Source organism: Mus caroli, unplaced genomic scaffold, assembly GCF_978045245.1.
Source record: "Mus caroli unplaced genomic scaffold, Mus_caroli_1 scaffold_15, whole genome shotgun sequence".
NCBI classification, from domain to species: domain Eukaryota; kingdom Metazoa; phylum Chordata; class Mammalia; order Rodentia; family Muridae; genus Mus; species Mus caroli.
In genome coordinates this window covers 99,550,755-99,694,066 of record NW_028227270.1, presented here as the reverse complement: position 1 = coordinate 99,694,066, position 143,312 = coordinate 99,550,755, and the positions used below count along the sequence as shown (strand labels likewise).

At 42.8% G+C, this 143,312-nt stretch overlaps 6 protein-coding genes and 2 pseudogenes across 13 annotated transcripts; 3 read left to right on the top strand and 5 right to left on the bottom strand.

The window, feature by feature from the left end:
* Positions 1 to 1,633: 1,633 nt before the first annotated feature.
* LOC110308402 (olfactory receptor 2B11-like) lies at positions 1,634 to 2,584 on the top strand. Its single transcript, XM_021180883.2, has one exon. It carries the CDS (start codon positions 1,634 to 1,636, stop codon positions 2,582 to 2,584), a length of 951 nt encoding a protein of 316 aa, XP_021036542.1.
* A 10,222-nt stretch (positions 2,585 to 12,806) lies between these two features.
* Positions 12,807 to 19,744, top strand: Zscan12 (zinc finger and SCAN domain containing 12). The gene is made up of 4 exons (XM_021181057.3): positions 12,807 to 13,124; positions 13,529 to 14,000; positions 16,550 to 16,691; positions 18,482 to 19,744. The coding sequence occupies exons 2-4, from the start codon at positions 13,599 to 13,601 to the stop codon at positions 19,435 to 19,437; spliced, it is 1,500 nt and encodes a 499-aa protein (XP_021036716.1). The 5' UTR covers positions 12,807 to 13,124; positions 13,529 to 13,598; the 3' UTR covers positions 19,438 to 19,744.
* Positions 19,745 to 33,688: 13,944 nt separating this feature from the next.
* On the bottom strand, positions 33,689 to 35,091 carry LOC110308638 (rab GDP dissociation inhibitor beta pseudogene; annotated as a pseudogene).
* A 4,986-nt stretch (positions 35,092 to 40,077) lies between these two features.
* LOC110308633 (zinc finger protein with KRAB and SCAN domains 3) lies at positions 40,078 to 55,691 on the bottom strand. Of its 5 annotated transcripts, none has more exons than XM_021181054.2 (6): positions 55,624 to 55,691; positions 49,025 to 49,502; positions 47,683 to 47,830; positions 47,442 to 47,506; positions 46,887 to 47,010; positions 40,078 to 41,761 (listed from the first exon to the last, which is right to left on the bottom strand). In XM_021181054.2, exons 2-6 carry the CDS (start codon positions 49,439 to 49,441, stop codon positions 40,854 to 40,856), a joined length of 1,662 nt encoding a protein of 553 aa, XP_021036713.1. In that variant the 5' UTR covers positions 49,442 to 49,502; positions 55,624 to 55,691; the 3' UTR covers positions 40,078 to 40,853. The 5 variants fall into 5 exon arrangements, with proteins under 5 accessions (XP_021036713.1, XP_085687393.1, XP_021036714.1 ...); XM_085831267.1 differs by having other exon boundaries at positions 40,078 to 41,647; XM_021181055.2 differs by having other exon boundaries at positions 49,025 to 49,499; positions 55,624 to 55,690.
* Positions 55,692 to 70,356: 14,665 nt separating this feature from the next.
* On the top strand, positions 70,357 to 71,085 carry LOC147001065 (uncharacterized; annotated as a pseudogene).
* A 4,670-nt stretch (positions 71,086 to 75,755) lies between these two features.
* Positions 75,756 to 101,033, bottom strand: Pgbd1 (piggyBac transposable element derived 1). The gene is given in 7 exon segments (XM_021181061.3): positions 75,756 to 76,089; positions 76,091 to 76,400; positions 76,402 to 76,797; positions 80,686 to 80,796; positions 85,510 to 85,522; positions 85,525 to 85,660; positions 100,721 to 101,033. Coding segments are annotated over 7 exon segments (1,239 nt in total). The 5' UTR covers positions 100,856 to 101,033; the 3' UTR covers positions 75,756 to 75,951.
* A 7,648-nt stretch (positions 101,034 to 108,681) lies between these two features.
* On the bottom strand, positions 108,682 to 120,377 carry Zscan26 (zinc finger and SCAN domain containing 26). Of its 4 annotated transcripts, none has more exons than XM_021181059.2 (6): positions 120,220 to 120,327; positions 116,017 to 116,092; positions 115,851 to 115,910; positions 114,711 to 115,028; positions 114,331 to 114,439; positions 108,682 to 112,351 (listed from the first exon to the last, which is right to left on the bottom strand). In XM_021181059.2, exons 2-6 carry the CDS (start codon positions 116,029 to 116,031, stop codon positions 111,453 to 111,455), a joined length of 1,401 nt encoding a protein of 466 aa, XP_021036718.1. In that variant the 5' UTR covers positions 116,032 to 116,092; positions 120,220 to 120,327; the 3' UTR covers positions 108,682 to 111,452. The 4 variants fall into 4 exon arrangements, with proteins under 4 accessions (XP_021036718.1, XP_085687395.1, XP_029324298.1 ...); XM_085831270.1 differs by lacking the exon at positions 108,682 to 112,351 and adding an exon at positions 112,801 to 113,805 and having other exon boundaries at positions 120,220 to 120,377; XM_085831269.1 differs by lacking the exon at positions 114,711 to 115,028 and having other exon boundaries at positions 120,220 to 120,377.
* A 2,972-nt stretch (positions 120,378 to 123,349) lies between these two features.
* Nkapl (NFKB activating protein like) lies at positions 123,350 to 125,072 on the bottom strand. Its single transcript, XM_021181062.3, has one exon. It carries the CDS (start codon positions 125,004 to 125,006, stop codon positions 123,816 to 123,818), a length of 1,191 nt encoding a protein of 396 aa, XP_021036721.1. The 5' UTR covers positions 125,007 to 125,072; the 3' UTR covers positions 123,350 to 123,815.
* Between the last annotated feature and the right edge of the window lie 18,240 nt (positions 125,073 to 143,312).

The following is a 143,312-nucleotide window of genomic DNA, read 5'->3' as shown; positions in this document are numbered from 1 at the left end:
TTTAAAAATCTAATACCATGAGCTTGCAGTGGAAAAATAAAAACAGTTTTCTCACTCATCACTCATACTGCCTGGTCTTTTAGGGAACAATCACGACTGGATAAGGTTCTTCTTTAGGGAATTGCTGAGCTATAGGTTGTGGTAGCCCTGTCCTCATTACCTGTCCATTATGATTAATCGACATGAAAATGTTCTGCAACCCTCCCATGGTCTTCTATCACACATTACAGGGATTCTAGCAACATCATTCAGGTCTGTCGCTTCAAAACCAGGTTTTGTTTATGTAACAAAGAAAACAATTAAAACAACTTCCATAGACTCGTCCAGTAAACTGAAACACATTTCTCTTGTCACGATAACTTCACATGTAATTTCTTTGGCTAAAGTTTCTTAGGATTAATCCCAACATGTGGTATCTAAATCTCTATCCTAAACTAGGAAATGTCTATGTTAATTTTCAAATATATTATCCTTTTTCCTCTGGCTTATCTTTTAATTGACTCTAAGCTTTTTATGCATATTGAGCATGTTATAAGAAGAATGCTTTTTTATTTATCATGAAAACCTTCTCAATGGGCAAGTAGAATGTTTTTCTTTAAAATTTATTTTGGAGACATTTTAGGTTAATAGAAAAGTTGAGCAAAGGTACAGAGATTTCCCATAATCCCCTCACCTCCCTGCATGTGTAGTTTTTCCTTTTTCCCAACCCAAAGGACTGTGGTTGTGATCAGTGAGCCAACACTGATGGATTGATTACTCCAAATCCAGAATTTACATTAGAATTAACCTTTGACATTGCACATCCTGTTCATTTGGACAAGTTCACCTTGGCATATGCCCATCATTACAGAGAGCTGGAAGCACAGAAGCGATGGCGTAGTTTCACTGTTCTAAAATTTTGGTGTTACAGTAATTCTCCCCTGCAGGTAACTGTTGTGTTTTCATTACTTCAAACACGTGTGTGTGCTTCATTTATAAGTATTGACACTTTCTAGTCTTTGCTATTTTCCATTTTATTAAAGGCACATAGTCAAGATTTTTAAAATGTAATACCATGAGCTTGCAGTGGAAAAATAAAAACCAACCTTCTTACTTATCACTCACATTTCCTGTTAATTCTCATGCTCTCGGTCACTGGCTCAGTCACTGGTTTTAACTAGTTAAAACCACTAGTTTTAACATTTTTACTATGTCATCCTTTTGGGATGACATTCTGTTGGAATACTGAAGTATATACTTTGCTCAGATTTTTTTTTCCTACTGACAAGCTGTTCTCCTAACTCTAAGAAGTGAGGAGAAAGGAGCTACCACTTTGCCTGAATCCTGATTTCTTCATGTGTTTCAGATGCCTCAATGAAAAATTTCTCCTAAAAAGGGAGTAAGGAGAGGAAAGCAAGTATTATATAGAACAACTTTGTCCCCAGGAAGAGTTTTCCAGACTTTTGAAATGTTACCTATGAATTATTGTTTTATATCACCATTGATGTGATTTCTATGGATGGCATATACCAGCTCTTTCCCTAGGAAAATATAAGTGTATTTTTTTCTAGTACCTTCATAATTTCTGCCTAGTTGTAATTTTTTTTAAATCATCCTTTTCCTCCTTCATTTTATCAGGCCTCTCTCCTTTGAAATGTCAGTGAAGCACATCAATGCAGATTTTCCAGAAGATTTCATTCTTATGGGCTTTACCAAGTACCCATGGCTGGATCTCCCTCTCTTCTTTGTCCTCCTGACCTCCTACATGTTCACATTGCTGGGAAACATTGCTATTATTTTGGTTTCTCAGCTCGATTCCCAGCTCCAAAGTCCCATGTATTTCTTCCTTACCAGCCTTTCATTTTTGGATCTCTGTTTTACCACTACGACTGTCCCTCAAATGTTGTTTAACTTACAGGGACCCAACAAGAACATCACTTACATAGGCTGCATGGCCCAGGCCTATGTGTTTCATTGGTTAGGCTGTACTGAATGTGTTCTTCTTGGTATCATGGCCTTAGATCGCTATGTGGCTGTGTGCAAGCCTCTGAGGTACTCTGTCATTATGGACCACAGGCTCTGTCTGCAGCTGTCTGGCGCTGCTTGGCTCACTGGCCTGGCTAACTCACTACTACAGTCTACACTTACCATACAGTTGCCCCTGTGTGGGAATCGGATGCTTGACCACTTCTTCTGTGAGCTGCCTGGGCTTATTAAGATGTCTTGTGGGGACACCACAGTCAATGAGGTTACTTTAGCAGTGGTGGCCACATTCTTCATAATGGGTCCCCTCTCCATGATACTTGTATCTTATAGTTACATTGCTCAAACTGTATTTCGAATGCCTTCTGCGGCAGGGAGGCTCAAGGCTTTCAACACTTGCTCATCGCACCTGCTGGTGGTGTCTTTATTTTATGGACCAGGGATCTATATCTACATGCAACCCTCAGAGGATGGCTCCCAAGACCTTATCAAGGTCTTGACTCTGTTTTACTGTGTCATCACTCCCATGGCTAATCCATTCATCTATACTCTGAGGAATAAAGATGTCATAGGAGCTTTGAAGAGACTTCTGAGGAAGGCCATTTCAACTAAGGGGATATGAAAAGTGTTTCTTTATTCTGAATTGGAAAGGCCCAACAATAATGTGAAACATCAATCTGTTTTGTCTGAAGGAGGGAATTGTTGACCTAAAATTTGTGATCTCATACTGCAGCTTCTAGAGTGCTTGGACTACAGGTGTATACCACCACACCCAACCTAAATGTTTACATCCAAGCCACCCTCACACCTCCAGTGCCAGGAATGGGTTACATCTCGATAAGTTGTTGACCAAAGGGGTCCCTAGACTCACTCAAACAGCACAAGTAATTGTCAAGGCTATCGGTTATCCTTGGTAAGGCCCTGTTAGTGATGATGTCACTTAAGTATATATATATATATATATATATATATATATATATATATATATATAAAGTCAGCAGATGCAGTCAGGCAAATGAGCAGATCTAACGAGGGAGCAGGGAACCTACTGAAAGTCCCAGCCAGAGCCCTTAGTAGATTCCACCTCTGGGAACCCTCCCAGCCCCTTGATGACAGCTGTTTGCCCATCCAATGTACTTAGAAAGTGCCTTGATTTATGGCTTTCTTTGTTCAGTTACCATAAAAAACAAAGAAAACAAAACAAAATACCTTCATGAAATTCCTGCCACACTGGAGTGTGGAGTTTGGGGTCATCTTTTTTCCCTGTATGTGATCACTCTTATTTTGGGGCCTGAATAAACTCTTATTTTCCTTTAAGGTGAGAGCTGTTTCTGCTTGACAGTCTATTGTACAAAGCCCACATTTGGTCTTCTATATACTACTGTCCTCTAAAAGGAGCCAGTACTTAATGCAACAAAGAGAGAGTCCAGGTTTAAAACATGACAGTATTGTTACAGCCTGATATAATCCTCACAAAATGCAGAAAAGGAAAGATTCTGCGACCCGGCTGATGGTGAGGTTCAAACCCTTATTACAGCTGGGCAGCACTTGCTCTGGAGAGGACATGCACTAAAGCACTCTGCACTCGTTTATTCAGTTCTTCTTGCTGGGCAGGGAGAAACAAGCTAGCAGGTTACAAGGGGCAATGAAAAACAGTTAGCTTGGGTAAAGCCACACATTTTTAAAAGTTTAAAATGACAAGCAATGTTTCAGTGTGACCCAGTTTGAACACTTACTTTTTGTTTTTGGTTTTTTTTTTTTATTAGATATTTTCTTTATTTACATTTCAAATGCTTTCCCGAAAGTTCCCTATACCCTCCTCCCGCCATGCTCCCCTACCCACCCACTCCTACTTCTTGGCCCTGGCGTTCCCCTGTACTGGGGCATATAAAGTTTGCAAGACCAAGGGGCCTCTCTTCCCAATAATGGCCAACTATGCCATCTTCTTCTACATATGCAGCTAGAGACACGAGCTCTAGGGGTACTGGTTAGTTCATATTGTTGTTCCACCTATAGGGTTGCAGACCCCTTCAGCTCCTTGGGTACTTTCTCTAGCTTCTCCATTGGGGGCCCTATGTTCCATCTTATAGATGTCTGTGAGCATCCATTTCTGTATTTGCCAGGCACTGGCATAGCCTCATATGAGACAGCTATATCAGGGTACTGTCAGCAAAATTTTGCTGGCATATGCAATAGTGTCTGGGTTTGGTGGCTGATTATGGGATGGATCCCAGGGTGGATCCCCGGGTGGGGTAGTCTCTGGATGGTCCATCCTTTCGTCTTAGCTCCAAACTTTGTCTCTGTAACTTCTTCCATGGGTATTTTGTTCCCTATTCTAAGGAGGAATGAAGTATCCACACGTTGGTCTTCCTTCTTCTTGATTTTCTTGTGTTTTGCAAATTGTATCTTGGGTATTCTAAGTTTCTGGGCTAATATCCACTTATCAGTGAGTGCATATCAAGTGACTTCTTTTGTGATTTGGTTACCTCACTCAGGATGATATCCTCCAGATATATCCATTTGTCCAAGAATTTCATAAATTCATTGTTTTTAATAGCTGAGTAGTACTCCATTGTGTAAATATACTGCATTTTCTGTATCCATTCCTCTGTTGAGGAACATCTTTCCAGCTTCTGGCTATTATAAGTAAGGCTGCTATGGGGGCACGGGAAGGGGGGTTGAGAAGGAGTAGAGGTAGAGAAAGAGAGGGCAAAGAGAAGGAGAGAGAGAGAGAGCTCGCACAAGCTCAGGCTGGCTAGGAATATGTGGGGAGAAAGGGGAGGGGAAGGGGAGAGAGGCAGAGGGGGTCAGAGAGAAAAAAAGTGCAGAAAGAGGGTGAAGCCAAACAGTCCCTTTTATAGAAAGCCAGGCCTACCTGGCTGTTGCTAGGTAACTGTTGGGCAGATTGTAGAAGGAATGCCAACACCATGGAATTATAATAAATATTTAGAAAGTGCTTTAAATAGTGCTTGGCGGGTACACAGTAAGTGCTATTTAAAATATTCGTTTAAAAAACACTTCCAAGCCACCTTTGCTCATAGTTCAGTGTGAGGAAGGCTCGGCAGGCTGGGTGAAGCAGCCCACCCTGGCTGCTTGAACCCATCCTTGGGGGGACACAGACACAGATACACACACACACAGACACATACCAACACACACACACACACACACACACACACACATGGACACAATGTGACAGCGAACTGTACACATGTTGGAAGTGCGCACAGTGGCCTCCATCCAAAAGGCAGCACTTCCAGCTGCACTCCTTTCTATGAACCCAAGGTCAGTGGATGTCTCTTGTCACCTTGCTTGATCCTTCCTTTTCCAGTCTAGTGAGGTGCAAGGGTGCTACCTTCTCTTCCTAGGCCAATATGGTGACAGATGATGTGGGACTTTCCATGTATTGGTTTATTCTACATAGTAGACCTGAACTGACCCCAGTGTATACGATAAGGAACTCAAGGAACCTTCCTTCTATGTTTATTAGTTGCTATATCTTGAAAAGAAAATGTTTTCTCCTCAATCCCTTAATCTCATTACAACCATCTCAAGATTCTTCTAAGATTCAACTCTACAATGAAGTTCAGTATTTAGTACTTAGGGCGTTTCTAACTTGATCAGTTTCAAAATTGTTCTACAAGCTTTGATAAGCCCCAGCATTTTGTCCATTTTACTTTCTCACATAAGATATTCCAAGTACACATCATATTGATGAGACCCAGGAGAAAGACGTCTCCTCCAAAAGGAACAATTAGCCCAGGGGCTAAATCATTCTGCACCAAGGTTCAGTGTATTGTAAGGAAGAAGGAATACAGGAAGGAGATAATATCTGTTCAAAGAAGGTGTTCATGGACATAGTATTACGGGAAGATCCAGCAATACCTCTCCTGGGCATATACCCAGAAGATGTTCCAACTGGTAATAAGGTTTTATGCTATACCCTTCAAATGGCTGGTAAGGGGAGGGAGATGCCTGAGCATGGACCTGCTGAGTTACTCCCTCCCAATGCACCATACTGCGCTCTATAAAACATATCCTTGGTTTTATAAAACATGTCATTTGGTGCTGAGACTTAGATTTACAAATTCGAAGGTTGACATTTCCTGCTGCCACATGGACTTTCCAGCCATTGGATCGCTAGACCTTTCCATCCAAACACCGTAGAATTGGTAAGCTTCCCTCCTGTCTTAGTTAGGGTTTTACTGCTGTGAACAAACACTATGACCAAGGCATCTCTTACAAGGACAACATTTAATTAGGCCTGGCTTACAGGTTCAGAGGTTAAGTCCATTATCATCAAGGCAGAAACATGGCAACATCTTCAGACATGATGCAGGAGGACCTGAGAGTTCTTCATCTTCATCTGAAGGTTGCTAGCAGAATGCTGGTTTCCAGGCAGCTAGGATGAGGGTCTTATAGCCCACACCCACAGTGACACACCTTCTCCAACAGGGCCGCACCTTCTAATAGTGCCACTCTCTGGGACAAGTATATACAAACCATCACACTGTTTTAGTCATGATAAATGGCCCGTAGTTGCAAGGAAGGGCTGGCTATCCTCTAGTGTTCTCAGGGACGGAACTACCCACCATGGTCATTATGATTTGTCTTTCTCTCTGACTCCTCATTTTAGGACCCCTACCCTTGGGTAAGCGCTCTCTCTCTCTCTCTCTCTCTCTCTCTCTCTCTCTTCCCTAAGGAGCTGTAGGCCTCGTTGAGAGAGTACCGCCTATGAGTGGTGACAAGGCAATGCATGTTCTGGAGGATTTGGAAAGAAAAAATGGATGAACCAGGACAACGAGAGGGAAGTGGAAGAAGGAGTTTGCTTCTGTTATGGTTTGGATATGCAGTGTCCCCTCTGAAAAGCTCAGACAGGCACTAAATCCCAAGCTGGTGGCTATTTAGAGAGGTTCTGGAAACTATAGGTGGCGGGGACCTCAGAGGTACTACAACAGTAGAGGTTGGGTTTTTCTTATTTATATCTATACTTATTTATTTTTGCCAAAAACAAGCCTCCTTGTTTTGGGGGGAAGTCCTTCAGATAGCACCATGAATGGCCAATGACAATATTTATAGCCCAGACTCATGGATCTGAGTAGGCGTGCTTGCACTCAGGAAGTTTTCAGGGAGTGGCAGGCAGTTAAACAAGCAGATCTGATACAGAGTGTCTTCTCCCAGAAATACCGCCTGCCCTTCCCTTTTAGAAAACTAACGCTGCTTTCCCTCACTTGTTATTTCAGTGTTGAGAACAGGACTTGGAGTGAAGATCAAACCTCAAAGAAGGAGATTTCTAAAGAAATGAAATCTCTTGTAGAAACATCTGGAATTCGGAATGGTGATGCTACTCAGGCCCCTGGACATGGAGACAATTGTGACCGTCAGGGCAGACTGGAGAAGCATTAGTTAAGTTCAGCAGTGAAAAGAGCCTAAATCTGTGATGAATGTGGAAACTTCACTTAGAATTGCATTTTCGAGCGGGGAGGGGCTCGGTGTCAGCGCATCGCCAGCTGGGGTGTCGGTGGCCTGGAGGGAGCGGTGGTGGTGGTAGTGGTGGTGGTGGTGGTGGTGGTGGTGGTGGAGGAGGAGGAGGAGGAGAAGGAGGAGGAGGAGGAGGTCTCTGTGCTATCCAGCCACGTAGTCCTGGCCCTCCTGGTTGGATACGAGATCGGCTATCAGTTCATCTGGATCAGAAGTCTGAAGGTTTGAACAGGCCAATGAGTATTGTCATCATCAAGGCATTTTTTGGAGGCTCCCATCGACAGCTCTGGTAGAGCTGCTCCAAGAAGATTTAGATGACTGTGTGTTGTACACTCTTCCTGCAAAGAAATGGCACAGGAGAGCACTCACAGCAGCCTTATACTTCTCACAGAATATTTCCAGCAGTGAGCACTATAGGACCCTCTTTGCAAGCTCAGTACTCAACCTGACTGAACTGGCTGCCCTTTGGCCTGATCTGGGAAAACTGAAAAAGATCTTGTACTTCCATGAAAACCAGTTGGTATATCCTGTCAAGAAATATCAGGAGAGAGATTTTCAATATGGATACAACCAAATTCTCTCATGTTTGGTGGCTGACACAGAGCCATCTGCCACAAACCTGTGGCGGCTTCAGATCTCCAATCCCTGCCACTAACCCAACTCAAATTAAATACAGATTCCTAGAGACGTTATGATGGTTACACATGTCCTCGGCATCACATGTAGAAGACTGTTCAAAAAAAAAAAAGAATCTGTGGCCTGTTGTATAACTGCACTCATGTATCCCATATGTGGTGCCACATTGAATTTCCGGTTGAATCCGTTTTTATCCTTTGTACTGGATGACATGGTGCCTGAATTCTTTCTTTCTACCGACACGATGGCAGCCAAACTGCAGCTTCAAACACTCACACTTGGCTGAGTTTCTACCTGGGTTGCTAGGTTATCATCGGAGCCATCTTGTGTCCTTAAAGGGCCATTGGGTCTAGAAAGAGGATCAGAATGCTACTGAACTAACTGGGCAGCCATCTCAAAGCTGCTGTAGGCAAAGGGCTGCTTTAGCACTTTTCTTTTAGCAAATTAATGACTCTCTGGCAAAGGAGTTTTTAAGTGAAGGTATTAATAAGGGATCTGGCAGGTATTCCCATGATTCACAGGGTTTCATTTGCATTTAATTAATCTTAAAGAAACTTGCAAGATAAACAGCTGTAATTCGGACAAACCTGGCAGACTCAGTGAGTGAAGTCCCTCTCATCCATAAAATGAACACGAGATACTTGTTTTAAAATTTGTTCCCTGTGGGTAAAAATAGAAAAATCAGAATGCTTATAACAAAACATAATTTGGTACAAAATTTTTCAAAAATACTTGCATCCAACTATAGATATATTCTTCTTGAGATAAGTCACTTATGATTCTTGATCTGTTTGTTGGTGTAAAGATGTTTTAAATGGCTGGATTGTAAAATACATTTTTAATAAACTGCCCGCTGCAATTTTAATTAACATTAAAAAAGAATTGCATTCTCGTTGAGCACCAGAGAACACACACGGGGAGGCAGCATGTGGAAGGACCTTCAGCTGGTGGTCAACCTGCTCCAGTGCCAAAGACTCTACACTGTGGAGAAATATTACCAATCCACAGAATGTAGTAGAATCTGCCCCAAAGGTTAAGGCAGAAAGTGGGAATAGATACAATGAAGACAGAGATAATAAACCGTTTGAATCTGTTTCAATGACCTACCAAACATGGAGAATTTTATGTTATCATGGGGATCTCACTCTGGACGCTTTTGGGCTCTCCATCCTTGGATTTCCATTGAAATAGTTCAAAAGAGACAAACACAATAGTGTAGCAGGTAGACAAGTGTACTGTAGAATAGAGTGGTGTGGAAATTTCTGGTATCTTTGGAGACTCAGTTATATCTTGTAATGTTTTTCTGGAAATTGTTTTATGAGATGATGTTTTTGTTGAAGCAGACAGGTGGGAGGGTGTTTTGCTGAGAACAGGCATGTGGTGTTTTTCTGGACGATGCCTGGAAAGGGGGCTTGTGATATTCTGCTACAGCGGTCTTTTGAGAGAACACATGATATTTGGAAAGGATACAAATATAACCCAACAGACAGTGAATGAGGTGGCATTGGCTCACCTTGCCACTCTGCTCGTCTTCATTGGGTTTTGTGGATGCTGATCTTCTCTGGCAACTCTGTTGCCTTGCCTTCTTTGCTGTCTTCACTGAGAATAGAACAATAGAACTTCTTGTGAAATTCCAGCAGCAAGAATCTCTTCTTTGAAGACTCCAATGATTGGCAGAGTCTCCTGTTTTTTTAATGGATTGAACTGACATAGTTGATTGATGAATGGTGTTTGTGCACGGATCAAGTTACCACTGCTGACACATGAACTGCTGGTATCCTGACATTGAAGATTGGAATTGCCCCAAAGAACTATTTTTAAACAGGTCCATGTTGGGTATTGGGCTATACACAGACAGTCTGGTCTCCAGTCGAGCTGAGATGTTGAACCCCAGGACCCGGTGTTGATAATTCACCAACATGGGATGGAAGGAGTTCTCTCATGTCTCCTGGAACCCTGGCTCCTGTAGAAGTTACGACCCCCTCAGCCCCCACAAGAGAAGCATGGTTAGTAGTCATGTAGGCAATGTCCCAAGCTTCTGACCTTCAGGCTAAACAACTCCCCAGTTACCTAGCAACAGCACACCATAAGAGGGGCTGTTTGGCTCCTCCTCACTCTCTTGCTCTCTTACTCTTACTCCCCTTACTCTCCTCTTTCCTCTCTCTTCCTCTCTCTCCCTCTTCCTCTCTAGCCTTTCCTCTCTCTCTCTCTCCCTCTCTCTCCTTTTCCCCTTTTTCTCTCCTCTTGACCATGGCCGGTCTCTCTCTCTCTTTTACCTTCACTCCTTTCTCCCTGCCTCTCTACAATAAAGCTCTAAAACCATAGACTGTCTCTGTTCATCAAGGCCTGCTGTGCATACTCTCACCTGCGTGGAAACCTAAGTCCTCTCTCACATAACCCCCGGGCTACAGGGTGTTGCCCTGGGGACCCGGGGCTCTGGTCGGAGGCTGCCCCTTGTCCACCCCCCATCGAGTGGGGTCAGTGGCTTAGATGCCTACCTGGGGCCGAGTGGAAAGCATCTGGCAGCCCTCCCTTGTCTGCCCAGAGCATAGGAAGCCGGGCGCAGGCTATCCTCTCTCCCCCTCTTTCCCCTATGCCTCCTTTTAGTTCCCACAGGTCCACATTCTATTTTGCCTATTAACCTTTCCTCTCCACTGCCTCTGGAGCCAGAAGGGAGGTTAAAGGGTTTAGGAATACTTATTAAAATAGGTTTTGAAAAATCTAAGCCTATCATAGAGGATAACACAGTCATAAGAGGTGAGAGTGGGCATGCTAAAGAGACCACTGTGTTAACCTATACAGTAGGAAAGCTATTTATAAAGTCTCTAGAACTGACACCCCTTTCTCCGAGGCATGTTTTCCCATTCAGGTAAATGACAGACTCATCTGGACCAAGTCTTATGAAGGGACAAAGTTGTATCTTTCTTCTTTACCAGAAAGTCTCTGGCTAGTTATCTGATAAAGTTTACATAGTCATTTATTAACAATGTTATATTCATAGCTGCAGAAATGTGACTTAAATATTATTCTTTTGACCAGTAACCAGAGTCTTGCTGTTTCAGTTCTTGATTATGAGGGGAAGGGGGGGGCATCTATTCCTAATACCATCTAGGCCTGCTAATATCTACCTTGTGTGAATTGATGTTCCTAAGGGAAGAAAGCAGCCACATTTGTGTTAGATCTACAAGACTTGATTGAATGATTAGAACTTAGGCAGTTGTGTAGAGTTTTAAAGTTGTAGGTCCAGAGACAAATTGTCTTTTGTTACATTTAGCTCTTTACAACCATTCATTGCCCACCCATGTGTCTTAATGTCCTTCTGCTATTTAGGTAAATCCCTTTGAAATGTACTAACAGATCACTTGGTTCCACCAATCAAAAGGCTAAGACTTTTTCAGATAGCTATAACCCACCTGTAGTGGCTGGCTTTGTGTGCCAACTTGACACAGGATGAAGTTATCACAGAGAAAGGAGTATCAGTTGAGAAATGCCTCCATGAGATCCAGCTGTAAGGCATTTTCTCAATTAGTGATAAAGGGGGAAGGGCCCCTTGTGGGTGATGCCATCCCTGGGCTGGTAGTTTTGGGTTCTATAAGAGAGCAGGCTGAGCAAGCCAGGGGAAGCAAGCCAGTAATGAACATCCCTCCAAGGCTTCTGCATCAGCTCCTGCTTCCTGATCTGCTTGAGTTCTAGTCCAGACTTCCTTTAGTGATGAACAGCAGTATGGAAGTGTAAGCTGAATAAACCCTTTCCTACCCAACTGGCTTCTTGGTCATGGTGTTTGTGTAGGAATAGAAACCCTGACTAAGACACCACCTACCTTACACTTCCACTAATTGTTTTTTTAAAGTTGTCTTGATTTACTACTTTCTTTTGTTCTGGTTATCTAAATCAATGTCCTAAGCCACACTCTACATATATTTTGCTCGATAATAAATTACTACTATCTTTGAGAGCTTGTGCTTGGTTTTTGGTTATCCTCGACATGTACATTAGCTAAGAACAGGGTGAGATTTGTTGTTGTTGTTGTTGTTGTTTTGTTTTCACTTCCAGAACACTGAATGTTCTGGTACATGATAAGAGCATTAACCACTATTCTTTTTCAGGGCTTTTTCTTTGGACTCTCCTTTTAAATTAAAAGAAACAAACAAACAAACTTTTTTTTTTAATTCTAGAAAAATGGTTGTGTTTATTGGGATACCATAGTTGCAAACATATTTAATTAGTACTGACTGCTTTGTTGAGTTTTTCTACCCAAGAAAGCTTATTGCCTCCTATTTATGTTCATATTTGGCTTTTAAAGAGTGTTTTAAAGTTATCCCCAAGTAAATGTGGCACATCTCTTGAGCTTTGAGTATTTTTGCTGTTACTTTTGTAGCTGTGGTCTTTTCATTCACACTCGTACTTATGAAGGCTGATTTTAGTGTTCATAATATCATGTTAACTTACTAAATTATCCTTTTAATACATTTTCTCCATTGACCAGAAGAATGTCTCTTTGAGACATCACTAATCTCAGAGATACTGAAACACAAACGCGAAACCAGACAAGGACGGGCAGGCTCACTATGCTTAGACAGAAAATCCCAACTTCTTTTGCCGGCGTAAGGACAAACCACTGAGTGGAACTCCGTGGCTCCCTAGAGTGGCTCTGGGAGCAACTGGGCTCCGCCGCTTCCGGCCTTTGTAGGAGTCCACGATGACTTCCGGTTCCTGGGAGGGCTGAATTCCCTTCCCTGCGCAGGAGCGACGCGGTGAGCGAGCTCTTGCTCCAGGCTGGGGGAGGGTGCTCCCTGTTACCTAGACTCCCGGCCTTAGAAAGATGTTTGGAACGTGGGGGAAAGGCCACCCGGGCTGCGCTGCGGCTGCCTATGGGTCCGCCTGGGGCGCGGAGCTGGCCCGGACCTAGGCACGCTGCAGAACTTGTTAGAGTCACAGAACTGGAGGGGCAGGAGAAAAGCAGAGCAACGTCCCCAACTTCTAACCTTTATGAGTGACTAAAGCCAGTTCGGGAGACTGTACTGTGTATATATGATTTGTGCCAGGTACGCAGAGAAAATTCAAAAGCAGCAAGGCAGGCGTACCGTACTCTTGTACTCTCCGTTATTTTTGGTGGTACTGTTAGTTGAACTTCCCACACACCAGGCAGCGTTTGCCCTGTCCCAATGCTATCTGCTCATTCCAAAATTTTTTGTTTATTTCAGTTAGTTGTGGTTTACTTTAGGAGTAAGTGGAGGTAAGTTTCTTCCCAAGCTTTACTCCCTGAAGTCCTGAAACGATTTGACATCTTTTTCACTTTTGTCTATTTTTGTGAAAGTCCATGTACAATCCAGTCAACACAGTAGATTAACCAGAGGGCAGCTTTTCAACTCTCGCACTTAACTCTTAGAATAGGCGGTATTTGCTTATTGTAGTTCCTGTTAGTAACGATGATTTACTTATTCCTTAGGTCCACTGGGTAAGAAAATTTACCAAGGAGTTATTACTTGAAAGACTGATATATCTTTTATATAGCTACGATGGCATCTACTAGTGATACCAAGATCTGTAAGAACCAGGATGGACTTTTGGAAATAAAAATGGAGGAAGAGTGTAAGTATACCACCAGACAAGATAGGAACCCACAAAAGAACACTTATAACAGAGACGTCTTCCGAAAATACTTCAGACAGTTTTGCTACCAGGAAACATCTGGACCCCGGGAGGCTCTGAGCCGGCTCCGCGAGCTCTGCAGACAGTGGCTGCGGCCGGATTTGAACAGCAAGGAGCAGATCCTGGAGCTGCTGGTGCTGGAGCAGTTCCTGATCATCCTGCCAGGGGAGCTGCAGGCCTGGGTGCAGGAGCAGAATCCGGAGAGTGTGGAGGAGGTGGTGACTGTGCTGGAGGATTTAGAGAGAGAGCTTGATGAACTAGGATACCGGGTAAGAAAAAAAAAGGGGGGGGGGTCCTCTTTCCTAAGCGCGACTGAATTTGTAGGCCAAAGTGAAGTATACCACTATTTTACAAAGCATATTGACATTTAGTTGGATCCAAAGGGGACTTTAGTGTCATGGGAATTTAGAGTTGAACTTGTATGTTGTACATCCTAGCCTTGGGCTTGTAATCTTCTTGTCTCATATCCTTGGTGCTGAGATTACAGGTATGCACGTCCACTCCTGTCTGGTCTTAGTTTAATTATTCCTTTCCATCATGGGGTTGTTTTATTTCCGTGCTAAGCTACAAAGTTCGATCTGATGCTTAGTTCAGACACACAAGGCATATACTACGAGTGAAGATACTAGAAGAAGAAGAAGGTATTAGATGGTGGTAATAGGGTGTGAAACAGCCTCTTGTAAAGACTATTATGTAATATAAACAAATAATTGAGAAATGGGTGTTGAGCTGGGTAGGAGCACATGCCTGTCAACTAGCACTCAGGTAACGGAAGCACATAGATTGGAGTTTGAGAACAATATGAGCTATATTGCAAGACCCTGTTCAAAAAGTAACAAGAATTGGGGATATGTTTCAGTGCTAGAGGACTTGCTTAGTATGTGCAAGGTCCTGTGTTTAACCCACGGTGCAGTGATAGCTATGTACACGGTTATGGGGCTGTTAATACTCCCAAGTAGAAACATTGGTGGAGGATACCCGCTGTTAATCCCTTTTTCTCCAGATCTGTTGGTGGACAGCAAGACTTCAGTGGTGTGAATTTGATGAATTCTTTACCAGTGCTAGGGTGGGACTTGCCACCCTGGTGTCTTAAGAAACCTTTCACCTGTGCTATAAGCAAGCTCAAGGAACTCTTGGTTGGCCAAGCTAGACTTAGCTGGGATCTTTATTTGGTTGGTCAGTGCCCTATCTGGAGTGAAAATAAGCTTGCTCACATTTCCCCAGGAAAAGTCATCCAACATATATCCACTGCCCTGATTTCTGAAGTAAACAGTTAAAAGGTGGAGGTGGAGGTCACTATCCTGAATGAGTGAGATATGGGAGCAGAATGGAGAGTTAGATGGGAGGGTCCATGTGGGGAATACATGCTTGAGGGATAGAAAGCCCATTTGTGTTGGAAACGAGAACTTTTGAGTAAGAAAGTGGAGATACAGTTTATGACATTGACCATAAACCCCTCAGTTTGAATTTTCTTCTAGTACAAAAAGCTCTAAATCTTTTCTCTATAGTCTAAGCTATAAAAAATTATATAAAAGAGGCAGAAGAAAGAATCATTTATAACCCTTTTTATCGTTGTCTTAACTGTGACAAGGCTGGTTTTCAACCAATGGTAATTCAGAGCCAAAGAGGCCGCTTGTCAGTTTATTAGAGAGATTTGGTTGTTATAAGTGATGAGCACAGGGATGATTCTACACGTCACATCAAACAAGCTAGCTTCAGACACCAATAAATGCATTTGCCGTGAGCATGTGAGAAGAGCTAAACTTGGGACATCACAGTACAAAGAGGATGAACCTGTGAAATAAAAGAAGTGCAATCTGGCATCCAGGTATAAAGTAAAAGGGAGAGAGAAAAGGAGCTAAAAAGTTTAAAACGGTCAATGAATTCACAGTTACATGTAAAAGAACTGATAATATCATTCTTGACAGAGTTAACGGCTGTAGGTGGCCATTCTGCAGGGGCTTTGTTTGAATGCACCAGTGAACATCATATACAAGCTATTCTGTAGATTCTAGTCTACTGAGAAGAGAGAGAGGAAAAAAGATGTCAGATGTTGATATCAAAAGCACAGAGAAAGGGGTAGTAAAGTAGTGAGGGTCACACCATTCAACAGACAGGTCACATCACAGGCCTTAAGTGTTGCCAGTATGTACAGGGTAGAGGTGAATTTGTAGAGAAGATGAAAGAATTAAAGATCTTATATACAGACTTAGAGACCATTATAGAGATATTACTTTTTGGCAAATGGAAAGTCAGTGTCTAGCTTTGAGCAGAAGAGAAATATAAAGTAAATTTTAAAATAATCACTCTGGTTGTTATATTGGGTAAATTCTACATGGTGGTGAGACCTGTAGGTCAAAAGTTGAGTTAATGGAAATCAATTTAGGAAGCTATACCTATTAACTAGGGATGCAGTCAGTTGTAAATCTCCCAGTGGGGATGCTGGAAACCCTATATCCTAGAAGAGCAGCAAATGTTCTTACCTACTGAGCTGTTCTTCAGCTCCTTCCTCCAGAATTCCTTTTTCCTCCTCTCTGCTTTCTTTCCATCTCTCCTTTCACCTCTTTCCCATCTCCATTTTTTGAGCACTAGGCAAAGATGTAAAAATAACAGGAAAGCAACAAAATTTAGCAGTATCAGGGTAAAGAAGGTTCCCTGGATTGGGTGACATTTTCAAATGACCTTGAAAAATGAGTGTGATTGAGACACGCTGATTGCTGTGAAAAAAGTCATCCGGGCTTGAGCAGGCAGGAGACTCTGTGAACCCTGTACTCTTTCTTGTTTGCTGCTCTTAGAGTGCTTCTCCCATTTCCCCCAGGCCTCAGTCCAAACTGAAGAACAAGCAACGTTTCAGGAGGCGAAGCCTTTGGCAGCAGAGCAGAAACCCAGTGTGTCCCTTCAGTTTGTCAAAGCCAAGCCTGGGTGTGAATTTGCAGACCGTGAAGCCCAGGAGGAGCAAGGTAAGGAAGGGGAAACACGGTGATAGGACCCCAGGGCTTGTTGGGTGCTTCCTGCTGCTTCTTGTTAAAAGTGGGAGGGCTGTCCAGAAATCTGATGCTCACGTGTTGACATGCATGTGGTTTGTCACCCTTTAGTCATCCACCCCCACCCCACCCCCTTCTTTCTTTAAACCCAGAACCTCATGCATGCTAGAAAAGCACTGTATCTCTCTAAGGTGCATCCACAGCCCCTTGTTCTTACAAAACGAGCAGTTTTCTAAATTCTGGCTTTATGTTGTGTAGGTTTACTTAATTTCATTCTTCTGATAGTTATAACCCCTTATTCTGACCTCTCTGCTACTTGTAGACTTTGATCTAATAAACAGTATTTTTGTCTTCCACTTGGACAGAAATAGTTCTTTTAGTAAATAAGTTTTTACATGATGTCTGCAGCTTCCTAGTTAGTCTGAGAAAAAAGAAATATTTACCTGACTGAAGGACAGTACAATGAACATGGCTGTAATGGTAAAGGTGGTGACCAGGTGGGGACTCACTGTCTTCCTCATTTCTTCTAACTCTGGTTTTTAATTTTTTAATAGGTAAACTGGTCTATGGTTTAAAAGAAGGATTTATAAAAGTTATCCAGTGAAGAACTTCTGTGCCATTTAATTCATCTATTCTCCCCACCCCCAACTCTGAAGTATATTGTCACTTTTTAAATTTTTTCATGTGTTCTTCTAGAGATTTTTTTTTTTAAGTAAACCTTTTCTTTTCCTTCACACTAAGATGGTAGACTTTTGTCCCTTCTATTTCTTAACAGCTGCTTAGCATTAAAAAGTATAGACAAGAGGCTGGCGAGATGGCTCTGTGGTTAAGAGCACTGACTGCTCTTCCAGAGGTCCTGAATTCAGTTTGCAGCAATCACATGGTGGCTCACAACCATCTGTAATGGGATCTGATGCCCTCTTCTGGTGTGTCTGAAGAGAGTGGCTGTGTGCTCATGTAAATCAATCAATCAATCAGTCAATCTTTAGAAAAAAGAATAGACAAAAGGACAAGGAAGGTTAGCCAGCTGCTCCTGATGACACTTCTCTTTGGCATTTTCTTATAACACATAGTGCTGCAATAACTAAGCACAGCATAAATTCCTATCTGCACCTGCCGAGAGTTATGTGCTGGAGAATGTTAGTAGTTATTGTGAAATTCCTTTCCAGTAACAATTTGGATAAATTCACACCAGCAATTTGAGATGTCCATTTTGTGAGTACAGTGTAGTACCAAACTAATTAGGTAAATACAGTGAGTGAAAAATTATACCTTATGCTGGCAAGATGGCTCAGCATGTTAAAGTCTGTGCTATACAAAGCCGTCAACCTGAATTTATCTCCAGAATCCACAGTAGGAGAAAATAAACTTCTAAAAGTTGTCCTCAGATTTCCAACCATGTGCCATGACATGTGCATACTCAAACAGAATAATAAAGGAATTAAAAAACTATATGTGCTATTTAGCTCATTTTTGCCTGGCGATGGAGTAGTATCTCTCTTGTGATAAGCATTGCATGTTTCCTTTCTTGAAAATCATATAGTTCCCCTCTGCCCAGTTTTCTCTTGCTTTACTATCTCTTTATTCATTTTGGGGGTGCATTATGTATTTGTTTCATCTTGTATCCTAATGTAGTTTTGTAGTTTGTAGTAGAAACTCTGAGATCTTATGTAATTTTCATCTGAATACTTTTATGTTACTGATCATAAGCTTCCATTTACTCCCTGGGGAGTAGGTAACATGCAGGCTGCTTTTTGTCGTTTCAGGTGTTGAGACTGGCAATGAGCCCAGGAACGTAACTCCAAAGCAAGGCGTCTGGGAAGGAATGGAAGCAGAGCAGAATGCAACTAGCAGATTAGCAAAGGATGCACTTGAGTGTGAAGAAGCTCGCGGCCCTGGAGAAGAGTCTTCCAGTGTTCCCCGTGAAGACAGCCAGCCTCTGCATAATGAAAATGGTGTGAATTCTTCTGAGAACTCAGACCACACTAAACACCAGAGCATCTGTCCAGGGAGAAAAGTGCACGGATGTGATGAGTGTGGAAAGAGCTTTACTCAGCACTCGCGCCTCATAGAGCACAAGAGAGTCCACACTGGAGACAGGCCCTACAGATGTGAATTATGTGGGAAAACTTTCCGATGGAGGACTGTTCTTATTCGACACAAGGTGGTCCACACTGGAGAGAAACCGTATAAATGTAACGAATGTGGCAGGGCTTTTGGCCAGTGGTCAGCGCTTAACCAACACCAGAGACTTCACTCGGGAGAAAAGCACTACCACTGTAACGAATGTGGCAAAGCCTTTTGCCAGAAAGCAGGCCTCTTTCACCATCTCAAGAGCCACAGAAGAAACAGACCTTATCAGTGTCTTCAGTGTAATAAAAGTTTTAATCGCCGTTCCACACTTTCTCAGCATCAAGGAGTTCACACTGGAGCAAAACCCTACGAATGCAATGACTGTGGGAAAGCTTTTGTTTATAACTCATCTCTTGCTACCCATCAGGAAACCCATCACAAGGAGAAACCCTTCACTCAAAGTGGTCCTACTCAGCAGCAGAGGAACCACACCAGGGAGAAGCCCTACAAGTGCAGTGTTTGTGGAAAAGCATTTATTCAAAAAATAAGTCTTCTAGAACACGAACAAATTCATACCGGAGAGAGACCGTATAAATGTGCTGAGGGCGGGAAGGCCTTTATTCAGATGTCAGAACTCACAGAACATTAGGGAACCCACACTGGGAAGGCCCTACAAGTGTGATGAATGTGGCAAGACCTTCAGACAGGAGTCAGAGCTTACTGAGCACTAGCGAATTCATTATAGAAGTGGTCCCTAAAAGTGTAATGGGTGTGGGGAATTGTTCACATAGAACTCAGCTCTTACTCATCATCAGACTGGTCATGAAAGCGCAAGTAGTCTGTGATGACTACAGGGAAGCTACCTCACTGGCTGATGAAGAGCATTGTATTTGTAATGCTTTGTGGTGACATTTCAGCCTTTGCTGCTACCAGACCATAAATATTTGATGAGCTCCCTCTGTATCCTGTCCTTTGTGTGTGGCTGTGGAGAAAGTCTAACTCCAGATTTCTTAGAACATTTACAACTTAGCCAGAGATGTGGAAGTCTACCATAGTTAAAGAGAAGGGCAGTGGAATTGATGCTCAGCGTGTTTTAGAATTAAAGTAGTAGAAAATATTTTTGAAGGACCGACTCCTTGTACACCTGCTCAGGAAAGATTTCTGAAATTATTTTTATTGAAAATAAGGGTTTGGTGGGTAGACCTGGAAGAGAAAAGGGAGAACACTTTTGGTGAAACAGGTGAGCAGAAGCAAGAGTGCAGGTAGTTGGAAGCCAGCCTACTAGAGAGTTGTTTTAAGTGTTTAGCTGATGGGCATTAGATGGAAATAGCTTGAGGACAGAGTAGGAGGATGGTCTAGGAATGCTAGCCAATGCTTGTGGTGCACTGACAGAGCACTCTCCTCATTTGTCTCTAAAATACCTCTAAGTACACATGTATTGTAGAAACGATATGGTCTTTCATACTTGTTTATCACAGCATATCTCAAGATGCTGAAGCAGGAGGATTAGGAGTTCAAGGCCTGCCTGAGCTACATGAAACCTAAAGAAAAAGAAAGCAGGAGGCTGGAGAGATGGCTCAGCAGTTAAGAGCACTTGTTGCTCTTGTAGATAACCCGGGTTTGGTTTCTGTCACCCACATGGTGATGGCTCAAAGCCATCTATAACTCTGGTCTAGGGCATCTGATTCCTCCTCCTGATCTGTAGGCATGAGGGACAAGTGTGTACGTACATGCAGGCAAACCACTCCTACACATAAATAGTGCAGATGACAGCTGTTATACCACAGGGAGGAAGACCAGAAACCAAGTTCTTGTATCTGGCTTCCAATCCAGTCTGTGACATCCACTATATCCCAACATGGGCAAACGTCAACATCACCTGTGGTGTTGTGTATTTAAAATGTCTGTGTGCACTAAATGAGGTCCTGGGTTCAATCTCAAACCTTTGAAGGTTTACCTGGTCATGGAAGTATTGTAGTCCCAGCCTTTCAGAAGACCAAGACTGGATGTCTTGCCAGCCTTGATTACACAGTAAAAACCTGTCTCTAAGTAAGTGTTCCTGTCCCACTCAACATGCTCAATATGTCCGAGGTGTCATTGTGACTCTTGATGAACAGGAACCAGATTCCTACAACATTTGTCCCCAGCTCCACAAGCTGAACACCATTAGGGCCAAACACTAGAATTTTGGTGTGGTCTTTCCATTCTTTCGAGTCTTACGTATTTTATGGCTGGGGAACGGGCGGGAGAGATGGCTCAGTGGTAGTTAAGAGCACTGGCTGCTCATTCTGAGGATGTGGGTTCATTTCCTAGCACCCACACGGCAGCTCAGACTGTCCATAACTCTAGTTCCAGGGCTCTGATACCCTACACAGACATGTATCCAGGTAGAACGTCAATGAACATAAAAATAAATTGTAAAAACAAACAACACCACCCCCCCCCACACACACACACACATATCTTAAGGTCTTTGTGTCCTAGTTCTGTTGAGATTCGGTGTAGCCTTTTAGTTCACATACTTTACTGAGTGCCTAAAAGATGTTGCTGCTCTCCAGTAGGAGGCTGCCACTCACCACCCTTGTGGTGTTGAGTCAGAACAACTGTTTTGGTTGAGAGCCTATGGTGATTTAATTAGTGAGTGGTTGGGCCACATGAAACGTGGCTCCTGGATCTTTTTTTTTTTTTTTTTTAATGATTTATTTACTTACCATATGTAATTACACTGTTGCTGTCTTCAGACTCTCCAGAAGAGGGAGTCAGATCTCATTACAAATGGTTGTGAACCACCATGTGGTTGCTGAGATTTGAACTCAGGACCTTTGGAAGAGCAGTTGGTGCTCTTATCTACTGAACCATCTCACCACCACCACTTCCTCCTGGATCATTTTTTAATGACTATTAAGATAGCTCATTATTTTCCTCTTTCTTACCTTGCCACACAAACTTGCTGTTTAAAACTTAATCTCAGCACAACTGCAGTCCACTCTTAACCCTCTGTCCAGCTAGTCGGTGGATTTCAGGTCATACATAGGGCAAAGGAGAAAAGAGAATTATTATCCCACTCTTTATTAGGTCTCCCCCCTGGTTAAAATAACACTTCCATCTCCCCAGTGCGTCTAACACAGTAGCATCACTAGGTTGTGAATTGAGTTCCTGTTTGAGGGAATACATTCTCCCATAGAAATGATAATGGGTTTAGTTTTATGATTTATGCTTCTTGTGTGCCACATTGGCTTTTGGTGTTGAAGCTAGTGTGACATTTTTAAAGATTTTTTGTCCTGTGTGTTTTTGGGTGATGCATGGCATATGTGTGGGAATAAGGACAACTTGGCAGCGTTTGAACTTCTGCCTTGGGATCAAGCTCAGGCTATCAGGCTTGGCAGCCAGGATCTTTACCAGCTAAGACATCTCACCAGCCTTTTCTCGATTTGAAAAACATTCTGTTCTCAGGCATCTCGAAGCAGATGAGCTGTTGAGAAATAACTCAGCTGGACCTGGTGGAGCTACTGAGGAGACTCATTCAGAAAGAAAGTTTAAGGCCAACCTGGGTGACTTAGAACTTGTCTCATGAAGAAAAAAAAAGTTTAAAAGAAAGAAAAGGATTGAAAATAGCTCAGTGTTGAAGTATTTTCTAAGTGTGTATCAGGCTTCACATTAAATCTCCAGTACTAAAAGCTAAAACTGTTTACTGCTTCAGGTCTTCCCTAACATGAACATCAGGGCTGCACAAGAAGAACAACTGGGCTTAGCAAAACCTGCATTTTTAACTGGCACTCGGGATCTCAGAGGAAGCCAGAGACCTGTAAGTGTGGAGCCTATTCTCTACTTGAGCTCACCCTGCCTCCTGCTAATCCCATGGAAACTCAAAGAGAATATCTTCCTTAGCAGGTTAATACTGGCAGTACTCTTCTACTCAGAATTCACAGATGTGCTACAGAAACAAACATCATAGTAGCAAAGCTGCCTTGCTTGCTGAAATGTGTCTCTTAGAAATGCTTTTTCAACTCCCGAGTCTTCACCATTTCTTGCTTTGCTTACCATATGCTGTCGCCATACAAATGTTCTTCCAGTTTCTTTTCTGCACATTATTCAACATAACTCCTAAATATTTTGTGTACAGACCTTGAGCAAAGACCAGAACAATGGAATACGTTACACCATGAGATATAGTTGGTAACTTAACTGTGAGAGCTTTGTTCTGGCTTCTTGCGCTTAAGAATACACAGTATCCCCAAAGGAGGGGCATGAAATTTCCACATATGTATCAAAAGAGATCAAGCATTGTTCAGAACGAAGACACAGTGGAATGTGGCTAGGTAAAGCCATATTGGCAACCCAGAGTCAGGGCCAAGTGGAGGATATGACAGATTAGAGGTGTGTGATTCAGGTGCTGCCACACAGCACAGAAAATGCCTTGAAGTGACCAGGACATGTTTTTGTAGCTATTGTTTGGTTGGAACCCCTGTCACCCCCTGCACAGGCTAATAAACCCCATCTGCTCTTTCTCCCCCAATCCCACCTGCAAGGAGAAAACTCGAACCAACCATGTCATGTCTCTGCAGCAACCCACCCAAGAGTGCCCACCCGGGGCTCAGGGTTTTTGTTGTTGTTTGTTTTTGTTTTAATCATATTCTGGCACACGCCCAGCTAACGTCATCACCCGGCGCCCGAGACCTATAAAACCCCCTTGCTTTATGCGATGAGTGACTTCATTGATCAGTGAATGCGACTGAGAGCTGCCTCTCAATAAACCTGCCTTTATACTTTGATTAGGCTTGAACTGGCATATTGCGTCGGAGGAGAAACCTATTAATTATGTAGCCCAGGGTGTTCTCTGATTTTTGACAGCCCTCCTACCTCAGCCTTCTAATTGCTAGGATTACAGATAAGAGGCATGGTGCCTGATTCCCTTTGCATCTTTGTGCAGATTTTTAAATGCACAGCAGGAAGCAGAGAGGAACGGAAGAGGAACAGCGTGAGGCCAAGGTGTAAGTAGTGCAGGCGGTAATTCATCAGTCTGGTAGAAGTAACTGCTCCAAGTTTTTGATTTTTCTTTTTTTATAATAATTCATATTAAGACATTTTATGGTAGAGTACATGGACTGCTTGGCAGAGCTGAGCCTCTAAAGCAGTGGAAAGAAGTAAGCTTAAACGTGGGCTGAGATTGAATTCTACCTACTCAAAGCCACACAGTACACGGTAGGGTCATGTTTGAACACAAGCAGCTGTGTTCCAGAGCATATATTTTTAAGCTCCTACACACGATGCTTATTTCAGTTGGACAAACCATGAGTTGCAGTAGTATTCAGGACCCTGAATAATTGTCTCTCGTCATTTTTAATTCCTTTTAGTCTTAATGGGAAAGCGCAGACACAGGTCCATCTAAACCCCTCAATATTATGGTATCATCTACCATAGTAAATCTTGTGTGATTTGGGCAGTGTCCCATGAACAGCCCGATTGGTGATCTGGACAATGAAGATTTACAGAAAACATTCTTCCTCAAAGGTGAGATCTCATTTAAGGACCAGCCTTTAGCCTAGAACCGCGATTCAGACTCTGCCTTTCTATCATTAAAAAAAAAAAAAAAAAAGCATTGTGTTTTCAATACATGTCCTCTTTAGAGAGATGTCCGCAGATGATGTTAATTAACTAAGCGTGTCTGTTGTGAGGATTCTTTCTGAAATTATTTTATAGCGTAGCACTTACCGGAAAGGGGACACATGGTGCATCACTGTGACTCCAGCACCCAGGAGGCTGAGGCATGAGGCTCATTGGAACTCAGTATTGTAAGACTAGCCTGATCAATATGACTTCCATCTCAAAACAGGGAGATAAAAGTATGTGTTCATAAAACGGCCTCTAGTCTTGGGAGGCAGAAGTTGCTTGCTCGTCTTGGATTTGTTCCCAGCACTGAAAAGAACATTTTCATCTGCTCTGGTTTTACCTCTCAGGCCAGAGGCTGCTCCATTAACTCTACTGGGAAGTTCCTATGCTACAGCTCCTCCAAAAGCCCGGTGTACTGTTTTATCTCTTCCAGATGTTTCTCAGGATGATTGCTAGGGTCTCCTTGCGTGCGTGTGTGTGTGTGTGTGTGTGTATAATTATTAATATACAATATCATATATAATACATTAATAAATAAGCAATATATTAAATATATTTAGTTAAGATTAATATCTAATTATATCTAATAGATATAATGCTATATCTAATATATATGTTATACAAAGAGTACATATTTGTGAATGTTCTGTGTTATCTATAACTTTCATTAGCTTACCTTGTAAGAGCATCATTTGGAACCTCCACTTTTCCTTTGATTGCAGGGGAATTTTTTATACACACTATGATTTTTTTTGTGTATCTGAAAAAAAAAAAAAGCTGCCAGGGGAAGGATGGTGCTTGAAGTCTCAGGATACTAGAACAGTTGAGAAAAATGTCTGGCTTCCTTCTTTGGTAAAAGGAAAGTTGGGTTTATTTGGGAGACGTGATGTGATTCACCTAGCATTGGGTTGTAGACACAGGACAAAGAATCTACTGAACAGTTATGTGAGCAGATGAACCCGTTGGCACCTTTGTCCATTCATTGGTTAGCACAATGTGATAGGACCGACCTCCATGACTAAATTCATGGAACATGCTTGCATGGATGTTATGCAGGTGCCTAGCGCTGAGCTCCACTCCCGCTCCTTGTGTTCTTTAAACAAAAGTTGCTGCCATCAGCTTATTTCTACCATTCTTTTCACTGTCACTTATGTGAGATTGTCTAAGGTAGGACATTTATAGGAGAGGTTATAGTCTGTCTCTGAGGCTTTACTAACCATTAGACAGTAATAGACTCTAGCAGCCAGGTCCCATGTCATTGCCCTTATTTCAGGACGATGATGATGGAACAAGAAATGTTGCACACATAGTACCTCAGAATCGAACTTTCCATATCCAAATGACGACCCGCCACAGAACAGCTCTCAGTGCTTAAGAGCACTTCTTGCTCTTGCAGAAAACTGGTACCCATATGGAGGCTCACAACAGCCTGTTTGTAACTTGGTTTGGGGGAGATTGTATGCCCTCTGCTAGAATTCTAGTGTGTCTTTGCAGTGTGTACATTCTCTGTATGGATAAAGTAAAATAAATCTTTTTTAAGTTTCTAGTTTCTCATCATTATGGTAATTGGCTAATCTACAAAGCATGTGTATCTTTAAACATACTAGTTTGCATTTTTTCCACATTAAAAACTCTTTTATGTGGTAGCTTAGACCTATAATCTCATATGCAGGAGAGTTGTGTGAATTTAAGGGTAGCCTAGGCTACATAGGAAGCATCTTTGAAATACTGGGTCTACAATATTATGATTATTTAATAACTATCCTGCTACTTTATTGATTAGGAAAATATATAAAAATCCAGTCATTCTTATCAGCAATTATATGACCCCAGCAAGGACTTACTGACCACCTTATTGAATTCATATCATTTCAGCAGCCAGAGTAAATTATCTATTCACGTATTAAGTAAATATCTCAGGAATCAGATATGTCATACGTATTCCACAGTAGAAATGGTGCACAGCCAGCCAGCTCTTGACAACATGAAACAGACACATTTCTGTACTAGTACAGCCAGATGCCCTAATGGTTTGATGTAAAACAAGGAAATTCTGAAAGTTGGAGGGAAGAAGGCAGATGGGAGACTCCAAAAAACATGAGTGGGTTGAGAGTTTTGTTTTGCCACATTCATCCTGTAGTATTGGTGCAGATCATAGAAGTGCTACATAAGCTGGGAGTTCCAGATCTTACAGCGGAATTAACCCAGTTACTATATTTAAAAATGTTTTATGCATATAAACGTTTGCCTACATGTGTATCTCTGCAGCCACATGTGTGCTGATGCTGTAGAAATCATAAACAAGCATCTGATCCCCTGGAACTTGAATTATAAGTTGTTTACAAACTGCCCTGTGAGTGCTGGAAACTAATTCCTAGTCCTCTGCAAGCCATCTCTTCTGGTTTGGCTACTGTATTTTTAATATGAATGATTTTTAAAGTGGGGGTGGGGACGTGTTTACGTGCGTGAGTAAATGTACATGTATATTTGGGTACCCATAGAGACCAGAAGAGGGTAGTAGATTCCTTGAAGTTGATAGCTGGAATTACAGGTGGTTGTGTGTGGGAACTAATGGGGCCAGGGGAAAGAGGGGGAGGGAGGATAGCCCATGCCCGGCCAGAGTACCTCCTATGCTCTGGGCAGATGGACACGGGAGGGCTGCCAGACGCTTTCCACTTGGCCCCGGCTGGGCATCTAAGCCACTGACCCCACTCGATGGGGGTTGAACAAGGAGCAGCCCCCAACCGGGGGCCCTGGGGCGACAACCAGTAGTCCTGGGGTTATGGTTTTACAGCTTTATTGTAGAAAGGCAGGGAGAAAGAGAAAAGGTGGAAAGAGAGAGAGAGACCGGCCATGGCCAAGAGGAGAGAAGACGGAGAGAGGGAGAGAGGGAGAGAGGGAGAGAGGGAGAGAGGGAGAGGGAGAGGGAGAGGGAGAGGGAGAGGGAGAGGGAGAGGGAGAGGGAGAGGGAGAGGGAGAGGGAGAGGGAGAGGGAGAGGGAGAGGGAGAGGGAGAGGGAGAGGAAAGGCTAGAGAGGGAGAGTGAGAGGAGAGGAGTGGAAAGAGGAGAGTAAGGGGAGTAAGAACAAAAAAGTGAAGAGGGGCCAAACAGTTCCTCTTATGGTATGCTGTTATCTTTGAGGAGCAGTTTAGCCTGAAGGTCAGAAGCTTGGGACATTGTCTACATGGCTGCTAACCATGCTTCTCTTGTGGGGGCTGAGGGGCGGTAATTTTGACAGGAGCCAGAGTTCCAGGAGCATGAAGGAATGCCTACTGTCCCATGTAGGTGAATTATCACCACTGGGTCCCGAGTTCAGCTCTCAACTGGAAACCAGGCAGACTGGAAACCAGACTGTCTGTGCATAGCCCAATGTCCCAGAGTTGTGTACCTCTTAATGTGGGTGCTGGGAATTGAACTTAGGTCCTCTGTAAGAGCAGCAAAAACTCAAGTGCCAAGGTTTCTCCAGTCTCCTATTTTTACAATTCTAAAAAGTCTCAATTTGAGTCGCCACCCCCCCCCCCCGCCCGCCAAGACTTTTGTTTCAAATATTTTAAATACTCCCAGAAAAATTTTTAGGATACATTTTTGAGAGCCTGTTTTTGTTTGTCTTTTATAACAAGATGTATTTATTTAACTTTATGCATACATGTGTGAATCTGCATGTGTGTATGTGTACCCCTTGTGTGTCTGGTTCCCACGGAGATCAGAAGAGGACAACAGTTCCTCTGGAACCGGAGTTACGAAACCTGTGCAAGAACAGCAAGTGCTTTTAACCAGGGAGCTTTCTCTCCAGTCTCTTTGTTTGTTTTGTTGTTGTTGTTTTTGGGAAAGGATTGTAAGAACCATGTGCTGGCTGCCAACATGGTGCAGAATTGAGGATGCCCTTGAAACCTGAACCCTCCTGAATCTGCTTCCTGAGTGCTAGGATTACAGGCAGGAGCTACCACATCCAGTTTCGGGTTGTTTTTGTTTTGTTTTGTTTTGTTTTGTTTTGTTTTGTTTTGTTTTGTTTTGCTTTGCTTTCTCCTTGATTTAAAAAAGTATTTAGGACTAGGGTAGCTAGGGTGTAGCTCAGTGGTAGAATACTTGCCTAAAATACACAAGACCCTAGATTCAATCCCCAGTGCTCTAAAAAGTATCCTGACTGTGACAATATTTGGATATTTCACTACTCCATTTCAGCAGACTTCCTCTATATACCAATCTCAGTAATTAACAGACCAGCTGGACAGAAAATGAGCCATGATACTGTGATGGTTTATATATGCTCGGCCCAGGGAGTGGCACTATTGGAGTAGGTGTGTCACTGTGGGTGTGGGCTATAAGACCCTCATCTTATCTGCTTGGAAGCCAGTATTCTGCTAGCAGCCTTCAGATGAAGATCTAAAACTCTCAGCTCAGTCTGCACCGTGCCTGCCTGGACACTGCCATGCTCCCGCCTTGATGAAACTGGACTGACCCTCTGAACCTGTAAGTCAGCCCCAACTAAATGTTGTTTTTATAAGAGTTGCCTTGGTCATGGTGTATGTTCAAAGAAGTAAGATCATAACAGAAGTAAAGAATGCTATTAACCTTCCAGGAAATATATAGGAAAGAGTAACAAAGAGGTGCTGTATGTTGAACCATATAATAAACCAAAAAACCAAGCAAAACAGGAATTGAAATCACAGTTGATTACAGTGAAACAAGACTACAGAAATAAAATGGGAAACTCATGCATATTTATAAGCTAAGAAGACTACGTCTAAATAATGCCTGAGTCAATGAAAAAGCCTCTCACAGGAAAACTATTCCTAAACAAACGTAAAACTCAATGGATTGCAATATGTAAGGCAAGGTTAAAGACTGCTTGGGGTGGGGGTAGTCAGCAGGATTGCTCAGTGGATAAAAAACATTTGCCATCAGGCCTGACACCTAATTTTGAATACTTGAACCCATACAGTAGAAGAAAATACTTGAATTCCTCAAGTTGCCCTCTGGCTTCTGCTCATATGTGCTGTGGCACACATGCATATATACCCCCACACAAAATGCTATCTAAATTAATTTTTCACTATTTTTAAGTTGTGTGTGTGTGTTTAAGTTATATGTGTGTCAGTGTAGTTTTCTGGAGAGGCCAGAGGAAGGTGTCAGGTTCTCTGGATTTAGAATTACACATAGTAATGAGCTACCTTATGTGGGTGCTACGAATTGAACTCAGGTCCCTTGAAGTCTTAACTACTAATGCATCTCTTCATCTCTGAAACTTTTGCTGGGAGAGACAATAGAACACTGAATATTTGTATTAGAAAATTCTAATCTCTATAAGTTCCTGTATCAATAAACAAAATGACCAATGGCACAATAAACATTAGGTAGCACAAAGAATGAAATGATAAGTATTTGTGAACCATGTCTGAATGCTTGTATCTAAAGTGTAAAAGAATTTACCAGATAACTGTTAACAAGTTATTTAGATATAAACAAAAGCTGTAAACACATCCTTCACGGCAGAGTGTATGCCCGACAAGTTGTCATTTTTGGAATCATTCATTCATACATTTCACCTCCTATGCACTGTCACAAGGTTGCCTGAAATCTTCCTCTTTGCAAGTTTTTTCCTAACGACTTATCAACTGAGTTCACATGAGAGGGGGAGAGGGGAGAGAAGAGAGATTTGTGCAATCACTGCATTAAACAGCAACTGTCAGATGATGTTGTTGTGCCCTGAGCAGGAATGTAGACAGAGCAGATCAGGAGTCCTGTGAGGTGGTGGTCCTACACAGCTCTTACCCTTAAAGTGGCTGAAACTAGGTCAGAAGACAGAGATCCAAGGCAACAGGATCACACCCATACCAACAAGCACAGATTTGTACTAATATTCCCTTTAAATAGGAAGCCAGATGTGATGTATGCCTGTCATTGCACTTGGGAGGCTGAGACTGGTGGATTACAAATTCAAGACCAGCTTAGGCTTTATAGCAGATCCTGTCTCAAAACAAAACAAAACAACCACATAGTTTCAACAAACATATTGAAAATTAAGATGTTAGAGAACTGAATTAATTATACTGTTGGTGAGTTAACCTCCAAGCAGAAAAACATACTATTGGATCAAGGAGACTTTTTTTCATATCCTGTAAACTACCAATGAAATATGGTACAACCAAAGGAAAGGACTTCTTCCTTTTTCCCACCAGTTAGCCAAGATTATGTTCTACCAAATCCCAGGGAACTGTCATAGACCTCTCCTATCTGTCTGCATCTTTTTTTCCAAAAGAGCATTGTGATACTACTGCCCCATGTTTGGCATCACATTTATAAGAGAAATGCTGATATTAAGTCATAAGGAAATAGACCTTCTCTGGGTTGAAAGTTACCCTAGAGTAAAACCTTAAATCTTGAGTCCCTTTCTTACAGTACATTAAATTCTCTAAGGGTAAGAGGGAGGGAGGGAGAAAGAAAGGGAGGAAAAGAGGGTGAGAATTATAAAAAGACTGGCTTACACAGTAAGAGGCTGGATAATTAAATAATGATTTATACACTGGGGAGGTAAAAAAAAAAAAAAAAAAAAAAAAAAAAACCAGCTCCCAGTCTAAGAAGTTGGGTGCCTTAGTAGTTCCAATCCAGTCAGGAATTCACTTAAGAGTTAGTGGTGGGCTGGTGAGATAGCTCATCTGTTAAGAGCGCTGAGTGCTCTTCCGGAGGTCATGAGTTCAAATCCCAGCAACCACATGGTGGCTCACAACCCTCTGTAACAAGATCTGACTCCCTCTTCTGGTGTGTCTGAAGATAGCTACAGTGTACTCATATAATAATAAATAAATCTTTAAAAAAGAAAAAAAAAGAGTTAGTGGCATTGAGGCTGCATTGAAAGGTTGTAGATGTTGGACCTTGATTTCAGTATTAAAGTCACTGTAACCATTTGAATGAGAAATGTTGCCCAGAGGTTCAGGTATTCGGACACTTTGGTCCTCAGTTGGTGGAGTTACTTTTCTATTACTGTTATAAATCACCATAGCCAAGGCAAGCATAACCTAGGAAGAGTTTCTTTTAGACTTACAGCTCAGAAGGCTAAGAGTCCATTACCATCATGGTAGAGAGCTGTGGCAGCAAGCACCAGGCATAGTGATGGAGCTGAACCACAAGCAGGAATCAAGTGAACAGAATAGTCCATGGCTTTAAACTCTCATCTGCCAATATACAGCAACATGCTATTTCCAGCATAGCCATACATCCTGACACTCCCCAGATAGCTCCTAAATGAGGAGCAATTATTAGATGCATTGCTATGGGGAACATCACATTCAAACCTCCACCATGTACTGTTTAGGAAGGGTGTGGAACCTCTAGAAGGTGGAGCCTTGCTGGAGGAAGTACAACACTGGAGGCAGACTTCGAGAGTGTATAGCCCTGCCTCAGTTACAGTTAACTCTCTGTTTCGTGAATGTGTTTGAAGATGTGATCTCTCAGCTTCTTGCTCCAGCTGCCTCCTACCATGCCTTTCCCACCATTACAGGCTCTCCCTCTGGAATTATAAGCCATATAAACTCTCTTACATTTATACAAAGGAATATTACTCATTCACTAAAAGTGAAATGAAATTCTCAGGTAAATGGGTGGAGCTAGAAAAAAAATCAAACTGAGTGAGATAAATCAGACCCAGAAAGAGAAGTGGCGTCTATCTACTTATACATGGATATTGGCTGTTAAATCATAGATAAGCAATTTACAACCTATGTAACTACAGAGGTTAGGTAGAGAGTGAGAGACTATAGGGGAATCTCACTAGGAAGGGGAAATAAAATTGATAGTTATGGATGGATGAGGTAGAGGGACTGGAATGGGAGAATCAAACGGGGGGGGGGGGAGGGGAAAAAGGATAAGGGAGAGAATATGGGGAGGGACAGCAAAGGATCGTTTGAGGGGTCCTATAGAAGCCCAATACAGTAGAACCTTTTTATAATACATACATACATACACACACACATATAATATGATCTAAATAAATGGCCAAATAATGGGGAAGACAGAGCCCCAATTGGTCATCTTCTGTCACCAAATGAAGCTTTCAATGCTAAAAATAGATTACATCTAATTGAGTTATTAGTCAAAGGGGCCCCATGGGAACCCCCAAGTAACCCAAGCTATTTCCAAGGTTATTGATCATACAAACTTATGGTTAAGGCCTTATTGCTGAAGAGGATTCTTACACAATTCATTGTACATGGAGAAGTGGCCTACCTAGAGCCATCCCTCGTATGGACTAGTTCATAGTACTAGAATGCCGGGAGCCATGGTCTCAGTCACGGCCTTGTGGAAAACTTCTAGCTCACATAAACAGCCCTGAGAGAACATTTGTGGTCAAAATAGGAAGAATATTTGTGGGTGAAGAGGGCACTGTGACCGTTGGTTCCAGGAGCTGAAGATTGCCACCTGACCTTCAGAAAGCCCCTTCCCTCGAAGCTTCCTTTTTCTTATGCTTATATTGCCACCCCTGAATAAAGTTTTTCAGAGCTTGATCAGGCAACTGTCTTGCTCTCATTCTTTGTGTCTCTTGTCCCTCTCATTCTCTCTCCCCTGCTCTAGGTCCCTGCTGATTATCCCTGCAGGTTGGGGCACTAGAAAGTACTTTACACCCTACCAAACGACAAAGGTAAATATCAGCCCAGCTATGAACCCTTCCATCTATAAGAGTGTTTTACAAAATATGCAGTGCAATGATGGTTGTGATGGTTTGAATAGGTATGGCATCAACAGATTCGTATGTTTGAATGATTAGAGCATAGAGAGTAGCACTATTAGAAGGTGTGGCCTTGTTGGAGGACATGTGTCACTGGGGAGTTGGATTTTGAGGTCTTATATATCCTTAAGCTACACCCAGTGTGTATACAGACTCCTCCTTGCTGCCTGTGCATCAAGAGGTAGAACCCTCAGCTCCTTCTCCAGTACCATTTCTGCCTGGGCACTGCCATGCTTCCCACCATGGTGATAATGAACTAAACCTCTGAAACAGTAAGCCAGCCCCAATATTTTTCTTTAAAAGAGTTGCCTTGGCCATCATATCTCTTCACAACAATGAAACCCAAACAAAGATAGTGGAACAAAGCTTGTGGGAGTAACCAACCAATATCTGACTTGATTTATGACCCCTTTCATGAGATAGGACCCATACCTAATGCTGCTTGGGTCACCAAGAACCTGATACTAAATAGCTCAGAGACCTAGAGTAAAACCAACAGCAGCAGAACTGTTCTACTAAAAGAACATAGCAATAGAATGATTCCTATTGACATTCTGCCATACTCATACATCTGTGCCTTGCTCAGCCATCATCAGAGAAGCTTTCTTCCCCAGCAGATGGGAACAAATACAGAGACCCACAGCCAGGCAATATGCAGGGTGACCTTGGCTTGGAATACTCAGCCCTAAATGGGATGTCTTCATCAAATCTCTCCCCTCAGGGTTCATCATCACAGGTTGTCTCAAAGTGTGTGGTAGCATCATAGGTGGGAGAAATGAAGATCTGACTATCTGTTTCCAAATCTTTAGGTACAAAGAGGTCACTGATGCTGACAAATTCCTGTTCAGTTTGTTCCAAGAGCTCCAAAGCCAGTCTGATTTCTTTCTCTGGTTCCTTGGTCTCCACGGTTGTACTTACAATGGCAATATACTTGCCCTGTGCTGCCATATTATGTGCAAAGAAGATCATGCAAACATAGATATCTGACTTGCGGTTGACTTGGTCCTGTGGAATGGTGATCTGGCAGGAGTTAGCATCGTTGGTGTTCTTGATAGGGTGGCTAAGGATACAGATCACTCTGGTTACCTGGCCCACTTGTTCAACCCGATCTTTTACATAGCTGGGATCACAGATGAGCTGTTTACAGCGAGCAATCTCTCCTTCAGATATTATGCCAACCACTTTTCCATTTTGCACAATGATTTCTTCAATTGGTTTATTCAACATGTAGGTACCTCCATATATAGCACTTAACCTTGCAAATCCTTGCAGCAATTCTCTAAGACCATAAAGCTGATAGAGGTATGGGCTTTTACCATATCTTCCCAAAGACTCGCTGTAAAGTTTAATTCTATTAATGGTTTCACAACACAGCTGATCTAAGTAGTCATCAGTTCTGTACAGTGCAAGAGAATGGCCAGTAAAGTCTATAACATCTTGGCCCAAATCAAACTTCTTATACACATCTCTCATGGAGGTCTTCTTAGGATCAACACCCTCGAAAGTTCTAGGATCTTTTTCATCAAAGTTGGCAACATAAACCAGGAACTTCCTGAAGCAGCATTTCTCAAACAGTCCCATTAAGCTAGATGCAGGGCTTCTGCTTCAGTGGAAGGAACCATGTAGATTTTTCCTCGCTTGTAGACAAAGCTTCCCTCAATCACTTTGAAGTCCATGTAACCAGTGACCTCTGTGAAAAGCAGCATCTTCACCAACTGACCATTGGCCATAAGGAACTTGGGAATTAAGTCAACATTCCAGTCTCTTCCTCTCCCCATTGATGCTGGCGTTTGTCCTGGTAATTTAAATCTTTGTATAAATCTTCCAGCGTGTTATAGATGCACTTTCTCCTCCATAGTATGGATTCTGATCCATATGAAGAACCTTCTTTCCATTTACTGACATTATCCCCGACAGGATACATTCCGTCAGGCCGGTGCCCAGCACAATTATGTCGTATTCCTCATTCATGGCGGGGATGGGGGGTGGAGGGGGGTGAGGGGGGAAGGAGCGCACTCGGGGCTCGAGGCCGATTATGTCGTATTCCTCATTCATGGCGGGAGGGGGGGGGGGGTTGGGGGTGGGGGGGTGGGGGGGAGTGGGGGGGTGGGGGGGTGGGAGGAGGGGATGGGGGGAAGGAGCGCACTCGGGGCTCGGAGGCCGCTGTAGAGAAGGGAGTGAGAAGTCCGGCTGCTCTGGGCCCCCCGGGGTGGGGGAAAAGGGAAAAAGCGAAGAGAGGAAAAACGGAGCTGAGGCGGCAAGGTTGGCCACCACCTCAAGGGGAAGAGAAGAGCCGGGCGTGTCTTTTATTTATTTGCACTTATTTGTGCCTTTTCTTTGATTCTTTGGTTATTTAGTCATATTTAGATTTTAAATTTTTAGTCATATTTAGATTGTTTTAAATTTATCTTATTTTACTATTCTTTAGACACCTGTTTTTTAAACAAGAGACAGAAAGTATGGATCCAGATGGGAGCGAAGGTAGGGAATTGGAAGGAATGGGGGAGGGGAACCATAATCAGAATATAGTGTATGAAAATAACTTTAAAAAGAATTAAAAAAAAAACCTCTTTCTTCCTTATGGTGCCTTTGGTCATAGTATTTTATCACAGCAACAAAAAAAATAATAAAGTTACTCACATCTGGGAAAATCCTCACAGACACACAGATAAGAGATATCTTTCGCATCCCCCTGATTTTAATTTCTATTTTATGTGTGTATGTATTCTTTCCTCAGGAGTAGATGGGAGTGGCAGCAATGACAATTTAGTCTTAGTCTTAGAGGCATCTCTTTGTATACTCAACATCTAAGATCAACTATCACATGCAGGGTGTTATCAAAACAGATTACACAAGGGCATGCCATTCTGCAGCTAAGAAGTTCTTGTCACCCTGAAGATAAACAGTCTTCATAAACTTGTGGCTCTGCCTTAAGTGAAGTAGAGAGAATTAATCCTTGATAGAGGAGAGCACATATCTAATAAAAGCCTTGTAATAGGCAGGGAGCCGAGTGGAAAGTAGTCTTGGTGCTTAGAAAATGAAGTTATGTTGAGGGTAGGAGATAGAGTTTAGGTCGTCTTGCATCAAAGCCTAGTCTGTGTGGCACCTGCTGGAATGCTGGTTGCCAGGTAGCTATGATACATGTCAGTTCTACTTTAAATGGACAAGACAATGAAGATACACATGGATTGATTACAAGGAAGAGAGTTTAGTTCTCATGCTCTTGTCCATCTTTGATTCCTTTTAACCTGTCCCAAGGCAGGTCTCAGAATGTTGTTTTTTTTTTTTTAAATTTATGTATGTATGTATGTAAGTGCATTAGTGTTCTCTTCAGACACACTGCAGAGGGCATTGGATCCCACTACAGATAGTTGAGAGCCATCATGTGGTTGCTGGGAATTGAACTCAAGACCTCTAGAGGAGCAGCCAGTGCTCCTAACCACTGAGCCATCTCTCCAGCTCCCTCAGAATGGCTTTAAAGATATAATTTGCTAGGAAACAGGTAACTTTCATTTCTGAAAACAAGAAAAGAAACCGTTTGGTCTTAAGCATTAAATACCTGGAAATTTTCTATCAAAGAGGGACTAGAAGCAGTCAATTTTGTGAATTCTGTTTAGAATCTGGTATACTTCGGCCTCTGGTAACTTATCATATCTCAGCCTCACAGTGATTTCTACCCTGATCTAGAAGCAGGGCGGTGACAAACAACCTGGCTCGGCCAGTCAGGAAAGGTGGGAGCAAGCCACAGGTGGCAATACACACCCGTGAGCCCAGCACCTGGAAGGTGGAGTCCGGAGGATCTGGAGTTTAAGATCATCCTTGGCTACAAAAAGAAGTTGAGGTCAGTCTGGGATACAAAATACACACCAAAAAGGTGTGGCAGCACAATGCAAACTGCAGCACCATGAGGGTTAATTCCATGTGTCCTTGGTCATATTTTGGTCAGACATCACTCTGAGAGCGTAGTAAGGGTAGTTTTGAAGAGTACCATTTGAATCTGTAATTCAGTGAGTACACTGCCCCAGATCTAGTCCTTCATCCAATCAGTTAAAGGCCTGAAAGAACAAAAGAGCTAACTGTCCCTAGAAAAGTGACACCATTCCTGCCAGTGTCTTGAATAGGACATTGGCTTTCCCAGTCCTTGGATGCAAACTGAACATTGTCCTTCTTGAGTCTGGAGCCTTTTAGCTTTTGACCTGAAACTCACACCCTTGGTCTCCAGATTTTAGAAAGCAGCCTCTATAGGCACACCACCCAATTCTTTAAAGATAGGTCCCCTCCAACACACCCATACATTGTTCTGATTTTCTGCAGGGTCCTAATACATGTTCAGAAGTTTAGAAATCATGCCATGCATTTTTACATTTAAGAACTCACAAAATAACAATGTGGCTTATTACTGAATTATAAACCATTTACATGAGGATTTGTTAAACATGGGTCTGTAGTATGGAGAGCTCTTGGTACTGCTTCAAGGATATCAGCAAGAATATTTACATTGGGCTAGGACAAGAGAATAGGCTCAGACAAGAATTTGACACTGGGCTAGGACAAGACTCAAGATGAATAAACCTGGGGAATATGTTCTTTATGTCTTGTCTCATTAAGCCCCTAAATACAGTGATCATGGGACCTTTGTTTATACTTTAGAACTGATCCTATTCTTTGCATGTACCCAGAATGATATAAAAGCAGAATGGGAGAAATTAAACCTGTTTCAGCATTGGCTGGGGTCATGTTATAATGTTGTCTAATTGTTTTTTCTTTTTAAAATCCTCATTTCCTCCCTCAAGATCCTGTTGACTGACTAAGCTGGCTTGGTCACTGTAGGTCTCTGAAAACCTTGATGTACCAAACCTAGGGAACCCATAAACACAGAGCCCTAGATAAGTCTATGAGGGAGTTAGATAATAACTTGATTCCTAGCTTTTTTTTTTTTAAATGTATTTGGCGATGAGAGATCCTAAGGTGTTTTCCAGTCCCACACCCTCCTTACAGCTTCCCCCTCCCACCTGGAATCAAGCTAGGCAAGTTCCATTCTCAACCCACAGGAACATTCTTGAGTAAAACATTCTCAGAATGTACTGACAGATAGTTACCTGAACCTCTGGAGAGTCCCAGGTAGAGTTCAAATGTGTGTCCTGCTTGCTAGCCAATAGATTTAAAGGTCAATATGCTTAGTCAATACGTTTGAACTGTAACTTTGCTGGTGTAATCTGTGCCCCTAAAAAAGTATAAAGACTCCTTTTAATAGCCATTCAGGGTCACCTTCTTAGAAACTTGCCTTTGAAGGTTGACCCCAACACACCAGAAAATAAACCTCTTACTTTTGCATCAATCTGTGTCTTGCTGTCTCACTCAGGGGCATCTCGAAGTACCACTGACAGAGGGTCGGGGTCTTACAGCAAGAGAAATATCATATAAGCTAAATCATAGTGGAATCAAGCTACAAAATTTGTTCTGTCCGAATTCCACAATCTCAACACTGCTATTATAACCATGGAAGACTGCTGACACCAGAAATCAGTCGAGAAATTTGAATGGATACAGTAATGGAAGTATTTCTATCCTAACAAGTGATAGGCTAATGGAAGTTTGCAAGAAAGCAGGCAGGCATCCCTGATATCTCTGTAGAAGCAACTCCATTTGAAATATATATAATAAATACTTTCACATTACTGACTTCAATTGACAAAACTGAAATGTCCAGTTAAGAAAAAGAAAAAAGATGGGCTGGAGAGATGGCTCAGTGATTAAGAGCACTGACTGCTCTTCCATAGGTCCTGAATTCAATTCTCAGCAACCACATGGTGGCTCACAACCATCTGTAATAGGACCTGGTGTCCTCTTCTGGTGGGTCTGAGGACAACAGTGTACTCACATACATAAAATAAAGCAATCTTAAAAAAAAGTCCTACATTAAAAAAAAAAAAAAATGCTCTGCAGAGTGTCTAAGGGGAGTCACTGGACGTGAACATAGTTACCATGTGTAATGGCATTGGTTTTAGGTGATACAGTCAACATTCTGGAATCGAAAGCAAGCAATTTTTATTTTAAATATTGTTTTGTGAATTCATTGGCATGCCAAAGTGTGGACTTAGTGGGGAATAAGCTTTGTGCAGCTTATTATCAGTATGTGTTATAGGTGAACCTTTGAGAAAAGTAGAACATTAAATGCCATGTTCTTAAAACTTTTTTAAAAGATGCTTAGATGTATTTGAGTGTTTGTTTTGCTCCTATGTATGTCTGTGCACCAAGTGTGTGTGGTGCCCTCTAAGGTCGGAAGGTGTTGGATCCCCTGGAGCTGGGTTACAGATGGTTTCAGGGCACTGTGTGGGTAGTGAGAATTGAACATGTTTTATCTCCAAGAACAAGCACTTTTAACTTGTGAGCCATCTCCCCAGCACTCCACTGAAATGTTTTTTCTTTTTTGTTTTCAGACAGGGTTTCTCTGTATCTATGAATCTCCTGGAACTTGCTCTGTAGACCAGGTGAACCTCAAACTCAGAAATCTGCCTGCCTCTGCTTCTCAAGTGCTGCAACAAAGTGAGACTACTAACATACTCTTCGATAAAAGACTGAGAGTCAAGCCAGAGTGTTTACATAGTTAATTCCCCAGCAGTATGGTAGGAGATAGGCAAACATCTGCTGATAGATCGTTCTTCCTTAGTAATCTCGTCATACAAGGACACAGCAAGCAAGCAATGTCACCGCTTATGGAGTGTAACTTATGAAACCCCCCTCCCTATACTAAGCAGTGTGGAACACAGCACATCAAGAGACCAACTGCTGCTTACTCAGTAGGGAAGCTCCTGCCAACTCTTGTCCCACACATACCAGATCCTTTAGTAACTCTGCTGTATCATATGGACTGTCTTAGCACAGTGCTTATGAGATATGAGGATGCAGGAACTCTTGGTTAGACCCAAGATAACCACCCAAGTAAGAACCAACAGGTTGAGCCTTAGACATTGATCACTTTATTCTGAAACTGATTTTTACACTACATGAGTAGGAAAGTTTTTTTTTTTTCTTTTTGTTCTCTCAAGAGTAACAAAATTAACAGGAAAAAAATATTAGTGGAATTCCATGGGTGGCACATTCACAATGATTTAATGCTAAGAAAGCTGTTTAAGGCACTCTCACAGAATTCCTAAATTAGGTAAAGGATTAAAGGATTTTAGCATAGTAACCTCACCTTCACCTCTGCCCTGCCAAGTTGGGGTACTTGGCAAAAAACAAAAACAAAGCAGTTCTACATTGATTCAATCTAAAACATCATTTTTAAAGATATACAAATGGTCTTGGTGAGAATTTCCAGATAATGGGTTTTCAGAGCTATGTAGGAAATCTCACCTGTATATTTAATAAATGTTTATTAGCACCTGTATACAAGGCACAAAGCAGGACATAAGAGTTCCAAGTCTGACCACATGTGAAGGGCCCAATGGCCTAATGAAGGATCAGAGCAACACCCCCAAAGCATAACCATTCCCTCAAGAGATATGAAGTGCAGGACAAGGGAAGGCAATTTGACAGTCAGGAAGCCCATTTAGTTCCAATGGGTGAGAACTTGTAGACAACTCTTCTATGAAATTAGTTTTTTTTTTCCTAGTCACCTTCTAGAATGTAGAAGATAAGTCTTAGCCAGATTCCTAATATCTGAGAATGTACATTATCAAATAGAGCCCCAGCCTATGACTTCTGCAGTCATTAAGAACTACAGAGTGGCTTCAGTTCAATGACAGTTGAACACCAACTTCGGAATGTACAGCAGGGGTCACTGTGACAGAAGTTTTCTTCCCCGTGTGTCTTCTCTGATGTTGAATAAGGTATGAAGGTCGGGTGAAGCCTTTTCCACAGGTTTGGCACTCAAAGGGCTTCTCACCAGTGTGTACTTTTTGGTGTTCAATAAGGCTTGTAATCCTACTGAAACTTCTCTCACAATCATTACATTGATAAGATACAGGAGTTTCAATATTTTCCCAATGGCTTTCCACCCTACTCTGACTTTCCCAGTAAGGTTCTGGAACAAAAAAATCTTTATCCCCAGTATGGGTCCTCTGATGTCTCAGAAGATGTGAGCTACGCCTAAAGGCTTTGGGACACATGTTGCACTGGTATGGCTTCTCCCCAGTGTGAATTCTGTGATGTTCAAGAAGGCTGCAGCTCTGAGTGAAGGTTTTCCCACAGTCATCACACTCGTAGGGCTTTTCCCCAGTGTGGGTTCTCTGGTGTTTGATGAGATCTGAGCTGTGACTGAAGGCCTTACCACATTCTTCACACTCATATGGCTTCTCACCAGTGTGAACTCTCTGATGAATAATGAGAGCTGAGCTTCCAATGAAGGCTTTGCCACACTCCTCACATTCATAGGGTTTCAATCCAGTGTGGATTCTTTTGTGTTTACTTAGGCCTGAACTCTGAGCAAAGCTCTTCCCACATTCACGGCAATAGAACCGCCTGGTTCCTGTGGCACTCTTCTGTGTTGTCTGTAACTTGCTTTCCTGCTCACTGGCTTCTGCACCTGTAGGAATCGGGACAGTGTCTTCACCCAGGAAGCACACTGTCTGCTCAGGCTTTTGTTCCCTGTATTCTTCAGCTCGAGGCAAGTCCCTAACCTTAGTCTGCATGTCCTGATCTGAAACACAAATGCCAATAATTGTTAATTATGCTTTGCACAGGAACACTGTAATGAATAGCATAGAGACAATAATCATAAAGGTCTATGTGTTCAGCAAGGTTATTAAGCATTTAAGTGCAGAAATCAGGATGGAACAAAAAGGAGGATAACAGAAGAGCTACTGAGGCATGAAGGCAGGAATGGGGTTGTTGGAAGAAGGGCATAACCAGGAATAGTGGGAGTGGAGAGAAAGTGGTTGGTGAGAACTAAGGATTCCTGCAGATACACAGTGGAGGTTGTAGAGGAACCCCGAAGGTGTACTAATAGGAAGGCAGCAAAGACATGTACCTAAGATTAAATACTTCACTTTCTCTTCTGGAAAGAAATAGAGCTAAGCCCTTCAGAGGCCAGAATGTCATTAGTGAGTCATAGATCTTGAATACTGAATTACAAGATTTGAAGCTATACTGCTGGACTTTGGCTTTGCTTAAATGTGATTGGTTTTATGCCCCAGTGCTTTCCTTTTGGAGTAAATCTTTTGACTTGTTCTTTTTCTTTTTTAAGATTTATTTATTTATTTATTATGTATACAGTATTCTGCCTGCACATATGCCTGCTGGGCAGAAGAGAACACCAGACCTCATTACAGATGATTATAAGCCACCATGTGGTTGCTGGGAATTGAAGTCAGGACCTTTATAAGAGGGGCCAGTGTGCTTGACTTCTGAGCCATCTCTCTAGCCCTTGACTTGGTCTTAATTTCACAGGAACCAAAAGTTAAAGAGATTCTAAATTTTAAAATGTTGAGTTTTTTTTTTTTTAAAGACTTTGAGATTTATCAAATTATGCTGTTTTAGGTTGGAATATTAACAAGGCCTTGGGTATAAACAAGAAAGGAAAGGTTATGCTTTAATAATGGATGTATTTGACAAGAGTCAACTAACTTATGCTAGTGACTTTTTGTCAATTTGACACAAACTATAAGGGTATCTCAAATGAGGAATCCTTTCCATTTGGTAGGTCTGTGGCAAGTCTGTGGGGGCATTTTCTTGTTTAATCACTGATGTGGAAGTACCCAGCATATTATCAGTGGTGCCATCCCTGGTGAGGTAGTCCTGATTGTAGAAGAAAGTCAGGTAGTGTCTTAGGGTTTTACTGCTGTGAACAGACACCATGACCAAGGCAGCTCCTATAAGGACAACATTTAATTGGGGCTAGCTTACTGGTTCAGAGGTTCAGTCCATTATGAAGTTGGGAACATGGCAGCATCCAGGCAGGCATGGTGTAGGAGGAGCTGGAGTTCTACATGTTCATCTGAAGGCTGCTAGCAGAATACTGGCTTCCAGGGAGCTAGGATAAGGGTCTGAAAGCACCCCCACCCCCCACCCCAGTGACACACCTACTTCAACCTTCTAATAGTGCCACTCCCTGGGCCGAGCATATACAAACCATCCCAGGAAGTAGGCCAGTTAGCATTTCTCAGTGGTCTCTGCTTCAGTCTGTGCCCTCAGGTTCCTGTATGAGTTCATGCAAGGACTTCCTTCAATCAAAGACTATGGGATAAAAATAAACCCTTTACTCCCTCAAGGAGTCATAGCATTTATTATAGCAACAGAAAAGAAACTAGAACAGATGTAAGAAAGACTGAACACAGGAAGCAACAGAAAACAGGGCAATTCTGAAAGGAATTCTGCAGTGTTCACATCTGTTTGTGATAAAGATTGTATTGGTTGGTTTTGTGGCAACTTGACACAAGCTAAAGTCATGAGAGGAACAGCCTCAGTTAAGGAAATGCCTCTAGGAGGTCCACCTATATGACATTTTCTCAATTAGTGATCAACTGGGGAGGGCCCAGCCCACTGTGCCTGGTTCTATCCACGGACTGTCAGTCCTGGGTTCTATAAGAACATAGGTTGAGCAAGCTGAGCAAGCCAGGGGAAGCAAGCCTGAGTAAGCTACTTTTGTCCATGGCTTCTGTATCAGCTCCTGCCTCCAGGATCTTATGCTGTTTGAGTTCCTGTCCTGACTTCCTTCAGTGATGAACAGCAATGTGGAACTGTAAGATGAGTATGTAAGATGAGTACACCCTTTCCTCCCCAACTTGCTTTTTGGTCATGGCGTTTTATTGCAGCAATAGAAAGAAAATAAGGCAAATTGGTAGTAGGATTTGGGGTATTGCTATGACAGACCTGACCATGTTTTTGGGAGGATTGTGGAAGAATTTTGAGTTAGAAAAGCCACTGAGTGTTGAGAGCTTAGTGTGATGGGCCATTTTGTTATTTTGAATTAAGATTCTGCCATTCTGGTCATCTGGGGTTTAAGAGTCAGCCACAATTAAGACCAGCACGGCTGAAGTGAAACCTTTGCTTTCCTGGGACAATTGATGCTGGCTAGCTGGAACTAAGGAATTAGCAGTGGTTAAGAAGAGACCAGCATCACTGAGGTGGCATCTTCTGGGAAGTGTTGTCTAAGAATCAGCACTTAGAAGGTATGTTCCAGAGGTGGTTAAGGTTGTACTTATTGCTAGCAGCGGGACTTGGTAATGTGTAAGGGTCACCCAGCTGGTACTGGTTTTGAAGGCATGAAGGGGTCACGAGAACAGCTGAGGCTTGGCACTGTGAGAGGCCAGGAAAGGCCATTGGTGAAGGTGCAGCCTTGGTAGCAATTGAAGGTCCAGGGGATCATGCAAAGAATTTGAAGCTTGGCACCATGAAGAGAGTCTATGAGAGGCTATTTGAGAAGGTGCAGCCTAGTTGCAACAGAAGAACATTTTGGAGATGTCAGTATCATGGAATGATCACCAAGAAAGCAGCAGCAGTAGAATGGAGCCAGCTAGAGCCTAGAAGATAAGTTTTGAGCGATGCAAAGGGTAGAGCCACAGAACTGATTCAAGCCCTTTGGGGGATCCCAGAAGACTGAGTGAATCCCAGATAATTGGATGTTGAGTTATTTATACTGCTGGTTTGGTTTTACCTGGTGCAAATGGTTTCTGTCCCCTGTCTTCCCTCTTGGAGGAATTTCATTTAATTTTGATTTTTATTGGTGCTCACATCTAAGACTTTGGACTTTTAATTTTATTTTTTAAAGATTTATTTTTGTATATGAGTGGTCTACCTGCATGTACAGCTTCATTCCAGAAAAGGGCATCAGATCCCATTATAGATGGTTGTGAGCCACCATGTGGTTGCTGGGAATTGAACTCAGGACCTCTGGAAAAGCTGTCAGTGGTCTTAACTGCTGAGCCATCTCTCTCTCTAGTCCCCTGGACTTTTAATTTAATGTGTTTGAATTTGTAAAGACTGCAATTTTTAAAGTTATTCATGAATGTGGAGGTTTAAATATGGTTTGTCCAGGAATGGCACTATTTGGAGGTGTGGCGTTGTTGGAGTAGATGTGGTCTTTTGGGAGGAAGTATGTCACTGTGGGTGTGAGCTTTGAGACCTCCTGCTAACCTTGTGGGAGCCAGTCTTCTCCTAGCAGTCTTCAGATGACAAGGTAAAACTCTCAGCTTTTCCTGCACCATGACTGCCTGGATGTTGCCATGCTCCCACCTTGATGTTAATGGACTGAACCTCTGAAGCTGTAAGCCAGCCCCAATTAATGTTGTCCTTATTAGAGTTGTTTTGGTCATGGTGTCTGTTCAAAGTAGTAAAACCCTAACCAAGACAAAGATTTTAATGTTATATCTTGGGAATGAATAAGAAAGGAAGGGTTGTAGCTTAATAGTGATGTGTTTGTGTGTCATCAGAGAGGAAGAAGCCTAAGTTGAGGAAATGCCTCCATGAGATCCAGCTATAAGGCATTTTCCCAATTTGTGATTGTTGGGGGACTGCCCAGCCCATTGTGGGTGGTGCCACCCCTGAGCTGGCAGTCCGGAGTTCTATAAGAAAGCAGGCTGAGTAAGCCATGGAAAGCAAGTCAGTAAGCAGGATCCCCTGACCCCCACCCTCCATGGCTTCTGCACAAGTTCCTGCCTCCAGGGTCTTGCTCTATTTGAGTTCCTGTCCTGACTTCCTTCAGTGATGAACAGCAATGTAGATATGTAAGCTGATTAGACCCTTTCCTCCTAATGTGCTTTTTGGTCATGGTGTTTTGTTGCAGGAATAGAAACTCAACTGGGACAAAGACAAAAGTAGTTCTGGTAAACTGTGACCTGGCAGTGGCAGGCACACCAGAAGAGATCATCAATTCTCTGCGAAAAACTGAAGGCCCTACCATGCTACCAAGCATGTGACATTTGACAAATCTTGTAACCTACTGTGTCCTTGCTTTAGGTGTTAGGGCCTATGGCTGGTGTTTAATGTTGCTTCTAACCATTGATTCCATAACCCATGTCTTGTGGAGAGGCTCCTCAGTCTTTTTGCTAGTCATGGATAGGAACAGGAAGGGAAAGGAAAAGATTTTTTTTTGCAGTTCTTTGAAGCCATGATTTCATGCATGCTCAGCAAGAGTGCTGTCCCTGTAAGATGTGCACCCTTCAGCACTAAGTATTCCCTGAGCATGTCCTCTCAGCCAGAACAGTACAGGGGATTCTATGCTTTATCCCATTCGCTGTCACTGCAACATTGTGTATGCTACTGGTTCTTGTCAACTTGACACAAACCTAGACTTACCTGGGAAGAAGGAATCTTAATTGAGAAGATTCCTCTATTAGACTGGCCTGTAGGCAAGTTTGTGGGGACATTTCCTCGATTAACTGTCAATGTGGGAAGACCTAGCTCATTGTGGCAGTGCCAGTCCTGAGCAAGTGTCCCTGAAGTACACAAGAAAACAGACTGATTAGGCCATGAGGAGCAAGCCAGTAAGCAGTACTCTTCTGCAGCTGTTGTTTCTACCTCCAGGCTCCTGCTTTGAGTTCCTGTCTTGACTTCCTTTGATGGTGGACTATGATGTGGAACTGTAAGTTGAAATAAATCCTTTCTTCTCCAAGTTGCTTTTGGTTATAGTGTTTTGTCATAGCAATAGAAACCCTAACTAAGACAAAGGATAAAGAACCACAGTTATAAGCAGGAAGGAGCTAGTCAATAACAGTGTTTCAAACATAATGAACTCAACAGCTTTTAACAGCCTCATGGGGAAGTAGGTTCTACTATATAAAAGATAGCAAGAAGCCTGATTAGAAATTGGTACTCATCAGTCTTACCCAGGGAAACCAGGCTGCCAGAGTTCTCCTGCATTCCATCTTTGTAGAGGTTCATCTGAGATGAATCCTGCTCTGTCCATCTGGGGGAAAGGACTGGGGCTACATCTTCCATTTTCAGCAACCCCTAAAAGAGTAAAATTCCACCAAAGAGATGGAATAGGTAAATATCTGGGTTGCAAGCTCACAACCTTTCTATCCCATCCCCAAATGGTGAGACCTCAAGAATGTTGTGTGAGGGGCTCAGTGGTTAAGGGCACTATCTATTCTTTCAGAGGACCTGGGTTCAATTTCCAGTATCCACATGGCAGTTCACAACTGTCTGTAACTGTAGTTCCAAGGTATCTGACACCCTCATACCAATGCACATAAAATAAGATTAAATAAATTTTTAAAAATGCTATTCAAAGTTAAACAGTAAACAAACCTTGAAATGGACAAGGAAATTCACATCCCAACTAGGAACTGGGTGGAGAATTGAGGCTAGGGATGGAGATGAGTGTGGAGAAGCACACTACTAGTAAAGAATGTTGAGGAGGGAAAACAGCTCTAATTCACCTGTAATTCCGATGTGAGCCTAGTAGCTGTCACTCCATCTTCTCCACAGTGCCCCACGTGGGTGACTATGACAAAAAGAAGCTCTGGGTGAGACTCACTCTAGCATCAGCCTTCTTGCATTGTAAAACCCAGGTTTAAAATCTTGACTAATAAATTTATGCAAATACAAGTTTATAAAATGTTTTAAGAAGGGAGGGGGGAACCCAAAACCAAAATACCCATAAAGCCTAGTAATACTAACCTCTAACTTCTGAGGGCAGGGATCCCAAGGACTCCTGCTTAAGCAGAGGCTCCATGGGCTCCATCTGGCTACTTTCTGAGCCCTGAGCTGATGTCAGCAGTACTGCCTTGGAGCAAAGGAGTTCCTGCCCATCGTCATCATCTGGAACCTGGAAGTCATTCATTCATTTTTATTTTCTATCTATTTATTAGACATTTCCAAAGACATTTCCTATCAGCTTGGCATTGTATCCAAATTCTACAAATATGTACTCATTTAATAGAAACAATTCCTTCATAAGGGCACAACTTATCCAAAATCATGCTACTAAATGGCAAAGCTAAGATGGGAAGTTAGGCAAGTATTTCCACAGTCCGATCAATGCTTATTATACACATACAGATTTATGAACCACTTTAGGAAAATGGTGATACAAACCCGTCACCTGCAAATTTCTTATCAGAAAACTGAGGATGGTAATTCTAGTTTAGTCTACAGAGTGAGTGAAAGCAGTAAGCTACATGAAACCACCCATTAAGGCCTGTCCTGTCCTGCCAGATGCAGGTTTGCTTCTAGATCACTAAGTCAGTTTCCAAGCCGTTCTCTTCTGCTGCTCAGCCTTTCCACATCTTTAATACAGGATAAAGTTCAGAGAATTGTGGCGACTTCTCACTGTTACAAAAGTCAGGAAATAACTCCCAAGTGCAGAACCTTGGCCTTGGTCTTTGGTTAGAAGGCCATGAGTTCTCCAGTACAAAAACACTAGGAATGAAAGAGGAAATTGTCTGCTAAAACACGCCAGAGGTGGAAGTTAAACCTGGCCTGTTTTCTACCAGAGGTTTAAACAAGGAACCCATAAATCTGGATAGGAAAAAAACAAAACCGCAAGCCCCAAAATAACCTTTTTAGATTCTAGGATCTAAGAAAACCATAGAATTCCCCTCCACTGTCAACCAGAACTACCAAGGGACATGGCATAAGCACCATATTACTGCCAGCAAGCCACTGCAGATGTTGTTTCATGTGACAAGCCAATAAAACACCTACAAAGTCATTTGTGCCTATTCCACTGCTCAAACCTGTCCTTGTGTCTTACTCAACACACGAGTAAGAAGTACCTATGTAACCTTTCACTGCTCTGCTCGACACATTCTACCCCAGCCTCACTAGGACTGAGTTCTTCCACAATCCTTTTATTTTCCTTTATGCGATTAATTATCCTGAGGGGCCCAGGTCAGTTCGCTGGTTGCCTCAGGTTTCCAGCATAGACAGACTTTGCGGGCTCTAAGCAATGCCTTCCTTGGCTCTTGTTTGGTTTCTGACAGGCACAGGGCATGGGTCTAACTAAACCTGTTCCTTCTACCTGTGGAGGTGTGTCATCCAGCTGCCTGTCCAAGTACTCCAGCAGCGCCACCACCTCCTCCCCGCTGTCGGGGTGCTGCTCGCGCACCCAGGCCTGCAGCTCCCCTGGCAGGATGGTCAGGAACTGCTCCAGCACCAGCAGCTCCAGGATCTGCTCCTTGCTGTGCATGTCTGGCCGCAGCCACTGTCTGCAGAGCTCGCGGAGCCGGCTCAGCGCCTGCCGGGGCCCGGCTGCCTCTGGGTAGCGGAAAGCACGGAAGCGCTGGCGGGAGCGGTCAGGCCCAGGACTGCCCAGCCAACTGGTCTCCTCTGCCAAGGGGGAGGCCTCTTCTTGTTCCACCTTTATGACCAGTAGCTCCATCTGGTCTTCTGCAGAGTGTGAGTCCAGGGTTGTGCTTTCCCTTGATTCTCTAGCCATCCCGAACCAAGCAGTTGTCCCGTTTCACTGTAGCTGTGAGTTGTAGTTCTGTAAAAGACTACTGAGAGGTGGAGAGAACCATAAGCCACTATAGTTGCAAATGTTCCCCTCCTCCTAGGCTCAGGACTCCAGGGAAATGCCAAGGAGCAGCTAAGGAGATCCCCACGTTCAAATGTCTCTGTGCCATCTTGTGGGATTTAGAATCATAAATGTCTGTGAGGGTGTTCTGGAGAGATTGAATGTAAGTCAGAAGATCCACCATGACTGTGGGTGGTGTGATTCCATGGGCTCGGGGCACAGTCAAGGTGATAGCAAATGGGGAACCAGCGTACCTCTCCGAATCCTCACTAGTCAGAATGTGAGTAGCTGTTCCCTTGATGGATTGTACCCTCAAACTGTCAACCAAACTAAACTTTGTTTGCTTCTGTTGGTATTTTGTCATCGCAACAAGAAAGTAACTAACGTAACAAGTCCGGAGCAGCAGCCACTGCTGTGATAAACTTGACCATGTGTTCCTTACAACTGTGGACTGGTTTGTGGAGAGAACAGTTCGCAGCTGTAGGGTAAGCCCCTATGTATATAAGTAAAGCTTACCAGGTGGGAGTTTGGAATTCCAGAATGCCAGAAATATGTGAGCAGAGGAGGCCTAGCTAGTAAAATTTGTTTATGTTTACATTCTGGCAAAGTAGCTGCATTCTGTCCTTGCTAAGAGAACTTGAGAGTGAATTAAAAAACAATGGAGTAATTTAGCAGAAGAAATTTCAAACAGGATAGCATTCAGGCTGTGCCACACATGACTAGTGTTCACGGCTCTTATTCAAATCCATAGGGAGAGACCAAAAGTATATGAAAAATGTGGTTTGCTTAGGAAAAGATTGTGTACTAGTGTAAGGTTAACAATGAGGTGAATGCAGACTTAAGCTTGTGTAATTGTCAAGCTAGCATCAAAAAGAGAAATCTTGTGTTTTACATCTAGAAAATAGGAAAAGCTCCATGAGGGCAAGATCCCACCTATCCAGCCTGCTATCCTTCAGGACCAAAGACCCCCATACTCCAACTCTAGTTTTCTTTCTGCCAAGGTCTCAACATAGATATAGATCATACGCCTTTGTACCCAAAAAAGCTTCTTTCAGTTCCTGTGTTCCACGGCTGCTCAGGTAACCAGGCTGAAGTTACTGTTTGTGTCTAGAAATTCTCTTGTCCCTGGGTTATGGGACCTTTTTTCTTCTGTTGCCTCTTTATTGTCTCTTTAATGCCCTCCTTCAGTCTGATTAGGTATGTAGACCCCAAAGCTAAGATTCCTGATCTCAATTCTGGTTTGGCTCAAGCCAAATGGGTAACTTTGGTAAATCACTCATCTCTGTGCCTTGATTTCCTCATATGTTAACAGGTTAGGGACAACAGATAGAAATGTGAGCACTGTGAATAGTGGCTAGCATGTGGTGAGTAGATATCACTGCCAACTAATAAAGTATAGTGCATTACAAAACAGTTTACTGGCCTTTCTCCTTCTAAGTAAGAATGGGCTATGGCGTCTGTTCTTGACCCCCCTGCCCCACATTCTTGAGTCCCTTGCAAGATTTTATTGAGCTCCTATTTCTTAGATAAAGACTCTTGGTCCCTATCTTGAGTTGCTGCCCTGATAGTTCTAAGTGGAAATTTTACAAACAAACCTAAGTCAACATGCTTCAAGCAAAGCTAAGTCTCTTGCTTTCTCCCACTTTCCCATTGCAGCATTCTCTACATGTTGCAGCTCTACCCATAGGCATCCTCATACTCCTGTAACTGCCTCTTCTCAGCTTCAACATAAATCATCTACTCCAATCTGTTCTACCCTAGAATGTCTCTCAGATCTGCTGTGTCTCTAGCCGCACAGCTATTTAGCATTATCATTCCCAGCCTAATGAACACGAACACATGCTTTCCTACCCTATTCTCCCAAGCTTCGAACAGACAGTGATCTAAAATTCCTAACCAGGGCATATATGTTTTCATTCAAGCTAGTATCAGTTTCTACAACCCCCTGCTAGAACTTTGGGAATGCCAAATAAAACCTGTCAGCCAGGCTTGATGGAGGATACTTGTAATCCCAGCACTCATCAGACAGAGACAGGAGGAGAGCTGCATGTTTAATGCCAGCCTGGTCTACATAGTGAAATCTAGGGCAATTCAGGGTATATACTAAAACTATCTTTCTAAATAAATAGATTGTCTAGCCCACTGGATTGTGAGTTTCTTGAAAACAAATATCCTCACCTTGTTTTTCTATTTCTCAGATATTAATATATAGCAGAAACAGAATTACTGTGTAAGAGAAAAGACTAAATAAACACAAATGCCTTTTTTTTTTTCTTTTTCTAAAACTCATTCCAAGGCTATTTTTCTCAAGTTCAGACATTTTAAATGAGGTTACCTCTATGGTATAAAAAAGATGGGACTACCTGATAGCTATTAGAATAGTTAGCAGCACTCCTGGTCTCTGCCCACTAGATGACAATAGCACCTCCAGAGTTGCTAAATGTCACCTTGGGAACTATAATCCACTATTGGGAGAGTCCAAATATAGGGGCTAGGAATACAGCTTAGTCAATAAAGTACCTGTGACACACGGTTGAGAACCTGAGTTCAGATCCTCAGCAACCATGCAAACCACCACAGGGTGGCAAGCATCTGCCATTCCAGCACTGGGGATGTAGAGATGAGAGGAGCCCTAGAGTTGTTGGCCAACTCTTACCCAACTGGTGAGCTCTAGGTAGAGTGAGAGACCCTATCTCAAAAACATAGATAATTAAATAAAAATAAAGGTGGAAAGCAATAGAAGACATTTAATACAGATCTCTGGCTTCCATGTTCACACATGTGTGCATGTACCAGTATAGACACATGCACAAACATTGGAACACAAACATACAACTCACAAAAATGTAAACTTCAAAACTGGAAAACAGGCTGATATATCTTGGTGATAAAAGCTTATAGAAAACTTAAACCAGAGAAGGGAGTTACCTGGTAAGAAGGTAAGGACAAAGGCTGCCTCCAGAGTACACAGGCAGGCAAGCTTATTTCCATGGTTGGACAACGGACAGCAGATGGATGGGCAGATGTACTGGAGTTCTCTGACCCATACAGAACGAGTAAAGGAAGCACCCTCCCTTTCTTTCACTGTGTAACCATAAAAGCTGTAAGTGTTAAATGGGCATTCAGTAGCTGCCCAATGTGCTTCACAAGGCAGCCAAAGTTGGCATAGTCCATGACAGAGAAGGCTGGCTGAGAATCCCACCCGAGGTAGAACATAGCCGCTGTAATAAGACAACATTTACATACAAATGCTCTTTCCCTATCTCTATCAGAAGTATGACCTTGGAAATGTCACATCTTAAGTAGTCAATGCCTCAGTTTTTCACAGCTTCCCAGAAGCTGTGAGACGTAGGCAACCTAAAAGGGACAGAAGACCCAATTCCTTTGAATCAGGATTCAAACTAGATTTTAAACTAGGACTGACTGCAAAGTTCTGTAGGCACACTGAGACGGCAGTTCATCCCTCTTTACTCAGTGAAATGAGATCAGAACAGGTAAGCTAGAATTACTAAGGGAAAAGACAGTTCCAAGTCTGTGCCCACCTGAATTTCTATTTCTCACTCCAATTTCCTACGATTTATGAGATAACTCGGGTGACAGGAGTTCGGTAACCTCAACTCATTCGTTTTTTTCTTTTTACTCTCGGCAATCTTCTTGCCTCAGCTCCCAAGAGCGGACAGTCCTGCTGTGAACCATCACACAGGGGGTGGGACGGACACTCTTACAAAGAATCAGAAAATACTTCCTAATTAGCTGCCACAAGAGAGCTGAAATAATATAATTTTATTCAAATAAGTAAACCTAAATTTAATCAAGCCTCTATGTCCATGAACTCATGTACAGGAAAAAAACACAAGAACAAATTAAAAGTATTAAAGTTATACTATGTAAGAGAACCACTGGGAAGCTTTGAAAGCCTCCTAATAGTTGGACAGTCAAGGTGAATTGAAGTAGCCTCTGGGGGTGGGTCACAGGCCTCAGTACCTGAGAACTTAGTGCGTGATCCAAAGTACAGCCAAGTTTGAGAACTAAGAAGCTAAAGAGAAGATCCCCGCCCCCCCCCCAAGTATCAGTAGAATAAAGCAACTGATGTGAGAATATTGAAAACCCAAGTTCTCCCACAAATAAATGTTACTTTTAAAGAGGAAGCAAAAGGAAGGTGGACTATCATAGACTACAAGGGACAGCAATTCTATACATACTATGTAGTTTAAATATAGTATGCTTTAACTGTAAAAAGACACTTATGGGTCAATCAGGAAAGCATGAATGCAATATTAAGGAATTACTATCAATTCTGTTCATGATAGTATGTCTAAATTAAAGTTCCTACTTTATAGCACATTGCTGTACCTGCAGATGAAGGGATCTGTTGTCTTGGCCTCTAGTTAGCTGTAAAAAGAATGAAAGGAAGAAAGGGGTAGGAAAGCAGGAAAAGGAAGGAAAAGGGAGGCAGGTAAGGACAGATGAAGGAAAGGGGAAGACCAGGGGAAAGGCAGGAAAAGCATGGCTGAAGAGGATTACAAGATTTATGGCTGAATGGTGGGCCTACTATTGCAGGTGAGTTGGAGTTCTCTCTGACTCACATTCAAATCTTTACTAATGTAATTTTAAATAGTAAACAAAATCTTATCTTCTTTCTTTCCTGAGTACAGTCCAAAGCATTTTGTTGGGATCAAGGAAGGTAAGAGTAGAGCTGAGGCTGGAAAAATGAACACTGATACAATCTTAATAATCATTTCACACAGTCCCGTTTTGTCAGCTTTCCTATCTGGAGTCTCACCAACTGGGCAGAGTACAAAGGTACCGGACCAGAAGACTGTTTACCAACACAAGCGTTTGCCAAATAAGTAAACCAAAGACAAGGGTTTTGTTTTTGTTTTTGTTTTTTGTTAAGTTACAAATAGAGAAAAGAATGCTACAGGGATCCCTGTATACCCTCAGGAGGTTAAAGATCCAAATTCCTTAAGAAAAAGAAGGAAGATGAAAGGACTTTCAAAGACCACAAGAGGCATCAACTCAATGACCATGGCAAACTGTATATGGTCAATATTAGCTTTAAAAACCTGCAAAAAGAACAAAGGGTGTTAGTGGGAACTTAGGATCAGATCGTCTTATCTCTAATCTATCGCCAATCTACCTATCATCACTTCCATCTATCAGCCATCCCTGTGGTTCTCACACTGGAGAGGAATCTCCCTGAGGGTCAGAAAGCTGGCAGGTCCGCAGCAATGACTGCTTACACCAGGGTCCTAATCCTTCTTCACGGTTAGACGCTCCTCCTGTTTCTCAAGCTCCTCCTCCCACCAAAAAAAAAAAGGCATCCCCAGGATTTTAAACCTCTGTGAGCCTGACCACTACAAGACACTACACAAACCACTTTTACTCTTTGCTGTGGGATAGGCTCTTTTCCAGAATGTTCTATTTTCCCTCCTAAAATACATAAGTCATTCATTATAAAGAGAACTGGTAAATAGCACTAACATTCAAAAGACAACAGCCAGTACCAAGGCTAATCGATGAAGAGAAAGTGCTGTCCTAGTTAGGAAAAGCAACAGGAATAATAACAGCTATCTTTACACTGTGCAGATTACCCCGTGCCTGGTACTATTTTAAGCACCTTTGCACAAATGAAGCCATTTACTCCTCACAACAATTCAGTAAGTTAGGCGACATCATTATCCCCTAAAATAGCAAAACACAGAAAGGTTAAGGGACTTGGGGGAGAAATCACAAAGGAGCTGAGGCCAGATTCGACCAGGCAACCCGATTCCAAAGTTCTGGCTCTCTTCCAGGACCCCAGAATAAAGACCTTGGAACTGACCTTGTCTCCAGGAAAAGCAAAACTGTGACGTCTCCCATTTTCAAAGCTTAAGTACAAGACCCGAGAATCCCATCGCCAAACGCCCTGAGACTGACCAGACACCCGGAACCGGCCTGAGGCGAGGCGCCCGAGGCCCTGTCGGGCGCTCGGCCTAAGTGGCCACCGAGTTTATCTTCCCGGCGCCACTAGGCCGCGGAGGAAGATGTTTTGTCCCACCCCCACCGCCCACAAGCAGCCGGCCCCCGCGGGAGGACGGTAACAGGAGGGGACCCAAACCCACCCGCGAACGCAGCACCTCGTAGCACCCCGCAGTCACAAAAGTGTCGAAAGTCCGACCCCGGGGGGCGGGGCACAGAGCACTTCCGGCTTCTCTAGGCACCAGCGACACTCTATGATTCCTCCGCCCCACCCCCCCACCCCCTTTCTCCCTCCTCTTGGTGGTTGCTTCGTAAAAAGACTTTTAAAAAGAAATTCTCTTAGCTGAAGTAGCAATGCAACATTTTCTCTCCTCCCTTTACTTCCTCCAGTCTTTTCCGTCCTCTTTGTGGTTGCTTCGTAAAAAGAAAAAAATTTTAACTTAAGTAGAATTACATCACTTTCCTTCCTCCCCTTCCTCCCCCAGTCTTTTTCCTACCCTCTCACTCTCAAGCTGATAGCCTCTTTTCTTTGTTATTGCTACATTCATGTGTGTGTGTGTGTGTGTGTTTGTGTATATGTATATGTATATATGTTGTATATATGTATGTGCATGAACAAGTATATATCTATCTCTACAGATATAGAGATATCTGTATCTGTATCTATATATGTACATATTCTACTGGCTAAGGTTTTTTTTTTTATGTTATTTGTGTGTATATGATTTCAAGGTTTTCAAGGTCTTGAAACCTTGGACAGATAATAAGAGGACTCATCTCAGGGAGAGACTAATTCTCCATTTCCCAGCAGTCAATAGTTGCCAGTAATTCTTTGGTTTGGGGTGGCACTCTGTGAAATTTTACCCGCTTCCATTGATATTGATATTGTCTATTGATACTGCAATTGTTTCAGTCTTGTGTATGCAGCCATTTCTTGGAGGCTGTTTCACAGCTGACATCCTAGAATTCTTACTTTTTTTTGCCTCCTCTTCCTCCATGTCCTCTGAGTCATAGATGCAGGAGACATGATGTGGGGTATATCTGTTGGGGTTGGGACCACCATGATCTGTCAATCGTTGTTCTGTATCCAACTGGGTGTTTAGTGATGGTCTCTATTTGTTGTAAAGAAAAGCATCTTGGATCACAGGTGGTAGCTACATTATCCAGGAAAGATGACTCTAGCACCAAGAGACTTTCAAAATTTGGTTTTTCCAAGGACAACTAAGGGAAGATAGCAAAAGAATGAGCTCCTCTATAGCCTTCCTGAAATCTCTGTGATGTCAAGAAAAAGGAAAATTATATGTTCTGTATCGTCAAAAAAATGCCCTAGGGAAATGCATAAGAAAATGTTTGTTTAGAAATTGGATGAAAAGGGAAAATAAGAGTGAGGGGAAATTAAACTATTAATTATAAATATATAGCAGGGGTTTTTTTGGGGGGGGTTGTTTGTTTGTTTGTTTTTTCGAGACAGGGTTTCTCTGTGTAGCCCTGGCTGTCCTGGAACTCACTTTGTAGACCAGGCTGGTCTCTAACTCATCCGCCTGCCTCTGCCTCCCAAGTGCTGGGATTATAGGCGTGCGCCACCACACCTGGCAATATATAACAGCTTTAAGGACCATTCTGAATGCCCTTTATAGAATAAGCCAAGATAATTTAATCTTCAACTTATAATTAGCAAATTTAGCAAAGCTACTAAAATTTCAAAATTGATATTGATAGTTACATTTTTATAACAAACACAAATAAGAAAACATCACCTTAAAAGATAATCATTACAGTAGCAAGACAATATAAAAGAGACCTCAGCAGAAACAGAAGGCTTTATTTATTAAGGGTAGACAGTTGAAAGCCGGAGACGTTGGCTCATTCCTATGATCCCAGCATGTGGGAAGCTGAGAAGGAAAATCACCTCAAGTTCCAGCTCCAAGCTTGGAGTTCTGGATTACACGGTGAGCTCCATCCTCACAAAACAAAACAGGCCCACTCATGGTCATGCAAGCAAACACAACTAAACCCAGTGGTTCACACACACACAGAGACATCGTGTTGTGGTGATCCCAGCCACAGAATTATTCTCATTGCTACTTCATAGCTGTAACTTAGATGTTATGAATCATAATATAAATATCTGATATGTAGTATATCTGATATGTGAACTTGGTGAAAGAGGTCCCAAAGAAGTCACGACCCACAGGCTGAAAGCCACTACTCTAGACAGCATTGCTTCTATTTTTGTGTCATAAGTACACGTGGTCTTATTTATCTATATGAAATCTAGGAACTACAAATGAAAGCATGCAATATTTGTCTTTCTGAATGTGAATTCATTTGCTTAATATGATTATCACCAATTATATTCATTTCCTATAACTTGATATAACTTTTTCTTTACAGCTGAAAAATTCTATCTATCTATCTATCACATTTTAAACCTATTTTCTCTGTTGAATGGATGGCTAGTTTAGTCCAAGAACTTAGCTATTGTGAATAGTGATGTAATAAACATTGATATGTAATTACCACTGTGTTATGTTTACCTGGAGTCATTTGGATAATATTCAGCAGTGGTATAACTGGATCATATGGTCCAGCTAATGAAGATTTTCTCTCATTCTAGGCTGTCTTTCTCCTCAATTATTTCCTTTGCTATACAGACACATTTTAATTTCTTCCTTTCCTCCTTTAAAAAAAAAAAGATTTATTACACACACACACACACACACACACACACACACACCATGGCAGTCCTCAGACACACCAGAAGAGGGCATCAGATCCCATTACAGATGGTTGTGGGCCACCATGTGAATGCAGAGACTTGAACTCAGGACCTCTGGAAAAGCAGTCAGTGTTCTTAATTTCTTTAGACAGCATTTGTTAGCAGTTGGCATGTATTTCCTGGAAGACTGGCGTCATCCTCACAGTCATCTTGCTTCTGAAGCTTTTCTCCTACTTTTCCTTCTAAGAGTTTCAGCGTTAAAGATCTTCCAATAAGGTCTGATTCATTCAGGGTTGGCTTTTGTACAGGATCAGAATAAGGATCTGTTTTCATTCTCTTCCATATGCAGTACTGAGATCACACACACATCACACTGAAAACAGCTCATTAGGAAAAAATGATGAGCACCTGAATGGCAAAAGCTCACTGTAAATTAGACTTCTTTTTTACTTTCACTATATTTTTTACGCGTACGAGTATTTTGCCTGCATCAACATCTGTCCACCATATGAACGTGTGGCACTGGAGAAAGCCAGAAAGGAATACTGGATCTCCTGGAACTGGAGTTACAGGTGGCTGTGAGCTGCTATGTAGGTGCTGAGAATCAAACCCAGGGCTTAGGCAAGAGTGGCAAACCCTCTGAGCTCTTGAGTCATCTCTCCATTCCCTATTACTAGAAAAAATTAACCAATAAACACAGAGGCTTAAGATGTGGTTCCGCTGGTAGAGTTCATCCTTAATGTGTGCAGAGCACTGATTTCAGTCCTCAATTCCACAGCGTATGATGATATTGCTTGTAATCCCAGTACTTGGGAGATAATGCAGAAATTTAAGGTCATCTTTAGCTACATATTGAGTTTGAGGTCAGCCTAGGATATCAAGAAGAAATTCATAAAAATAAGTAGTTCAAGGTCATAAGGTCCAAGAAATAATGTATATACATCTACAATATTTTATTGTAGATGTATATCAGGAATTTACATAATTAAAAACTGTTACTTTTTAAATTTTTGCTTGTGATGCCTGAAAGGCTTTAAAATTTGTAACACATGTCATGATTTTTCCAGACTAAATATGCATTTGGTACCTATGTTTATAATTTTGATTTGTTTTTCTTAGATATGGTTTCAAAAATAGTATTTTATTTTATATTATAAAATTTATGAGAATGAGAGACTTGTGTTCATAACTATTATATACAGTCCAAGAGCAAACCTTTAGCACAAGACTGTATTAAACAGACTTTGAATAATTAATAAAATTTAAAAATCAACTAATAGCATAAACTTGTAATTTCCAAATTTGGGAAGCAGAGGCAGGGGCATCAGGAGTTCAAGGCCATCTTGGGCTGAATAGTGAGTTTGAGGTCAGTCTGAACTATATGACAGTCTGTTTCAAAGGCACAAAGACATCAGCGTAAGCTTCTGCCGTGTGTTGTCCGCTCTCTTCTCTAGTTCTGTGGTTACTACCTTGATCCCCGCTTACACTGTTTTCATTAAGGACTTCATTGCAGTTTTTTACTGATCCCCCTGCTCCTATTCTTACTTCCTTAGAGTCTGTTTTCCAAAAAGCTGCTACAATAACATTTCTGGGTGGGAATTTAATCATGTTACCTAGATTCCTCTCTGGGGGACACAGGAAAAGTAAGTGTTGGTGCTCTTTGCTGCACACTCTACTTTCTAGTCAGTCAGAATTGCTCAGTTTTTTAGATGCATCAAGTATCTCAACACAATCTGGCAGACAACTTTCCCAAATAATATTTGCTTAAGCATTTGAAGTATTGTTAAAGCACTTTTAATACTGTTAAAGCACCATTAAAATTAATGGTAGGGCTTTATTGTTACCACTTCTTTTAATATTTCCAATCATATTGAGAGCTGGGACTATTTAACTCACTTATTAATAGCTGTTTTACTTGGTCCTAGCTGCCCTGAGCAAGGCCTGTTAGCCACAGCCCATTGGTCTGAGCTAATGTCAGGTCTATCTGCCTTAAGCACTTCAAGAATGTCTTCAGGAAGCTACATGTCAACTGCAGCTGCTCGCTCAGAAGGCACACTCCCAATCACAACGTTTCTGTTTGTGCAAGGACGTTCTAAGTACCACATGCTTTAGTGAACTCTGGGATCCATTTCCACACAGGCCAGAGGGAAAATGCTTTGTCTGGTGACCCAACAAAAGAACTGCACTGTAAAGCCGGGCGTGGTGGCGCACGCCTTTAATCCCAGCACTCGGGAGGCAGAGGCAGGCGGATTTCTGAGTTCGAGGCCAGCCTGGTCTACAAAGAGAGTTCCAGGACAGCCAGGGCTACACAGAGAAACCCTGCCTTGGAAATTAAAAAAAAAAGAACTGTACTGTAATCGGAGAAAATAGTTTTTGAATCAAAAACAGCCCTGATGGGTACAAACACCTTTGCGTCATTCTAGCTCTTAAGCAGGCTGTTCAGCTTACTGTTTCCGGTCAATCAGGCAACATCCTAACATCCTCTCAAGCATCCTAGCAATCTCAAGCGTGGGATTATCTGTTTGTAGGGTCCTCTTCCTCTGCTGTCCATGTTGTAGGATCATAACGGAGGACTTCCGGGTGCCATTTCAGGATCTGGGATAGGAAGTTAGCAAAAGCTGCTCGTAAGTATTTCTCTTACTCTCACCTTTGTGGCTTTAACCTTGACGGGGGATGAGTATCATCAAGTTTTAGTCAGAAACCAGTTAAATAGTTAACATACCTGTATGCAGAGCTGAGCAGGAACCTGCTTTAGAGACATACAAAAGGAAGGCAGAAATAGCAGGTTTTCCCGTTGATTTAGTTTCTGTGTGGGTCCAGGTGGAGCCTACTTCTCAGCAAGGCAGTTGCTAAGTCACCTGCCAGGCACACACAGGATTTACTATTCTAGCTAAATCACAAGTTTGTTTTAATTCATTTCACACTGCAATTGCTTGCTCACATACTTGTCTTCTTCCAGAGCTTCCTCCTAATGCTGGGACCCTTTAATAAAGTTCCTCATGCTGTGGTGACCCCTCTCCCCCAACCATAAAGTTATTTTGTCGATATTTCATCATTTTAAGTTTGCTACTGTGATGAATCGTAATGTAAATAACCGATATGCAGGCTATGTGATAGGGGACCCCAGTGAAAAGGTCGTTGGCTCTCCAAAAGTGTTGCAGCCCACGGGTTGAGAATCCATGTTCTATAGTATGATTCCAGAAGAGAAATACAGGAGGCTCTAGGAGGGAAGGCAAAAACAATGCCCAAAAAAGGAACAAATTTACGTTTTCGCCGCCTCTCTTCTCTCTTTACACTGTCAATTTAGAGTCAAGGTTGGGAACAGATCTGACATGAGGAGGAATACAGGCTGAGAACTAGCAGTCACTTCCAGTCCCACCGTTTTTGTTTTCATGCATCTACCAGCGCCCCCTATAAACTCAGCCTCCAACGGTGGAGCAGCGATTTGGGCCTAAGCTTGACAGCCTTGAGTCGTCGAAGCTCAGTTATTTCGTAATTCCCTGAGAAAAGCTGCTTTTAGAAAGAGGAAAGGAAGGCTTAATTTGGCGCCTGGCCTCAGGACCGATGACGCACTTCCTGTATTTGAAGCTGACAGCTGCTCGGGAGCTGGGAAGTTGAGTCCGGCGAGCTTTGAGGACTCACCGCTTTCCAGGAGACTTAAAGTCCTTATTTGGAAAGAGGTGGGGGAACAATTGCAGCGGCGCGATCCAACCCTGATTCTGCGCTCCGAGACTGGGTGAAATCCGGAGGATGCTGGATCTTCCTGGCTCAAACCCAGTCCTGAGATACCTGAGACAGTTATAGTCCTTGATGATTAATTGATTGTGCTGAGAGTGGAACCCAGGGCATCTTCTTAGAGTAGGCAAGCATTCTACCGCCAAACCGGATCTCCAGCCCTTATTTCTATTTTATGATGTTGGGTATTGAAACCAGAGACATGCTAAGCACTTTTCTAACAGTGAGACCGTTCTACCAGTGAGCTAGATCTTTAGCCATACTATCACTCTTTTCTCATAAACAGAAACACGAGGCAGCATTTGTTTCATATAATTTTCTTTATTGTAAAATAAACTACAAGTATCATGACATGTCATCCCCCAGTATATTTTTGAAAGAATTATTAATTTTTCTTTATGTGCTTGAGTTTTTTCATCTGTGCACTGTGTGCTGCCTGGTGCCCACGGAGGCCAGAAAGTGTACGGTACACTGAAACTAGTGTTACAGACATTTTGTAAGCAGCCACATGGGTGCTGAGCATGGAGTCTTCTGCAAGTACCACTGAGCAAGCTCTCCAGACTTTAATGCATGTCTACGGACATTTCCCTACATTCATCATATTATTAGCAGACACAATTAGGAGCAGGAGCATTCCCTAATACTATCTGATACCTAGTTTACATTCCAATTCCCTCTGTCAGATTTCTTTTTACAATTAATTTATTCCAATTCGGATGCAATTGTAGGCCACTTGCATGTAGTTTTAAAATCTCTTTCACTTATAACTCCACACCTATCCCCATTCTTCCCACTCCATCAGCTTGTGGAAGAGCCATTGGCTTGTCTGTATATTATCATCTTAATAGATTTGCTTTGAGTCTTCCTTCAGGGTATTTAAGTTATTCCTCTATTTCCTTGTAATTGTGACCAAGTATACTTTGGGGATTGTGTTGCAATATAGGTGATTGACATTATTGTTTTTCCATTATTGCTAAGTACAACAAAGCTAATGAGAAAATGTTCTTACACTTTTATGGTTGTAGTTCACTCTGGGAAGACTATGGGAACACATTAAACTGCAGTTGTTTTGCTGCCTGACACACAGTGGGCACTTAGTAAATACTTATGAAATGGTTTCTTTGTGGATTACAGGTAATCCATAGAAACTGGATGTTAAATGTAGGAAGGACCTTTCTAGTTTTTACATGAATAGACCTTGAAAACACCTTCTAAGCTACAACATTTCCTTCAGTGCATTAGAATTGTATCCAGGAGTCGTAAGCTAGTCCCAGTTCCAGAAACATCTATTGAATGAGGGCACTGCATTTGTTTCTTCCTTCAGTTGTATCAGTTTTTCAAAACTGTATCTTTTAGTCGCTTTACTTAAGTGGAAGTCTTTCTGGATGAATTGCTATAGCTTAGGTTCTTACTTTCTCTCAACTCTTTCCGGCTTGCTTCCACTCTCACTTTTGTTCTCATTGTTTCCACGCAGTAGCAGAACTTCTCAATACACAAATCCAGTCTTGCACTTTTTTTTTAAAAGCCTTTAGAATTTCCCTGATCATTTATAAAATCCAAGCTCCCGTGTTTTTAATGTCTTCCCAGCCTACTGCTTTGTCACTTTCCTCTCCTCCCATGGCCAGAGACGTTCTAGCGTCCTTTCATTCCTTTGGCCTATGGCTTTGAGCAGGCTCCAGTGTTCTTCCTGTCCTCAGCCCAATGTGCAGGTCACTTCTTTTGCACTTAAGAATTGAACTTAATTGATCCCCAAGCCTTCCTCCCCCACTGCAATTTTCAATGAAACAGAGTCTAAACTTTTTAGCTTTTTATTTCATTCTAATGAATCTTTATGCATTTGTGTGCACATACTCTGGTGCTCCTGTGGAGACCAGACTTTCAGGAATTGGCTATTTCTCAGTACTAATTCAGTTGTGAGGCATTGGTGGCATTTGCTGGCCTTCTTAGGAATCTTTTCAACGTCCTGTATCACACATTTTCTTATTCGTCCATACTTACGTTTCATAGCTAAGCCACCAGAACCCCTGGCTATCATTAGCAACATGATGTGTAACCTTGAGTGACTTCTCTTCATGTCATTTGTGTGGTCTGTGATATTGTATCCTCATTTGTCTTTTCTCACCAGGCAATCCCATTATTTTAAACTAATCCTACTGCACTGCATTCAGTACTTGCTTCTAATCCATAGTTTTCAATGTTTCAGGCCCAGTGAGGTTTTTTTAAGCTCCCTTTTTGTCCTTTTTATAGCCTTCATTACCTTCAGCTACTATATATTGCCAGATATTTGAATCATTACACTTTGTGTTCTCACTCTCTCCTTGGAATACATATTTTATTCCAAATTTTAACAATAATCAGGTATACAAGTATACAAACTACACAATCAAAAGTATACTCATTTTCCCCATTTGTTCACCTCCTCACTCCTGTATTTCAGTTCTCTGTTGCTCTGACAGAATAGTGTAACATCACTGGGCCTTGGGCCACAGCTGGCCAGTGGTGGGCAGGGCATATATGTATGTTTGCTGTCAGTTGTAGAATGACCACATAATCCTAGAGGTCTTAAGTTAGGCATACCCATATGTCTGTCGACATCTCCATTTTTAGCTGGTCTAGGATGGTCTCATTATTAGTGGGGTAACTTAACTCTTCTTGCGTCTCAGATCAAGAAGGGTATATTCCTGAGTATAACCTTATGTTATAGGGGAAAAAGTAAGCCAAAGACAGTTACACAAGTGCCTTTCAAGTCTCTGGCTTACCAATAACACATAAGCCAAGTTAAGTCATATGGTTGAGCTCAGAGTCACAACTCAAGGATGGAAGGTATTACAAATACAAGACTATAGGGAAGGATCTAGACTTAAGACTATTAATCTGCCTTTTACCATATGCTTTCCCCAAACATATGCAAGTAATACCTATTTATACTTAAAAATTATTTTTATTTTCAGACAGGCTCTCACTATATAGCTCTGGCTAGCCTGCGACTCAATATGTAGATTAGGTTGGCCTCCAAATCTCAGAGATCTAGCTTCCTCTGCTTCCCAAATGAAGCCAGGATTAAAGGCTTGTGCCATTGCACCTGGCCACTTTTAATTAATATAAATTTTATACATTGTTTCCATTCTCTGTATTTTATCACTACTTTTATTTGCCATTGACATAGTATTATATTGTCAGGTTCATGCTCCATAGGAAGATTGAATCAAAGAGTCTTTAATCATATTTTTTCTTTCAATTCACTGCTGTGAACCCTCAAAATTAATCCCGGAATGGTTTCACCACAGGGACAGGATGTCCTTAAGAGTGTGAAGATCCAGGAAGGTCCTCTCCAGGACCAACAAAGCTATTTTCCAGTGAACAGCTTTTCTGGCCAAGAGGCTTCACGACATTTTAGGGATTCTTGTTACCAAGAGACACCTGAACCTCGGAAAGCTCTGAGCCAGTTGTGGGAACTCTGCAGACCCACAGCAAGGAGCAGATCCTGGAGCTGCTAGTGCTGGAGCAGTTCCTGACCATCCTACCTGAGGAGCTGCAGGCCTGGCTGTAGCAGCAGCACCTAGACAGCAGGAAGGAGGCAGTGGTTAGTCTTGAAGACCTTTGCAAGCCCTTCAGAAAGGAGGTGAGATGAGGATTGGGGTTCTAGACACTTAATACTGAACGAAGGGCAGGGTTTGCTTGGCTTTGGTTACAAGCCCGAGCTCCCTGTTTCTGTGTAAACAATCACCCCCTGAATGTTAATAGCTTATAAAAACAAGTGTTTGGGACTGGAGAGATGGCTCAGAGGTTAAGAGCACTGACTGCTCTTCCAGAAGTCCTGAGTTCAATTCCCAACAACCACATGGTGGATCACAACTATCTGCAATGGAATCCAATGCCCTCTTCTGGTGTGTTTGAAGATAGCAAGTGTACTTCATATACATAACATAAATAATAAATAAATCTTAAAAAAAAAAACCACAAGTGTTTGAGTTTGTGTGAATTGATAATCTGGCTGCTGCTTACAAGAATGTCATGAGATTTTGAATGAAGATGTCAGTCAAGACTAGTTTAGCCATCTGATAGTGTAAAGAAGGGTGACAGATTCTTCTGGAACAACCCCGCTGTGTGTTGTTGGTAACTTCAGGTTCTCTCTGTCCATCAGCAGGAAGTTTTAGTTCTTTGCCACACTAACTCATCCCCAGATCTTCCACACAGAGAATGATCCACGATAACGTTTCCATTTGAATGAATGAGTTTATTAAATACTTAGCAAGCAGAACCAAGGGAGCAAAACAATAAGCAGCAGATAATCAGAGAATGCCAAGACACACCACCCAGCAGAAATGGCTGGGCAATCATTGGTTAGCGTCTCTATCCTTTGTTTTTAAAAAAATATTTATTATTGTCCATGTGTATTATGTGTGTGTTTATGAATTAAGATGTGCGTTTCGGGAAATATTAAAAAAGGAACCAGCGTGTTCCTGTGCTTGTGCCAGCAACTCTCTGCCCCGGGGTGGCCTGGCTAGCCATGCACTCTCAGGCAATGTCCAACCTGTTTTACATGGAGACTCTCTGGCTCGGAGCTCCTGAAACGTCTCCACGCAACTCGCTAAGTTCCCCCTGGTGGATTGTTACCACGCCAACCCTCACTGCCTATGTGGTACACTTCAGGCAAACCTATGCTTTGCTGCCATACCTTTCTCTCTTGAACCTGGATGAGCCACCGCCTGAAGGAAAATGTAACACAAACTTAGTTCAGAAAAGACGGTAACTCAATCGTTGGGCGTAGCAACTAAAATCATGATCTTATAAGCCTTATTAATTCTAAATCCTCTGGTGGCGAATCCTGATGGATCTGCCATTGAGACCAGGAGACACTGGTAGCTACATCCTGTCCTCACGATAAATAACCCTGTCCAAAAGGACCTAACTCTCTCCTGCTTCCCCTCTTCCTCCAGCCAACCCAGAAGCCCCACCTACTTGTCCACTGATTGGCTCCTTTATTCATTAGGGGATTGGTTCATAAGAAGTCACCTGAGTACGTGTCTGCAACCACTCCCAGGAGAGCTGTTTGTCAAAATACAAACAGCACCAGGCCCATCCACAACACGCGTGCTATGGTATGTGTGTGTAAGTAAAGGGCAATGTTTTGGGAGCCATTTCACACCTTCCATCTTGTTGAGCCATGGTCATTCTTGTTGCTTCTATTTTTTGTGTACTCCATGCTAGTCGGCCTGTAAACTTCTGGACAATTCCATGCCCAGTTCCTATCTACATCAGTGGGATCAAACCCAGATTATCAAGCTTGCATGGCAATTGCCTTCACCCTCTGAGCCCTCTTGAAACTCAGTTTATTCCCATTAAGAATCTTCCACAGTCCTCAGGATGTCATAGGTGTCATTCAGAGCTCTCATTGTGCTGTCACTCGGGGTGTGGCTTGGAGTTGCCCAGATCCCCCAGTTGTATTTTTTTTAATCCCTTGGCTGGTTGGATTACTTGCCTCATTCACTACCAGAGTCGTGGTAACTTGCTTATTGACAAGAGGAGCAGCTTTACTAATCCTGATCCAGATCCTTGCCTTTAAATTATCAGCCACTCCCATCCCACCCCGCCCCAGTAAACACTTCACCGGTTCCTTAACTTGTTTGCACAGTTTTTAAGGCGTACCATAGGTGACTAGGTGAGGGCCATGAGTTACCAGTCAGGTCTTTGCTCCTTGCACCCCTCCCCCACCTCACAGCCACTTTCAAAATGAACTTTTCTTGCAGATACCATCCCCTACCTTTTCCTGTGTCTGTAACACATGTTTCTCAGCAACGTGACTACAAGTACATCATCTCTGATATTTTTTGTAAGGGCCAAGGTTATGTTTTGTAGATCAAGGTATGGTGTGGTGGGAGGGGGTGCCTCAGCCGGACCATGTTGAGTCATCCTTCTCCCCAGAGGTACCAGACATAAGACGGGTGTAGTGTAGGATAGAGATTATTCAGGGGCCTGGGAAGGGGGGTGGAGAAGGGAGTAGAGATGGAGAAAGAGAGGGGGACAGAGAAGGAGAGAGAGCGAGAGCAAGTGAGCGAGAGAGCAAGAAAGAGGAGGAGAGAGGAGGCATGGCAACACTTGGGGGGGTGTTCAGGGACAGGGAAGGAGAGAGAGGGAGAAAGGGCTTAGAGAGGGAAAAGAGGCAGAGATAGCAGAGCTAAGTCTCTTTTATAGCATGCCAGGCCTACCTGACTGTTGCTAGGTAACTATCGGGGACAGCCTAGTGGGAATGCTAACATGCTGACAATCTCCTTTTCTAATTGAACTTTTTACTGTTTTATTCAATTTTGTCCCTCAATAGTTTCCCATCTGGCTGGAAAGGTCATATCATTTCTCCCTGTAACCATTTGCAAAGCCCCAGCTACAGGGTGTAGCTTAAAATCTTTAAGCTTGTTGGACCACTGACTGCTCACGAAAAACAGCTCGGCTTGTTCCCGAGCCACCATGCAAAATCCCAGCTCCTGATTTCCTCAGCTACACTGGGCTGTTTCCTGCTTAGAAACAGTAATGGCATTTTGTAGATTCTGACAGCTTCTCCAATTATTTTCAGCATGGCGAATGATCCAGCATGGCTATGCTTTTGGTTTCAAAATGAGAGCGAGATTATTAAACATAAGCAAGCAGAAGAGAAGAAAACCACAAGCAGATGACTAGAACATCAGAGCAGAACGCAGCAGATAAGAAAAGACTGAGATGTGTAGTCACACGTGGCTGGTTGGAGCCTCTGGTCAACAAATAAGGTCACAGGCAGAATTTCTTCCTGTAGTGAGACTTCCCACCACTGGCATCTAAAAAAAAAAATCACATATATTTGTTTCTTAAATTTTTATTTTAGATTTATTTTATGTGCACACGTGTTTTGCCTGCACTTCTGTGTACCATGTGTATGCCAATTGTCCACAGAGGTCAGAAAGGGGTTCCATCCCCTGGAACTGTAGTTATGTGGTTATGAGCTACCCACATGTGTGCTAGAAACCAAACCAGGCTCCCAAGGACATGGTAGCTTAACTCTTAAGCAATCTGTTGTCTTTTCCTCTTGCCTCAGGGACAGGGATGGGGCAGCCTATCCTTCCCCAGACAAGAGGTCTTGAAGGATACTTCTAGACAAACATACTTGGGCCTGAAGTGGAGGAGCTAAGCCCTCCTCCAAACCAGCTTTTTTTTTTTTTTTTTAGCTCAAACAGCATATAGCAATTTACTAAGGTAAATTATATGTAATAAGGTATATTGCAATGGGATTGCTTGTTATCATGGCATGTCAGCTAGTTTCTCCAGTGGAGACAAAGCAAGAGGGAAAAGCTACAAAGTTTTTAAAAATTACTGTCATACAGAAGCTTCGTGTCATAACTTCTGTCATATTTCGGTAGAAATGAGCCATGAGCACTTAAAGACAGGGAAATTAGACTCCCCCAACTCTCGACCCCTTCCTGTTCTTTCTGGTGCCAAGGACTGACCCTTAGCCTTGTAGAAGCTAAGCAAGTGAATGTCAGCTGCACTATATCCGCATCCCGTTTTATCTGAAGACAAAAGTCTCACTACATTCTCCAGGTTGCTTTGAATCTGAGTTCTTACTCAGCCTTTCTGTAATATATTTCAGGCCTGTACCTGATCTCCACTAGATTTCACTGTTTAAAGGGAGATGTAGCTAATAACTTGACCTATTTAAAATCACCACGCCCTGTTGGCTCATTTTTGATCTCTCTTTTCTGTTCTTGGTGGGATATAGGACTTTGGTTCTATTGAACCATCTTTCTACAAAGTTTTTTTTTTCATTTTTCAAAAAAAATATGGCTGCATATAATCCCTAGCATCAATCATTAACTCAGGCTCTGCTGGATCTCTTATAAACCCATAGGCTCTAGATCAGAAGTGTGGGCATTCTGACACGCACTCAGAAGATGTGGTGCCTTTGAAGGCCAAGCAGAAGTCAGCAGCCAACCAGTCCAAGGTGACACAGCTCAAACATGAATCCTTTGGCATCCCCCAATTGCAAGAACAAGATAAGCATTGTACGTGTCCATTCAACTAAATTCTGGTGGCTTTCAATAGGGCTTACTGAAGGCTGTGGTTCTGAGGCCACATTACATGGGTGGATTACACACTGCTACTAAGTAGACAAGTAGACAACCTTCCTGTCCTTAAGCTTTTGCATCTCTGACATAGAAAAATCTAAGTATCTTAGGTAAAGAGTTATCTGAAGATTTACCAAGCATGGACCACTTAGAATAGTGCCTTTCATGGGGTGAATATTCTGTAGGGTATATCTGCTTGTATATATTCTCTTTTTTTGTCTTGATTTTTCTTCAGCCAATTCAGCTGTAGAAATGTGGTAAACATTTCTCTGATATCTCTATTTAACCCATCCTTACATTATGTAAACTTCAAGTTTTGCATTCTAAGGATGCATCTTTCTGAGGTGGATCCATTTATTGTTTTTTTTCTGGCCATTGTTCGAGGTGGTGAAACTATATCTGTAAAGTAAGAAGTCTTAAAGGAATCAGAGTATTTGGGGCTATTGGACTCCAAAGAGATGCTCCTCTGGATGCTAGAACAGAGAAACTTGTAAACATAAGAGGATGCAAAGGCAGCATCAGCACCCAGCTGGAGAGAGATGATGCAGGCGCAATGAGTGTGGGAAGAACTCCACTCAGAGCTCAGTCCTCATTCAACACCAGAGAATCCACACTGGGGAGAAGCCATTATGACTGTGAGGAGGACTGTGGGAAGGCTTTAACCAGAAATCAGGCTTGAATGAACATCAGTGGAGCCACATTGGAGAGAAACCGCATCAAAGTTAGGAGTGTGGGAAAGCCTCCAGTGCCTGCCATATAGATGTAAATCATGTGGTAAGCCTTTCGGCCTTTGCTCACACCTTGTCTAGCATCAGCGAATACATAGCAGAGAGAAGCACTACCAGTGTAATGAGTGTTGCAAAGCCTTTATTCAGAATGCAAGGCGTTCCAGGCATCGTCATAGCCACACTGGTGAGAAACCTTCCCAGTGTAGTCAGTGCAATAAAAGCGTTAGTAGCCAGACACTCCTTATGAATCACAGAGAAACCACATTAGAGAGAGACTTTGTAAGTGTGACAAATGTGGAAAAGCCTTCAGTCAGCACTGATTTTTTTTGACAACACATACAGTTGCTGAATTAGATTAAGTCTGTGGACTTGTCGTCTTTGGATGTGAGGGGGTTCAGTAAAGAAACTGCCAAGTGGGATTGGGTGGGTAGGGGAGCAGGGCAGGGGGGGGGTATAGGAAACTTTCATAGCATTTGAAATGTAAATAAAGAAAATATCTAATAAAAAATACAAAAAAAAAAAAGAAAGAAAAGAATCAGGCTAAAATAAAAGAAAATATAGGGGGAAATCGTTAAGAGATTGGGCATATGTTAGCTATGACAATAAAAAGCTTGATTTTTCCATAGTATAAAAAATTAATAGATTGAACCTCATCAAATTTCAATACATTTTATGCTTCCAGACTTACCATTATAATAATGAAAAAACAAGCCAGAGAAAGGGAGAAAATGTTTGCAAATCACAGCTCTAATAAAGGGTGTGTATTTAAAAAAAAAGAAAGAAAGAAAGAAAGAAACTGCCAACATGACTACTGTATGATATGGTTAAATTTTTTTTTGTTGTTTGTTTGTTTTTCGACACAGGGTTTCTCTGTGTAGCCCTGGCTGTCCTGGAACTCACTTTGTAGACCAGGCTGGCCTCAATCAAACTCAGAAATCTGCCTGCCTCTGCCTCCCGAGTGCTGGGATTAAAGGCATTCAAGGCTAAAATTTTTACTGTAGGGGTGTGTGTGTGTGTGTGTGTGTGTGTGTGTGTGTGTGAGAGAGAGAGAGAGAGAGAGAGAGAGAGAGAGAGAGAGAGAGAGAGAATAGCCAGAGGCATCTGGAGGAGTCCAGAGCAGAGAAAGAACTAAACTGAACACAGTTAGCAGACTGGACATGGCCAGGGCTATCTATGAGAGAAGGGAGAGTAACCAGAGATAGAAAACACTGAGAGAGTATGATAAAGTATTCTTAGAAGTATGAGTAGCGGGAGAGGAGAAGCCTGAGCTCCATGGGGTTAGGCTAGAGGAGGAGGTGAGAAGGGCAGGATTCTAGCCTGGACTCTGACTTGTGTTAACAGCTGCTTGTGATACTGAGGATGCCTGGAGGCCAGCATGGGCTTTGTCATGCTGATAGGCACCACAGGGAGCCCTGTGCCCCTTCTGCCAGAGATAAGGGGAATGACTCCTTTTGGCACATGGGAACCGGTTTCACAAGTTCCTGAGGAATACTGGCATTTATCTAATTTTCTGAACTCTTATAGTACAATTTATGCTCATTTCTGAATATTTTGAATGCAGGGCTTTCCTGGCATCTTCACATCCACCCTGGTGAGAAACCTTCCCAGTGTAGTTAAAGCGTTAGTAGCCAGACACTCCTTATGAATCACAGAGAAACCACATTAGAGAGAGACTTTGTAAGTGTGACAAATGTGGAAAAGCCTCCAGTCAGCACTGATTTTTTTTTTTTTTTAAAGAACACATACAGTTGCTGAATTGGATTAATTCTGTAGACTTGTCATCTTTGGATGTGAGGGGGTTCAGTAAAAAACTGCCACCACGACTACTCCATGATTAAATGGTTAAAATTTTTACTGTAGATAAGAGAGAGGAGGGGGAGGGACCTGACAATCCTCTAAATGGAGCCATTTTGGAAAATAAGATTTCAAGTGATCTATTATGTTCTAATTTTTCCATTAATTAATTTATTCATTTTAACATCTGATTCCAGCCCCAGCCCACCCCTATTTCACCCCTCCTACATCCCCCTTCTCCTCTGAGAAGGGAGAGCCCCACGCCCAAGCCTGGGTACTAACCCTCCCTGGCACATCAAGTCACTGGTGGAGTAGGTACAGACTCTCACACTGATGCCAGACAAACGCAGCCCAGTTAGGGGAACAGGATCCACAGGCAGGCAACAGACTCAGGGACAGCCCACCTCCCACTCCAGTTGTTGGAGGACCCATTTGAAGACCAAGCTGCACATTTGCTTCCATGTGTGTATTGGGGCCTTGGGGCCTAGGTCCAGCCCATGTATGCTCTTTAGTTGATGGTTCAGACTCTGGAGGTCCCCCCAAGGATCTAGGTTAGTTGACTCTGTTGGTTATCTTGTGGAGTCCCTAATCCCTCCAAGTCCCTCAGTCCTTCCCCCAGCTCTTCCGCAAGACTCCCTGAGCTCCATCTAATATTTGGCTGTAGGTCTCTGCATTTGTTTTGGTCAGCTGCTGGGTGGAGCCTCTCAGAGGACAGTTATGCTAGGCTTCTGTCTGCAAGCATAACAGAGTATCATTAATTGAGTCAGGGCTTGATTCTTACCATTTTGTTGTTGTTGTTCTTGTTGCTTGTTTGCTTTGGGAAGAGTTGTTCTCGAAAAACCAGATATTTGTGTCTTTTGGATCTTCTGTCTCTGGATCTTCCAGTCAGCTTTCTTATTCTCAATTTTTTGGTTCATCTCTAATGATTTCCCTTAAAATACCAAATCTTGAAATAAATTTGAATAGAAAAGTTGTTCTTAATTATATTGAATATTGAACAACTATAAGTATTTGTATGCATTTTGTAAAGATAGGGTGAGTTTAAAAAAATAATATAAAGTTGGGTATTTTTCTATAAGACACACATGGACTTCATGCTTTGAGGTTAAGAATTACCCATCTTTACACAGTAAATCATTGCTATGGTCTCCCTTAACAATGTGATGGGTGCAGACTGACAATTGGGGATTGAGAGGAAGTTCAAGGATTCTGGAGTCAGCTGAAGCAAAAAGGGAGTGAAGAACTGGGGACACGGAGATGTAGAGAATGGGAGACAACACAGGTGTGGCTTTTCCAGGGAACTTTCATTTCATACCCTCAAACCCAGAGACTTATATTTTAAGGATCTACATTATTTCTCATGGGTCTAAAGTGTTTTTTTTTTTTTAAACTCTAGAGAGATTTAGACAAAGTAGACAAAGTCCGGATTAGAGTGGGTTCCCATGCTGTGCCTGTGGTGGGTGCCTATAGTCTCTGTCCTCAGAAGGCTGACGTAAGAGCATTGCTTGAGTCTGTGGGTGCAAGACCAGCCTAGGCCACACTGTCACCTTATCTAAGAACCATGCAAGATCAAAACAGTTCTCTCATATGCATATGATTTTACTACTTACTAAATGAAAGCAGGGTGGGGGTAGCAAGGTGGCTCATCCAGTAAACGGAGCTGGCCACCAAGCCTGGTGACCTGAGCTCAGTCCAGAGGCCCACAAGCTTGACAGAGACTACTGATCCCACAAAGTTGTCCTCGGACCTCCACATGCATGCTGTAGTGCACATGCTCATACATATACACTATGTACAAACACACTAATCATTTTAGTGTTTTTTCAATGGAAAAAAAACTAGGAAATTTAGAACTGATGAGATGTGTTTGCTTATTTTTATATAAATCATTAAATAATAACCACAGAAATGATGTTGAATCCTCCTTGCCTTTAGTTTAATCTACCCCTACAAATCTTCAGCATGATGGAGTCATAGTTCACTTGCTCCAAATGTCTCTCACTGGATGAGTAACCACTGATGACCTCAATCTAGACTCATGCATCTTAGGAGACTTTAACATGGGTTTTATGTCCAATCACCTTATACTTGCTTTCTTCTCAGGATAACTGTTACACAGATTGCTTCATTACTTTCCTCTCTCTGACTTCTCCCAACTCATAACATTTTCTTCAGTATTCAAAGGCACAGCTACACACACATACACACACACACACACACACACACACACACACACACACACAGAGCAATTTTCATGTCTGGCCCTGTCTCAACTATATACATACAGTGTGATCCAGCTGAAATATTTACTCCCTTATACCTATATCCTGCTAGCACATCCTCCCGCCTAAGTTGTATATCTGTTTTGTATCTATTCTGGACTATGGATTCAGTGTCATTCTATAGAGTGTGATATTGCCTGCATTTTCAAAATGTCAATCTCTAAAACAAAACTGAAAGTGAGGAAATGGTAGGTTTTGCTCTTTTAATATATAAAATAATTTAACAAATAAGTCATTTCATATATCTGACCCAAAACTAGACATAAAGGCAACACAAATCCAACACTCACAGAATGTTTTTTTTAAAGCATTGTTTGCTGTAACAATCCTTAATGTAAATAATACCAGTGACATAATCGTACCTTCTCCATTACATTTGCTTTGGTAATGTAGATTTATTACACTTATAATTTGTGTGTGTGTCTTGTTACTGTGTACTTTATGTGTCCTAATCAGACAGATTAGCATCATGTCCCAAGTAAAAACATGCCACACATTTCCGGAAACCTGGGAGAGCTAAAGGGGAGCCTGGGTTACAGATTCTGTGCAACTGCCACGCATTGTTCATAGCTACATCGACCATGTAACTCACCAAAACCCAGAGCCGCTTCTTACTTCTTAATCCCACCCTGTATTTGGAAATAATTTGATCCATTTTTAGCTACACCTTTCCTGCATTCCTCATATAATTTCACAATGGATGGTTACCTGAAGGAACTCTTTATCATCAGCTACACAGCTTGCTTCACTGACTGGTTCTATGCCTACAGCATTTGAACACAGACTATTAAAGCCATCACCATGCCAACAGCATAAAAATATCTCCTCATTTTCTTCCACTATGAAATCAAAATACTCCCTGTTCATCTTTTTCATATGTTCCACATTCAGAAGTGGACATTTTTCTGTTTTGTTTTTACAAATCGATCCTGTAGCCTTCACTCCCTTCTTCTTCAAAGCTGACATCAGTTTAACACTTGTAAAGAAGCTATCAAAACACAAGTGATAGGGATAGTGACCTTTCCCCAGAAGAACATCAGCAAAACTCATTATTAGATTTCCACCTAGCCCAAGGTCCAGCTCCTTATCTGTTTCCAGAGCCGAGTCTTCTTGGTAAGGCTCAAACCAAACCAGATAGCCTTGTGTAGTTAGTTGTACCACACCAAATTTTATAGCCAATTTGACAAGGCTTCCCATTCAGAAATTGGTCACGATCAAAGCATTCACACATTGACTTGTCAAAACAATAGTATTCCTCAAGAGGGGCATACAAGGGGATATTTTTTCATTTGCTTTATGAGAGGCCTCAAATTTAAAAACTTATCTTTTTGATCGAGGTGGCTATTATCTGCAAAATGCAGGTATGAGAAAATTAATTCAAATCTATCCCTTCTAATTTCATTTCTAACCAGGGTCTGATCAGAATCAGAGATTTCCCAATACATCCCTGTTCTGGGATGCCTTACAAATCCCCTGCAGAGCAGAGCACCAAACACACACCTCATTTCCTGCACTGTGACTTCTAGGTTGACATTTTTCTGAGAAGCATAATTATTGGTTTCATTGACAGTCGAATGTTTCATCATCAAAAAATAATTCAAAGAGCTCTACTGGGTTCAACTTCTCACTCTTAAGATTCAAAAGTCCAGAATCCAGGGCTGACCAGCTTGGAAAGTTAGGCTTACTGTCTCGTTTGGTCCAGCTCTTCTCAGGGATGCTGGATGCCTTTATCTTCTTTCTCTCAGGCTGCACCTCAGGCTCATTGTTTTCCTCTGTCTCTGACTCATCAGAAAATGCAAGGCCTCAGAGCAGCTCGCTCACTCTAGATTTGGCTTTTCCCCTCCCTTTCTGAGTAATGTAATGCAAGGACTCAATGTGCATCTTGGCCCAGGACTCATGGGGTGGGTGGCAGTTCCTGACAGTGTTCAAAGTGGAGACTGCCTTTTCAGTTGGGGAAGGAGAATCTCTGAGAAAGAAAAAAAGAACATATGCTACAAACAAAACAAAAGAAAACACCCCAAATCTCTTTCTTCTACACGGGGTAAGTACAAAGGAGATGGACTTTTCACTCTGGTTTCGCTGGGAAAGGCTTGCTGCACTTAGCATTCTCACTTCTCCCCAGCTTGCACTTACTCCTCAAGTCCTAACTAATGGTGGAGATGCCCATGAGAAGCTGGCCTGCCCTCCCTCCCTCCCTCCCTCCCTCCCTCCCTCCCTCCCTCCCTCCCTCCCTCCCTCCCTCCCTCCCTCCCTCTGTCCTTCTATGCTGCTTTTGGCCTGTGTCTTGCTGTACAGGCCTCTGAGGGAGGCACTTTTTTATTCTGAGCCTAGTTGGCTCTGTGTTTAAGCTCCTTATTAAGGCTAGCTCTGTCAGCCAATCTTGAGATTTGCAGAACTATCTGTCCCATTTGTGTCCTTGTCCTCTCTTGGATGTGCTCTTGTGTCAGTTGATCATTTACCGGGTCCTCTCACAACTCTCAGGATTTCTGAGCAAGGAAGGACTGAGCACCCCTTAGCTTTACATTCATCTGGTAGATAAATTTCTTTGGGGAGAAACAAATAAGAAACTCAAATTTATTGCAGTTGGACTAGTTTGTGTGGGATCTACAAGGAAGCAAGGTAACATTAAGATGAAAAGTATTATTTCAGTATTCTTATACAATTACAACACAATTAAAGTTATTTATTATTATTGTGTGAGTGTTCCATTCTGCTCGTGTGGAAGTCAAAGATAACTTAGCAAACTCATTTTACCTTCACTTCCCCGTGGGTTCTGGAGACTGAACTCAAACCCTCAGGCTTCAGTGCTGTACTCTACCTGCTACTGAGTCAGCTCGACATTTCATTTGTTATTCTGTGCTCTGGAGGAGGAAGCACATGAATGCCTGGTGAACGCATGGTGGTCTAAAGACAACTTTTGGGAGTTGGGTGTCTCCTTCCATCATGGGACCACAGGATGAAACAAACTCAGAGCTGACTGGCAAGTACTCTTAACTGCTGCTGAACCATCTTGCTGGCTTTCTGTTGTTAAGATTTTTATTTTATTTTTAGAATTGCGCGTGCGTGTGTGTGTGTGTGTGTGTGTGTGTGTGTGTGTGTGTGTGTAATGTATATGAGAACTCAGGTGCCAAAGGAGGCCAGATATAAGAGAACCCCTGGAGCTGGAGTTACAAGGAGTTGTAAGCCACCCACAGTGGGTGCTGGGAACTGGACTTGCATCCTTTGAAAGAGCAGCAAGAACTCTTAACTACAGAATCATCTTTCCTGCCCCTGTTGCTTTTTAAATAATAAAAAAAAATTTTTTTTGACACATAGTCTCACTCTGTAGCCCAGCTGGGCCTGGTACTTTGTCACCTAGGCTGAGTTTGAAATAAGGCAATCCTATTTTCTTGCCCCAGCCTTCTGAGTCCTAGGAATAAGTGTGAGTCACCACACCTGGCGCAATACTTATGATACTATGACTTCCATCAGGACAATGAAACCTTTTAATGCTGAGATCTAAACTCCAAGACCTGTGGTGCATTAAGACCAATATGGTGAGGTCAGGCTCTGGGAGTAAGAAATGGGGAAGAGTAAGGTAAGTGAAAGAGAGGGTTAGGATGTGGGACTGGAAGAGGACCGTGGGTCTGCCATAGGCCGGAGCTCAGAAATCATAGCAGGTTTACAAACTGTAGCTACCTCATAGGTTTGCTACATGAAACAATAAAACATTTTTATTCTAATCAGTGCTATGAATCATGGTTTCAGGCATCTGACTGACATATACCCAGCAGTCAAAATGGCAGATTCCCATGCTCCTGTGAGTGGCCACACCCTGTCCTATAGTGGAACTTAGCTCTGTCTTAGCTTAATGGGCCATATTACTGGGAACATGGAAGACAGTAGTGCTAAGAGCAATTTAAGTTATGATGATTCGGCTCAAGAAGTTTCAGAGAAGAAAATAGTAAGTAACTGATATTTCTTGTAATATTTTGAATGTGGCTGCTTTCTGCTCATGTCCAAAAAAAAAAAAAAAAAAATCTGCCTGAGGCATTGGCAGAGAGATTTCAAGACAGCCTAGTGTTGACTGATGCATGGTCATTAGCAATCACTCTTGTGCAGATCTGTAATGAAAAGGAGCAAACGGAATGCATACTCTGAGGAGAAAAGAAAGTGTAATGGAGCTAACCCCAGTACTCAAGGAGGTAATAAGTTTAAAGAAAAGCCTGATCCTATATGGAATAAAGGGAGTGGTGACCTCAGGGCAAGACCCCACCCAGCAAAGCATCCAATGGTGAAAAGGAAGTAAAGAAAAGCGTAAGCAGGAAACCATGGGAAGCAAAATGCAGGTATTTGAACAAGGGGGTCAGGTTGCAGCCCCAGCAAGCAGAAGAACTTGGTAGCTTCAGCGCGTGGTTCTGCTGTTAGAGTAAGGATACAAGAAAGGGTTTGGAAATCTTCCTCTGTGGCTAAGGAAAACTGTTGAGGCCAGGTGTTTGTCAGGGGTGTCCTTCTACTGATGCCCACAAAGGCCATTGTATGAAACTGAAGGTGAAGCCTGGATTTCATTAGAGACCCCAAAATGTTGGAGATGCCAGAGCTGAGGGACACCTGTCAAGAAAAGCTTCAGAGTAGGTGTGGAACAAGCCAGAGAGAGAGAGAGGGGCGGGAGAGAGAGAGAGAGAGAGAGAGAGAGAGAGAGAGAGAGAGAGAGAGAGAGAGAAAGGTGTTGTAGTCAACAAAGCTGAAAGGAGTTGGAGATGTAAGGAGCACTTTGACATCAGACATGGAGATGCAGTGGGGAGTTGGCCCTGCTGGGTTTCAGTCCTGCTTTGGTCCAGTGTTTCCTCACTGTGCTCCCTTTCCTCTCTGTTGGAATGGTGTGTATTCTGTGCCATTGTGTGTTGGAAGTATATGATCTGACTTTCAATTTTGGTTTTCTAGGGGTTACAGATAAGAGATTGTCTTGAGTCTCAGAAGAAAGTTTGAACTTCTGACTTTTAAACAATATTGAGACTATTATAGACTGGGTAGATTTTTGAAGTTAGAGTTTTTGTATTATGTTATGGCTACAAGTCTATAGGGGCCAGGGAGAGAATGTGTTGGTTTGAAGCTCCGATAGGCTCTTAGATTTGAATGGTTGGTCATCAGAGATTGACATTACTTAGGAGATGTGTCCCTGTTGTGTGGCCTTGTTGGAGGAAGTGTGTCACTGGAATGACCTTTATTTATTTATTTTTTTAATATTTTTTTATTACATCTATTCCTCAATTACATTTCCAATGCTTTCCCAAAAGTCCCCCATACCCTCCCCCCCACTTCCCTACCCACCCATTCCCAGTTTTTTGGCCCTGGCGTTCCCCTGTACTGGGGCATATAAAGTTTGCATGTCCAATGGGCCTCTCTTTCTAGTGATGGCCGACTAGGCCATCTTTTGATACTGGAGTGACCTTTAGAATTTCAAAAGCCCAAACCAGTTCCAGAATCTCTCTCTTCCTGCTACCTGTGGTTCCAGATGTAGAAAATCAGGGACTAAAACAGATGGTATTAAAGATGTTGAACACTGTAAACCTGTGGTGCCAGTCACTCTGGGGATGTACTACTTATGTTCAGCACCAGCACAATCCACTGCCACTGGACACCTGACTATGACCTGACAATGACCACACAACAGCAACGCTGTCCCACATGGTACAGGGCATTGGAGTGCCCTGGTAGACTAACACTGCACCAATACACAGGTCTACTGCGCCTATAATAAGATGTCTGAGATTGTTATGAAATAATACCAAAGCAAGGAAAACAACTTAAGAATGTTACCTAGAAGAAAGCTTGCACAGAATAAAGACATTGTTACAAACATGGACTCACTCACCTGTTCTGTTCAGTATCGTTTCCTGCCGTGGTTGAGGATGTAACATCGAAGATGTAACAAGGAGTTTTGAGGGTCTTTTTAGTAGATTTGGATCTCTGTAAATGTAGAGATCTTGTAAAAATTTCATTAATGAAAATTATTTAAAATATTGCATATCTATATATTTAAAAATTATATGCTATAATAATTATTTTGGTGGTTGCTTATAGTTCTTTGTCTTTATTTGATAATGTCTCCAAAAGTCTACCACATATATTTTCATTAATCTCTTAACTTTTGTTTCATGTTCTTATTTACACTCTTTTCCCATTGCCTGGAAAGGATACAGTATCCAGTCCTTCCCAGACTGGATGTAGGCTCTAACAAAAGGTCTAGTGGCTCTCAAGATTGGATCATTTCTGTTTACCTTGTCACTACCCAATCCCAATGGGCACACAGACTATTCTGATACTATAAGGCTCCTCTCTTATTTTTTTTAGAAATTATTTCTCTGATCTTTTGAGATGTTATAATCATACCATATCCCCTGTCCCTTTCCTTCCTCCAAATTGTCTCATATATCCCTCCTTTCTCTCATTTAAATTCATGGACTAGTTTTTCATTAATTGTTGTCACATGCATATATGTATATATCTAGATACTGATGCATCCTTAAATATAACCTGCTTAGTCTGTATAATGCTACTTTTATGTATGTTTTTCAACCCTATTTGGTATTGGAAAGCCTTCCTTTTATTAAAGCCTGTTTAAGTGGTAATACCTCTTTTTACGATTATCTCCCTCCCCTTTATCAACATGATTGCCTAGAAAGCTATATTGGTTTCTCTAGTCTCTTCTAACAGGGCCAAACTTGATAGTTTAAAAAAAAAAAAAAAAAAGAAGAGCCGGGCGTGGTGGCACACACCTTTAATCCCAGCACTTGGGAGGCAGAGGCAGGTGGATATCTGAGTTCGAGGCCAGCCTGGTCTACAAAGTGAGTTCCAGGACAACCAGGGATACACAGAAAAACCCTGTCTTGAAAAAACAAACAAACAAAACAAAACAAAACAAAACAAAACAAAACAAAACAAAAAATATGTATGTCAGGCAGTGGTGGCGCACACCTTTAGTCCCAGCACTTGGGAAGCAGAGGCAGGCGGATTTCTGAGTTTGAGGCCAGTTTGGTCTACAGAGTGAGTTCTAGGGCAGCCAGGGGCTATACAGAAAAATCCTGCCTCAAAAACAAAAACAAAAAACAAAACAAAAACAAACAAACAAACAAAATGTATTCCCTCACTGTCCTGGAGCCTAGAAGCCTAAAGTCAAAGTCAAGGAATCATCAGGTGCCATCAGTGTATCCCTGTGTATCTCTGCCTTCACTGGCCTCCACATAAAGAATGGGTTTAGGCTCATTCAACACTGTATGGACATCCTCTTAACCTCATTACATCTCCAAAGAGATAACTGTCAAGTCAGGCCATCTTCATGGGTACCTACAATTAGGACTTACCATACCTTTTGAGGGAACAAAATTTAACTCATATGTTTGCTCAGCTTCAGTTAAATTTTGGTCTGTTTGGTCTTTTATAATTTGATTTAATATTAGCTTTCATCTTCTGTGCACACACACCTCTACCCTCTGACTTTCTTGGACTCCTATATTATTCCTTCTTAATTTTCAGTCATTGATTATACATTGGTGCAAACATCTAACTACTTTCTTTGTCATTTCCTCATATATAATCATATTGAAGACTTTTATAGCTTGTAATAAATACTATATATATGTATGTACATACACATATGTATATATATATATATATATATATATATATATGTTTTCTTTGTATCCATGTTATACTACATTTACAGCAATTGGGTTTTTATTTAAAGTATGTTTAAATAGGTTGCATTTACAGACAGATAAAATGTTGATAACAACGTGAGGTCTGAGGTCTGATGTGATTAACAGGAAGTCATGGAAAAGCAGAGAAGGCAATATCATAAAGACAGTGCCTTGAGAGAACAAATGGAGAAAAAGACTTACATGGGAAAGAACCACTCTGTCCTATGCATCTCTCTCTCCGTTTGTGCCTCTTTCTGTTTCTGTATCTCTGAGACAGGATATGACCATGTAAAACATGCTGCTCTAGAATTCGAAGTGACCCTCCTTCCTCTGCTTCCCAAGTGCAGAAATTATAGATGTGTACTACCAAGCCTGGCTGAATAGACAGTCTTATACCACCCTCTTTACCCTGATACCTTGAGATCTGAATGTGCCTCCAAAACATGGCACAAAATAAAACTGAAGCCACCATCATAGGCTCTCTGCATGATGAACATACACAGTCTGTGATAGTCTGAGACAAAGTGAACGTGAAGGCACCTCCTTAAAGGCTTTTGGACTGAGAGAGTGGGCCAAGAAAAAGGCAACAAGGGAAGGGAGGATCACCACTAAGTTTCCATAAACCTGGATGGCAACTCACCTGGAACCTAGCTGAGCTAGACTCAGGCACCACAGCACTGTCTTTGGAACTGTCTTCCTGGAGACAGGCTACTCCTCGAGGAGCACATCCTATAAAAAGAGAAGACAAGAGTCCTTCCTGAGACAAAATTGCCTTGGGAAGTTCCCTCAAGTTCCCTCTGTATGGATCCACTCTTCCAAGAAACAGATTTTATGGACTGAGCTAAAAGCACTGCAACATTTCTATGAGTCTGAAGCTCAGCTGTTGCTCACCCACAAGACTGAGCAGGAGTGAGAGACTTGGTAGTGTACTTTACTCACATATGTGATATGAGTTAAAACCACCGGTAAGAGAGAAGGGAGGAAGAAGCTGCTGCTGCTGCATGCTGCCTTTGGTCAGTTCTCACACAAGACCTGTTCTCGTGGTATAACCCAAACATGGAGTACACAGAACCTACATTTTTGAACTAGCCCTCAATCTGTTGGTGTTGGGCAAACCATTTAAACTAAATTTTGGTTTTCCTAACTATTAGTTTTAGTTGTTGAGTAAGAACATGTTCTAAATATGGGTTGGCAAGATGGCTCAGTGGTTAGAAGAACTTGGTACTAAGTATCAGGACCTGATTTTGATCCCTGGGATGTACATGATGGAAGGTGAGAACTGACTCCCATAATCTTCCCTTTGACCTATCCACACTTGCCAAGGCATGTATACAAACGCCCCACCTCAAGTATATACAAATGAATTCAGTTTTGTAATTTTGTATAATTTTTAACAATTGCTTAGATATGGGAATGGACAAAACCACAGAATTTGCTGTTTGCTGTTGGTCAAAACCATAAACTTATAAAAAGAGTAAGTAATAGATATTTAATGACTAGCATGGTAGCTAATATGAATAATAAATTGTATGCTTGAATATCATACATTATTATTACTATATAGAGACAATGTCTCACTATGTTGCCCAGGCTGGTCCTGAAGTCCTGGGTTCTGGTTAGTGTTTGTGGTATGTAGACACAAACCCAGCACTTAGGAGGTAGTGGCGGAAGAAGGAAGAGTTCAAGGTCATTCTTGAACTACATAGTGAGCATGAGACTGGCATGGGCTACATGAGACCCTATCTCACTGGATCCCCTACCCCCACAAAGGTGGGGAGATAGCTCAGTTGGTAGAGTGCTGTCTAGCATATATAAAGCCTATGGGTTTGATTCCCAGCAGAGTATTAAAAAAATACATAACAGAGGGGCCAGGAAGATGGCTCAGTGCTGCCAAACCCATGGACCTGAATTGGATTCCCAGAACTCAAATAGTGGAAGGAGAAATTTGCATCCTGAAAGTTTTCTTCTGATCTTCACACTCAGGCCATGGCTCCTGTGAGCACACGAACATGGTAGTGTATATCTTTAATTCCAGCACTCGAGAGGTAGGTGAATCTCTGGTTTAAGTCCTTCTTGGTCTACATCATGAGTTCCAAGCCAGTCATGGCCACATAGTGAGACCCTGACTCAAAAAACAAAGCAAGCAAATAAACAAAACCCACCCTCCCAACCAAAACAATAACAACAGTAATAGTGAGTTGTGACTTGTGTGCAGGCTCGCGCTCTCTCTCTGTCTCTCTCTGTCTCTGTCTCTCTGTCTCTGTCTCTGTCTCTGTCTCTCTCACACACACACACACACACACACACACACACACACACACACACACGATGAACAAATGTAGACAGAAATTTTAATGTACAGGTGATTTGCTTTAAAACAAACAAACAAACAAACAACAACAAGCAACAAAAACAAAACAAAACAAAGAAACAAACAAAAAACAACCAAGAAAGAAAGAAACCCTGGGCTCAAGCAATCTTTCCCAGCTCCTGAGTAGCTGGGACTATGGGCATGTGTCACTAATTTCATATTCAAAATTTGTTAAGTAGATCTTAAAAATAGCTTAAGTTTTTAAACAGTTTTATTTTTTACGTGTGTGTGTGTGTGTACACGCATACAGGCATGCACAGAGAGGCCATAGAACAACTTGCAAAGGTTGGTTCTCTTCTATCTTGTGGGTCCTAGGGATCCTCCTTAGATTGTCAGGCTGAGAGGCAAGCATGTTTACCCTCTGAGCCATCCCTTCAGCACTTACATATTTTAAACACACACACACACACACACACACACACACACACACACACACACACACAGAGAGAGAAGAGGCGGGATAAATACCTTAATTACTTGGTATGCAAAAACAAAACAAAACAAAACAAAACAAAACAAAACAAAACAAAAAACAAAACAAGAAAGAAGACCCTGAGGGCAGAGACAACCCTGGTCTCTCAGCAGCCTCCTTCCAGGGTCCTCATTAAACTCATTCCCTAGCACTCACCTCTCACATCCCGGGGGAGCTCTGGAGATTCACTTGTCCAGGGAGTGACCACAGACTGCAGGAGATGGAGGCTCTGATACTCCTCCATAGAGGCTCCTCAATACTCTGTCACCACTAGGTGCATGTCCTGTTCCTGAGCACAGAGAGTAGCCTAGAGACAAAAGAGTCAGCTGTCTCTTGTGAGACTATGCCGGGGCCTGGCAAACACAGAAGTGGATGCTCACATTCAGGTATTGGATGGATCACAGGGCCCCCAGTGGAGGAGCTAGAGAAAGTACCCAAGGAGCTAAAGGGATTTGCAACCCTATAGATGGAATAACATTATGAACTAACCAGTACCCCAGAGCTCTTGACTCTAGCTGCATATGTATCAAAAGATGGCCTAGTCGGCCATCACTGGAAAGAGAGGCCCATTGGACTTGCAAACTTTATCTGCCCCAGTACAGGGAACACCAGGGCCAAAAAACTGGGAATGGGTGGGTAGGGAAGTAGTGGGGAGGGTATGGGGGACTTTTGGGATAGCACTGGAAATGTAATTGAAGAAAAGATGTAATAAAAAATATATATAAAAAAAAAGAAAAAAAAAAAGAAAAAGTAGCTTGGTGGGAGTCAGAGACTCCCACAAGGGAGCACAGAACAAGCTCATCTGCCCCTCTAAAGGAGGAGCAAGAAGTGACACACATTCATATGAGCACTGCAAACTCACCAGGCAGGTCCCCCTCAGTATCTGGGGACTCAGAAGTCAAGGCAGGAAAGACAAGAGAAAGGATCTATCCCCAGAAATACACAATGACAGCATGCCTGAGCTAGCAGTAAAAAATGTAATGAGGCCTAGGGTTTGTATACTCTCCCCAAATGTCTCCCACAGGCTACACAACAATGACAAAGGGAAAACAATTCCCTAGAGAAGAAACTCTGACAAGCACTAGCATGACCTGTGAAGGACAAAAGCATCGCTGTGTGCTTCCTGGGAGGACCGACCAGAGGACACGCTGCCTTATGTGGTAGGCATCTAGCCCGAGTGTACAGCTTGGTTATCATACAAAGATTGTAAAAGCATGTCTTTGCTCTTCATAACTATACACTGAAGTTCTGGGAGGTAGAGGGGCATATTTACAATGATTTGTCATCTGGTTCAGGGGGAAGTCTGCATAACTGTGCATGCCTAGGCACAATGATTTCACAGGAATATGGATAGGGTAGGTGGGGCACATGATGGAAACAGTGTTACCAAGAGCTAAATCTAGGTGAAGAGTGTGGTCTACCTTCCCCCACCTGCTTGAACCTGCTTGCTCAAGGGTGGAGTTTCCTGCTCATTAGTTCTGCCGCGCCCACTGCTGGACCCTGTCGGCTTTGCTGCTTGGAGGCACACACACGTGTTAGTCCTGCTACTGGATCCCGAGTTACTTGGCGGGAAATTGGGATCCCTCCCCCTTCCTTTATAACTGAATGTTGAAATTAGTAAAGGTGGGCCTTGAACATGGAATCGTCTTGGCCCCATTCTTTCTTCCGCCCCGTCTAGCTTCCTCTCTTTTCAGCTCGAACTGCCATTCTCAGTTGAACCATTCGTGTTGTGGACTACGGGCGGGCTGCAACAGTTTGGCGCCAAAACTGGGACCTGAAGAATGGCAGAGGGATGCTAAGAGAAACGGCTGCTGTGTGGAGCTCCACAAGAAAGGAAAGGATCTTCGTATGGGGCATCAGAGCAACGGACAGGTACACATGCTAGCGCTAGCTTAAAATTTCAGTTTTGTAAAGTGTTGCTGAGGATGCGGTAGGATACGAATTAAGTTTGAATCAGTGCTAACCCAACACTGGTTCTGCTTGGGTCGGCAGCGTGTTAATCGGAACTAGATACGGAAACAGGTGGTGTGCCGCAGCATTTTAGAAAGCTGCTTAGGTGGAAGAACGAAGGGTTTAAAGTCATGGATCAGGCGGTTGTTTTTAGTTTTCAGGAGTTGTTTCAGGCCAGAGGAGTAAGGCTTGAAGTACAATTAGTAAGAAACTTTTTAGATAAGATAGATAGCTGTTGTCCATGGTTCAAGGAAGAACAAATGATAGATTGTGGAACCTGGGAGAAAGTTGGTGAGGCCTTGAAAATCGCTCAGACAGATAATTTTACCCTAGGCCTCTGGGCGCTCGTAAATGATGCTATAAAAGATGCAACTTCTCCAGGGCTAAATTGCCCTCAGGCGGAGCTTGTGGTATCTCAGGAGGAGTGCCTATCAGAGAAGGCCTCCTCAGAAAAAGATCTTCTTAACTCAAAAATTGATAAATGTGGAAACTCTGATGATGGACTGAATTTTAACAAAAATCACTCAGATAGAGGAATTGCCCATTACCTTAATGAGAATTGGTTCTCTTGTGAATCTCCCGCTTCACCTATAGTCACCACTTCGGGAGGTGCTACTCATAGGGACACACGGCTAAGCGAGTTAGAGTTTGAGATTAAGCTTCAGAGGCTGACTAATGAGCTTCGGGAACTAAAAAAGATCTCAGAAGCGGAGAAGAGTAACTCTTCTGTAGTTCACCAGGTGCCGCCAGAAAGAGTTGTGAGTCAGGCTCGTGGGAAAGGACAAAATTCGTCTAATACGCTAGCCTTTCCTGTGGTCGAGGTAGTTGATCAGCAAGATACTAGGGCCAGACATTACCAGACCTTGGATTTCAAATTGATAAAAGAGTTAAAGGCGGCTGTTGTGCAATATGGTCCTTCAGCCCCATTCACTCAAGCATTACTGGACACAGTTGTGGAGTCACACTTAAACCCCTCAGATTGGAAGACTCTTTCCAAGGCTACCCTGTCAGGAGGAGATTTTTTGCTTTGGGATTCTGAATGGAGAGACGCCAGTAAGAAAACTGCTGCTTCTAATGCTTAGGCTGGTAACTCAGACTGGGATAGCAACATGCTTTTAGGAGAGGGTCCATATGAGGGACAGACAAATCAGATTGATTTTCCCGTTGCAGTGTACGCGCAAATTGCGACAGCCGCACGCCGTGCTTGGGGAAGGTTGCCAGTTAAAGGAGATATTGGTGGAAGTTTAGCTAGCATTCGGCAGGGTTCTGATGAACCATATCAGGACTTTGTGGACAGGCTATTGATTTCAGCTAGTAAAATCCTTGGAAGCCCAGACACGGGTAGTCCCTTCATTATGCAACTGGCTTATGAGAATGCTAACGCAATTTGCCGAGCTGCAATTCAACCGCATAAGGGACAGACAGATTTGGCGGGATATGTCCGTCTTTGCGCAGACATCAGGCCTTCCTGTGAGTTCTCGCAGGAAACCCACGCGCAAGCAATGTTCTCGAGGAAACGAGGGAATAATGCATGCTTTAATTGTGGAAGTTTGGATCATTTTAGAATTGTCCTAAGAACAAGGGCGCCAAGGGTAGACAAACAGGCCGTACCCCAGGAATATGTCCCCAGTGTGGGAAGGACCGCCACTGGGCAAAAGATTGTAAGCATAAACCAAGGGTTTTGAGCCGCCCGGTGCCGGGAAACGAGGAAAGGGGTCAGCCCCAGGCCCCGAGTTACTCAAAGAAGACAGCTTATGGGGCTATAAATCTGCTGCCCAGCCAACAAGATCAGTTCTTGAGCTTGTCAGGTCAAACCCAGGAAATGCAAGACTGGACCTCTGTTCCACTGTCCACGCAGTATTAACCCCAGAAGTGGGAGTCCAAACTCTGCCTACTGGCGTCTTTGGACCACTGCCCGTAGAAACCTGTGGCTTTCTCTTAGGATGAAGCAGTTCTATTGTAGAAGGCCTGCAGATTTATCCAGGTGTTATAAATAATGATTATGAGGGAGAACTTAAAATCATAGCTGCTTGCCCTCTTGGTGTTATAACTATACCCCCTAATCAGAAAATTGCTCAACTTACTTTGATCCCTTTACGCCAGTCACTGTATAGATTCCTTGGAAATGAGGAAGGACAAAATAATTTTGACTCCTCTGGTGTAAATTGGGTGAAATCTATCACTAACCAGAGACCTAACCTTAAATTGACTCTTGATGGAAAAGGCTTTGAAGGATTAATAGATACCAGAGCCGATGTAACGATTATAAGAGGGCAGGACTGGCCCTCAAACTGGCCCTTGACTGTTTCCTTGACTCACCTTCAAGAAATTGGGTACGCCAGTAACCCAAAACGTAGTTCCAAATTGCTAACCTGGAGAGATGAGGAAGGGAAATCAGGAAAGATTCAGCCGTATGTTATGTCAAAATTGCCTGTGACCCTGTGGGGAAGAGATCTGTTGTCACAGATGGGTGTTATTCTGTGCAGTTCTAAGGAGATGGTGACTGAGCAGACATTCATGCAGGGACTCCTGCCTGGTCGTGAACTAGTAAGGAAAGGACAGGGAATTAAGACCTTTGAGGATCTTAAACCCCACTCTAACATGAGAGGTTTAAAGTATTTTCAATAGCGACCACTATCTTGCCTGCATCCCACGCGAAAAAAAATTCAATGGCGTAATGATATTCCGGTGTGGGTGGATCAGTGGTTTTTACCTAAAGAGAAAATAGAGGCCGCTTCTTTGCTAGTGCAGGAGCAGTTAGAAGCAGGACATTTGGTGGAGTCTCATTCTCCCTGGAATACACCCATTTTCATTATCAGGAAGAAATCTGGAAAATGGAGACTATTACAAGATTTAAGAAAGGTTAATGAAACCATGGTACTTATGGGAACCTTACAACCGGGGCTCCCCTCCCCAGTAGCCATTCCTAAGGGATATTATAAGATTGTTATAGATTTGAAAGATTGTTTCTTTACCATCCCTTTGCATCCAAAGGATTGTGAGAGATTTGCTTTTAGTGTTCCTTCTGTAAATTTCAAGGAACCCATGAAAAGATATCAATGGACAGTTCTCCTGCAGGGGATGGCTAATAGTCCCACATTATGTCAAAGGTTTGTGGCGAAAGCAATTCAGCCTGTTAGACAACAATGGCCAAATATTTACATCGTTCATTTCACAGATGATGTCTTGATGGTGGGAAAGGACCCCCAAGAATTGCTTTTGTGTTATAAAGGTTTACAAAAAGGCCTAGCTGATAAGGGATTGCAAATTGCTTCTGAAAAGGTACAAACTCAGGATCCTTGTAATTATTTGGGTTTTAGACTCACTGATCAAGCTGTTTTTCCCCAGAAGATCGTTATTCGTAGAGATAACTTAAGGACCTTAAATGATTTTCAAAAATTGTTAGGTGATATTAACTGGCTTCGCCCCTATTTAAAGCTTACTACAGGGGAGTTGAAACCTTTATTTGATATTCTTAAAGGGAGTTCTGATCCCACTTCCCCTAGATCCCTAACCTCAGAAGGATTGCTGGCCTTACAGCTAGTGGAAAAGTCTATTGAAGAGCAATTTGTTACCTATATAGATTACTCCTTGCCGCTGCACCTATTAATTTTTAATACGACTCATGTGCCTACGGGACTGCTATGGCAAAAATTTCCTATAATGTGGATACATTCGAGGATTTCTCCCAAACGTAATATCTTGCCATATCACGAAGCAGTGGCTCAGATGATTATCACTGGAAGAAGGCAGGCATTGACTTATTTCGGAAAAGAGCCAGATATCATTGTTCAGCCTTACAGTATAAGTCAGGACACTTGGCTGAAACAGCATAGTACAGATTGGTTGCTTGCACAAATAGGGTTTAATGGAACTATAGACAGCCACTACCCTCAAGATAGGTTGATAAAATTTATATTTTTTTAATTTTTTTTTGATTTTTAATATTTTTATTACATATTTTCCTCAATTACATTTCCAATGCTATCCCAAAAGTCCCCCATAGCGCCCCCCATTTCCCTACCCACCCATTCCCATTCTTTTGGCCCTGGCATTCCCCTATATTGGGGCATATAAAGTTTGCAAATCCAATGGGCCTCTCTTTCCATTGATGGCCGACTAGGCCATCTTTCGATACATATGCAGCTAGAGACAAGAGCTCCGGGGTTCTGGTTAGTACATCATGTTGTTCCAACAATAGGGTTGCAGATCCCTTTAGCTCCTTGGGTACTTTCTCTAGCTTCTCCATTGGGAGCCCTGTGATACATCCAATAGCTGACTGTGAACATCCACTCCTGTGTTTGCTAGGCCCCGGCAAGGTCACACAAGAGACAGCTATATTTGGGTCCTTTCAGCAAAATCTTGCTAGTGTATGCAATGGTGTCAGCGTTTAGAAGCTGATTATGGGATGGATCCCTGGATACGGCAGTCTCTAAATGGTCCATCCTTTCATCACAGCTACGAACTTTGTCTCTGTAACTCCTTCCCTGGGTGTTTTGTTCCCAATTCTAAGAAGGTGCACAGTGTCCACACTTTGGTCTTCATTCTTCTTGAGTTTCATGCGTTTAGCAAATTGTATCTTATATCTTGGGTATCCTAAGTTTTGGGCTAATATCCACTTATCAGTGAATATATATTGTGTGAGTTCTTTTGTGATTGTGTTACTTCACTCAAGATGATGCCCTCCAGGTCCATCCATTTGGCTAGGAATTTCATAAATTCATTCTTTTTAATAGCTGAGTAGTACTCCATTGTGTAAATGTACCATAATTTCTGTATCCATTCCTCTGTTGAGGGACATCTGGGTTCTTTCCAGCTTCTGGCTATTATAAATAGGGCTGCTATGAACATAGTGGAACATGTGTCCTTTTTACCGGTTGGGACATCTTCTGGATATATGCCCAGGAGAGGTATTGCTGGATCCTCCGGTAGTACTATGTCCAATTTTCTGAGGAACCGCCAGACTGATTTCCAGAGTGGTTGTACAAGCTTGCAATCCCACCAACAATGGAGGAGTGTTCCTCTTTCTCCACATCCTCGCCAGCAACTGCTGTCACCTGAATTTTTGATCTTAGCCATTCTGACTGGTGTGAGGTGGAATCTCAGGGTTGTTTTGATTTGCATTTCCCTGATGATTAAGGATGTTGAACATTTTTTCAGGTGTTTCTCTGCCATTCGGTATTCCTCAGGTGAGAATTCTTTGTTCAGTTCTGAGCCCCATTTTTTAATGGGGTTATTTGACTTTCTGGAGTCCACCTTCTTCAGTTCTTTATATATGTTGGATATTAGTCCCTTATCTGATTTAGGATAGGTGAAGATCCTTTCCCAATCTGTTGGTGGTTTTTTTGTCTTATTGATGGTGTCTTTAGCCTTGCAGAAGCTTTGTAGTTTCATGAGGTCCCACTTGTCAATTCTCGATCTTACAGCACAAGCCATTACTGTTCTATTCAGGAATTTTTCCCCTGTGCCCATATCTTCAAGGCTTTTCCCCACTTTCTCCTCTATAAGTTTCAGTGTCTCTGGTTTTATGTGAAGTTCCTTGATCCACTTAGACTTGACCTTAGTACAAGGAGATAGGAATGGATCGATTCGCATTCTTCTACATGTTAACAACCAGTTGTGCCAGCACCATTTGTTGAAAATGCTGTCTTTCTTCCACTGGATGTTTTTAGCTCCCTTGTCGAAGATCAAGTGACTGTAGGTGTGTGGGTTCATTTCTGGGTCTTCAATTCTATTCCATTGGTCTATTTGTCTGTCACTATACCAGTACCATGCAGTTTTTATCACAATTGCTCTGTAGTAGAGCTTTAGGTCCGGCATGGTGATTCCACCAGAGGTTCTTTTATCCTTGAGAAGAGTTTTTGCTATCCTAGGTTTTTTTGTTATTCCAGATGAATTTGCAGATTGCACTTTCTAATTCGTTGAAGAATTGATTTGGAATTTTGATGGGGATTGCATTGAATCTGTAGATTGCTTTTGACAAGATAGCCATTTTTACAATGTTGATCCTGCCAATCCATGAGCATGGGAGATCTTTCCATCTTCTGAGATCTTCTATAATTTCTTTCTTCAGAGACTTGAAGTTTTTATCATACAGATCTTTCACTTCCTTAGTTAGAGTCACGCCAAGATATTTTATATTATTTGTGACTATTGAGAAGGGTGTTGTTTCCCTAATTTCTTTCTCAGCTTGTTTATTCTTTGTGTAGAGAAAGGCCATTGATTTGTTTGAGTTAATTTTATATCCAGCTACTTCACCAAAGCTGTTTATCAGGCTTAGGAGTTCTCTGGTGGAATTTTTAGGGTCACTTATATATACTATCATATCATCTGCAAAAAGTGATATATTGACTTCATCTTTTCCAATTTGTATCCCTTTGATCTCCTTTTGTTGTCGAATTGCTCTGGCTAGGACTTCAAGTACAATGTTGAATAGGTATGGAGAAAGTGGACAGCCTTGTCTAGTCCCTGATTTTAGAGGGATTGCTTCAAGCTTCTCACCATTTACTTTGATGTTGGCTACTGGTTTGCTGTAGATTGCTTTTATCATGTTTAGGTATGGGCCTTGAATTCCTGTTCTTTCCAAGACTTTTATCATGAATGGGTGTTTGATCTTGTCAAATGCTTTTTCCGCATCTAACGAGATGACCATGTGGTTTTTGTCTTTGAGTTTGTTTAAATACTGGATTACGTTGATGGATTTCCGTATATTGAACCATCCCTGCATCCCTGGGATGAAACCTACTTGGTCAGGATGGATGATTGTTTTGATGTGTTCTTGGATTCGGTTAGCAAGAACTTTATTGAGGATTTTTGCATCAATATTCATAAGGGATATTGGTCTGAAGTTTTCTATCTTTGTTGGGTCTTTTTGTGGTTTAGGTATCAGAGTAATTGTGGCTTCATAGAATGAGTTGGGTAGAGTACCTTCTGTTTCTATTTTGTGGAATAGTTTGTGAAGAACTGGGATTAGATCTTCTTTGAAGGTCTGATAGAACTCTGCACTAAACCCATCTGGTTCTGGGCTTTTTTTAGTTGGGAGACTATTAATGACTGCTTCTATTTCTTTGGGGGATATAGGGCTGTTTAGATCATTAACCTGATCTTGATTCAACTTTGGTACCTGGTATCTGTCTAGGAACTTGTCCATTTCATCCAGGTTCTCCAGTTTTGTTGAGTATAGCCTTTGGTAGAAGGATCTGATGGTGTTTTGGATGTCTTCAGGATCTGTTGTTATGTCTCCTTTTTCATTTCTGATTTTGTTAATTAGGATGCTTTCCCTGTGCCCTCTAGTGAGTCTGGCTAAGGGTTTATCTATCTTGTTGATTTTCTCAAAGAACCAGCTCCTTGATTGGTTGATTCTTTGAATAGTTTTTCTTGTTTCCACTTGGTTGATTTCACCCCTGAGTTTGATTATTTCCTGCCGTCTACTCCTCTTGGGTGAATTTGCTTCCTTTTGTTCTAGTGCTTTTAGGTGTGTTGTCAAGCTGCTAATGTGTGCTCTCTCTAGTTTCCTTTTGGAGGCACTCAGAGCTATGAGTTTTCCTCTTAAAAATGCTTTCATTGCGTCCCATAAGTTTGGGTATGTTGTGGCTTCATTTTCATTGAACTCTAAAAAGTCCTTAATTTCTTTCTTTATTCCTTCCTTGACCAAGGTATCATTGAGAAGAGTGTTGTTCAGTTTCCACGTGAAGGTTGGCTTTCTATTATTTATTTTGTTATTGAAGATCAGCTTTAGTCCATGGTGATCTGATAGGATGCATGGGACAATTTCAATATTTTTGTATCTGTTGAGGCCTGTTTTGTGACCAATTATGTGGTCAATTTTGGAGAAGGTGCCATGAGGTGCTGAGAAGAAGGTATATCCTTTTGTTTTAGAATAGAATGTTCTGTAGATATCTGCCAGATCCATTTGATTCATAATTTCTCTTAGTTTCTCTGTGTCCCTGTTTAGTTTCTGTTTCCATGATCTGTCCATTGGTGAAAGTGGTGTGTTGAAGTCTCCCACTATTATTGTATGAAGTGCAATGTGTGCTTTGAGATTTACTAAGGTTTCTTTAATGAATGTGGCTGCCTTTGTATTTGGAGCATAGATATTCAGGATTGATAGTTCCTCTTGGAGGATTTTACCTTTGATGAGTATGAAGTGTCCCTCCCTGTCTTTTTTAATGACTTTGGGTTGGAAGTCAATCTTATCAGATATTAGAATGGCTACTCCAGCTTGTTTCTTCATACCATTTGCTTGGAAAATTGTTTTCCAGCCTTTCATTCTGAGGTAGTGTCTATCTTTTTCTCTGAGATGAGTTTCCTGTAAGCAGCAAAATGTTGGGTCTTGTTTGTGTAGCCAGTTTGTTAGTCTATGTCTTTTTATCGGGGAGTTGAGTCCATTGATATTAAGAGATATTAAGGAAAAGTAATTGTTGTTTCCTGTTATTTTTGTTGTTAAAGTTGGCATTCTGTTCTTGTGGCTGTCTTCTTTTAGGTTTGTTGAGGGATTACCTTCTTGTAGTTTCTAGGGCGTGGTTCCTGTCCTTCTATTGGTTTTTTTCTGTTATTATCCTTTGAAGGGCTGGATTCGTGGAGAGATAATGTGTGAATTTGGTTTTGTCGTGGAATACTTTGGTTTCTCCATCTATGTTAATTGAGAGTTTGGCTGGGTATAGTAGCCTGGGCTGGAATTTGTGTTCTTTTAGTGTCTGTATAACATCCGTCCAGGATCTTCTGGCTTTCATAGTCTCTGGTGAAAAATCTGGTGTAATTCTGATAGGCTTGCCTTTATATGTTACTTGGCCTTTTTCTCTTACTGCTTTTAGTATTCTATCTTTATTTAGAGCATTTGTTGTTCTGATTATTATGTGTCGGGAGGTATTTCTTTTCTGGTCCAGTCTATTTGGAGTTCTGTAGGCTTCTTGTATGTTCATGGGCATCTCTTTCTTTAGATTTGGGAAGTTTTCTTCTATAATTTTGTTGAAGATGTTTGCTGGTCCTTTGAGTTGAAAATCTTCATTCTCATCCACTCCTATTATCCATAGGTTTGTTCTTCTCATTGTGTCCTGTATTTCTTGGATGTTTTCAGTTAGGATCTTTTTGCATTTTACATTTTCCTTGATTGTTGTGCCGATGTTCTCTATGGAATCTTCTGCAACTGAGATTCTCTCTTCCATCTCTTGTATTCTGTTGCTGATGCTCGTATCTATGGTTCCAGATTTCTTTCCTAGGGTTTCTATCTCCAGTGTTGCCTCATTTTGGGTTTTCTTTATTGTGTCTACTTCCCTTTTTAGGTCTAGTATGGTTTTGTTCATTTCCATCATTTGTTTGGATGTGTTTTCCTGTTTTTCTTTAAGGACTTCTACCTGTTTGATTGTGTTATCCTGTTTTTCTTTAAGGACTTCTACCTGTTTGATTGTGTTATCCTGTTTTTCTTTAAGGACTTGTAACTCTTTAGCCATGTTCTCCTGTAATTCTTTAAGTGAGTTGTTAAAGTCCTTCTTGATGTCCTCTACCATCATCATGAGATATGCTTTTAGATCCGTGTCTAGCTTTTCCGGTGTGTTGGGGTGCCCTGGACTGGGCGAAGTGGGGGTGCTGGGTTCTGATGATGGTGAGTGGTCTTGGTTTCTGTTAGTAAGATTATTATGTTTACCTTTCGCCATCTGGTAATCTCTGGGGTTAGTTGTTATCGTTGTCACTGTTTAAAGATTGGAGCAGAAGCTGTGTTCCACTCCCCAGCAGTCTCAAAATCCTGTGGCGGGGGTTGTGGGTAGCTGGCGGTACCCCGGTGCTGGTCCAGCCGGAAGAGGCCTGTGGTCCTACTCAGGCCGGTTTTCTGCTTCCCTAACTAATGCAGTCTCTGGTCCCGCTCGCAATTGGATTGGAGCAGAAGCTGTGTTCCACTCACCAGAAGTCTTAAGATCCTGTGGTGGGTGTTGTGGGTAGCTGGCGAGTGTCAGCCGACCCTGCGCCCTAGCTGCCCCGGTGCTTTTCTGACCGGAAGAGGCTTGTGGCCCTATGTAGGCCGGATTTCTCTCTCCCCAACCAGAGCAGTCTCAGGTCCCGCGTGATTGGACTGGAGCAGAAGCTGTGTTCCACTCACCAGCAGTCCCAAAATCCTGTGGCAGGGGTCGTGGGTAGCTGGCGGGTGTCAGGCAACCCTGCGCTCTAGCTACCCCGGCGCTGATCCGGCCGGATGAGGCCTGTGGCCCTACTCTGATAATATTTTTAAATGTACATAATATGATATTTCCTAAGATGACTTCTTTATAGCCTTTAAATAATGCTCTATTGATTTTTACTGATGGCTCCTCTAAAGGGCGAGCTGGATATCTTATTAATAATCAACAGGTTATCGTAGAGACTCCTGGTCTCTCAGCTCAGCTAGCCGAATTAACAGCAGTACTAAAGGTCTTTCAGTCTGTACATGAGGCTTTTAATATCTTTACTGACAGTTTATATGTTGCTCAGTCAGTACCCTTATTGGAAACCTGTGGTACGTTTAACTTCAATACGCTGTCAGGATCCTTATTTTCAGAATTGCAAAACATCATTTTCACCCGGAAAAATCCGTTTTATATTGGCCATATACGGTCTCACTTTGGTCTTCCTGGGCCTCTGGCCGAGGGTAATGATCACATTGACAGAGCTCTAATAGGAGAAGCTTTAGTTTCGGATCCTGTTGCTCTGGCCCAACGTGATCATGAAAGGTTTCATCTCTCTAGCCATACCCTAAGGCTCCGACATAAGATCACTAAGGAGCAAGCAAGAATGATTGTAAAACAATGTCCTAAATGTATTACATTATCTCCAGTGCCACATCTAGGAGTCAATCCTAGAGGCCTTATGCCTAATCATATTTGGCAAATGGATATAACCCATTATGCAGAATTTGGAAAACTAAAATATATACATGTTTGCATTGATACCTGTTCAGGATTTCTCTTTGCTTCTCTGCATACAGGTGAGGCTTCAAAAAACGTAATTGATCATTGCCTACAAGCCTTTAATGCCATGGGGTTGCCTAAACTTATTAAGACAGATAACGGGCCATCTTATTCTAGTAAAAACTTTATTGCATTCTGTAAAGAATTCGGTATCAAACATAAAACTGGAATTCCTTACAACCCCATGGGACAAGGAATAGTTGAACATGCTCATAGCACCTTAAAGAATTGGCTTTTTAAAACAAAAGAGGGGCATCTATATCCCCCAAGGTCACCAAAGGCTCATCTTGCCTTCACCTTATTTGTCCTAAACTTTTTGCAAACTGACATTAAAGGTCAGTCTGCAGCGGACCGCCATTGGCATCCAGTTACTTCTAATTCTTATGCATTGGTAAAATGGAAGGACCCCCTGACTAATGAATGGAAGGGTCCGGATCAGGTTGTAATCTGGGGAAGAGGCTCGGTTTGTGTTTTTTCACGAGATGAAGATGGAGCGCGGTGGCTGCCAGAGAGATTAATTCGTCAGGTAAACACAGATTCTGTCTCTTCTCATAAGTATCATTCTAAAGACTAAAATTCCTCTTGTGCTTAGAATTCAGCTGGGAATAGAAGCTCCCAGAAACGCTGTTTTCCTCTGAGTCAAATCCCCTACAGGAGGCCGGAGACTAGCTTAGCTTTACAATTTGCATCTGAATAAGTACCTGGATTTCTCCAAAAAGAAAATTTGCATTGCTACTCTCTCATTGTCTAGATCTCTTTCTTTTTTCAAGTAGGTCAATCTACATTCTCGGACCTGCAGGCGTGCCTTCCCCTCCCCCAAGAGCACACAGGTGGCTACTGCTATCTCCCTTCAAGGACATTCCAGCATGTGGCTTTCAGTCTGAGATAGAACTTAGATTTACCAAGAGAGCTAGGGAAGTAGAAATTTCATATATTTACAGAGATTAGTTCTTATTTTGATAGAAGGGCTTGGTCCCTTAGCTGGCCTCTGGCTTTTCACCCTTGCTGCTACTGCAAGGTGTCCTTAGTTCCTCAGGCTAGGGAATAACAGGGATGAGGAGGAAAGACTTCCAGCTCCTATTTTAGCCACAATTCGTGGTGTTACTAATGACATAATTCTTGTCTAGGCCTTGCTAAATCTGAGGTTGACAAGTCTCCACTAGAGACCGTGCAGAACTCAGACCTGCGCGTACTGATTCGTGATCATAGGAATACAGTATGGCTACCGCTTGGCACAGGAGATTACAGCGGGGGAAGGTCCAGTTTGACCGTTTTTGAGTTCCCTGTGCGACACACCTGATTTGAAGGAGGTTGGTATCTGATTCCAGCTAAAAACCAAAAATACCTAAGGCTCTGCCTCCCCTCCCCAAAAGATACCAAGAGCCACAGATGTGGGTCCTGACAACACCCACGGGAGGAATCAGGTCAATGTCCACCCAAGCCAAGGTTAAAGGCCCACTCATCTACGGATGAGAAAATCATTTGGTCACCTCAGTTAAGCGTTGCCTATTTAAACTTAATTAATAGGGGGGAGAGAGGTTGGAGTCCATATTGTCGAAAGGGCAAGCCCTTCACTGCCTCCCACCCAAATAAAAAAGCCAATTGGCCTTGTACTAAGGAGCCAGCCGGTCTTGTCCCTTCTCCCTGTTTCCCTGCCTGTCATCCAAAATTGCGGAGGAATATCAACTCAGTGTTATTCTAAATTTGTTCTGTCAAACTTAGCCAGGGTTCAAAGCCCTACTTAAAATGCAACCAGGTAGTTACCTATTCAGCACTAATTAGCATTATAAAGTCAGAGCCTACAGCTCAGCACTATTCTGTTAGTGCTTTACTAGGATAATAAAGACAGTCTTAGCCAGATACAGTTTACCATTAGAAAAGATAGGGAATCCCACGAAAACAGGTTTTTTCTTTAGCCCTAAGAACTCAGGCAGAACTATTTAGCATAGACAATTTTTCTGCCTCAGGCCAGCCTTTTCTTTTTTTATTTTTTTGTTAACTAATGGGAGGAGATGTGGTCTCCCTTCCCCCACCTGCTTGAACCTGCTTGCTCAAGGGTGGAGTTTCCTGCTCATTCGTTCTGCCGCGCCCACTGCTGGACCCTGTCGGCTTTGCTGCTTGGAGGCACACACGTGTTCGTCCTGCTACTGGATCCTGAGTTACTTGGCGGGAAATTGGGATCCCTCCCCCTTCCTTTATAACTGAATGTTGAAATTAGTAAAGGTGGGCCTTGAACATGGAATCGTCTTGGCCCCATTCTTTCTTCCGCCCCATCTAGCTTCCTCTCTTTTCAGCTCGAACTGCCATTCTCAGTTGAACCGTTCGTGTTGTGGACTACGGGCGGGCTGCAACAAAGAGAATGCTGTTTTGATGGTCCTTCTCTAAATTCTGAATTATTTCAGAATGAGAGGCTGAGCATTAGCAGATACACATTCCTACCCCACTACCTTCCCACACATGTGCACTCATTATTTCCCCACCTGCTGCCCTGTGTCTCCATGTTCCGAGGCTAGATTCTCCAGTAATGTCGCCGCCTCATCACCTCTCTGCAGAGGATATGTCTGCCTCCTGGTAACAGAAGTGCCGAAATCGCAGGCAGTAAAGTTCCTGAGCATGCGCCCTGCCCTCCTATGAGTTGCCTGGCTGTCCCCTGGTGGGATCTTCCACCTTCACTGCCACAAGGCGACCTTCATTCTCAGGAGCAGAACCCAGCAAAACTTCATACATGTTGAACTTAGAAGCTGCAGAACGGCTCAGCTATCTGAAGTCTGTGTTTCAGAAATGCATTTCTAGATGAACATCTACAGTATAAGAATTGAACAGAAAATAAAAGTCAACTTAAAATCTTATGAAACATATTTTTATTTTTGTCTCGACTATGCTGTGCTCAAAGGCTAACCCTATGCATCAAAGTCATATCCTGAACACTAAAGGAGTTGAGCCCAGAGATAAGGGATACAGCATGAGAGAAGAAAGGCTAAGAATACCTATCCAGGCATGGTGCTGCATGCTTGAAATCCTAGCATGTAGGAATAGAAGCTAGTGTGGACTATATAGCAAGTTCAGGTCAGCCTGGACTAAATAAAGAGACTGTGTCTCAATGAAACTGAAAACAGCAAAACCTTCCAAACTAAAAACAAACAAAAAGAACAAAACAAAAACCAGAATGTTTTAATATATTACACCTATACTAGAGAGGAGGGATGATTTGACACATGGAGAAGCCAGAGAGCTATCTTGGCAGAAACACAGTACAATTCAAAGGTCATTTATCGATATGCATCGAATATTTCACTTTCTATGCAGATCTGGTATTGTTCTTCCACAATTTCCCACCACTAATGCCTTCTGTGAGAAGTGAGATCTTGCCATGCCTCCCACAATTACTGTCTCAAAAATCTGTGTTGGCCTATGGCTTGCTTTGACAAACAGTATAAATAGACATGACATAGAAAAAGGAAGTGTCCCTGCAGCTTTTAGGACATCGCCATAAGACAACCATGCTGTGAGGAGACCCAAGCTAGTCATGTAAAGGTCACTTGGAATCAGGCCTCTTAAGCTAAACCCTAGCTGGGCCTAGAGCCTATATAATTTATAAGTGAAATACAGCTATATGAGCAACCCCAAGCAGGACCCACAGTAGAATTGGCCAATCAATCTATAGGACTCCAAGACACTGTTTTCATTATTCGGGTTTTGTTTTTATTCTTATAGAACGACAGACACCCAAAGCAGTAGAGGCTCAGCAGGTCCCTTCTTTTCCTCATCTCCTTTTCCCTTTTGTGATCTCAGTTTCAGCACATCTGTTTCAAGGACATCCGCATCCTTTTCTGGCTCCAAGCTTCCTTTAGACTCCAGACCCACATTTTCCAGTGCCAGCAGGATGTCTCTCCTGCACTATCATTTCCACACATACTGAAAGGAAATCAGGGTTACCTCACAGTGGGGTTTCTTATGTATTTTTCCACTTCTATTGAGGTCAACCACTTCCCATGCAGTTAGGCTTAACCTTGAGCCTTATATGATCGCTGAGTTTGGCTAATTATTTCTATAAAATATCTCTGACAACAATTCCTTCCTTCCCATTTCCTTAGTTACCATTTTCATCCACTATTGCAATAGTTTTGTTTCGTACATCACATCATTGATGTGTATTTCCTAAAGCAAAATTTTGCTCTTAATCCAACAAATCTCCTGGGTTAGTGTAAAATACATCTGGTATTTACTGTTGTCTTGCTTGTGACTCCAAAAATCCTTTGGATGAATAGGATTAGAGGTGAGGAAGACACAACATCTGCCCCAACACTGGGATCAGTGGGATCCAAGCATCCAAGAACTCTGCCTGACCAGTGGCACAGGTTTCTTCTGGTCTGGGCCAGTGCTCTGAGTAGAACTTGGGCACAAACTCTGCAGCCAGTCCCACAATACCCTGATGAAGCTCCACTCCCAGGTGCTCTAACATGCCCAGGACCACAGGATCTCAGGATCCCAGGACGTGAGGAGCTTGGTCACACCAGGATCTCAGGGTCCCAGAGCAGCTTGACTCCCAGGAGCTATGACACACCCAGGATCTCAGGATCACAGAATCACAGGGTCACAGAGAGAACTGATCTCTGAGGAGTTCTGGCACAACCAAGATCACAGGAAGGACAGGCCCCAGTCAGGTAAAGGGAAGGCAGGTAGCACTAGAGATAATCAGATGGTGGGAGGCAAACATAAGAACAGAAGCAACAGAAACCAAGGTTACTTGGCATCATCAAAACCCAATTCTCCCACCATAACAAGTCCTGGATATACCATCATACCAGAAAAGCTAGATTCAGATCTAAAATCACTTCTCATAATGGTGATAGAGGACTTTAAGAAGGTCATAAATAACTCCCTTAAAGAAATACTGGAGAACACAGGTAAACAGCTAGAAGCCCTTAAAGAGGAAACACAAAAATCCCTTAAAGAATTACAGGAAAACACAGAGAGGCGAAGGAAACGAACAAAACCATCCAAGATCTAAAAATGGAAGTAGAAACAATAAAGAAATCACAAAAGGAGACAAACCTGCAGTTAGAAAACCTAGGAAAGAGATTAGGAGTCTTAGATGCAAGCATCACTAACAGAATACAAAAGACAGAAGAGAGAATCTCAGGTGCAGACAATTCCATAGAAAACATTGACACAACAGTCAAAGAAAATGCAAAAAGCAAAAAGCTCCTAACACAAAACATCCAGGAAATCCAGGACACAATGAGAAGACCAAAACCTAAGGATAATAGGTATAGAAGAGAGTGAAAATTCCCAACTTAAAGGGCCAGTAAATATCTTCACAAAATTATAGAAGAAAATTTCCCTAACCTAAAGAAAGAGATGCCTACGAACATACAAGATGCCTACAGAACTCCAAATAGACTGGACCAGAAGAGAAATTCCTCCCATCACATAATAATCAAAACACCAAATGCACTAAACAAAGAAAGAAAATTAAAAGCAGTAAGGGAAAAGGTCAAGTAACATATAAAGGCAGACCTATCAGAATTACATCTGACTTCTCACCAGAGACTATGAAAGCTAGAAGATCCTGGGCAGATCTCATACAGACCCTCAGAGAACACAATTGCCAGCCCAGGCTACTATACCCAGCAAAATTCTCAACTACCATAGACAGAGAATCCAAGATATTCCATACCAAATTTACACACTGTCTTTCCATAAATCCAGCACTACAAAGGATAATAGATGGAAACCACCAACAGAAAGAGGGAAACTACACCCTAGAAAAAGCAAGAAAGTAATCTTTCAACAAATCCAAAAGAAGATAGCTGCACAAACATGATTCCACCTTTAACAACAAAAATAACAGGAAGTAACAATCACTGTTCCTTAATATTTCTTTACATCAATGGACTCAATTCCCCCCAAAAGACATAGACTAACAGACTGGATACATAAACAGGACCCAGCATTTTGCTGCATACAGGAAACATACCTCAGTGACAAAGGCAGACACTATGTCAGAGTAAAAGGTTGGAAAACAATTTTCCAAGCAAATGGTCCCAAGAAACAAGCTGGAGTAGCCATTCTAATATTGAATAAAATCAACTTTCTACCAAAAGTTATCAAAAAAGATAAGGAAGGACACTTCATAGTGGTCAAAGAAAAAAATCTACCAAGATGAACTCTCAATTCTGAACATCTATGCTCCAAATGCAAGGGCACCCACATTAATAAAAGAAACTTTACTAAAACTTAAAGCATACATCACATCCCACACAATAATAGCGGGAGACTTCAACACCCCACTCTCAACAAAGGACAGATCATGGAAACAAAAACTGAAAACAAAAACTGAACAGAAGCACAGTGAAACTAGCAGAAGCTATGAACCAAATGAATCTAACAGATATCTACAGAACATTTCATCCTAAATCAAGAGAGTATACCTTCTTCTCAAGACCTCATGGTACCTTCTCCAATATAATTGGTCACAAAGCAGGCCTCAACAGATACAGAAGATTGAGATAATCCCATGCACCCTATCAGATCACCATGGACTGAGACTGGTCTTGAATACCAACAAAAGCAACGGAAAGCACACATATACATGGAAGCTGAACAACGCTCTACTCAATGATACCTTGGTCAAAGAAGAAATAAAGAAATTAAAGACTTTTTAGAATTTAATGAAAATGAAGACACATCATACCATAACTTATGGGACACAATGAAATCAGTGGTAAGAGGAAAACTCATAGCTCTAAGTGCCTCCAAAAAGAAACTGCAGAGAGCTTACACTAACAGCTTGACAGCACACCTGAAGGCTTTAGAATAAAAGGAAGCAGGTACACCCAGGAGGAGTAGACGGCAGGAAATAATCAAACTTGGGGCTGAAATCAACCAAATAGAAACAAAAAGAACCATTCAAAGAATCAACAAAACCAGGAGCTGGTTCTTTGAGAAAATCAACAAGATAGATAAACCGTTAGCCAGACTAACCGGAGGGCACAGAGACAGTATCCAAATTAATAAAATCAGAAATGAAAAGGGAGACATAACAAGGAAATATATCTTAATAACTATTGTTTGTTGAATATTAACAGTTGAAAATATTAAATTAATGTTCTACAAACAAACAAAGAGAGTGATATCTAAATTGAGAGGCAGACAAAGTGAGGAATTAGAGAAAGACTTGACAGAATAAGATCTGCCCAACTCTCATGAGAAGAGAGAGGAAAGGGAAGCTACTTAAGAGAGCAGTGCGCACAGAGAGAAAAATGAGAGAGGCAATTTTACCATGAGAGCTTTACAGAGACAGGTTAAAGACAGAACAAGCTAGACACAGGTGAAGACAGAGCAAGTCAGAGAAGGAGCCAAACTATTAGAACACATTTTCAAAGTGATTATGAGGCCAAACAGAGCAATTCAGAAGTGGAGAGAAGCCAGATTGAGTCAGTTGGCATGGGGAGGAATTTGAGTCAGAACAGCTGAATTGGCCAACCAGCTAGAGATCAGAATGAACTAGAAAGAGTAAGCTTAGTGAGCAGCAAGACTCAGAGGCTGAAAACATTCTAGACCTAGATTAGGTTGTATGGAGGCTAGAAATGTTCAGGACAAGGCCTAAGTTAGCAGATTGAGGTAATAAGCCTTGGAGACAATTAAATCAGGTAAATAAAGGATAATTTTACAGTACTGGAATTCATTAGTAAGAGGCCAGCTATGAAAGTATAATAATAAAAATTATACATTGGCAGAACATGTATTTATTAAATACAAATGAAAAGGAACAGCACATGTACTAATATGTAGATGTATAAAATATTTTAAGTGAAGAACAACAATGCTAAAATGCTGTCATTTGTGGTTTTCTAAATTAATCCAGGAAGACAGTAGCTCTTCTATAGCATCTAGAAATGTTTACTATCCAGGAATAATCCCTGAGTTAGCTTGCAGATCTCAATTCATTGTGGTGGTTATATAATAGTGTGGGTGTCCTTAGAGCCATGTTGCTTTAAAAACAAACAAAACAAAACTCCTTTGGATGGGATAAGCTGTAAATTAAATAGATGACCACTGAACAGTTATTCAATTAACTAGGTCTATATAATAATGTTTCCATCAAAATCCAAACGGCAGGATGTGGAGCTTCCAAACAGTTGGAGACTGATGCCTCCACAGAGGGCATAGAAGCACCACACCCCTTATTCGTAAACACCGGGCTATCTATCATCTGCTTCACCTGAATCCTTTGCAATACACTTTGTAACACATCAGTAAGCATGTTTCCCGAGTTCTGTGAAATCTGGGCTCTGGGAGCAATTAGTAAAAACCCTGATTTCCAGCCAGTGGGTCAGAAGCATAGGTAAAATAAAGTGGAACTTATAACTGATGTTGAAAGTGGGAACCAGTCTTGTGTCTTGTATACACAGCATATAGGAACCATCCATCTGCACCGAATTAGAGAGCTGCAAACGGTGTTCAGAGAGGAAACATTGCTTGTTTGTTGGTGAGGACAAACTTCTAGCGTCCTTTGAGGTCAGACTGCCATTTTACACACACACACACACACACACACACACACACACACACACACACACACACAATACCATGGCTACTATCAGAAACTTCTTCTTGGGCTAACTTCAAACTCCCAGAATCCAATCTTACCTGCGTCTCCCGTATAGTTTACCACCAACTATATTAAGCACCTAATTATTTTCCACGTGTAAAGTTAATCCTAGAATAAAAGAAGTTTGTTCCTACCTACTGAAAAAACCATGGGCTTCCCAGTTCCTCGAATTCACCACAAGGTGACAGTTTTCCTTCCTGCTTTGTATTGGCCCATCCTTCCAATGTAAATTCCTACTGACATAAGACCTGCTCTGTACCTGCATAATCTTCCGTGGCTACCCTCGAACCTAAAATATGAATGGGAAAACTGAGCCACACAGGTGGCAACCAGGTGTGCACCTCTGGGTGCACGTACTCCAGTTCTCCAGCTTCTATTGCAGATCACTGCACAGTCACCCCTGCTCCTGGCAGACCTCTACATAGACTAGAATCGCAGCACGTACCTGGTACCCAACAAAGACCGGACGAACGTAATAGATGTACCTGTGGTGCCTTAGCCAGGGCTCTAACGTGCCCAGATCTACGCTAAAATTATATACACCAGCGCCCAGCAGCTAAGTGTGTCTATTTGCTGCTTAAAAGTTTAGGGAACGTGTTCTACGAGGATGTGCCGAAGCGCATTAAAAAAGCCTGCGACCGGAGCCAAGAGGCCAGAGCGCCACAGCCTGGCGGTAACTTGCTGTTAGTCTCCGAGCCCGCGACGATGAAGGTCGGCGGGAAGGGGTCCAAAGGGATGAAGGACAGGGGGCACTTCCTGCAGACGGAGCTGGGCACCGAGGGGGCACTTCCTGTAGTTGGAGCTGGAGACTCACTGGCAACTTCCGGCAGTCGTTGAGCTCCTTAGGAGCCTGGTGACAATCTCTGGTTCACGGGTGGAGCCAGGTCGTGTTTTTCCTGACCTGCACCTCTCCTGGTAGTTTCGAAGAAACCAAACACGCGCACATTTCCGCAAATCATTTCAACAAAAAACCTGTAGGATGTACCTGAGGGAGAGCTCTTGCTTGACATACTTACTGGGTTCGGTCCCCAGCACCACAAAAGAAAATTTTTCCTAGACTGTCTTCCATAAAGACAAAGCCGAGTTGGCCTTTACAGGGTCTCGTGCAGACAGTCAGATGGGTAAATACCCAACAAAGTCCTAAGGTGAGTATACAGATCTTATATGCGTGCAAAATCCCAGGTAGCTTGAATTCAAAAGTTAACCATATTTACTTCCTGTGTATTCGACTGGGAGGTCATATGACAACCCGGAGCTCTCTTGCTCTGTGGGTCTCAAGGATTGAACTCAGGTGTGGTGGCAAGTGCTTACTGGCAGATCCACCTCCACAGCCTTCCTAGAAATGCCTTATAAATTCTCAGGACATTTGGGAACATTTTGTTCATTGAGAATAATAGCTTTTGAAGCACTTATGGAAATCAAAATGTAAATTTGCACTTTATTATTTGGCTAAGACAGCAATTCTTTTTCTATAGCAGCTGAAAAATATTGTTTTGAGTGTTTATGAGCATCCACAGTGGAGGCAAGAGGTCGAGGCCAGAGGCTTTTCTCTATAACTCTTCAACCTTATTTTTTAGACAAGGTCTCTTACTGAATCTTGGGGCTCACTGATGCAGCTACATTGGCTGCCAGCAAGCTCTGGGGACCCCACACCCCCAGGGGAATTATAGCTCTGTACTACTATCACTACCACTTTACTTGGGTAATGGGAATCTGAGCTCACATGTCTGTGTCATAGGCATTTTACCAACTGAGCCTCTCCCAGACCCATAAGCATAGTTTATAAACATCCCAACAATATTCCGTTGTATAGGGTACAATAATTTACTTAACTATCCTCAACAATGCAAGTTTAGTTACATTCTTTATTAAGTAATGCTGTAGGAAACACCATTTAAAAATCTTTACTTTCTTTTTATAGCTTTATTCAAAAATTACTTTGAAACTTTATTAACACTTTACAGACTGTTTACAATACTGTCAGTATCACTATTTCCATAGAAAAATTTTTCTTTACACTATCAATAATTATGTTTTTATGTTGCTTTAAATATATCTGTTGAGTAAATATTACACACACAAACTGACGAAGAGTAATGTGCATTTAAAATTTTGATAAGTTCTCTAATTTTTAAGGGCCATGCTGTTTGGAAGTAAAAGGAGAAGCTAAGAGAAAGGCCAGAAAAGGGACATCACTTTCACACAAACAGTGATGCATAAAAGAATGTTCCACAGTACAGATGTAAAGCATGTTCTAAGACAGTGTTTCTTCTGAGGCTTAGGAGTTACACGGGTTACTGGCCTGTTACATGCACGTTTGGTGTGGGTAGGAGTTAAACATGAAGGAGACTGATCACATGCTAACACTGTTATTTTGCGTGGTGTTGAGGACCTAACCTTGGTCCATGCCATCAGTTTTTAAGGCCATATGACTGCTGAAGTTGCAACTATCACATGCATAGTGTGGGCAAAAGGTCCAAGAGAGGTTCTTCTCAGTTCAGCCAGTCCCTTTGTGCAGCTCTCCCCAATTTTGCTTAGAGTGTATCTTAGGCCAAAATCTTAACAAGGGAAGAGGGCCTTATTTTGTGCAGAGCAAAGCTTGGTTAAAAGGGGATGAAACGAGCCAGATGTGGTGGCGCGCGCCTGTAATCCCAGCACTTGGGAGGCAGAGGAAGGCGGATTTCTTGAGTTCGAGACCAGCCTGGTCTACAAAGTGAGTTCCAGGACAGTCAGGACTACACAGAGAATCCTTGTCTCGAAAAACCAAAAAAAAAAAAAAAAAAAAAAGGGTGGGTGGGAATGAAACGGAAGATTAATGTCAGAATTGCGCCTAGGTGCCTAGCAGTCCTTGGCCTGTCCCCTCCTTAGACATGACTGGCAGCAAGCTGACTAGGTTTACCATGGATCTGTCTTGGACTGACTCACTCTATCCTTCTCTATCGGACAAGCAAAATAACATTTCTATGTTGCTAAGTTCTTGGCTTATTTGTAAGCCAAGTGTAGTGAAACCAACTTGTAGTCACTACAAGGGTCCCCTTCTCTTCCCAAAGCGGCATAACTTAAGAAGCCCTTTCCCTGAGAAGTACACCCTGTGCAATTACCAACCACAAGCCATGGTTAGCGGTCGGGTGCTGGGCTTGGGAAGACCCCGAGCTTACTTTCCATCACTAGCAAGACAGTCCATGTGACCTGATGGCATGATCTCTCCCAGCTGATTTGATTTGAATGGTCAAAATGATATCAAAACAAGTATCATTTAAATTTGCATCATTGGTATCAAAGGGGGAAAACCCCATTTTCCCCCATGGGACATTCATGAAAAAAAGGTGTCCTTCAAGCAATCACTGTACTGGCACTGTTGCTGCCCAGTAAGGAGGTCGCTGCTTAGAATACGTCAACACAGTTCACTCAAATGACTCAAAGTCTCTTGCATAGTTTAGGTAAAACCTTGATTTATAATTTGAAACACTGTGATACTGTGGTTAAAATAGGCAGGAAATGTAAAATGACATGAGCTAATCCTAAGGGTAGGTTCTATAGTTAAACAGCAAAAGCTTTCAGAAATGCATTCACTGACGGTACATGGGTAAAGTGGCTATGCAGCCAGTGTGTGTGTGAACCTAATAGGGAAAATGTTCAGTTAACCTATGTTAGACCCTTGAGAATGTGTATTTCTAAGCATTATTAGATTTATTTTGGGCTTAAAAATATCTTACCAGTTGTGTGTGTGTCCACCAGTTTCTGTGGACCACTGTGTACAGAAGCCTGAGAAGGCCAGCAGATCCCCAGAACTGGAACTGAGACACTGTGCTATGGAGGTGCTAGGAACTGAAAATGGATGGGTCCTCTGCAAGAGCAGATATGTTAACTGCTAACTCTAGCTCCTTAGGATTTGTCTTTTCACATGTATGATGTTTGCGGGTATGGCTCTACATGTGTATGGACACGTGCACTTAGATTATCATCAGGAGTCTTCCTCAAGAACTCCACCAACTGCTCTCCAAACTCCCTCCCCTGAGTCCAAAGTTTGCTGATACAGCTAGTCTGGCTAGCCAGCTTGCTCTAAAGATCCCATTTTTGCCACCTGAGGGGTGGGACCACAGGCCACAGGCTGGCCACATACTCATTTGACTTTACATGGGTGCTGGGGATCCAAAACAGTCCTTCCACTTGCATAGCAACTTGGTTAAACCACTGAGCCATCTCCCCAACCCTCATTAATTTTATGTTTTAGGAGCCTGTTGCTACAGTACTTACAAAAATATCAGCTTGATCTTGTTCTGTATAAATCTATAGGCACTTGACTTACTGATTTCAAACACTTCATTCACACATAAAGCTAATACTTAAGAGATAAATAATCATGTACGTATCACATCGAAAGCTCTGAGAAGTTCTGTAGTGAATACTTGTTTAACTCTGATTCTGCTATTCTGGTAAATTATTATAGTCTACTTATGGCTTTAAGTAAAGCCAAGAGAGGGGCGCAACGGAGGCAAATGGCTTCCAAGAATCCTGAAGCCGTCGTGAGTTCTTTCAAAAGGCGCTGTTTGCTTATGAATGTAACATTTTGATATTTCAAACAGAGAACCTCATCAAGCCAGTTTGCTTTTATGGTGATGTCTCTGATGCTGAAAGAGACCAGACTTCTGCCTGAAGGCTTCATTGCATTCACTGCACTTGTAAGGTTTTTCTTCATTGTGGATTCTAACATGCTGATCTAAGTGTGAATTTAGGCGGAAAGCTTTCTGACACACGTTACATTTGAAAGGTTTTTCCCCAGTGTGAATCCTATGATGTCGAATAAGGTCGGAGGTCAAGCTGAAGGCTTTCCCACACTCGTTACAGTGATGTCTTTTGGAACGACCATGGACTCTCTGATGGTGGGTGAGGAGGAGGGCCCGACTAAAGGTTTTCCCACACTCCTTGCATTCTCGGGGCTCATCCTGACTGTGAATTTTTTGGTGTCGATTAAGATGAGAGCTTCGCCTGAAGTTCTTTCCACAATGAATACACAGATAGGGTTTTTCTCCAGTATGGATCCTGAGATGCTCCAAAAGACCTGCATTTTGGCTAAAGACTTTTCCACACTCTTTGCACTGGTAAGGCTTCTCCCCAAGATGGATTTTCTGATGTCTGATGAGGTGTGAACTTCTCTGAAAGACTTTCCCGCACTCCTGGCAGGGATGGCCTTTGTCTTTAGAGACTTCCTGATGGTCAGCAGCAACAGAACTCTGAGATCCTACAGATTCCCGGGACATTTCTCCTGTATGTGCCCTGTCATGTTCAATCAGGCCTGAGTTCTGAACAAGTCTCTCCGTAGTTCCCAAGCATTGGCTGTTAGTTTTTTCCTTGGGCATGGCTGGATTCTTTTTCAAGCTCAGGTCCTCACACTGGGCCTCAATGGGTTCAATCATGGTACAATATGATTCCATTCTTTCACAAGAGTCTGTCCCTGCAATGAGCTTCCCATTCTCACTCCTTGTCTCTTTACCTGAAATATTAAATATATATATATCACTAATTATTTTATTTTTGGTGTTCAGGGTTATTTTTGGTGTTCAGGGAAAGGAATCTGCAAATAGCAGGAAATACTTAAATAAAGCCATGTGTATAAATGTAAAAACATGTTATGTGTGTTTTATTTGCATGTATGCATGTACACAACATGCATGCAGTGCCAAGGAAACCATAAGAGGCTGTCCAATTCCTGGAAACTGGAGTTACAGAATGTTGTGAGCTACAATGTAGGTGATGAAACTGAAACCAGGTCCTCTTTAAAAGTGTTCTTAAGAGATGAGATCGCTTCAATCCTCACAAAGTAAAAAAACAACAACAAAATTTTGCTTATGATTATTTTATATATATATATATATATATATATATATATATATATATATATATATATAAATAAAGTGATTTACAAGAAACTGTGGTTTTTTTTGAGGTAAGTTTTCACTATGCAGAATACCATGGCCTAACCTAATCCTCTCCTCTCAGGTCCCACAGTTACAGCACCAGCACGTCCAGCCTGACATCCGGGAAAGTGTTAACCAGATTGGCTTTGGGGAAGGGCAGGGGTTGTGGTGGGAGGTGATTTATTTTAAATGTTCTATATTTTATTATGTGACATACGTTACACACACAGAAGCTACTAAGCATGACTGCATATTCTTGATCATGATTTGTCACCTGGGAAACAAAAAAGCACCATAAATCAGGTCATCTGAGGGCCATCAAGTTAAACAGGGAAGGTACTTTGACAAATGAAGATGAGTTGACATGGTGCCAATTTTATCACTGAGTAGTATGTAATCTTGGAAAAAGTGTTTAAGTTCTTAACAATAAATCAACAGTACCATAATAAGACCCTGAGAATAATGCATTCACAAAAACATCATGTTGAAATATGATTTGTTCCCCTCAGAGGGGATCTATACCAGATTCAGGGCACAAAACAAAACTTGGCTCTTTAACTATGGAAAGAGAGAAAGAAGCCAGAAACTGGAAGTTAACTTCCCATGAGTGAACAGGCGAGGACACTGACCCAGACAGTGAGTGAATGGGGAGCCTGGAGCAGGGAATAGGATGAATGAGGCAGGAGGGAGCCAGAAGAGAGAAACAGGAAGGGGAAATGGAAATGAACAGGCCAACAGAGTGCCTATGAGTGGGAGGCGCAGCACAACTCGGTATTGCCTGAGGGAAGCGAACGCTGTATCTCTCTGTTCCTCTTCCCAATGTGGCCACAGTACTTCATGTGAAAAAACAGAATAGCATTTCCCAGTTCACTAAGGAATCTAAGCAAGGAGAGACATCAATACATTTGTATTTAAGTGACAGAGAAGACTACAACATAACTTAGTGAAAGCATCAAAGACATTAGAGAGTTCAAGGCCAGCTGATCTACATAGTTGTAGTTGAGATCAATCAAAGCTGCACAGGAAGACCCTGTGTCAAAAAACAAGGGGGGGGGGGAGGGGGAGAGAGAGAGAGAGAGAGAGAGACTGACTAAAAGTAAGAAATAGAACAGTAACAAAGCAGAGCCAAAGAAACTGATTAACACTCCCCCCACCCCACCCCCCCAGCACTGCCATTCACAGTGCTGTGAAGGAGACCGGAGAGGCAATAAGGAAACTCTGTCTGAGACTTTTTTGCCTCAGGGAAGAGCAACAGCTAGGCTCAGCTGCACTTCTCCTTGGTGTGTTGTTCATTCAAATTGTTTGGAGTTGTAGATCTTTTAAATCTTGACTGTGTTACTAAGTTTATTGTATATACAAAACCAAACAAAACAACAACAACAAAACAAAAACAAAAACCTGCACTGACCAGAGAGGCTACAGTTTAGATTATGTATACAAATTAAGCCACAGCAGGCCTAATAAAAACAAATACCAAAATGCTAAGAGTGCCAAGGCAGAGGCACTGCATGGCCTACCATAATTCAAATGCAAAAAGATGCCATTTGGTTCTTACCTCTCTCCTCAGGCTTCTGAGGAAGCGCACACCCAGGCTGCTCCTGTGCTTCCCTGCGAGGGGCTGGCTCGCCAACCAGCACCGTTGGTCTGCTTCTTTGGGCTGAGTCCTAGAGATAAGTACAGATAATTAGGAAACTGGTTTACAAAAAAACCACTTCAATGTCAGAAAAGAGAACAAAGAAACCTTTCAAGAGGCTAAGAAGAGGCTGAAAGGAGAGCCTCCGCACACTTCAGCCTCACCAGGGATGGCAAAGGTGAGGCGAGGCCCACACTGACCAGCAGTGAGCAGTGCCCCGCCCGCTGCTGTGCTCATGTCCACCTATGTGACCTGGGGACTCACTTCTTACTTTCCTGCAAATGGGCACCTGCACCCCTTACCTTCTGCTCTCCTGCTTTTCCACGGTCCAGCTGCAAATCTTCCAGTATTCCCACCAGTTCCTCCCCAGTCTCTGGGTGGTGCTCGAGCACCTGGACCTGCAGATCTCTTGGCAGGATGGTCAGGAACTGCTCCAGTACCAGCAGCTCCAGGATCTGCTCCTTGCTGTGGGTCTCAGGCCGCAGCCACTGTCTGCAGAGCTCCCTGAGCCGGCGTAAAACCTCTCGAGGTCCAGTGCTTTCCTCATAGCGCAGCTGCCTGAACTGTTTGCACAATGGCTCCTGCCCAACGCCTTTTCTGTCCCCTTGAACTTTGAATCCCTGTTCCCAAGCACAGTAGTTTTAACAGTGGCTTAAAGCACAGACTTGGATCTACAACTATATCTCCTTAGCTACCTTAAACTTTAAAGTCAGATTTCTACTCAACTCTGCACATATACCCTAATCATTCAAGAACTGTCTCTCTGACCACTGGCGAGCAAAGCTTGACAGTCCCTAACTTCCCTAGCCTTGCTAGTAGCCCCACTCCTCTTTTCTTTTTTTCTTTTGAGTCAGGCTCTTACTATGTGGCTGTAACTGGCCTGGAATTTGGTACCAAATATACCAGGCTGGCCTCACGGAGATCTACCTGTTACTGAGTGCTGGGATTAACGTCCTATACCACTACACACAGCTTCTAGTTCCCTTTTAAGGCTAACGTCACCAAGATAAGAATAAGTTGTTTTCATGACCCCAAGAACTCTGCAGACAGATCACCCATGATGGGATCCACTGAGCAGCACTGGCTGCCTCAGCAGTAATGACTTTGCTGGAGGGATCAGGACTTTACAGAACCAGCATGAAATACTGACTGACCAGTTTGTCCAAGACAGACTGACAAGGACTGCTATTTGCTCCCCTTCACCTCGGCTCTTGTCCTTTCCCCCCATTTAATTCTGAGTCAGGGCACTGAAGACAGGGCTAAGGTCACTGTTTTCCTGTTTCTTCCCAATATGGACTTGCTAAGTAACTGATTCTTATCTTGCTTCACTACCACACGTCTCTCTCATCGGACTGAGCGACAAGTCACTAAATTTAGTCTGTTAGGACCGCCCCCCCAGGCCAGACCTCTGACACCATGAACAACAGTGATTCTCTCATTACCTGAAGCTCCTCCTTCAGATTCAGGGGAGCCAAAGAGTATGCACGCTTGCTAGGGTGGATCTGGGAAGAGGTATGTGTGGGAACAGAATATGATCAGAACATGTTGTTGAAAACTCTCAAAGAAGTTAAAAAGAAAAAAAAGGAAAGATGATGAACACACACTCACCAAGGCCAGTGCCATCCCTTGCTTCAGGCACTCTGTTTTGGAGACTTTTCTCTTGACTGTATCCTGAGAGGCACTCCTAAAAACACAAGTCACAGAAACGGCCGTGCTAGTAATAACAGCAGCAACAAGTAATCTTTCCTGAGGGCTGTTTCCTTCGAGTCATTTGTGTTCTCCAAAGCAGCTACTCTTAAGAATATATAAGCAAAGCGAGAAAACTTTCATAGGTTGCCACCCAAACTAGAAATTGGAATAGATTTGAAAAACTGCCATTTTAAAACTCTCAAATGATTCAGGTGAGAGGCACACATGAATGCTAAAAGCACGGGGTGAGAAGAGGGGAGAACAGAGCATTCTCAGGGCTAACCACCCGCGGTGTAGCAATAAAAAGAAGATAAAGGTACCTGGCAGCTGCAAATGTACCCAAGGACCAAGTGTAGCAGCATCAATAACAAGGCCCCATTACCTATGGAACACTTTTAATAAATATTATTTATCATGAATTTACTGAGGAAACTTTCTGAGAATCCAGAACTCAGACAATCTATGACAGGCATGAATCCAATTTCCCCAAAGCAAAAAAGCAGATGTATGTTAGGAGGTTATTGTTCTAGATTAAGGAGACACAGCTAAGTGAACCACTTGAAAGCCAATGCTTGCATTAAAAACAAAACAGCAAAGATTTAAAGCAGATGGGGTCCTTCAGGTCTGTATCACAACATTCCAGAGGCCGAGCCAGGAAGCTTATAACCTAATCATTACATTTAAAAGCCATTACTAGTATTTGTTTGTTTGTGATGTGGTTTTGCTGTGTTGCTCAATGAGGCCTCATATGTCTGAGCTGAAACAACCCTCCCACTCGTACCTCTCAAGCAGCAAGGATGTGAGAGGCTCAGAGTAGCATGACCTATTAGTAGAGGCTTGAGAAAGTCCAAGGATGTGACGTTTGTTGGTCAGAAAATATCAGGTTAGTACTGTGTTGGTTAGTTTCTAAGTCACTTCTGAGACCTGGGTGAAAATATTTGGTTAAAATGATTTTGGATTTAATATTTAAGTTAACAGACTGTAGACAGAGTAAAACAGTCTATCCTTCACAATGCAGTAGACCTTGCCAGATCAATAGAAGGTCAGAGAACAAAAGGACGCATCCTCTCACAAATGAGTAAGACTTCCTCTGTAGCACCTTCAAGTCAGTCACTAAGGTATTAGGTTTCCCTTCAGCTCGGAACTGAGAATTCAGTTCTCCTGGATCCTAAGTCTTTTGCCTTCAGACTTAAACGAAATACCCAGCTTCTGTGGTACACAGGGCTTTGACTTGCACTACAACAAAATTATTTGATGTTTTGTTTTTAGCTTGCTAATTCTCCCGAAGATCTTAGGACTTGATAATCATGAGGCATTCCTTGTAATAAATCTTTGGCATTGTTCCTACTCTTTTTAAAATTAGCATTTATTAACTATGTACAACAATGGATTTCATCATGACACATCACACACATATATTTTGATCAGTTGCCCCCCCCATGATCCTCTTCCCAAACAATCTTCATTCAACTGTCATGTTTGTATTTTAATAAATCTCTTTTTAGACATCTGTTGACCAAAATCAATATAAAAAAAAAAATCGATCCTATTTCTTTAAATATATCTAATAAAGGGGCTGAGGAGATGGCTCTGTGGCTAAGAAAATAGCCTGCTCTTTCAGAGAATCCCAGTGAGGCTCCCTGAAGCCCTGCTGGGCAGCTCACAACACCAGTAACTGCAGCACCAGGAGATGTGAGGACCGTGCTGGCTTCCAAGGACAACTGTACTTGAGCGTACGAGTGCACGTACTTGGGCATACATAAATAATTTAAAAAACAAATCTCTTTTTAAAGGCCATAAGAACTCTGATACAGGCATATCACATAAATTAGTGGTGACTCAGTTCTACAATGTGATTAAATATATATACATATACACCGTAGTTTAACCTGTCTTCGGAAGGAAGTCCAGTGACCCTGACATTTAAGGCAGAAGACTGAGTATTCTCTTCCCTTTCTTTTATACTGTATGTATATAATTAATCAAGTTCTTTTCAAAAATGTGTATGGATGTTTTGCCTGCACATATATCTGTGCATCACATGTGTGCCTAAAGAGAGCCAGAAGAGGGTGTAGATCTCTTGAATTTAGAGTTACCAGTGGGTGTTGGGATTTGAATATGAGTCTTCTAGAAGACCCAAAAGTGCTCTTAACTGCGGAGCCATCTCTCCAGCAACCTTGAGTTCTTCTGATTCTACGGCTTCATATCCCTCATGTCCACCCTTGTATTTTCTTGATGGCATGCTCTCTTACTCAGACTTCTCTTACTCAGTGGTTCTCAATCTGTGGGTCGTGACCCCCTTGGCAAAGCTCTGTCTCCAAAAATATTTATATTACAATTCATAATAGCAGAAAAATTACAGGTATAGAGTAGCAATGAAAATAATTTTGTGGTTGGAGATCACAACACGAGGACCTGTCTTAAAGGGGCACAGGCAGCATTAGGAAGGCTGAGAACCACTGCTCTTTAAAGGCTGGTCTTCCCAACACGGACTACTTCCCACACTGCGCCTGAGATCTTCCTACCAGGGAAGTGAAGCATGTTGCACACAATGAGTTTCCATCACCATCAAGATCAAGTTTAACATTTAAGATGGTCTAAATTTTCCTTATGCTTTAACGACCAAACTTGCGATACCACTGCTGTTTGTTCATGGTTCCTTATATATCCCACTCTTACAGGGAAAACCCTTTAACCTTTTTCTTCTTATTGATTAGTCACAGCTCATGTCACAATCAACAAGCCAACAGAGCTGCTCCACCTGTGCTTCCCTTGCTCAGTCAATCTCCACAGACACCTAAGAAGGACCTTACACTAAGAACGACCTCACACTAAGAACGACTTTACACTACAGACAAAACTTGAAGAGTTGAAGAATTTATGATTTTACACAGGTTTCCAAGCTGATCTTCAGGGGTTTTTTTGTTTTTGTTTGTTTGTTTGTTTGGGTTGCCCCCCTTCCAGACCCCTTCCCCCATACACACACAGGGTTTCTCTGTGTAGCTCTGTTTGTCCAGCAATTTGTCCCGTAGATCAGGTTGGCCTTGAACTCAGAGATCTGACTGCTTTTGCCTTACAAACCTGGGATTAAAGACGTGAACCACCAACGGTGGACTGAACTTACTTTTGGTCCTTTTTTAAATCTACAGACCCCGAATTATGAATTTATTTTTTCCTTCTCTCTCTTGTGTGTGTACATCTGATCCAGAAGCAAAAGCTGTGGGATCCACCTAGTCACAACTTCCACAACAGTCAGTCTTCACTTCCTGCCCGATTTCCTGCCAGGTTTCCTTTTCCCCCAAGGCTCTCACTCCCTAGCCCCCCATAATGGGCAATTTTCCCAAGTGCTAGGATTATAGAAACTAGTCACTATGCTCAGATGCAGGTTTTTAATTGCACCCAACTTTGGTTTGCAACCCAGTCTTGATTTCATTTCTGCTCATCCTCTAATCTATGCACATTATGGGTGTCCAATTACAAGACCTGTCTGAGTATGTCCTTCTATCACCCCAAGATCAAGTTCCTCACACAACCAAATGCCCACTTTGTCCACATACTTATCCTCTGTGGTAATCTTATTCACTGCGTTCGAAATACCCTGGTGCCCTCGTTAATCCCTAAATAAGACAGACAAGCTCCAGCTTTAGGGCCTCTGTATTCGCTGTTCTCTCACGTATGCCTTTTAAAGCTGCCTCTGTCTACCCATCTATTTTGGATTATCTACTCAAATGTTCTATTTACTTACAGTGGTAACTACTTAACTACTTAAACACGCAGAAGCCATGTGTGGCAGCTCCAGCTTATGATCTCAGAGCTCGGAGATGGAAGGATAAACAGAAGTTCAAATTAAGAGTATACGCCGCCAAATGATGAGGCCAACACGGGCTTCACGAAACGCTCTTAAAACCAAACAACAACAAACAAAAAGAGGGAAAAAAATCCTCACAACAAAATAAAGCAACAGAACCCAGGAGTGCTGGCAATAACAGCCATCAGAAAGCTGAAGCAGGAGCTACCCTGGAGCTTGCGGTCAGCTTGAGCTACGCAACAGCAGGAAACCGCCTCACCAACTACGTCCTGAGCTCCCTCCCTCTCCCATGCCCCGCAGCTTCCGTCACGCACCAGCTTCTGGTCCTCCCAGCTCCGAGGTGCGGAGGGTTTCTGTGTATCAGCCAGACCCGCCTCTTGAGAGTCCCAAGTTTGCCGTTCTCTCTCCGCTGGAACCCGATCACCTACGTCCCCCTCGCCCTGGTCGCAGGGTCAGTCACGCGTCTCTCAAAATCTGCGTTCCAGCCCAGTAGTTTCCGGCTCCGCTCTAGGACGATGGGAGGACCAGGACTCAACTCGGTGGTGTCCTGACTGGGTCTAAGTTGAAAGATTTCATTTACATAAATCAGACCATTTCATTAGACTGTTTTCACACACAGATGTCATCGCTATCACTAGAATAACAAAGCTCGGGCTGTAAATGAAGAAGTATTAAAAAAGTATAGCAAAGTAAAAACAAAATTCGAGGCTTTTGGGCCCAGGCTTGGGAGTGTAGCCTTTGTGGCTTAGTGCTCCAGGTACTGGTCATAAAACAGATAGCGACATTCCTCCACCTACCCGCTTCCTGGGTTCAATTCAAAGAATGGCACCCTGACCATTACTGGAACCTGCAATGCAAATGTGCTATCTTTAGGGGCTCTTAGATTGTTAGGGGCTCTTAGAAACTGTCTTGAGAGATAACCTGACACTTATGACTTTATACTTCCTTGTGACTCTTAACTGGTATTTTTGGTATTTTCCAACAACGCCCTCCCCACCTCCATGAATTGTGGTTTCTTCCTTTAAATACCCCCTTACTCAGCTACTCAGGGCGCCATGGTCCTCTACCCCTGCGTGGTGTATGACCATGGGCCCGAGAACGCTCTCGAATAAAAATCCTCTTGCAGTTGCAGCAAGATCATCGTTTCTTGTGGGTGATTTTGGGGTGTCGCCTCTCCTGAGTCAGAACGTGAGGGAGTCCTCACGTTGTGGGTCTTTCATAATCACAGCCACTAACAAACAGACACAGGAAATGAATCTTTAGGTTGGGCTTTAGGCAAAAGCTGGCATGATCATGTAGGTTGGATTCTAGAGAACCAAAGTTAATTATTAGTGCTCAAGTTTATTCTTCATTCCCCACCCCTTTGCCACCAAGTTCCAAAGACTCCTATCTTTGCCTTCTTTATTTGGTTGCCTGCGTGTAGGCTTTAGAATTTAGAATTTAGAATTCAATGATATTTGAAGAGAAGTGGGGTAAAGATGTGCCGATTTTCTTTCTAAAGTCTCTGTGTTATTGTTATTGTTGTTGCTGCTGCTGATGATGAAAAAAAATAGAAAAAAAAGTGAAGTTCACTTTGTTATTTTAAGCTTATCTTGTTTGACTTCGAACGAAGGCACCCAACAGAGCTTAGTCTGGTTAATGTATAGTGGTGTCAGTTATATGCTTTGCAGTCTGCTAAGCCAATGGTGTGTAAAGTTAACTCAGAACAAACATGTCAGAACAAACACAGCTTTAAGATGTTTTGTGTGCAGATTAACTCAGAGCAAACAAATCATCTGTTTAAGTCCTTCCTATAGTGTCTGACACAAAGTCCCCTACCACCCTTCCCTCCCCTATAATCCCCCTTGTTAGCCATTTACTTTTTGATAAATAGGCCACAGTTTGAGGTTCACCTCCAATCATTTGAGTGAGAACTCACATTAGGACTCCACCCTTTTCATGTTGACTGAAAAGACTTTTGCAAGCCCCAAATTCCCATGGTAGGAACAGATGTCAAATCCCCTTTTAAAGGTTCCAAACCCATAACTATTTCTGGGTCCATTCAAAATTTCATAAAGGGGCTTAGCCATAGAGTCAAAAATTGGGACCAAATTCTACAGTAGCCTGTCATACCCAGGAATATGTTACATTGCCCGAGAATTGCAAAATTTTTGTTCCATTGACCATCCCTGCTGTGCTCCTGAGCCAGCTATTCACCAGGCAACAGCATTTATTTTAAAGTGAAAATTTGTTAAGGATACCAAGTCAGAAATATTCTTTCTGGCAGTGACCTTGGAAGACCTACAAATAAGGCACTGTGGTGAGGAGCTTGGAGTATACAGCCTATAGAGGGCCTACTGGGTGCTGGTAGCTGAGAGCAGGTGCTCTTGAGGAGTACCTACCCAGGAACCACTTTTCTCACAGTGGTGAAACAAATGGAAAACATAAGATGGTATTGAGGTGGTGGGAATAGATAATTTGCAGAGCAGTCTTTGAGAGATGTTTATTATAGTCTGTTTGAAGTTGAGACATGATTGGAAAAGATGGACTTGGTGCTTCAGAAACTGGGGAAGGCTGCCTGCCAACGAGCTTTTTGCTCTTCTACCAGGGTGGGTCATTGTGGTTAAGGAAGAACTTTCAGAAAATCTAGTGCTTCTCAGGGAATTTTGCTTTAAAAATCCTTCTCTGATATAGTGACAATAAATACTTCACTAGGACTCAGTGAAGACACATGAAAGAAACATGCATAAAAATTTGGAAGTGAATGACCCCTAAGTAAACTACTGTAAACCCACTTCAGTATGATTGCCTTAAGTTAGTGGTGGATAAAGCTTTCAGGAACTTCCAGTAATATAGGCAGAGAAGAAACTATTCTCAAGTATTGCTTCTGGGAGGAAATACCTCAACCTCTTAATGATTGCAGATACACAATATACATATTTTTATATCTATTTTCAGACTAAACTAGGTTCAGATGTTCAAAATGAACTCATCTCTTCCAGAAAGTGATTATAAAAGTTCTATTATATCAGTAATTTCAAGAATAGTATATATTAACAGATTACCAGAATATTGTTAGCATTAGACTTGTATACCATTGGCATTTGCATATATGCCTCCCATTTGGGTCAAGCCAGTGATCGCCCCATTGGTACTAAGTAGGAGCAGAGGAGAGTGTGACACAGGGTCGGATGAAGAGCAATCCTATCTCACTTTCACAACATACAGCATTTGGTGCTTCTTTCATCTTATGAAGAAACAGCATTGGTTCAAAGTGGAAAATGCCCAATCCCTTCAAAAAGAAATGTTCTTTCAAGAGATTTGGCAGCTCTTTTGTTCTAAAAGGGAAACCACTTTAAAGAAAACGAGCCATAGAAAAGGATGGTGGGAAAAAGTCCAAGGTGTATTAACATCCTGGTAGAAACAGTTTCCCAGACTTTCCAGTTACAAAATTCCATCTCCTTAACCAAGTCTGCTAACCAGTCAGAAGAACACTGCTCACTGCATCCAAAACGTTCAGCTTCTTGGCCATTGCTCTTACGTTCTTTTTGTCCTGGGACAAATGACTCCAAAAATTAAAATCCTCCTGACGGGGTTAGGGGGGAATTACCGTAGCAGATAGGGACTAGGCACTCTTCAGTTTAGTAGTACTAACTTCTATTTTGCAAAATACAAACTTGTATATGCACAAAAAACATGGAAGGATACAGAGACTTTTTTTTTTAAGAGGGGTAAATCAGGGACTGAAGTGACATTCACCTTTTTAGTCATTTTTCTGCAATGTTTGTAAAAAATTTTAATGACATCTTAAAAAGTGCTTTTTACTAACACAGTAGGTACAATAGCATTGGTAAATGGTAAAACCATTTACTATTACTTTGGCCATACAAAGCCTTTGTTTTAAACGTCCCACGGTGAAACAAACCGGTTGTCACTTGTCATCTTTCCCTTTTGTCTTTCTGTACACCATTTCTCGAAAGCTGGCTAGGATCTTATTCTCTCTCTTCCGCCTCTCTTCTTGGTTAAAGGATGCAAGGGCTCGTTTCTCGTCAGCACTATAAATCTGGTTCTCTTTACGCAGTCTTACAGCCTCCATTCGGCGATGCCTGCTACCACTCATGACGTAACCTGAACATTCAAATGAGGCAATCTCTTCACTTGTCAACCCAATTTCACCTCTTCGTGGGATACGCTTCCCAGCTTTTACGTATTCAGCCATTGCTGCACCTTCACCTGGAAGCAGAGCATGGCCATAATTCAAAGGTTTCTCATCTTGAGAGGTGTGTATCACAGGTGCTTCTGGGCCTATTAAATCCATGCTCTCTGCACTCATCGACTCTTCCATCCACGCATCTTCTGGCAAGTCCCTTTCTGAAGCTTTGCAGCTTATGTCACTGTATTCTTTTTTAGTCCTCTTCTTGAGTTGTTTTGCCCGATGTTTCTTTTTCTTCTCTTTCTTCTTGGTTTTAACTTTCTTTTTATCACTATCAGAGCTAGAATGAATGTCAAAGTCTGAATTGCTGTCATAATATTTTTTATGCTTCCTTTTGGAAGGCTTTTTCTTTCTTTTTTTCTTTGTTGAATGACTGGTCTTTGTCCTTTTTTCTTCATTGGTCAAATCTGAACTGCTGCTCTTCTGATTCTTCACCTCATCTTCAGCTGGTGTATGTTCATCAGAATCTGGCTCAGGAATCTTGGGTGACAGTCCCCATACCTCAGGCGCTCCCAGCTCTCCAATCCTCTCTCTTTCCTTCAGCCTCCTTTGCCTATAACTTTCCTCCTTTTCCTTCTCCTGGTCCTCAGCCCACGAACGATCTCCCGTATAGTTGTGGTGGTAACGGTACCCACCACAGATGGGAGAGGACGAGGAGGCAAGCGTACGGATCCCCAGCGGTAGCGGTCGTTCTCCAGACCTGGGGCGGCTGATGGGATGCAGTGGCCGAACGCCCTGAGCACCCCGAGGAGGCTGGAGCCCCTCAGGCCGGCTGAGGAGAGAGCCGAAACCGCCTCCCCGAGGCGATCGGCTAGTCTGCAACGCCGACGGTGGGCTCTCCGAGAAACGTCGTCGTTTCTGAGAGCTCACAGTGTCCTCATTAGGGCGAGATCGGGATACAGGCGACATGGTCCGCCTTCAATCAACCACCGCGGAGGCGGTTATTCCAGAAGTCACAACACGGAGAGCACGCAGCTCCCGCACACAGCGCAGGCGCACTAGGGGCGGGCGGGCTGTAGGCCGGTCAATTCCGGGGCGTAGCCCGGTGCAGTCCTAGTTCGAATCCTGACGCTGAGCCTCCGATGGAAGCGGGAAGCGGCCGGGAGCCTGCGCAAGAGCCCTCTTCAACCTCTGGGGCGTGGACAGTCACTTCACTTTTCACCATTTACATTCTCTACATTGAGCCCCAGGGGGAAACAAAAGGAATTATCATTAATGAGTCCTGCTGTCTGTCTGATTGTCTTGCTGTGCTTTTTATTTTTTCCGATACAGGCTTTCTCTATGTAGTCCTGGCTGTCTGTCCTGAAACTCCCTCTGTAGACCACGCTGGCTTGGAACTCAAGAGATTCACAGGCCTCTGCATCCGGGGTACTGGGATTAAAAGCGCTGGCCACCACCTCAAGGCTATTTGCCTTTTTTTTTTTTTTAAATATACATTTCAAATTTCAAATGCTATCCTGAAAGTTCCCTACACCCTCTCCCCGCCCTGCTCACCTACCCACCCACTCCCACTTCTTGGCCCTGGCGTTCCCCTGTACTGGGGCATATAAAGTTTCTATTTGCTTATTTTTAAGTGGAGCATATGCTGGCTTGGAACTTGCTAGGCACCACTCAAGCACCAAGATTAAAGGCTTTCATAAGTAGAGCTGTGATGGATAAGAAAACTTAACTCTGGACCAGGCATCGCTTAAAATAGCTGTTGATGTTTGCTCTAACATTCGCATGAGTTCCTAGCAGCCTGCATCCTCCACAGAATGAAGCTACTGCGAGATAAGAATGAAAGAATGGGACGCCTGATACGAGATAATTGGCTTTTGTAACCCTCTTTCCCTGTGGGAAAAGGGACGAGCAGTTTTCTCTATCTCTGTGTAAGGGAGCAAAGCAATTTTCCCACACAGCTGCGGATTTCATATAAGGGAGATAATTGTAATGTCCACCTTTATGCTTCCCATTGCCCTCTATGATTCCCAATTTGGTCATAAGACTGAGTCCATCTTACTATCAGTAAGAATAAATTTATTGATTTTAATCTAAATTTGGGTCGCGTCTTTCAGTTTTCCCCAGTGGAGTAGAACTCTGGAACACAGCCATCTCTTTCTTTAGATTTTTGTTAGATCTTTTCTTAAAGTCTTAGGTTTACCACCGCGTGGCTCACCGTTCCTTTTCCATTCCTGTCTCCACCTTTTCTGCTGAGTTAGTGAAGGATTCCTATTGCCTGTACTCCAACTCCCTGCCTCAATGGGACTTGACAGCTGCCTGGTGCTGCTGCAGATCTGCAGTCCCAGTAACTAAGAAAACTCAAGCAATCTTGAGATTCTAGATCAAAGAGTGTTGGGTAACTGCTTAGAGTATGCCTTGCCAAAGGTTTAGTTGCTGGCGATTTAGCAAACAATCCTGTTTCTTTCTATTGGAAGCAAAACCTAAATTACTTCTGGACCCAAAATTTGAGTTTAAGTTTCTGAGCTAAGTGAATTCCAGAGTATTATGTTTGCAGACTTCTGCTCCAGAAACATAGATTCATTAGTTTACAAGGTTTCTCTTTAAGGACATTTCTTCAGAAATCCGCCACTTGCAGTTACCTTCTGAAGGTACTTTACATCCCATAATATTTTTGTTTTTGTTTTTTGTTTTTTCGAGACAGGGTTTCTCTGTGTAGCCCTGGCTCTCCTGAAACTCACTCTGTAGATCAGGCTGGACGCAAACTCAGAAATCTGCCTGCCTCTGCCTCCCAAGTGCTGGGATTAAAGGTGTGTGCCACCACTGCCTGGCTACACCCCACAATTTAAAACAGCAAACTTTCACGTAAGATAATAGTTCCCTAATTTGAAAATGGAAGCAGGCACTACAATGTAGCAGGCAGGGCTCATCTGAAAAACTCCCAAAATAAGGTAAGTCAGAATTTAGAAATGATGCTTTGCTGAAGCTGTGCCTGTTTTTTTGTTTGTTTGTTTGTTTGTTTATCTTTTAAAAAGGATTTTATTGATTTATATGTATTTGTGTGAGTATATACCATTTGTATTGAAAGAGTTAATTACTGGACACCTGAACTCTCCATGAACTCTTCAGCTCAGAGTTCTCTTACCCCTCCCATCCAGAGATAGTTCCCGGAGCACTCCTGAACTTTTTACCCCAAGGTACCCCCTCCCAATTGGAAACTGCTCCAGGAACATTTTTTAGATAAGGGGTCTCCTGGAAAAAACCTAGTCCTACCCCTCCCAACTGAAGACTATGCCAAGAACATTTTTGAGATAGGGGCCTCCTGGTACTGTCCCAGAATGTTCCAACAGATCGAGTACATTGCCAAAATATAGGACACGACCCCTTGGTTATGTAAAGCCCCTTGGCAGAACACCTTGGTGACGTAAAACTTGTACTTTTTACCTGGCTATTTCCTATAAAAGCTTGTGAAAAGTTTGGGCTAATTGCCGAATCTCCTCTGCGAGTTTCGACCCCAGATATCTGGTATATGTGCTTTTGATGTTCTTTCTTGTCATTACTGTATTAAATCTTACTCTCTATACATCTTAAGTTCGGTCTCAGTGTCTTCTTGGGTGCGCGGCTGACCCGAGGCTTGAGTAAGTGCCTCCCTTTGGGAGTTTTGGAGTCTTTCATTTGGTGCGTTGGCCGGGAATCAGCGCGACTACCCAGAAGTCCTGGACCCACTCAGAAGTAAGATTTACTGTTCTGCTTTGGTCTGGTGTCTGTGTTCTGTTAATTTCTGAAAGGCCAGGAAGGCCATTCTGTATGAGCGATCGCTGTTTCGGTTTTGCAGACGCTCAGTGTGCAATGTGCACAGTGAGACCGCGCTCCGGGTAGGAGCGTAGGGTGTGGACAAAAGACAGACGTGTCCAGGAGGTGTCCACCGTCTGTGCGCCCTGGGAGACGTCCCAGGAGGACAAGGGGAGGACTAAGGACGCTTAGTGGACCCCTCTGGAGACCGGGTGGGTTCGAGTCCCACCTCGTGCTTTGGTTTTTTCTTTTTGTCTGAGTCTCGTGTCTGCTCTTGTGTCTGCTATTATTCTAGAAATGGGACAATCTGCTGGGTGTGTAGGTGTGGAACTGCTGCATTTGTGTATTCTGAGATTGTGGGTTTATTCTGGCAGTGGCTGTGAGAGGACGACTGTCTATGGCCTCACGGTCGGCACCCCAAAAAAGATGTTCCAAGGGAGACCCTGGAAGGAGTGCCCAGGGTACAGAACAGTCAAAAAGACCTGGCTGTTGCCTGGCAGAGTGAAAAAGAGAGAGAATGTTCTCTCTGCCAGAGCGAGAGTCAATGTGAAATCCGACCCCGTCAGAAAAAAGTGTTTGGCTGGTTGTGTAAGTCCAGGCGTGGACGAGTGTGCTTGTTTGTGGCCACATGACAAGACTGTGTGTGTGTGTGTGTGTTAACCCTTTGTCGACTGTAGACTTGGACTGACGTCAGGACAAAATTTGTCAGCAATGGTTTTAAAAAAGGAAAAAAAGAGAAAAAAGAACCATCAGGCCGGTCTTGCCCACCGCGCTCTCGGCGAGGCAGTGCCAGCGGCTCGCAGCGGGCGGGCAGCGCCGGCCAGCCTGGCTGCGGGGCCATCGTGGGGCAAGACCAGCTGCCACCGGCCGACAGGGGCAGCACACGGTCTGCACTCGGCTGGGGAGCCCCAGGCTGCTCAAAAGAGCTCTGAAATGCAGAGCTGGGCTAAAGATTTCCGGCTTTGGTGGCGCAGTTAGGGCTTTGATAGCAGCAGTGGTGCTGAGGTTCTGGCTTCTGCAGGCACGGCAGAAGCAGAGGCTGTCTGTGCCCCGAGTTGTGAAATGCTGATAGTGAGTGCAGCGGCCTGCCGGCCCCCGCCTGCCGGTCCCGGAGTGGCCGTGAAGCCTGCCACAGCTGGGGAGGGGCCGACTACAGCTGCCGTCCCTCCTTTGGCCCCCCCAGAGTCTGCCCGCACTCCCTTGTGCCTGCCTGGCTGCGTGCTCCCTCCCCAAAGACAGTGCAGAGAGCACAGGGCGTCTATCAGGTAGTTAAATAGTTAAATTGCTGCCTCTGCCTGCCTGCCAGCGTTTGTTTGCCACTCCCAGGAGTTTACGCTGCATTCCGGCGCGCAGCGGAGACTCGGCGCTGGGCTCTTCACGTCAAAGGATTTGTTTTCAGCCTTTGCCTGCCTCTTGGGTGGGAAAAAGGTTCATTCTCCTGCCCCCTGTATCCTGTCTCTTGTTAACAAAAAAAAAAATTGTGTTCATTTTGAAATATCAGTGGTCTGATGTGAAAACTGCACTCCCTTCTCTGCCCCATGTGTTTTCTCTTCTCAGGCACTGCCCTGAGCTGTGTGAGTTTGTTCTAAGCTCCGGTGAGGGAGACATGCAAGGTAGGGAGCACCTGACTGCCAGGCTCTGTTGAGGGTCTCATGTCTGTGGGACTAGAAAATGTCCCATCAATCTGACCTAGGTTATGAAAAGTTACAAAAGTTAAGAGAAAGATAGAGGTCTGCAAAGAAGAATTGAGAGCAAAGCTTCAGCAGACTCAAAAGAAATAGGTTAACAGTAAAAAGAGGTAAACTATGTGACAGAATATAGATGTAATAATTAGATCCATTGCAGTTAAGAAACAGGAGCAAAGAGAGATAAACGACAAAGACTAGAACCTAGCAAAGTGACACTTGCTAATAATACTAGCACTTAGAGATGATCTGTAAGAAATAAGGAGCCAGAAAATTTTTAAAAGAAGATAAGAGAAATAAAATGCTGGTCACAAGAGTTAGGGAAGCAAGAAAACTTAGTACCTGGCAACAAAAAAGAAAGCTTTTGGCCAAGGATCAGAGTGTTTGCTGTTGAAAAAGAAGAACACTGGGTGAGAGACTGTCCTAACAAAAAGAAGAGGAGCCCCCCCCCCTCCTCAAGACAAAACCCTTCACCTGTTCGTAGCTAAAAATAAAGAGATAGAAGAAGGGGTGCTAACACAGAAGCTGAGTCCTTAAAAGAGACCGGTGGTCTACCTGTTGATGCAACTAAAAAGAGACTGTGTTTTCATATTCCTCCACTAACCAATGCAAAGCAAGTTTAAAAGGTTCCTGGACACTGCAGGCCTTTGCAGACTGTGGATTCCAGGTTTTGCTGAATTAAAAAGATGAACAGCCCCTCGTATAAGAAATAAAGAACAACCTTGGATGGCCTTGGATGCTATTGAGACTGCCCTAATGTTGTCCCCAACTTTGGGACTCCTAAATGTGACTGAGAACAAAAGTATTGCCAAAGAGGTTCTTACTCAGAAATTGGGACCCTAAAAGACCAGTGGCACTTGAAAAATTAGACCTGGTGACTGAGGGATGGCCTGCTTGTCTGCATATAGTGGCTTCTGGTCAGGGACACATGATTCAATTGTTTCCCTGGCTGATGGACACATTATTAGAGCTTTTTTGACAGAACAAGTGACTTTTGCTTCCCCTGCTAACCTGCTGAGTCTTCACCTACTCATCGAAGGAACTTTGGCTCAGAAGGCTGAACTCCTGGCGCTAACCCAAGCCCTGCGGTTGGCTGAAGGCAGAGACATCAAAGACAAAGAAAAAATTCTGGCCCTCCTAGAAGCTCCTGAATGAACTGGGTGAGTTGGGATATCGGGTATCGGCTAAGAAAGCTCAGCTATGTCGTACCGAGGTGCCGACGACGGAAAGCGGTGGCTCACCGAAGCCAAGGAAAAGGCTGTGATGCTGATCCCAACCCCCACCACCCCGCGCCACGTGAGTTTCTGGGAACGGTGGGCTTTTGCAGATTCTGGACTAAAGAAAAAGTCCCATTCACCTGGACTGAGGAACACCAAAAAGCCTTTGACAGCATAAAGGCAGCCTTGCTTGCAGCCCCCGCTCTGGCTTTGCCAGATCTGACTAAGCCTTTTACCCTACACGGATGGCAGTAGCCTCATGGTTAAAGGTAAGCGGAAGGCGGGGACAGCAGTGCAGCAGTGGACAAAAAGCAGGTGATCTAGGCCAGCAGCTTCCCTAAAGAGACTTCAGCCCAAAAAGCTGAACTTGTGGTTTTGATACAAGCTTTATAAATGTCACTGACAGCGGGTATGCTTTTGCCACTGTATGGAACAATATGCAGACAAAGAAAGCCGTTGACATCTGCAGAAAAAGACGTTCTCAATATGGATAAATGATACTGCTCACATAGTCATCAAGAAGACTATTAAAGAAAATTTTTTTCCAAGGTTCAGAGTGCCAAAAGCAATAGTTGCCCAGGTAAGTCAGGGTGTGGCCAAGCATTTAGAGGTCAAATAAAAATTACATTGTGTGTATAGACCTCAGAGCTCAGGATAGATAAAAATTAGTTTAAAACTCTAAGACAGACCTTGACAAAATTAATCGTGGAGACTGGCATGGACTTGGTGTTCCTTCCCTATGCCCTATCTCTTGATTCAGTTTTACTCTGTTTAAGATCCTTTATGAAACTCCTATGCCCATCATAGTCTCAAATGATGTGTTTAAACCTATGTTGTTAATAATGCTCTGTATGCTAAGTTAAAAGGGCTTGCAGGTGGTACAGAAAAAAAGTCTGGTCACAACTGGTTACAGTGAACGAGCTGGATATCCCAAGGACATCTCACCAGTTCCAGCCAGAGATCTGATCTACGTGCACCTGCGTCATGCCCAGACCCTAACTAAATTAGTTATTGAGACTGGCGGTAAAGACTGGGTGACCCTCCTTCCCTTTGTGCTTCTCAGAGTCCGAAACACACCTGGACGTTTTACTTCTTTGACTGAGTCTAGCAGGATATTGGATCCCTGTGTTGACTCTTTCTCACCCTCTGCTCTGTTTACCCATTTAAAGGCCTTGGAGGTTGTCAGAACACAGATCTGGGACCAGATCAAAGAAGCTCATGCACCTGAGACTACAGCAGTTCGGTCCTTGTCAGATGACATCGCACCGGCACTCTTGAGCCTCGGTGGAAAGGACCATATCTGATACTGTTAACAACTCCACGCCTCCCACGTCAAGAAGGCTCCTAGCCAGGGTAGAGGCAACCATGAAGACAACTGGACGGTGGCAACTACTGACAATCCTCTTAAACTTCGCTTGTGTCGTGGGGGCCACCCTAAGCCTAGGGAACGACAACCCTCTTGCCCCGATTCAACAGTCATGGGAAGTGCTTAATGGGGAGGGAAACATTGTATGGGCAATCACTGCAGCACATCCCCCTTGGACTTGGTGGCCTGATCTCACACCTGACATTTGTAAGTTAGTAGCAGGATCTCCCAATTGGGACCTCCCTGACCATACTGATCTTAGTAACCCACCCCCTGAACAGCGGTGTGTTTCAGGTGGAATAGGGAACATGTATGGGTGTTCAGGGCAGTTCTACCGGGCTAATCTTAGAGCTGCACAGTTTTATGTTTGCCCTGGTCAGGGTCAAAACAAAGAGCTTCAACAAAAATGTGGGGGGGCATCAGATTACTTCTGTGGCAAATGGACATGTGAAACGACAGGGGATGCCTACTGGAAGCCTTCCTCTGACTGGGATCTAATCACGGTAAAACGAGGTAGTGGTTATGATAAGCCATATCAAGGAGAAAGAGATCCCCATAAATATCCAAACTATGGCGACCTCCATCCAGATGAGGCCGCCATAGGAGCTTATGGGTGTGCTACTGAAAACAGCCCCCCAGGACCATGCAAAGGTAAATACTGCAACCCCCTACTTATAAAATTCACTGAAAAAGGAAAACAAAATCGTTTAAGTTGGCTTAAAGGAAATAAGTGGGGTTGGCGTGTATCCAGTCCACCGAGAGACCCTGGGTTCATTTTTACAATCAGGCTGACTGTGACAGAACAGGGTCCCCCAATAGTACCAGCTCCCCCACAAGTCCCGGCTGTACCAGCTCCACCAACTCCACAGCCCAGAACAGTGAGACCTTCCCTATCGACCTTAGTTTCCCCACCGCCCCTAGATACAAAAAGCCGTCTGGTCAGTCTAGTTCAAGGAGCTTTTTTGGCGTTGAATAGGACTAATCCTAATATGACTCAATCATGTTGGTTATGCTATGACTCTAGGCCCCCTTATTATGAAGGAATTGCTCAGATCAGGACTTATAATACTACTTCAGATCATTCTCAATGCCTTTGGGGAGAAAACAGAAAGCTGACTCTGGAAGCAGTTTCAGGAAGTGGACTCTGTTTAGGCCAGGCACCTCAGGATAAACGGCACCTTTGTAATCAGACCCAGAACATCCAGCCTAGCAAAAGTGGTCAGTATCTGGTGCCTCCCATAGACACAGTATGGGCTTGCAATACCGGTCTCACTCCTTGTGTATCTCTATCTGTTTTTAATAGTTCCAAAGACTTCTGCATTTTAGTTCAGCTTATTCCTAGACTCCTGTATCATGATGATAGCTCCTTTTTAGATAAGTTTGATCATCGGGTCCGTTGGAGAAGAGAGCCCATTACCTTAACCCTGGCAGTACTTTTGGGATTGGGAGTAGCAGCGGGAGTAGGTACAGGGACCGCTGCCTTAATTCAGACCCCCCAATACTATGAAGAATTACGTACAGCTATGGACATTGATATTAGAACTATAGAACAGTCTATAACTAAATTAGAAGAATCTTTAACTTCCCTGTCTGAAGTAGTGCTGCAAAATAGGAGGGGATTAGACTTATTGTTCCTTAAAGAAGGAGGACTTTGTGCTGCCCTAAAAGAAGAATGTTGTTTTTATGTTGATCATTCAGGAGTAATCAAAGACTCTATGGCCAGACTTAGAGAACGCCTAGATATGCGTAAAAGAGAGAGAGAAAGCCAACAAGGATGGTTCGAAAGCTGGTTTAATAAGTCCCCTTGGCTTACCACTCTCCTCTCCTCCATAGCAGGACCCTTAATTATACTTATGCTTTTGCTCACTCTCGGCCCCTGCATTCTTAATAAGTTAGTGGCTTTTGTCAGAGAAAGAATAAATACAGTGCAAGTTATGGTATTAAGGCAACAATATCGGGTCCTTCAGGAAGCCAGTACCCAGCTCTAAGATTAGAGCTTGTCCCTAAAAGAAGGGGGGAATGAAAGAGTTAATTACTGGACACCTGAACTCTCCATGAACTCTTCAGCTCAGAGTTCTCTTACCCCTCCCATCCAGAGATAGTTCCCGGAGCACTCCTGAACTTTTTACCCCAAGGTACCCCCTCCCAATTGGAAACTGCTCCAGGAACATTTTTTAGATAAGGGGTCTCCTGGAAAAAACCTAGTCCTACCCCTCCCAACTGAAGACTATGCCAAGAACATTTTTGAGATAGGGGCCTCCTGGTACTGTCCCAGAATGTTCCAACAGATCGAGTACATTGCCAAAATATAGGACACGACCCCTTGGTTATGTAAAGCCCCTTGGCAGAACACCTTGGTGACGTAAAACTTGTACTTTTTACCTGGCTATTTCCTATAAAAGCTTGTGAAAAGTTTGGGCTAATTGCCGAATCTCCTCTGCGAGTTTCGACCCCAGATATCTGGTATATGTGCTTTTGATGTTCTTTCTTGTCATTACTGTATTAAATCTTACTCTCTATACATCTTAAGTTCGGTCTCAGTGTCTTCTTGGGTGCGCGGCTGACCCGAGGCTTGAGTAAGTGCCTCCCTTTGGGAGTTTTGGAGTCTTTCAGTATATACAGAAGAGAATGTTGGAGTCCCAATAACTGCAGTTACAGGTAGTTGTAACTTGCCTGATGTGGGTGCTGGAGCCAAACTCAGGTTTTTCAGAAGAGCATCAAGTACTCTTAACTGCTGAGCCATTTCTTCAGCCCTCTGGTTTTGCTTTGTTGTTGTTGTTGAGATGTCTAAAGTCTCAGGTAATCCAGACTGACTTCACATTCTCTAGGTAGCCAATGCTGACCTTGAATTCCTGATCCTCCAACTTCTACCTCTCAACTGTTTGGATTATAAGCATGTTACCACACTCGGCTCTGACACTAGGACTCCTAAACAAAAAGATGGGACAGAACATAATGTCCTAATAATATTTTTCATTTGAAAAAAATATTTTAAAAATCTAGACTCGGGGGCTGGAGAGTGGTTCAGTGTTTAAAAGCACTGGTTATTCTACCAGATAACTGGGGTTCAGTTCCCAGCACTTACGTGGTGCCTCACAGAGGTCTGTCATCCCATTCCAGTGAACCCAGTGCCTCTTCCTGACCTCTGTGGGCATCAGCTTTGCACTTGGTACACAAGTATACATGTAGCCAAAAACCTATGCACATAAAATAAGTCGATAACGGTTTCTCTGCCTGTACTTCTGTATATGGCCCGAATATTTGTTCTTTCAAATTTACATGTTGAAGTCTTATCACCAATGTATTGGTGTTAGGAGGTGGGGCCTTTTGGAAGTTATTAGAATGAGGGCTTAGCCTTCATGGTTGGAATCAGTGTTGATTTAAAAGAAGTTTCAGAGAGCTGCCTTGCTCCTTCCATAGCTAGATGGTGCCCTCACTGGTGGCTTCTCAGGTTCCAGAACCAAAAGGAATATATTGCTGTTGTCTATAAGCCATTCAGTGTAAAGTATTTAGTTATAGCAATCCAAAAAATAAGACTAAACTTTTTTCCTGTCATAACGTTGAAGAGTCCTGTGTGACCATTTTGTAAAGTGTCCTACACATTCATCTGATTGACTTGTGATATAATTCAGGGTAATCTTGACAGATTGTGCTTGTGGTATTACAGTGTTGAATCAGCAGGCACTTAATATCAGCTTATCCCAGTATGTATGCATTAAGAAATTCCTAACAAGCAAATTAAAGAACAAATTAACAGCAAGGGTAAGCTGAAATTAAGTTCCCTTCCAAATTGCTTTAGTCTGCTTTTCTAGATTATATTTAATGATCTTTGCACACAAAGCACTATAAAGGCAATATTTTACTTTTCTTCAATTAACACATTTACTAATGAGAATCATTTGCAAAAATGAGAAAGAGTTGATATGGAGTAATGTTTAGTACATGAGGTTGCCAAACATCAAATGGGGATTATGTCTGTACAGTGGTTAAAACCATGCAGAAAACACATTTGCATTCTGGCTCATCCACATGACTTTGAGCAACCATCAGACTCTCTGTGCAGCATTTACTGCTTTGCAAGTAGGGTTAAGACCATCTTACCTAACTTACTGGATGAGAATGTGAAGATTGTCCTTGAGAAATTTGTTTGGTGTTGTTTTGTTTGAGACAAAGATTCCTGTAGCCCAGGCTGTATGCAACATGGATGAGGGTGAACTCCTGGTTTTCCTACTTGTCCTTCCCAAGCGCTGCAACTGTAACTAATTTTCCTTTCTCAAATAGACACATTGTTCTTAGAGTTTCTATAACCAGCTTTTGTTATGCTCCTCTCTGCTCCCCTGTTAAGGTCTTTTGGGGGGAGGTGCTGATAGTAAGGTCTGGTTTCTTAATTGTTTTTTTTTTTTTTTTTTTTTTTTTGACTTGGTCGATAAAGAAGGCAGGTGCCAATTGCTGGGCAAGTGGTGTAAGTGGGACTTCCAGGTCCTAGGAAGAAAGAGAGACTTGAGGAAAGAGAAGGAGCTTTTTCTGCCAGACTTTGAAAGGAGAATAACCATACAACTATGTAAGATCTTGGGGAAGCTAGAACTGATCGCCTCCACCACTAGCAGAGGCTAGCTGCTGTAGCCTAGCTGATAAGGTTAGGGCAAGAGATTCTGTGTCCAATGATTATATTATCTGGCAAGTTCTAAAATAATAAAGCTGTCTTCGTATTTTCATCTGTGGAACAAAGGTGGGCAGAGAAAGAGAAGCCAGGATGGTAGCTGGCAGTTTGGCAAAGATAGCTGGGAGGAACAAAAGAGAAGGCGAGAGAGAGAGAGAGAGAGAGAGAGAGAGAGAGAGAGAGAGAGAGAGAGAGAGAGAGAGAGAGAGAGAGCCTATGGAGTACAGACAGCAGCTCCCTCCAGGCTTTACGGGTTGGGGGATGGTTGAGACAGATCCTGGGCTAAGCTGGATGGAGCAAAGGGAACTGAGAGAGGTCAGAGCTTGGGCTGAGCACCCTGGTAGCATGATTTTAAAGTTACACTCAACAGATGGGGGCCAGTAAATTCTCATTGTAATAGATGATTTCCTTTAAGGGGTGGGTGAAAAAAAACCCAGGATATTCTTTAGAAGGATTTTATTTTTAAATTAATTATGTGTCTTTGTGTAGGTATGTGTAAATACTTCCATGCAGATGCCTGCAGAAATCAGGGGCGTTGGATTATTTGGAGCTTGAGTTACAGGTGGTTATGACTGCCTGATGTGGGTACTGGTAATCTAACTCAGGTCTTCAGGTAGTGAAAGACCCACATGAGGACTCCCCCACGTTCTGACTCAGGATAGGCAACACTCCAAATCACCCACAAGAAATGGTCTCGCTGCAAACTGCAAGAGGATTTTTATTCAAGAGCTCTCTCGGGCCCACGGTCAAACACCACACAGGGGTAGAGGACCCTGGCGCTCCAGCAGCTGGGTAAGGAGGTATTTAAAGGAAGAAACCACAACTCAAGGAAGTGGGGAGGGCGTTGTTGGAAAATACCAAAGATACCAGTTAAGAGTCCCAAGGAAGTGCAAAGTCACAAGAGTCACAAGGAATACCTGGTAATTGTGCAGGTTATCTCTCAAGACAGTTTCTAAGAGCCCCTAACAATAGCACATTTGCATAGCTGGTTCCGGCAATGGTCCAGGTGACTTTCTTTGAATGAACACTCTTTGAACCCAGGAAGCGGGTGGGTAGAGGAATGTCGCTATCTGTTTTATGATTAGCATACCTTGGAGCAATGAGTCACAGAGGTCACATTCCCAAGCCTGGGCCTAAAGGCCTAGAATTTTGTTTTTACATTATACTTTCAGTAGAACAGCACATGCACAGTGAGCAATCTCTCCACAGCTCCAGAGACAGCACATTTGGAAGAGATCTTGTTGTGCTGTACAGACTCACAGACTCAAGCCTCGAGGGTGCCTTTCTTCTTGGTTTAGGAAGAGCAAGAGAGTTAAGAGTAGGGAAGGACTGAGATATATGGATCCTAGTCATTCCTGGATACGTTAGCTCCTGAACGTCTTGTCCCTGGAAGATTCCTGTTTTCAGTGTGCTGTGTGCATGTGTGTGTGTGTGTGTCTGTTCATGTCATATGCCTTTTGTATTTGGTGTCTTACTTTACTTCCTACGTTGTGATAAAAATATAACAAATAGTAACTTGGGAAGTGAAGTCAGGAACCCAGTGTCAGAAACTAGAGCAGAGAGCATGGACGGACACTGCTGACTGGCTTGTTCTGAAGGAAGGTAAAATATTGTAAATTGTGAGTTGTTTAAGAGCCCACTGCCCAGGCCTGGGACTGAGAACAAAGCAGAACAGCCCCCAGGCCTGCCAGGGCAGGGCTGTTGTTAAGGCATTCCTAAGAACATCTTAACTGTGAAGATGAAAAGAATTCAAGGACGCAGGCAAGGCTATCTTGTCTGAGTCCCCACCATTTGGCCGGAACCTCCCCCTCTGTCTATTGCCCCTTGGCGCCAGGTAAAAGTCATACATCAACTGGTTGCTATGTGAACAAAGATAAGCCCCCAGCCCACAGGAACAAAGTCCTGTTGCTCTGTAATCCTTCTGTTAATGTTTGAATAAGCCAATAGTGTGTCGCTATGCTGAATTCCACACCCCTAAGCCCCTTACTCCATAAAAACTCCTAGCTTTCGAGCCTCGTGGCCGACATCCATTATCTCCTGTGTGAGATGCATGTCGGACCGGAGCTCCGTAATTAAACGTCCTCATGTAATTACAGCAAGAGATGGTCCTTCGTGATTTTTTGGGTGCATGCCGAATCGGGAATGGGGTGGGGGTTTCCCCACTAGGTCTAACAGTTCCTCATGGCTCCCTTGGCTTGTATTTTTATACAACCTGGGGCCACCACCTCAGGATGATACTGGCTGTAGTGGTACAGGCCTTCCTACATCACTCATTAATCAAGAATGTGCCTTTACAAGCTAGCATACAAGGGATCTGATGGAGGCGCCTACTCTATTTGGTTTCCCAGTATAGCATATCTGGATACCAGTTTCTGTAGGGAACTATAGATAATGAGACCTTGGTTTACACTGACATCTCAACTTTCAATCTAATACTACAGGATGCATTGTAAATGTTTTCAATATTTATCACCCCAATAGAGTAAAATATTCTAATATCTTTAGTATACTTACTTATTTGATTAATTATCTTCACACAACCCACAATTGGACTCAGTTCTCAAATGATGTGACTGGTGTGGTAATTAATTTATTGGATTAAAGTGTGTGTGTGTGTTTGTGTGTGTGATGTCAGCATTGCTCACTCAGCAACATGCTTGCTGTGAAAGATGAGGACTTGAGTTTGATTTCCAAAACTGGTGTAGGGTTGGGTCTCTGCATCCACTCTGCCACAGGGCTCCATAGCTTGATGAGGTGGGACTTGGGGAGTTTGGCTGCACTTACCCCACGCTGTTGTGGTGGGTGCTGGGCTGTAGGGAAGCCCCAGGGTACTGCTCAGGGGTGGGAAAGCAGAGTCTGAGGCACGGTTCCAGGGGTCTCTGGGCCTGAGAAGAGGCTGGGATCATGGAGTTCCCAAGCTCTTGGACACCCAAGTGCTGCTGAAAGTCGTGGAAGAGCTGAGAACAGAATCCGGGAACCATGGGCTCATCTAGCCCAGGACCAGGAGGGGGGTGGGGGGTGGGGGGGGGGAAGGGGGGTTTCGAAGCTGGTCACAAGGTGATTGTCCTTGGCTTGATGGCAGCAGGCTTGGGCTTGGTGGCAGTTGTGACTGGGAGTGCAGAGAGGCCTTCTACAGGAGATTAGACAGCAGCTCAGCTCTGTAGGCGAAGGCCTTCTCCATGGCTCCCCACAACAGATTCTGATGAAAAGAGACAGAATGTGGTTCCAAATCATTTATTGCCATGGTGGAAAGTAGATGTGGAAAACCATACCCCACTTCTCAGTGTGAGCCTGAGATTAATTAAATACCTTTTGCAGAGAGGAATGTCTGGGAAGGAAAGCTTATTGGCAAAGCTTATTAGAATAGCCATCTCTGTCTTGAGCCTATGTGACGACAGGTCATGTCCTTTCCCTTATCTACATGTGGAGGGGCTTGGGGTGGTGTCCTTATGTGACTGGTGGCTACAAATCTATTGGGGGGGGGGGGCTGTGGCTCATGACAGGAGCCTGGTGCCCGGGGACAGGCAAAGTTCATACCATCCTTTCAGGGTCTCTGGGGCTTCTAGCCTTAGCTCAATCGAGGACCAGGCTACCTTTCATTGTCCACTTCCCCACAAACTGGTATAAAAAATCTTGTAGTCTTAGTGCAGAGGAGGTTGAGATAGGTGAATCACCCAGGCTCACTGGCCAGCTAGCCTAGGCTACATGGTGAACTTCAGAGCAATGGTGTTTGAAATCCAAGGATTTTCTGTGGCCTCCACAGTCAGGATCATGTGCTCAAGGGTATGCATCCACACCTACCTCCCAAATGAATAAACAACTTGTGGTACTAACCAGGACACCTTTGAATGTGTCTGTGTTGGCGTCTCCAGGGAGGACTGTCTGAGGGAAGAAGAAGCACGGTGATGTGGGTGGTGGCACTGTCACATAGGCTGGAATCACAGACTAAAGAAAAGGAGAGCCAGATGAATACCAGGCTTCCTCTTTCCCTGCCTCCTGATATGCTAGGATGTAGACAGGACCAAGTAGCTTCATGCCACTTCTGCTGCCATGCTCCTGCCATGATGGATGGTGGTACCCTCACACTGAGAGCCTAGATGTAACTTTCTTAAGTTGCTTCTTGTCAGGTACTTATCACAGCTATGAGAAAGCAACTAATATGTCTTGTATATTAGTTAATTGTGTGATACTGTGACAATATCCCTGATATTGGAAGGAAAGACTTATTTCGTTCATGGTTTTTAGGTGGATTTCAGTCCATTGTTGCAGGAAAGGGACGGTGGTCATCAGAGGAGTCAGGGGCTCTGCGCATTTTAGATTTCTAGGAAGCAGAGAAAGGGAATACATGAAGGAGCCAGAGAAAGTGATAGCCCCTAAGGGCAAAGCATCAAAGACCCACTCCTCCAGTTAGGCTCTGCCTCTTCTTCTTCACCCCCACCCCAGCTATGCCACCCTATAATGAATCCATCAAGATGATGTTCTGTTTGTGGGGTTATAGCTTTTGTGACCAGAGTATAGAAGGTGTATGGATTTTCCAAATCCACTCAAATGGACAAGATTAATACATATCACAACAGCTTAAACCAGAATGGGGCCTCACTCTGGTCTGAGCTGCCATCTCCTTTCCCATCTCTTTTTAGCCCTACTTAGTAGCTTTTGGACTGAATTACTCACTAATGAAGTAAGGCAGGATCTTGCTTAATTAAAAAGAAAATTGCTATGGAAGTGGTTTTTTAAAATTTTTTAAAAAAATTTTGATAACTGTACAAAGAACATTACAATGGATCTCCATATGCCTCTCACCCAGCTTCAACAAATATCACGTTTGTGTTATTTTATGGTACCTTCTTTTTTTCCCCCCTTAAGTTTGCTTTAGCAAATCTTAGACATTCTATTGGCTCATCCATCTGTACAAGTATTTCCATATAAAGTTCTAATGAATAACTACAAAAACTGACAGAGAGACAGGAAAGATGTCTCAGCAGTTGAGAACATTTGCTTGTGAAGGACCTGTGTTGGTTAGTTGTTTTTGTTTTTGGACAACTTGACAAAACTAGAGTTGTCTAAGAAGAGTGAAGCTCAGCTGAAAATATGCCCTTATCCGATCAGCCTGTAGACAATCTGTGGTATTTTCTTGACTGATGATTGATGTTGAAAGAAGCCCTCGCTGTGCATGGTGCCATCTCTGGACAGGCAGTCCTGGGAAATACATGAGAGCAATTCAAATAAACGAGGGAGCAAGTCAGCAAGCAACATTCCTCTAAGGATTCTGTTTCACTTCCTGCCCTGACTTCATAATGGTCTGTGATGGGAACTTGTAAGCCAAATCACTTCGTTCCTTCCCAAGTTGCTTTTGGTCATGGTGTTTAGCACAGCAGTAGAAACCCTAACTATGACAGGACCCGAGTTCAAGTCACAACTGCCTGCAGCCCTAGGTCCAGGGGACCTGACGTCCTTGTCTGGTTTCTGCAAGCACTAGCACACATATGGTATTCACACAAACACATAAATAAAAATAAATCTTATAAAAACCATAGTACCATTCTAACAGTTAAGTTCCCAATAATTGCTTAGTATTCCTGAGTTCTAGTTTTCTCCAATGTCTTAGCTGTATCCTTTTACAATGTTATGGGAAGCTTACCAGAGATGGTAACTGAGACACAGTGTATAAACAATCAAAGTCTTTATTCCAGCCAGCTGGGACCACACCAGCAGTATTGGGAGTGCCTCTGGGTGTGGCCCCCAGTGTCCAGAGCATGGGATTTTTGAGTGCAGAGACTTCATCAAGGCATCTCCCTCGGTTCAAAGCAAGCAGTTTTAAACGAATTTAAGACAAGCAGTTAGACAGCCACAAAGAGATTCCACACAAATAGGCAGCTAAGATAAAGACTTAGCTGGAGGGGTTTCCTGAACAAATAAGCAGTTTCAACAAAGCTTAGGTAATTTAGCTAGGACATTCTGACCATTCGATCCTAGAATAGCACTGGGTAGCTTTCCATGGGATTCTACAAGAAGATCAGATTCCAGTTAAACCTCGAAACAGCCTCAGCAAGAATATCAGATGGAGGAAGCTTGCACCACCTCACCCATCACAACAGTTGTTTGGTTCTAGTCATGGCCGAAGTAAAGTTTGTCATGGCACCCGGCAGATCGGTCTATTGAGTTTCTTTTAGTCGATGACAGTTCACCTTTCTCAGGTTTGGGAGTGCTTGCATCTAACCTTTGTGTTAGTGTGTCAGCCAGGGCTGTAGAGAAACAGGAAGAAATGAAGTTGGAATGGAATGTCTATGAGGTTGGGGACTAGAAAGTTTCTGGAAGTGCATAGAGGGAGTTTGGATGCTTGCAATGCACAAACTTTTTTGCTGAAGAGCTGGAAATCTCTAGTTATTTGGATAGGTGCCATAGTAGACTATACTGGCTCTTTACTGCCTATAGTGTCTTAAGAAGTGGTGGGAAGTAGGATCTTGAGTCCGGATCTGGAGGATTCTTCTCTCAAGTAGTTTGGCCTGGAGTGGGAGGAAAGGGAACAGCAGGAAGAGGGCAGGACCAGGGACAGAC

Coding starts and splice junctions, on each gene's coding strand:
- LOC110308402 (XM_021180883.2), top strand. CDS start 1,634: ATGTCAGTGAAGCACATCAATGCAGATTTTCCAGAAGATTTCATTCTT.
- Nkapl (XM_021181062.3), bottom strand. CDS start 125,006: ATGTCGCCTGTATCCCGATCTCGCCCTAATGAGGACACTGTGAGCTCT.
- LOC110308633 (XM_021181054.2), bottom strand. CDS start 49,441: ATGGCTAGAGAATCAAGGGAAAGCACAACCCTGGACTCACACTCTGCA. Junction 47,831..49,024: donor TGGATGACACACCTCCACAG/GTAGAAGGAACA, acceptor AATGACTTCCAG/GTTCCAGATGATGACGATGG. Junction 41,762..46,886: donor TGGCAGCCTGGTTTCCCTGG/GTAAGACTGATG, acceptor TTTGTGTTTCAG/ATCAGGACATGCAGACTAAG.
- Zscan26 (XM_021181059.2), bottom strand. Junction 115,029..115,850: donor ATCTGAAGGAGGAGCTTCAG/GTAATGAGAGAA, acceptor GCTTGGGAACAG/GGATTCAAAGTTCAAGGGGA. Junction 112,352..114,330: donor TCAGAAGCCTGAGGAGAGAG/GTAAGAACCAAA, acceptor TTAATATTTCAG/GTAAAGAGACAAGGAGTGAG.
- Zscan12 (XM_021181057.3), top strand. CDS start 13,599: ATGGCATCTACTAGTGATACCAAGATCTGTAAGAACCAGGATGGACTT. Junction 14,001..16,549: donor TTGATGAACTAGGATACCGG/GTAAGAAAAAAA, acceptor CATTTCCCCCAG/GCCTCAGTCCAAACTGAAGA. Junction 16,692..18,481: donor TGAAGCCCAGGAGGAGCAAG/GTAAGGAAGGGG, acceptor TTGTCGTTTCAG/GTGTTGAGACTGGCAATGAG.